The sequence below is a fragment of the Pristis pectinata genome, chromosome 1 (assembly GCF_009764475.1).
Source record: "Pristis pectinata isolate sPriPec2 chromosome 1, sPriPec2.1.pri, whole genome shotgun sequence".
Classification (NCBI taxonomy): domain Eukaryota; kingdom Metazoa; phylum Chordata; class Chondrichthyes; order Rhinopristiformes; family Pristidae; genus Pristis; species Pristis pectinata.
The window spans coordinates 66,270,298-66,414,476 of record NC_067405.1 but is presented as its reverse complement, the minus strand read 5'-3'; the positions used below and the strand labels follow the sequence as shown (position 1 = coordinate 66,414,476).

At 42.7% G+C, this 144,179-nt stretch overlaps 2 long non-coding RNA genes across 2 annotated transcripts; one reads left to right on the top strand and one right to left on the bottom strand.

The window, feature by feature from the left end:
- Positions 1–50,064: 50,064 nt before the first annotated feature.
- Positions 50,065–56,039, bottom strand: LOC127576136 (uncharacterized). The gene is made up of 3 exons (XR_007957174.1): positions 55,940–56,039; positions 52,107–52,157; positions 50,065–51,408 (listed from the first exon to the last, which is right to left on the bottom strand). It is a non-coding gene; the product is annotated as an uncharacterized LOC127576136 (long non-coding RNA).
- A 4,204-nt stretch (positions 56,040–60,243) lies between these two features.
- On the top strand, positions 60,244–94,674 carry LOC127576142 (uncharacterized). Its single transcript, XR_007957175.1, has 3 exons — positions 60,244–60,367; positions 61,563–61,790; positions 94,611–94,674. It is a non-coding gene; the product is annotated as an uncharacterized LOC127576142 (long non-coding RNA).
- The last annotated feature ends 49,505 nt before the right edge of the window (positions 94,675–144,179 follow it).

Sequence of the window (144,179 nt, the reverse complement as noted above, 5' to 3'; positions counted from 1 at the left end):
TTAAGACTGCTTTTGGTTCAATTATAGTTCAAGTTCCCACTAAAATACTTCTGCATAATTACAAATGTAATATTTTCCACAGACCAGCTGTTTTTATTATTGTCCTTTGGAAATAGTTATTGGTGCATGAGAGTGATAACCTTATGTATTTTATTAATACAGCTGTAAATATGTTTATCATCAAAGGTTAGTCCTACATCTGTGATTAACTTGGTTTTATTTCATTGAAAACAAATGAAGAGACCATACTGACCCATTAACTGATTTCATTAATATACATTAGTCAGTTTATTTTTAATATGTAAAACTTGTAAAATATGATTACTGGTGTCTGTATGCCAAAGAAAACGAACGTAATGAAAGAACCTCCATAAATAACTGCAACTAGCCATAATTGTGGAAACCTGCTGTGCTCATCATTTCAGTCTGGGTCTATGGATAGTTTTGGTAACAGGACCAGGTACTGGTTCATTGATTTTATTTCAAGGCAATATTAAAGATCACAGCAACTTGATTTATGCTCAGCCTAATTTACACTGGAGTTCCAATGTCTGTTACACTTGTGAATTCCACTGAAGTTGGATGTAACAGAAACTCTTAAGCCCATTGTTCAAAATCTTCAACCCAGTGGGCAGACACATACTTACATCTGGATCCCCTGTTGATCATTGTCTCCAAGCAACATGGGCAATATGTAGAGTGAAAATATTTAGCTTAAACTGTTTTCTCCCACTTCAGTTAATGGTCTTTTTGTAACGAATTAGCTCTCTCAAGCCAGGTTAGGAAAAGTCTAAAAGATTGGATGAAAGTTTCCAGATATAAGTTTTATGGAATGTGATAGGTTCAATAAGTGGTCATTCAGTGTTATAATAAATGAGTCTAAATGGTATAATGGACCATTTTAATAGGAAAGCGAAAATGCCCTGAGTTCTTTGTTTCAGAGCAAGGAGGTATCAGAGGACCAACAGTTTAATTTTTTGAAGAGGTAATAGGAAGGATCAATTAGGAGAGACTGAATTGAGGTGCATAATATTGAGAAGGGCCTAGATTGAGTAAATAGAAAGAACCGAATTCCCTTTGCAGTGAGACTAAAGCAGAGATTAAAGCAGAGATTTTTTTACCCAGGGGCTTTTTGAGGGCCTGGAACTCATTGCATCAAAAGATGGTAGAAAAAGAAACACTCATTTAAAAAGTACTTGGATATGTACTCAAACAGCTGTGGAGCTAATGCTTGAAGGTTAGAAATAGGCTGGGTTCCTCTTTTCTCAACTCATGCAGACATGATGGACCAAATGGCCTTTCTTTATTGTAAATTTTCTTTAATTCTATGATTCTATGACCTCTACTTTCTTTGCATCTTAGCTCTTATTTGTCTTTCTTTCCTATCCTTCCTTGTTTTATCCATATATTCCTCTTTTATTTAAATATTTTTATTCCTCTTGCTTTCATTTTAGTCCATTTGTTCCATATTTATGCAGGGCCATGATGAATCCAGCTGTATTTTCAGAATATATTGTTAGAAAAAAATGCTGCTGAATATTTCTTAGGGTTAGATTATACTATTTTACATGGATTATTAAAACATCCTATTTTATAGTAAATTTTGAAAATTGTGAAGGTGTATGCAGAGAGTTAAAGTGCAATACTTGAGCACTGATTTGAGTCCAAGTGTCAAGTACTCAAGAGATGGAGATCAGTGCAGTGTGATTTGAGTTACAGCCCACTATATGGGAAATAATTCAAATCATTTTCCGTTAACTTCTTCAAAATAGAAACAGAATGTACTGACCTCAAAAACAATTTAACAAGTGTTAGAAGGCGTCTTAATACATAATCCTGTGTACTGTCCATTACACTTAGAGCGAAAGCCATTACTCTAAAATGACATTTTGTCTTTTCCTCCTCATTCTTTTGTTGACTCTTGTCTTTTGTATATCACTCACATGGCTTGTATTACCCAAGTGAGAGGCTAGCTGGGTAGCATTGAGCTCTCAAGCCACTCACAGTGCCCCATCTAAATCAAGGCATATAAGGCTACCTTTCAATTGTGTTTTCTCTTAGATTTTCTTGGTTGAGATTGAGAAATTTAAAAAGAACTTGCATTTGGATTATGCCTACCCGGTTTTCAGGTGTCTCGATGCACTTCAAAGTCTGGTCTACAGTGCAGGCATGAGATAGAAACAGACAAATGCCAGCTTATGTAGTGCCTATTTCTACAACAGAAAATGATTTGTTAACTTTATTTGTCAGTGCTGCTTAAGGGATGAAAGGCATGTGAAAATGACAGCTAGGAAAATGATATCTCATACATTAAGCCTGTGCCACTCTGTATGGTGGAACTTATGCTTCATGCGACCTCTGTTTTAACCTGGAAGTAGATGGGTACATGTTGAAGGGGAGTTACAAGGGTGAAGAATGAGCTTGTGTGCTGATTCCCAAAGAGGTTTCAGCTCCATGGTCTTGTGTACATCCACCAGATTGGACTACCATCCAGATCTGGCAGAATCAGAATCAATTATTATCACTGACATATGACATGAAATTTATTGTTTTGCAGCAGCAGTACAGTGCAAAGACATGAAAATCTATAAATTACAAGAATAAATAAATAGTGCAAGAAGAAAGGAATAATGAGGTAGTGTTCATGGATGTGAAGCTTGTGTTAATGGGTTCATGGATAATTCAGAAATCTGATGGTTGAGGGGAAGAAGCTGTTCCTGAATTGTTAAGTTTGGGTCTTCAGGCTCCTGGACCTCCTTGCTGATGGTAGTAATGAGAAGAGGGCATGTCCTAGATGGCGAGGATCCTTAATGATGGATGCCACCTTCTTGAGACACTGCCTCTTGAAGATGTCCTCGATGGTTGGGAAGGTTGTACCCGTGATGGAGGTAGCTGAGCTTACAAGCCTCTACAGCCTTTTGCAGTCCTGTGCATTGGAGCCTCCATATCAGGCTGCAATGCAACCAGTCAGAATGACCTCCACTGTACATCTATAGAAGTTTGTAAGAGTCGTTGGTGACATACCAAATTTCCTCAAACTCTTAATGAAGTAGAGCTGTTGGCGTACTTTCTTTGTGATTGCATCAGTGTGTTGGGTCCAGGATAGGTCCTCTGAGATGTTGATGCCCAGGAACTCTAAGCTGCGCACCCTTTCCGCCACTGAGCCTTCAATGAGGACTGGTGTGTGTCTTCCTGACTTCCCCTTCCTGAAGTCCACAATCATTCCCTTGGTCTTGATGTTGAGTGTGAGGTTGTTGTGACATCACTCATCCAGATGGTCTATCTCACTCCTGTAAGCCTCCTCATCACCATCTGAGATTCTACCAACAACTGGGGTCATCAGCAAATTTATAGATGGTGTTTGTGTTGTGCTTAGCCACACAGTCATGAGTGTAGAGAGAGTAGAGTAGTGGGCTAAGCACACATCCTTGAGGTGTGCCTGCATTGATAGTCAGTGAGGAGGAGATGTTATTACAATCTGCACTGACTGTGGTCTCCTAATAAGGAAGTTGAGGATCCAGTTGCAGCGGGAGGTACAGAGGTCCAAGTTTTGAAGCCTGATTATTAGTACTGAGGGGATGATGGTGTTGAATGCTGAGCTGTAATCGATAAACAGCAGCCTGACATTTGTCTTGCGGTTATCTAGGTGCTCCAAAGCAGAGCAGAGAGCCAATGAGATTGTGTCTGCTGTAGACCTGTTGTGGCAGTAGGCGAATTGCAGCAGGTCCAGGTCCTCTCTCAGGCAAGAGTTAATTCTAGCCATAACCATCCTCTCTAAGCACTTCATTATGGTAGAAGTAAGTGTTACCAGGCGATGGTTGTTGAGGCAGCTCACTCTGCTCTCTTGGGCACCAGAATGATTGCTGCCCTTTTGAAGCAGGTGGGAACCTCAGACTGCAGCAGTGAGGTCAAGATGTCCTTGAATACACCAGCCAGTTGGTCGGCTATCTGGGCACAAGAGGAAAGTTGAGTGTCAGGACAAATGCAAGTCATTGAGAAGTCTCAGAGAGAACAATCCCTTCAGGAGGGTGGGGGCATATAGTGTGAGTATGCCCAGAGTTTTCTTGTGAGAATACCTGTCAACAAAGAAATGCATTTTCTTTAAAGGGATTTACCTCACTGGGTATGTTTTGACCCTGGCTGCTGTTCTTGGCAAGTTGACACTATTAGCTTGCAGAACAAGGTGTTTCACAAGTTGACAGCTCTGTTTGCCTCTGGATTGGCACCTTAACTCTTGAGCATTAACTGTTCAGCTCATTGAGGCTTAGGGCTGTGATCAATGTGCCAGATCCTGGTCTCAGTGGCATCTAGAGGCGGGCCTTAAAGCACATGTCCCAGCCACCTACAATTTGCCAAATTGGAGTGGAAGAACTCTGCTGCTTCATTTTAGCCAACACCTTCTCCTACAAAACCACCAACAGCTCCACCCTGGTCTATTCTATGTTAGGCAGGAAGGTTAATGTCAAGGCTCCATGGCTCCCGCTCACACCCCAGCCCACCTTTGATCAACCTGGCAGTCTCCTGGGAGAAAGGAAGTTGAAACAGAAAAAAAAATATCCTTGGTCACTGAAAGTGATCAGCCAAGTTCCAGTAAAAGATAAGGTGGGAGGTACCATCTCCAGTTTCCCAGCTACCCCATCTATGATGTCTGTCATAGTCAGGATCTCATTCAGTTTACTTCTTTACAAATCTGTATACATTTCTCAAACCTATAACTTGTTCTACAGGTCAGTCACTCAAACATCAACCCTTTGAGCCTATTTTGCTAACTGGTTAATGCTTCTTCTATCAACTTTTGTCAGCCATTAAATCACCCACTATGTGAGGTATCAAATTTGCATGATTTTGATACCTCACATAGTGGGTGAGTCAGCTGAGTCCTGACCAAGCTCAGTGATAGAATATAAACAGTACAGCACAGGAACACGCCCTTCGGCCCATATTGTCTGTGGCGACTATGATGCTAATTTAAGCTGCACAGTTACCTGCACGTCTGTATCCCTTCATTCCCTGCCTGTTCATGTGCCTGTCTGAATGCCTCTTAAATGTTGCTGTCGTATCTACTTCCACCACTTCCTCTGGCAGAGTGTTCCAGGCACCTAGCACTCTGTGTAAAAAAAAACTTGCCGCATAAATCTCCTTTAAACTTTCCCCCCTCTCACCTTAACCCTATATCCTCTAGCGTTTGACGTTTCCACCCTGGAAAAAAGACTACCCTATCCATACCTTTCATAATTTTATAAACATCTACCAGGACATCACTCCAGAGAAAACAATGCAAGTTTGTCCGACCCCTCCTTATAGCTAGTAATCTCTAATCCAGGCGACATCCAACAGGCAACATGATATGGTTATGGTTGATCATCCTGACAATATATCTAGCAGATATATTTGTTTTGGCTATTGCATTTTGGCCCTGTTTGTGAAACATTTGGCTATTCATACACAATAATAGCTAGGACTTTATTCCACTCAACAGTCTTGTCTATAACTATATGGATCTGATATTGTTAAAGGCTAGAAGTTCAGTGCTTCTGCTCTCTTGATAAGAGATATAGGAGTGGCACTGAAGGAAAAGGAAAACGTACGATAATCAAAATCTTCTTTCCATTCTCTGGATTTTAATGCTACACATACAAATTAAAAATTTGTGGTTGTAGTTGGCTGAAGTGTAGCAATCAAGGCACTATAATTATTCATCATATTGATTGTGTGGCAAAATATGAATTGTTGCTTTTTTAAAGCATCTTCTTTCATCTTTTCATCTAGCTTGATCTATCCTCAATAATAACTAAACAACTAATTGTTCTAGATGGCTCAACAGATGAATGTGTCCAATTTGACTTTCCCTCCACCAGGGCCTCCCTCCCACTAACCTTTTCCCAACCCCAAATAAATCATGCTGATACTCTAATTTTGTGTGACAAAGACAAATTTAAAGTACAGAAAGGTCCTACTTCACAAAGCCTGACTGGAGCTTTACAATGGAGAGGCACTGAAGATTCAGGTTGTGATATCTGACATAGAAAGCAAACCACCTAACAAATCTTAGAAGTAGTAACAAGAAGGAACCCAAGTTTAAATGCAAGAATTTGCATCAGTTATAATTGATACGAGTTCTGAACCATTTTAATCACATTAAGAGCAAATAGACAGAAAAGGAAACCACACCTAACCACCTGCACACAGAGGCACTTAGGTTCCAAAACCAGGGTCCAGAGGAGAATTAGGCAGGAGACAAGAAATTCTGCAGATGCTGGAATCTGGAGCAGTACACAAAAAGTGCTGGAGGGACTCAGCAGGTCAGGCAGCATCCATGGGGGGGAAATAAACTGTTGACGTTTCGGGCCGAGACCCTTCATCAGGACTGGAAAGGAAGAGGGCAGAAGCCAGAATAAGAAGGTGGGGGAGGGGGAGGAGCACACGCAGGCAGGGGATAGGTGAGTTCAGGTGATAGGTGAGTCCAGGTGAGAGGGGGAAGGTAGGTGGGTGAGAGAGGGGGAAGAAGATGTAATAAGATGAGAGGTGATAGGTAAAAGAGGCAAAGGGCTGGAGGAGGAGGAATCCAGTAGGAGAGGGCAGTGGACCATGGAATAAAGGATGGGGGAGGGGAGGAGAGGAGATGGGCAGGTCATCAAGGCAGGAGAAGGGAGCCACAGGAATAAGGGAAGACAAAGGATTTGGGGGGGGGGAGGGGGGAAGAAAAAGAAGTGGTGGGGTTACCGGAACTTAGAGAAATTGATGTTGAGGGCATCAGGTTGGAGACTCCCAAGACAGAATGAGGTGTTGTTCCTCCAACCTGCATCTGACCTCAACATGGCAGTTGACTGTTTGTATTGAAGAAAATGCCATGATTCAGTGTAAGTGGCCTTAAGTTATGTTATAGCTTTTCCACAGATTAATTTCATCCTATTTTTCCATGCAAATATTACAAGCGTCCTTACACTTTTTAATGGCCTTTAGAAGACTTGATTTAGTAGACAAGAATATAGAAATGCTGCATGGGTACAGTGATATTTTGTTTTTGTAGGATTCCTTTCCTCTTCAAAGAGATGATTCAAGACTGTGTGATATGCAAATAATGGTTTCAGCTTTTCCAATGGAGGGGAATCAACTGGGCTGACACCAGCAGCAGCACTACAAACACATCCAAGAGTTCAGGTGGCTGCCCACAGTGGCCAGAGTAGGTCAAGAAGTTAAGTGTCCAGGAAAATACAGATCAAGAACCAATCATTTGGGAAGACCATCAGCTGATTAGGGTCATGCAAACTGTTCGTAATAGCTGTTAGTGAGGAAGTATGTTTGAATTCTCCAGAACATGGAGAATGCAGACACAAACAAACTGCCGTGGATGCTGGAAATCAGAACTGCAAATAGAGAATGCTGGAAACACTCAGCAGGTCAGGCAGCATCTGTGAAGAGAGAAAGAGGTAACATTTCAGGCCAATAACCCTTCATCAGAATTAAAGAAGGTGAAGTGGTCTCTGCGCAGCATACCTCAGTGGCTTTTATTATGCAGACAATATATTGCCTATGTCTTCAGGAATAACCTTTAAAAATCTAGCCACATAAAGGTTTGCCTTGGCAGCTGTGGGTAATACGGTCTTTGCCCAACTCTGCTTGTTGGATTTGCAGCTGCAAGAGTTGGCAGATTTCACACAGGGCCTCTTTAGTGAAAAACAGATGTCGCAAGCATTGATTGCTGCAGAAGTTCAGCAAGGAGAATTAGCTGGGTAAATGTGGCATACTTCCGAAAGCCCTTCCCCTCTACCTCTTCCATCTTGCATTCGCTTATCATGGTCTACTTCATTTTGCCAGCCATGCTCAGTTGCAGAGGAAAGTTTACCAGGTCTGCAAGCAACTGGTAAAGCCTTTAAATCACTGAAGGATGTTTGGTCTCTTGAAGCGTGGAAAGAGAGGAGGTAAAAGTTCAATTGCAGCAATTCCTGCGTTTGCATGGGGAATTGCAATTGAAAGATTCTGACAAAGGATTGAAGAGTGCAGCAGGGTTTCACAAAGGACATGACCTTCTTGAAATGCCCAAAGAGACATGGAAAATTTTATTGGGTGGTTGTAGTGAGAAAGCACATGGCTATTACATGACAGTAACAACACTGACCACCGCTGGTCAGAGGACAGCATTGCTCCTCAGATCGGAAGTGATACCACTGTCAATCAAGGTGCAGCTCCACCCACCCCTCAGGTGTGAGAGTACCTTTTGTCTCTGAACTTGCCTGACCACTTGCCTGACCATTGGCTGTGGCAGGCACCTTTGTCCTTGACCCCCAAACCATTGGCTCATTTAAATCACTCAGTGAGGCTCCACCCAGCATCCTACCACCATAAAAAGGGTTGAAATCCCCTAGCTCTCTCTCTTTGATGACCCCAGGAGTAGTGAGACAACGCTGCAGAGATCACTGGTAAGAGTGCATCACCACGTGGTTTGGGAGCGTTTCACTCAGACTCAGGGAACGTTAAGGGCCAATGCTGGTGTAGGTCAAGCATTGAAGTATTATATCCTGAAGTTGTACATTGTTATTGTGTGCGTGTGTGTGTGTGTGTGTGTGTGTATCTTATCCTAGTTGCGATTTCCCCCTCATGTTCGTGGTCTCCTGCATGTGTGTGAGTGTGTATCTGTTCCCATCCATTCTGTCCCCGCGTTTGCCTTTGTGATTAAACTAGTTTTGATATACAAAGCTCGTGTCAAGAGTCCTTCATCCTTAAGGCTGAAAAGAACCATTTCACACAACAGTGGTGAGATCATGCAGGAGGTCCTGGAAGTGGAGGAGGATAATCTATTGAATGTGGAGACTGATGGGTTGGAAAGCAAGGATAAAGAACCCTCACTTTTGTCTCTGAGACAGATGGGATGGAGTAACTGTAGAAGTGTGAAAAATGGAACAGTGACTCCAGATGTGGCTACACAGATAACCAACTTTATCTCCTGGCATTTCCAATGCTTTTATCTTTGTGAAGATAGTTATGCTGGAAATTCAGACCAAATCAGGATTGCAAGGTATTTTGGTAAAGGTCTTTGGAGGCCTTGAGTCATCATATCTTTACAGTTTCATCTATTCTTGTCTCATCAAGATGTATAGCAGAATGGCGGTTATTCAACTAACAGAACATGAGGGTTTTGTCAGCTTAGGCGTAGTCAGAAGTCAGTATTTTAACAGAGTTGCTGTCAGTGCAATATGGTTCTTCTTTGGAACTAAGAAAGCAATGTAGCCTCCTCCGAGAATATTAGAAACAGAATTTACTGAAGTGCAAGATATCAGTCATCTGTTTCATGAAGCCTATCCGTCTTCACTGGGGGAGTGCCCCCAGGTTAATCATTTCTAAGAGACGATGGACAAAATTACAAGGAACTATGGAGAAGGATATATAATGTAGGCTAAAAACAGAACACGTAGAAAAATTAATTGCATTAACAAGTGCAGTATTAGCTCTAGGCAGGATCTCTTGTGTGCACACAGAGTGAGAAGAATACAGAGAATCAGATTAGTGGCCAGGTCATGGTCAGTGCACAGGGTAAACAGATATACCCAAGCATGAGGGACTGAAAGGATGAATGAAACTGATCTTTGCCAACAAAAGATTCTGGATGAAATTACCTAATTTAATTGAACAGCAATGTTATTAGACAGATTCCAATGACAGGATGCAGGTTGGTTCCATTTCCTGCTTCCAAATGCCTGAACAAAGTTGAATCAATCAGTTTGTGAAGCGTTTGCCTGCAGTGACACCTGAGGAGGTTAAAGGACATTACCAGTTGCATGTATAGTCCACAAGAGACTTACAGCTGTTTTCAGCTCCAAAACTCATTGTGGACTTACTCAGGGTTTGGCTGTTAAATAATTCACTGAAATAAATCTTGCAGCAAACCCTCAAAGACATTATTTCTTTAGCAAGAACTTTAATTACTTTCCTCCAGGTTGTTCCTGGACCATTGTGCTGCACAATTGTGAATTGGAATTGATTTTAGATTGAAGGAGATTAATTTAAAATAAGTTTTGTTTTAAAGGCAGTATTGCTAAAAGTGGGACAACACGAAGAAACCCATATAAATACCACAAGGCTAGATCACATTCCTGAAATATCTAGGACAAAAAATGTTTTTAGATTTTGACTATAATCCAGCACAGCTGCAGAAGAATATACCCTAGTGGTATTAGAAATAAACGGAGGTTCAGCATGGACTTAAAGTTCAAGAGCTGCAAGGAGGCTCTTTGCTGTCCATTGATGTTTATTGTCCATTTCTGCTTCTCAATAAAATTAAAGTATAAATGATGACATCATATTTTGAACAGGGATAATTTTACGCAACTCCTATGGCCAATGTGGATTGTCAGTAAAAATTCATCATGGAATCTGGCCTCTGGATTCATGATTTTTGACCAGCCTTGTGCTTTTATGTGAGTACTTGTGATTAAAATCTTGAATCAGTACAGCTTTGAATTATTGCATTAATTTAAAGCATATTGTATGAGTTTTCCTGGTATTTAATCATTTGCTAAGTTCGTACAAAACAACAAGAATGTATTTAGCTGATAGTCTTGCTTTTAATTCCAGGATGTTGTAATTCATTTATTTTCACATGTTATTCCCCAGTTCCTGCCCTAAACCACTTGAAGATCCCTGTTCTTAGATAAATGGTGGATGGAATGCATTTTAGACAGGACATTGATATTTTTTTCCACAGGAAGTTGGAAACCAAACTGATTTCCTTGTAACTTCTGGTTCATATACTTGTTGTTAGTTGAAACTATTAAAGACACAAAACTCTTTTACAAAACATCCACAATGCTCCAAAAGCATCCATCTTATTAAGATGACTTTATATGAATTCAGTGTTAGGGTAAGAAAGGAGGAGGAGAGGCAGTTACACCAGTTACAGTATTTCTGGCAAGGAGACTGGGAGGGAACAGAGCAGTGTTCTTTGAACTGAAAACAAAGGACAGCAGATGGTGGAAATCTGAAATAAAAACGAAAAATGCTGGAAGTAGACAGCAGTGTGGAAAGAGATACAGAATTAACATTTCAGGTCAAAGATTTAGTACATAGGTCCTGATGGAAGGTTAGCGACCTGAAATGTCAACTCTTTTTGTCCCTCCACAGATGCCTTCTGACTTGCTGAGTATTTCCAGCATTTTCTGTTTTTATTTTGGGCAATGATTTCTGGGAAATCTGGAATTTCGAACAACATAGTTGTCTCACCAAATTAATGACTTTAGATTTTATTTTAGTCCACTTACTGCCCAGGAGCCAGCTGGATGGAAAAGTTGTGGTTCAGAAGAGCAGGTGACAATACTTTCCAGCAACTGAGAACACCCAGGGCCAGCAAGAGCCAGGTGTGGACAGTAGGGATACTGGGGGAGATGCTCAGAGGAGTGAGTAATCATGGGAAGTGGTTGCTAGGGAAGGGATTGCAGGGAGAAATTGTTGGGAAAGTGATTTGGGGATAGTGTGTGGGGGCGGTGGGAATATCAAGGAAGCATCAGTGTTTAGATTGCTGGAAGAGATTGTGGAGCCAAGACTATAGGGTCAAGAGATTAGGGGGAGAGGTAACAGGGAAGGGAGGTAATGTGGGAAGAGAATGTGCAGCAAAATGAGCTTGTGGGGAGAGACTGCAAAGAGAGGTTGCAGAGAAGGGGCCACCTGGGAAAAGATTGCAATGATTAGAGGGTGGAGATGGAGAAAGATCACGGGTGGTGTGGGGATATAGCAGGAGTAAGCTATTCAGATGGAATGAAGAGAGCATAATTGGAGGTTAGCTAGAGGGTGTGCACTCCTGTTCCTAAACCCATAAGCTGGACTGAAAAAAGTCATTAGCTACCAGCCTTCTCTGGTCCCTGAGAAGCCCTGCCTATGCTGTGGCTGTTAAAATCAAATTTATAACAACATTTGGAGATCGGCAATTTAGTTGTGATATTATAATTTCTAACTCAGCTTTCCAGAGTGGGCTGGGTGGCTTCCTCCTAATCCTGTCACAAACTCTGTCCCTGGCTTCCAACATGTGTCCTTTCCCTGGCACCTATCAAAGACAAAACCTCATTGTTTGCAATGCTGGTATCCTATTTGATATTGAGCTGAACTTTCAACCATATTTTCTGGGTTACCAGGACTGCCTCTCCCAAATTAATAACATCTCTAGTCTCTGTTCCTGCCTCAGCTCATCTACAGCTGAGACCCTCAATCATGCCTGTGTTACCTTTCGACCCGATTGGACCAATGTGTTTCCGGTTGGTCAGGCTACAGTTTCCAGTTTACACCATTTTCGTGGTTTGGCCCCTGATATCCGATAATTGTGAGGTCATCATGCGGGATTAGCAGCTAAATAACACGAAAGAATTCTCATACGTGTCACATCCTGTAGCAAAAAGCACAATATCTAATTAGTGTTATAAATATAATGCAGCGTGCTCAATATAGGTCAGAACATTTGAGTGATGAAAATAGGGCATAGATTATCATTAATTAATATTTTTAAAATGTAAAATCTGTTATCTTTAAATATTCATGTGAGAGAATTACAATGTGCATGCATAAACTTAACTTATTCAGAGATATAGCTTGCCATGTTGATTTTCAGTATATTTTATATTGAGGCTGGTTTGTGCTCTAACCTATAAGTCTTGAAGCTGCAGTATGCAATTAACAGTTGCTTTTGTGTATGCTCAGAGGCCAAGCTCCAAGCTCTAAGCCTTTGTCAATGTTTTCACAGAGGATGGACCTTACACTCAATACCTGTAAGACAAAGATTCTCTGCCAACCCATCCCTGTTTAATCACACTGCCTTCTGATGATAAACATTCAAGGCTAGAGACTGAAAAATGTGAACCACTTCCCACTTCTCTGGAGCCACCCCTCACTAAAGGTAGACATTGATGATAAAATTCACCTTCAATGCATCAGCACAGCCATTAGTTAATTGAAGAAAAGAGCATTTGTAGATTAAAAACTCAGATGTGGCACAAGACTGGTCTACTTGGCACCATTGATCCCTGCTGCCTTATATGCTTCTGAAACCTGGACTACCTGCAGATATCTCAAGGCACAAACAATACCACAATGCTGTCTCTAAAATCCTCCAAATTCACTGAAAAGATAAGTGAATTAATGCCAGTGCCTTCTGCTTGGCCACATCCCCACTACTGAGGCTCTATTTACACTCACTCAGCAACATTGGGCAGGCTACATTGTTCATAGCCTGACACCATACTCTCAAAACAAGACACTCTGTCATGGAAGGAGATTACCAAGTAGGCAAAGGAAAAGATTCAAGGATGTTCTCAAAGCCTCCTTAATGAAATTCAACATCCCCAATATTCCTGGGAATCTTTCACCCATGATCACTCAAAGTGGAGAAGGGCATTTAGGATGGTATCGTGTCAGGAGCACACAGAAGCCCTGTCCAACTGGTGCAAATACTGAACCACCTCATGAGCTACCAACCTGACCACCCCAAAGGCCACTACCCTGCCCCATCTGTGGAAGAGTTGGCAGCTCCCACATTGGCCTCCTCAGCTACTTCAGAACTAACAAAACCAGAATGGAAGTCATCCTTGATCCCAAGGGATCGCCTAAGAAGTCTGTCAACACCTTAAATCAAATGATTTTCCTTGGCTGAAATGGAAGGAACATGGCCTGAAGAGGAGTGCTGGATCACAGTCAGTGACTTGGAATCTCCACATTAAACTTCACCTGCATGAAAGCCCCAAAGTTACTGATAGTGCTATTTCCATTACTCCACGAAAATATCATTAATACCGGAAAACCTGGGCCAGGAGATTCTGAAAGGCTTGATAGGCAGTCTCTGGGAACCTGTCTCCTGTTGCTCGAGAGTGTAGAATTAGGTGCGGGGTCAGGGAATGGGGTGGGGCATCCATTTAGGAATTAAGGACTATGATGCGGAGAAATTTCTTCACTTATAGGTTTCTCAACTCCAGAGGGTTGTTATTGAAGATATTTAAGTTTAATTTTGATCCCTAAGCAAGTCAAGGGATATGGGAAGGGAAGTAGAGCTGAGGTTGCATATATTGAATAGCCAAGCAGATGAGAGGAGCTGTGTGGATTTTACCTGCTCCTATTTCAGATGACACTGTTTTCCATGTTCTTCTCATGTTGAAATGGCAGAAGGGGTGAAATGTTGGTGACTTAGTGCAGCTTTTAATTTGGAATTGACCACCTGTCTAACATCCTGAAGGAAAAGTTGCTGAAACACCATAGACACTTGCATAATAGATACATGTTAGACAGTGGATGCTATCACATTACAGTGAAATTCATCTTACATGTTTGAAAAATTCTAAGCAAATGACTTTCCTTCACTAAGACAGTGAGGTTGATCATTGCAACTCGAATTCTAGCACAGAATAACTCATCCAGGTCAAAATTTGGAGTAATGCAGAACCTGTTGTACTTATGTCCTGTTCGTTACTTGGAATATAAAACTGCAGATGCCAGAAATCTGAAACAAAAACAAATTTCTGTAAGGTCAGGCAGCAACTGTGGGGAGAGAAATGGAGTCAATGTTTCAGGTCAATGACTCTTCATCAGAATTGGAAAAGTGAGAAAGCAAATGTGTTTTAAGTTCCAGAGGAGGAGGAAGGGGGCATGGGGATGTGGAGAGAACAGCAGAAATGTTTGTGATATGGAGCAGGCCAACGTCATGGAGGTAATCTGTTAAGAACCAGCAGCTAGAGACAGAAGAGGAAGAAACAATACAAATTGAAACTGAAAGGTACAGCCATATCTGTGAAAAGAAAAATGGGTGGTTACCTGAAATAGTTAAATTCACTATTAAGCCCCAAGGGCTGCAAAGTGCCCGGATGGAAGATGAAGTACTGTGCCTTCAGCTTACATTGGGCTTTATTGGAACAGTAAGGGGTCAAGGTTAAAAAAGTCAGAGTGGAAGTGGGACAGAATGAAAGTAACAGCAGAGTGGAAGCTCTTGCAGACTGAACACAGATGTTCTGCAAAGCAGTTACTCAGTGTTCATTTGTTCCACTGTAGAGGATGCCATATCACGAGCTCTGAATGTGATACACTAAACTGGATTACTGCTGTCCTCATTGTTCAAAAGAATATATTGAAAAGATATTAATTATATTGATAAATCCAACAAATGCATATCTCTTGGCATCATATGCTATGAAATGGAGGAGAATATAATGCAGAGTCAATCACATCTCATGTATTAATTGATTGGTAAGTGAATGTTCTAAATCATTTGCTAAGTCTAGTCCTGTATTGTCATAAATGTTTAAAAAAAACATCAGTAGATGTAGAAGAGCGTATTGCTCAATATGTATAAACCCAGTCAGGACAGAATATACACATATCCAATTGATAGTTCATTTTTAAATTAATTATGATGAAACCTGAAATCAATTATCAATTAAAGGAGCAGAAAGCTTACCTTAAAACCATAGAAAGAAACTCAAGCTACATTATGTGTAATCAAATATTCATAGCGCTTTAATTTATTTCAGTGAAACTTTTTCTAAAATCTAATCCCATTTTCAAGACTATGTTCAAATCTGTTAACCCCTCATTTGCCAGTGGCGTAACTAAAAAAACGTCAATCAAGAAATCTCTCTAAAAGTACCAACTGGTAGCATCTTTGAATTGTTAGTAGACGATGTGAGTCCCCTCTTTTTGTTTTCTTTTGCCACTTTTTAAAATGATCATAATATTATCCTTGCAGAGATTTCTGATAAGGCACAACCAAAGAATTATCTACTCTAGTATCTCTGGTAACATCCACATTGCTGTATTGAAACATACTTAATGGTCCTTAGTAAAAGTTTCACTTGTCTCATATTTTCAGAGCTTGTATGGCTTGATATAATGTGTATGGTTGGTAGTACAGAATGCATGTTACTCTCAGGGTGACTGTTAGAGCTCTGTGTGGCTTGTATGCTGTTTGGTGGGGTTTAACCAGACTAATTTTTTTGCTTCAGAATACAATGCTGTATGCAATGCACTTCCTTTTTTCGGTACTGCCTTTGAGCTTGAGAAAGCCCCTTTGTGCAATTGTCTAGTATGTTGCTGTTTTTAATCAAAAAACATAACCAGTGTTAATTATCTGACTCATATGGGCAAAGTTCAATGAAGGACAGCAAATGATAAGGCTTCCAATAATACAAAAAAAAAGAATCAGAAGCCCAAGGATCATAAGGACTTTAGAAATTGGTAATGGATAACCAATAAATTAATAACAAAGGGGCAAAATGGAATATGAAAGTAAACTGGCAAAAAAATGACCAAAAATTGTAAAAACTCCAAGTATACAAGGTTATTGATTAAACAAAAGAAAATTGTGCCCCTTGGAAGCTGAGAGAGTGGACATTATAATAGGGAATAGGTCACCTCCATCCCAGAAGAGATCTCAATAGTAAAACAAAATCTGAATCCCAGCCCCCTACACCAATTTTTCAGCCACACCTTTATTTGCCATATCCTCCTATTCTTACCCTTACTAGTATGTGGCACTGGAAGTAATCCAGAGATGACTACCCTCAAAGTCCTGCTTTTAATTTCTTTCCTAGCTCCCTATATTTACTCCACAGGACTTCATCCCTTTCTCTACCTATGTCATTTGGGCCAATATGCACAACACATTCTGGCTGCTCCCCTTCCCCTTGAGAAGGCTGTGACATCCTTGACCCTGGCACCAGGGAGGCAACACACCATACTGGAGTCCCTCTTGCAGCCACAGAATCTCCTGTCTGTCCCCCCCCCCCCCCCAACTGTCAGTTCCTCATCACTGCCTTCTCCACTGAGCCTTAGAGCCAGTCCTGGTGCCAGAGCTGGCTACTGCTGCCTTTTCCTGAACAGTCATTCCCCACCCCCAAATGGTATACTTGTTTTTGAGGGGAATGGCCACAGGGGAATCCTGCAGAATCTGTCTACTCCCTTTTCCTTTCCTGGTGGTCACCCAACTACATTCTGCCTTACCTTAGGTGTGACCACCTCACTAAAACTCATGTCTATGATACCCTCAGCATCTCAGATGATCATAAGTACATCCAGCTCCAACTCCTTCATGTGATCAGTCAGGAGCTGCAACTGGACATACTTCCTACAGGCATAGTCCTCAGAGACACTGGAAGTCTCCCTGATTTCCCACATCCTGCAAGAGGAGTACGCCACTGCCCTAACTGCCATCTGAATGATCTAAAGCTAAAAAGGAAATTCAAGGAACATTACCTACACCTCTGCTTGCTGAAGCCTCACAAGCCAAAGCCTCTTTACTTACCGTTTAAGCAATAGCCAACTCTCATCATAGCTGCTCTGCTAGAGCCTGCATTCCTTTTATTGGCTGATAATCTCACAATTATCCAATAAAAAATTACTTTCAATAAAGCTCAATTAGCCAATCAGAAAGGCTCTTTTTTAAGCTTTCCACTGCTGCTCTGACTCCTGCCTTTCAGGCCCTCAAATTCAGCACAGTAATAGCTCCTCTTTAAGCTTCATGCTACTGCTCTGCCTCCTGCCTATCTAATATTTCTGCCATTTCTTTATTCCCTATTATAATGTCCACTGTCTCAGCCTCCAAGTGACACAATTTTCTTTTGTTTTTCAATAACCTTACATTCTTGGAGGAGCTTTTACATTTTTTCGTTATTTTTTGATTTACTAGTGCTACTAGGGTGGGCTTAAACTATATTGGCAGGGGAGTGGGATCCCAGGCATCAGCGAGGCAAATGAGAGGCTGGAAAGTGATGCAGAAGTCAGTGACAGCAAGTTGAATAGGCACGACAGGCAGGGGAGTGAGGAAAGCCTATTGGATTAAATTGCATTTATTTCAATGCAAGAGGTTTGACAGGTAAAGTGGATGAACTTAAGGCTTGGATTACAATGTGGGACTGGGATATTATAGTCATTACAGAAATGTGGCTAAGGGAGGGACAGGACTGGCAGCTTAATGTTCCAGGGTTCAGGTGCTTTAGGCAGGATAGAAGTGGAGGAAAGAGGAGAAGGAGTTCTATTTTTGATTAAGGGGAATGTCACAGCAGTGGTCAGAGGTGAAGTTATTGAAGGATCATCCAGTGAGGCTTTATGGGTGGAGATGAGAAATAGGAAGGAGATAATTATGTTGTTGGGATTGTAGTCAACGGCAATTAGAAGAACCCATGTGCAGGAGATTGGACAGAGTTGTAAGAATAATAAGGTTGTTATAGTCGGGGATTTTAACTTTCCTAACGTAGACTGGAACTGCTATACCGTTAAGAGCTTAGATGGGGTGGAACTTGTTAAGTGCGCTCAGGAGACTTCCCTTGGGCAATATATGGAAGGCCCTACTCAGGAGAGGGCAAAGCCTGACCTACTCTTGGGTAATAGGATGGGGCAGGTGACTGAGGTAACAGTGGGGGAGCACTTTGGGACCAGTGACCATAGTTCTATTAGTTTTTAAATATTCATGGAAAAGGACAGAACTGGTCCACAGGTTCAAGTTCTAAATTGGGGCAAGATGAATTTTGACAGTATGAGACAGGAGCTTGCAAAGTTTGATTGGAGTAGGTTGTTTGTGGGCAAAGTGATCACAGGCAAGTGGGAGGCTTTTAAAGGTGAAATAGTGAGAGCTCAAGGTCTGCATATTCCCGTTAGAGTGAAGGGCAAGTCTGGTAGGAGTAGGGAACCCGGGATCACAAGGGATTTTGAGGCCCTGGTCAGGAAAAAGAAGGAGGCATGAGTCAGGTACAGACAGCTGGGATCAAGCAAATCTCTGGAGGGATGCAGAAGTGTACTCAAGAAGAAAATCAGGAGGGCAAAAAGGAGGCATGAGATAACTTTGGCAGAGAAGATTAAAGAAAATCCAAAGAGATTTTATAAGTACATTAAGGGAGAGAATAGGGCCCCTTAAAGACCAAAGGGGACACATTTGTTGCACCTCTGTTTTTACTGTGGGGAAATACACAAAGACTTTGGTACTAGGAAGAGTAAATGGGGAGCTCTTGGGGATAGTCTGCATTAGAGTAGAGGAGATGCTGGATATCTTAAAAGGTATGAAGGTAGACAAATCTCCAGGACCTGACCAGGTTAATTAAAGAACATTGTGGGAGGCTAGAGAAGAAATTGCAGGAACCCAGGCTGAGATATTTGCATCATCATTAGCCACAGGTGAGGTGCCAGTAGACTGGAGGGTACCAAATGTTGTACCTTTATTTAAGAAGGGCAGCAAAGAAAAACCAGCAAACTATAGGCCAGTAAGTCTAACATCTGTTACTGGAGAGGATTCTGAGGGATAAGATATATGTACATCTGGAAAGACAGGGTTTGATTAGGGGTAGTCAGCATGACTTTGTGAGTGGGAGATCATGTCTGATGAATTTAACTGAGTTTTTCGATGTGGTGACTAAGAAAGTTGATGACAGTAGGGTGGTAGACATGTTTATATGGACTTCAGTTAGGCCTTCGATAAAGTTTCACATGGTAGGATGTTCTGGAAGGTTAGAACACTTGGGATCCAGGGAGAGCTGTTTAATTGGATACACAATTGGCTTCATGGTAGAAAGCAGAGGGTGATAGTGGAAGGTTGTTTCTCGGACTGGAGGCCTGTGACTAGTGGTGTGCCTCAGGGATTGGTGCTGGGCCCATTGTTGTTTGTCATCTATTTCAATGATTTGGATAAGAATGTATAAAGCATGTTAGTAAGTTTGCAGATAACACTAAAATAGGTGGTATAGTGGACAATGAAGAAAGTTATCAAAAATTACAGGGGGACCTTGATCAGCTGTGTATGGCATATGGAATTTAATTTGGATAAGTGTGAGGTGTTACATTTTGCAAAGTCAAATCCAGGTCGGACTTTCACAGTGAATAGCAGGACCCTGGGGAGTGTTGTAGAACAGAGGAACCTTGGAGTACAAGTACATGGTTCACTGAAAGTGGAGTCACAGGTAGACAGGGTGGTGAAGAAAGCTTTTGGCACGCTGGCTTTCATAAGTCAGGGCACTGAGTATAAAAGTTGGGAGGTCATGGTGCGGTTGTACAGAACGCTGGTGTGGCTGCACTTGGAGCATTGCATTCAGTTTTGGTTGCCATACTATAGGAAAGATGTTATTAAACTGGAAAGAGTGCAGAAAAGATTTACAAAGATGCTAGCAGGACTTGAGGGACTGACTTATAGGGAGAGGTTGGACAGGCTAGGACTTTATTCCTTGGAGCGTAGGAGACTGAGAAGTGATCTTATAGAGGTGCATAAAATCATGAGGGGCATAGATAGGGTGAATGCACTCAGTCTTTTTCCCAAAGTTGGGGAATCAAGAACTAGGGGGTATAGGTTTAAGGTGAGAAGGGAAAGATTTAAGAGGAACTTGAGGGGCAACTTCTTTACACAAAGGGTGGCACACATGTGGAATGAGCTGCCAAAGGAAGTGGTTGAGACAGGTATAATAACAACTTTTAAAAGACAGTTAGACAGGTACATGGATTGGAAAGGTTCAGAAGGTTATGGGCCAAATGCTGGCAAATGGGACGAGCTTGGATGGGGCAGCTTGGTTAGCATGGATCAGTGAAGCCAAAGGGCCTTTTTCCATGCTCTATGACTCTATAAGTCTTTTATATCTATCCACATCATGTTCTAGCATCCTAAATGTAGAGATTATTCTCCCTTTCCTATCATGTATCTGCTCTGAAACCCCCTCTCCTCACCCCAATTTTAGTTGTAAAGTTATCTTTCTTACTTCATCTTGTCCACTGGGTTTAACTAATTCTGGTAACTATATGTATCAACTGTACTGCTCCTTGTCCAGCACTTATAAATCAAAGGGATTCAGCATAACTGAGGCCATTGTGGATCCTGCAATTAATGTCATGACACACAGTATCTAATCACTCACTACTCCTTGCACTGCAAATCTAAACTGGAGTGGGGAACATCAGCCAGAAACTTACTCCTTCCTCACCATAGCAGACCGATTTATCTATCTATCTATTTATTTATTCGTTTTTCAGTATCTGGTCTCACTGGCAGAGCCAGCACTTATTGCCCATCTCTAATTACCCTTGAGAAGGTGATGGTCAGCCACAGTTTCTCTGCAGCTGTAATGGTACAATGTGTTAGGCCATTTCAGAGTCAACCACACCGGTGGGCCTGGAGATACATGTAAGCAAGACCAGGTAAGAATGGCCAATTTCCTTTCCCTGAAGGATATTAGTGAACTGGGTTTTTTAGGGCAATTCAGTTGTTTGGCTATCATCATTACTATAGCTAATTGTTCCAAGTTATTAACTGAACTTAAATTCCACAGTTACTGTGATGGCACTTGAACCAGAGTCTTTGGATTGTTAGTCCAGGTCTCAGGACTTCTATTCAGGAATTTAACTACTGTGTCACCACCATAGCACACCATTTCATATTATTAACAATGCATAAGAGTTCACACACTGCTTTTTTGTTCAGAAACTTCCAGGCCAGTATCTTTTGTATCTTTGAAGGAATGGTGCCATTAGAAGTTAACTATGGGCTTAATAAAGCCAGTTTCTCAGCAACACTTGTTTTCTGTAAAGAGAACATGAAGGAAGTTGGAATAGTATGATGGGCTTGGTTGAATATTAGATATCCTCTGGACATTATTGTTCAAGATAATATATTATTAATAAGTCTGCAATGTACTAGGATTACTGAAGCTGAAATACTTGTAAAATACACTACAACAGGCAGTAAAAGTTGTACTATGGATGAAGAGTTGGAATTATAGGCACCATGAGTACAACCAGTACAACCTTGAGCTATGTACACTAAGCCCTTCTCGATCTTGCTTTAGCTTTAATGCCTTCCTTTTCACCATATCCAAAGGGAACCATGAAGTTCCTGAAGTACCAGCTTGTATAAATTGTCATGCCAATTCAACTGATACTAACCTGATCAGGTGCACAGTCCTGCCTAGTGAAGGACTTTCCCTCTTGTATGTGAGTGGGAGAGATGCTGCTGCTTGTTCTTCTCCGTCACAGCTCTATTATTTCATACTCATTGAGTTCCTGCACATTCTGATCAATTGACCTGAGGTTTGCCACCAGGTCAGGATGCAGCTCTAAATATGAGCTAAGCAACTCTTGGCTGTCAGGCAATTAGTGCACATCTCTCTCACTTGGAACATTTTGTTGAGGTTTAGCCACTTGTACAAATGCTGACAGCCATTCATTATGAATGAAATTATTCAGTGAACAGTGTCTAATTTTGGAGACAGACTCTTCCCCCAACATAGCCACATTTACTTCACATATCTTTAAAGGTATCTATTCTGGAGTCATCAAGTTTTAATTCAACCCATAAGCCTTTATGAATGAGGCATTATACATCACAGTATCAGCAGTAGCTCAATGACACAATTCTAGCCTCTGAGTCTAGAGTTCAAGTACTATTTGAGGGTGTAGGGTTCAAGTACTATTTCAGAATCCTAGCACCTAAAATCTAAGCTGTCAATCTAGTGCAGTACTAAAGCAGCGCTGCACTGTCAGAACTGCCATCCTTTTAATGCTTTAAACTGATTGGGCATAAAAGGATCCCATGGCACAATTTTGAGAAAGAGAACCAAAATTAGCTCTAGTATCCGAGCTAAATTTATCTTTCAGGCAACAAACTGAGATTATATGTTCATGATCACATTACCGCTTGTGGGAAGTTGCAAATTGGCTGCTTCATTACCTACATTACAATCATGCCAACACTTCAGAAGTATTACATTGGCTGTAAAGTGCTTTGAATATTCTGAGACTGAGACTGTACAAAGTGCTGTATAAATGCTATTTTGGAACATGGTATCATGTAATTTACTCTTCTGTACTATTCAATATTCTGTACTATTCTCTATTCATAGGCCAGTTCATTCTGGAAACCTTTTTCTCCTAAGCTTGCTGGCTATTATCATGTGTACAAATAGTTAAATAATATCATGATGAAAAATACAATGATGCTGGAGGAACTCAACAGGCCAGGCAGCATCTGTGGAGAAAAGCAGGCAGTCAACGTTTCGGGTCAGGACCCTTCTTCAGGACTGAAGATAGGAAAAGGGGGAAGCCCAATATAAAGGAGGGAAAAGCAGAGCAGTGATAGGTGGACAAAAGAGGGGAGGCGGGGTGGTCACAAGGTGGTGATAGGTAGATGCAGGTAAGAGATAGTGGTGGGCAGGTGTGGGGGAGGAGGGGAGAGCAGATCTGCTGGGGGATGGGTCAAAGGTATGGAGAGAAAGGGAAAAAAAGGTAGAAAAAGACATAGGCTAGGAAAGGGAAGAAGAGGAGAAGCATGGTGGGGTGGGAGGTTGTGGGGAAGGGGGGGATTACTTAAAGTAGGAGAATTCAATGTTCATGCCATTAGGCTGCAATGTTCCAAGATGGAAAATGAGGTGCTGTTCCTCCAGTTTGTGCTTGGAATTCTCCTGACGGTGGAGGAGGCCGAGGACGGGCATATCAGTGATAATGTGGGAGGGGGAGATGAAATGACTGACAATGGGGAGATTGCAGCCTTCTTCCCTTTCCTAGCCTATCTCTTTTTTTCTACCTTTTTTCTACCACTGGCTCTGTTACTGGGACAGCAGGTTCAACGTGAACCAGGGTGCTAGTGTAAGGGGTAAGGAAATGGCAATGGTTTTAAACTCATAAGATAATGGAAAGGATCTACAGTAATGAGCTTTAATGTGGATAAAGTAGATAAGTAGATCATAGGGCCAAACTAAGAAAAGAATTAAATGGTCAGGAAAGTAAGAGTGACAGAAAGATGATTAATAATAAAGTGAAACGACAAGCCATTGAAAATGAGACAAACTGTCAGTACAGTGATGCAAACGGCATTCATAAGAAAACAAGGAACTGGGTTGTAATAGATTCTGAGGAAACAGTTGTAATCAGGATTACTGAGACAGGACTACAGAAAAACCAGGACAAGGATCTTTCAGGGTACAATATGTGTATTTATAAAAGAAAGAAAAGGAAAAGGAAAAGGAAAGTGAGGTGAAGTGGAGGGATGTGGTGTCGCTGACAGGGTTGACATTTTCAAACGGCCATCCCCAGTTGTCCTAGAGATGATGGTGGCAGGCCTTCCTGTTGAATTGTTGCAGTTATGTGATGAAAGTATTCCCACAGTGCTGTTGGGTAAGGAGCTCCAGGTTTTTCAACCAGCGATAATAAAGTGAAGCCAATTTGGTAACTTGGAGTGGAACTTGAAGGATTAGTGATTCCAAATCCTTGTATGTTTTAATGTAACAAGTATGCAAATGCAGAAAATGTTTCTAATTTCATAAATCACAGAGCACTGGTCAAATGACCTTTTGCAGCAAAGTTATCTGATCTCTCAAGAACCTCTGGCACTAAAGCTGCTGACACTTAAATTAAGTCTGTTCCAGACAACAGAGAAACAAAGTGAAATTATCTATTACAAACACACTAGCAAGTCTGAGAACAGGACATTCCACATGTATTTACTAAACTTTGCAATATATCAGTAAGAAACTATCAACAATCCTTAACATTTTTCTTATGAGCCAATTTCACAATACATTTTACACTACATGTTCGTATTCAGCCCACTGCATCTGTGCATTGGAAAACACTTAAGTCTGCTTGGTCCCACATCTACATATCTACTCAATGCTTCTTGAATTTTCTTTTCAAATATCTACTCTCTTTGCTAAAAGCTGATTTGTGGAGTTTTATTCCACCACTGTATCTGGTATGGCGTTTCAAAATCTTATTGATTATCTGTGAGAAAAATCTCCTCTTTGTTCTCCACTCACAACCTTAAGATTTGCTCAAGATGAAAACCCTCCACAATTTTTGATCCACCAGTTGCAAACAGAGCTCCCAGGAAGAATTGGCTCCATGGTCCAGAAGATTTAAAAAACAGTAGCTATCGATTTCCTGAGTCAACTGATCATGCCATTGTGCACTGTAGCGATGTCTTCTGGAAAGCATTATTTTATCATATTCTGCTTTTGGATTCATCAGTGATCCATTTTTCAAATTTTTATCCCTTTGGAAACTTGGTTTGCTTTACTGCCAATTAAAGTCTACTGCTTCAGGTGTCTGTGGTTGTAGGTATTAATCTTTGTGCTAAGCAAGGGATATTTACTTGATGTTTTGATTCATTCTGTGTTCTTTGAGGTGACCAATGTTAGTAATAGAAGTTGAAACGCTTTCCCTTTTTTGGCCACCTGTGCCAGTAATTTCCTTTTAATTCACCAATTGTTTACATCCAGTTGCATGGTTTCTACCGAATATGCTATGGGGTGTCAGGAAGCCTGCATAGAAACGCCATACTGATGTGTTATGGCTTCAGGCATTCCATAGTTACATATGAAATTCCTAAGCTCTAGAGTGAATCATACGCTTCTCTGTGGCTGGAGATTTGGACAATCTCAAAAGACCACATCCCCAAGGTGCATAAAGCCGATATTGTCCATTTCTGACATGAGTCAGTCTGTGACCTTTGGTGCCTTATAAAGGATAATTTTGTATGTGAATAGTTATGATCTGAGTATAAAGCAAACACATACACACTTCATTTACAACGTCAACTAAAAACAAGTAGTCAACACCTTTATTCCATAGCCTACTTTCATTTAGAATGTTCAAGGTCAACCTTTTGGTTTTATGTTCAGACTTTTCTCTCACCAGCATCATATGTTTGTCAGGTAGACTGGCTGGCCCTATTACAGGGACTCTTATTAGAATAGTAAGTTTGAATCCCCTTTTCGGGATCTGGGCATTTGTCCCTTGCCCAACAAGTCTAACTCACATTGGAAACTCTTTCTATCCTCCTCACAACTCACATTCCCACCCTGCCCCTCCCAAACTTTGTGTCGTCTGCAAACGTGGAGATACTACATTTAGTTTCTCATTCAAATCATTGATTATATATTGTGAATAGCTAGGATTCAAGTCACTCCCTGCCACATGGAAAACTACCCATTTATTCCTCTCCTCTGTTGCCTGTCTGTCAACTAAATCCTCAATCCATGCCTGCATAATGCTTCCAATCCCATATGTTTTAATTTCAGGACAGTACAATGGAACTAAACTGGTAGAGTGCTGCCTCACTGCTCCAGCAAACTGAGTTCAATCCTAACCTCCAGTGCTGTCTGTGTGGAGTTTGCATGTCCCCCCTGTCAATGCATGGACTTCCTCTGGGTACTCTGGTTTCCTCCCACAAAGGGAGATATTAGAGCAGATGTTCAATATTTGGGTCAAAGAATTTAAGAAGTACCTTAAAGAAGGAAAGTCAGGTACAGAAGGAAAGATGTTCTGAAAAGTAAGTCCAGAGCTTAGGGCCTTGAAAACTGAAAGTACGAGCTATGATGCTGTGAGCTAATGGTGGCAATATGCAATATTAGGGCTGGGATCAGATTAACTTACCTAGGATGTACCCTCTGTATATTAATTCTGTGTGTTTAGTCTCATTAGGGTATTTATGAGAACAACACCCACTCTTCAAACTAACTTTATCATCAGTGGACAGTAACTGGCTGCTCTTTATTTGATGCAATGCACTTGTTTTTAGTGTTACTCAGAAGGGCTCCCTTCTGTGAATGCAGCATATGTTAAATAGCCCCAGTCAGGTACTCGAGAGACATGGACTGAATTCACCCATCACTGCTAACAAAGAAAATCTGTGTCTCCTTGACAAGGGAATAGATGAGAAATCTTTAACTATTGAATAAAGAGAAGAGCTAACAATTATCACGGTACCATAGAAAGAAAACACCATAAATTATAAATAACCAATCAAAAATAAATCAAACAGAGGGAAGGGTTTTAAAATGATCAAGTTTCGGTAAAAATAGATTTTTCAAGGTCCTTACCTGTGAGGTTTGCTTTTGATAAAAGAATCCAATGCTTTTACGATAATTAATTGTCATAAGTTATTGCTGCCGTTCACTCAAAGACCCAGAATAATCCATACAATGTGCAGAAAAATGATATTTTATTTGGAAGTTCTAACACAGGGGACTAGGCAGTGCATTGAGTTAGAACACACTTGTTTTGCCTCCAGAATATGGCTTCACATTCTGCCCAGAGTGATGAGGTGGTTATCTCCTCTCCATGTTGCGCAACAAGTTCAAAGTGAAGAGAATTTGGACCAGTTTGAGAACAGTTCCCACAGGCACCTTTCCCTAGTGACCATGTTGGTCCCATAATCTATCTCGAGTTCCCTAAATTAGCATTCTTGATTGGGGAGGTCATTGGAGACCCAAGAGACTGCAGATGCTGGAATCTGGAGCAACAAACAATCTGCTGAAGGAACTCAGCAGGTCAAGCATGCATGCTTGACCTGCTGAGTTCCTTCAGCAGATTGTTTGTTGCTTGTTGAAGTCAGGCAAACTACTTACAGGCAGTGGCCGGAATTGAACCCAGGTCACTGGCGCTGTAATAGTGTTACGCTGACCGCCACACTACCATGAAAAGATTAATTGTGCCAATAAGGGTTATCTACAGTGGAAGACCAATGTAGGAAGTAGTATGCTGACAACTTAGAGAAATGGGTAAAAGGCAGAATAATAAAGATTCAAGAGTATAGAAATTTCAGCTAAGCCTCTGGACATGATTTACCCTACTGTCAGATGTTTCCTTCATACTGTGGATGGAGCTAGTTTTGACTGCCTCTGATGAAACTCCCTTGTCTACACGAGAGAAGGCCATGCAAAGCCTCATGGCAGAAGTATATTCTCTAAACCCACGCTGGAGGATCACTGTATGTAAACATGCTGGTGGATCACTCCTGCAGCAAAACAGAATCATTATGGCACTGAAAAGAGTCCATGCCAACTTCCTTTGGAGAAATTAAGTTCTATTCCCCTGCTGTATCTCCACAGCCCTGCAAGTTAGTTTCCCTCAAAGGTCTGTCCAATTTCTTTTTAAAATCATAATCGTTGATCATCTCCAGGTCATTACCATCGGCTGCATGGAAAAGATCTTCCTCAGATCCTCTCTGTATCCCTTGCCCAAAACCTTAGAACTGGTTCAATAAGCTTTAAGCTAGTAATTCGGAAGGATATAAGTAAGTTGAAGACCGTGGTAATACATTGAAGATGGTCTGGGTTTGGGGCACTGAGCTTGAATAAATAAGATAAGCAAAAGTATTAATAAAGGATAATGTGGAACAACAATGGGAAGCATTTAAAATATTCATTATAGTTCTGGAAAAAAATTCCTGTAAAAAAAAAATAGTCCACACCAATGAAGTGTAAATGTCATGGATGAATAAGGAAATAAAAGAAAATTGAGGTGTCAGCCCATAGCCTCTGCAAAAACACCAGCAATTCCACGTGGAGCTGCTATTGCTTATCTTTCAGAAATACTGAAGTCCTGAACATCATCACAGCTGACATCCAGGGAATTCCTGCTTGTCCTCTGACGTTGGTGTCTGGGGTGGAATCTGAACTTATGCCACATTCCAGCACCTATGCTGAGAAATCTGTCCAGTGTTTCTGTGGCATGTTACATGGTGCAGGAAAAGCAAACCCATTCATTTAAATGGAGAAGAATGACTCTTGGGAGGGAAAGGCTTAAGTGGAAGGTAAGTTGAATTTTCAATTTAAATATATTTAATTTATTTAAATGTTATCTAGCATTTAAGTATATTAATTCTTTTACATTTTAAATGAGAAATATTTTATTTTTAACAGATAATGAATGTTTTTGAATGGTTGTGAATATTTGAAATATTAACAAACATTTCAGATGTCTGAAACTTTGTCAGCTAGTTTAGCCATGGGTGTGCCTTAACTGGTTCTGAAAGCATTTCATGGGGACTTACAACTGGAAGAGTCTTCACTGTGCATGTCCTCACTAATTAGGTGGGAGGAGTGGGGAGGGTGGCTTCCTGGAGGAGGCTCAAGGTCACACTTCTCAGGCAGGCAGTCTCCAAGCTCGAGTGCTGAGTTGCTCAGTGGAAGATTTGGGCTATCCATGAAATACATGCAAAACAGGAGAGAGTATGACAGGGAGCATATTAAGAGATTAGGAGAGCAGTCCAAAAAAATTGGGAAATTGAAGAAAAGCAATGAAATCAAATTCTCAAGGAGGATAAAACAAAATAATAATATATTTTACAGGCACATAAATGAAAAAAAAATGGAGTTGAGATGGGAAAAGGGCCAAAAGGGATGGACAGGATAAAATCACAGGCAGCAAAAGCAAAATGCCAGTACTCTTAAGTAATTATTTTGCTTCAGGATTTACCAGTGTGATAGATCAGGCAGGATGACATCAGAATATAACATTAGAAGTGATATAACAAAACTTAATATAAAACAAGGAGAAACAATAAATTATTTTTTTCTTGTTTATACACATTACAAGTTTGCTTTCTTAAAGAATCCAGAGAATCCATTTTCTGGAAAATGGGAAGATATTGAACCATACTTATGCATAAGAAAAGTGGAATGTGTCTAAGATGCAATATACCAGCCACTTAACACTGATTATAGGAATGACAAAAGAACTCCTACAAGTGAAAATCATACAGAAACTCAGAAGTTAAAAGATGAATAGTCAGCTTAACTTATTTGCCTTGAAGAGGTGCCAGAGAGATTAGAGTGTGTAATACACACATATAAATTTCAGTTTGGGTATTTAAAGTTTTCTGATTGATGGACTCTGGAGTTGCCTGAACTGCAGACTAGAGGAAAACATTTTGCTGGATTCCCCACTGAATAGATGTTGGCATACACGGTGATGGGTGGGAGTAATCTGCAGCTGACTCACACTAAAATTGTTTGTTGCCACTTCCTGTTTTGTGGCATTCATGCTTTTTGATTAATAAGTGGCATTTGTGCGGAATGAAATCAGGGATTGGCTGCATGAAAGACCAAGGCATGTATTAATGATTCTAGGAGTGCCTTCCCTTGGTGGAAGGGGGTAAAGTTCTCCATGATAGATGCCATGCTTCCAGATGCAAACAGCTGCTGTTGTAGTGAACCACATAGCTATCAATGGATCCTGGGCATCCCCCACAAGAATGTGTGCTGCTCTTCTAATACTGATTTTGCATCTACAGCACCACAAACTGATAGTACAAAAGTAGTAAAAAGAACCTGTTAATGAATTCATTTTCAATAAAAGATATAACATTCAGACAGTTTTGCCATTTTGGGGTATATTTTCAGGTCAGACCCTTTGTCACACCAACAGGGAATGTGAGAATAGAGGCTGAGAAACCAGGTGTGAGTTCTATCTTGTTACAGCATTCCTACCTGATCAGCAACAACATACAATATTAGGGCCAGCATTTTAAGCATGGCCAACTTTTTGTTGCACTCAATACATGAGAGTTTTATTTAATTATTTAGATCACTGAATCATAGTTAAATTGACCAACACCAGTAGCACAAAACAAGGTCACATCGAATCGGTGCCAAGTTTTATGCCACACCCAGTTCCATGTCAGACCGTTACACTGCTTGAGTGCATCGACTCCAAGTGCCTTTAAGTTACTTATAACGAGTAATGTAACCAACATGGACACCCTCATTAGGACTGGATCGTAAAGTTTAGTTAAATCCTTCACTCGTTATTCTTTACTTAACAGTCTTAATAATAGAAGTTCTGCACCATACGTTTTTAATAATGGGGAGGAAGCCGCAATACAAAGAGTAAATTGATCTTTTAATCCTGCAGATATATGTGTGTGATGTGGCTTCCTTGCAGGGCTGGATTTTATTAGAACAGACTGGGCAGATGGCCATTTCAGCCTATAATATGGATACAATTTAATCTTTGTCATACTGGTAACAGCGTGCAAGCTAACAAAGGGGAAAGGAAAGAGTCTGAGTCTGTGTAAAATATATTTTTTAGCAGGAAGTGCTGCCCTTCTCATGAGGAAATGTTATCTTCATCTGTTCTGCATTTGCCACAAAACCCATGCATCCTCAAGTTCTTTCGTCATTTCTCAGCTGACACCACTGCCACTTGTGTCATTTAGGTTCTTCACCCTGTCACAGACCTTCCCTTTTATTCTTGCTACTCCACCACCCCTTTCCTCTGCAACTTAAACCTCATTTAACTTCATACATTTCCCAGTTCTGATGTAAGATCATGACCCTGAAATGTTAAATACATTTTCCTCTCTAGATGCTTACTGACATGCTGAGTGTTTCCAGGATTTTCCATTTTTACTTCAAATTTCCAGCATCTGCATTACTTTACTCTTGGTATCCTCAAATTATATTCTCCAGGTGGGTATGGGAGGGGCAGGGATGAGGGGAGATGAGGTATAATCCTCTGCATTTCCCTACTTTGTCATTAACACTGTAATTTCGATAGACTCTCCAGCCACTTGCTTTAACTGATGTACTTTTCCAGCATCATATCATACCTTCTACTTTTAAAATCCCAAGATGCCCAAATGCACTTTTCATCACTCAAGGCAAACCTGGTGCTTCCAGTTTAAGTAGGACTGGTGCCAAGAAGGATACAAAGAACTTCTGCCAGAAGGAACATGCAGTTCAAGTGTGTGAACAGTAGTTTCTGAAGTACATTGTGAGGTGTCTTTGTAATATGTCACCAATCCTGATCCAATCTGGAATTGGATGACTTTCAGCGAGAAGCATAGGTCATGGAAACAGTTGATTACCATTATGAACAACTAAATATTACATGGTGTTAACACTGAAGTAAACACTGCAGTCAGGCTCCATCTTCAGATTTAACTACATCTATTCTCTTTGAAAAATACAATAGGGCACACATTGGTACCATCTTCATAGCATTCTAACAACGGCCAAGTCTCTTTATGGTTGGAATTCCATTCATTATCTGCCAAGACTTATTCATTCTGAACATTTTTCCTTGGATCACAATAAAGCGAGCATGCCATCAGTAGTGTAATATTATCAACAATTCCAGATTCAATCGAAATATAACAAGGTATCTCATGCCATCACAATCCCAGTTAAAAAGCAGCAGAGAAATCACTGGCAGCTGGGAATCTGTCTCAATTTCAAAAGCAATGAGAAATAAATGTTCTGCTTGTATGTATAGTAATGAAAGTGAGTTAAATCTGACTGGATGGATAAAACATAGATATGATTTTACCTTGGGTTTATAGATCTTCTTAGTGTTCAGTATGAGAACAACAATAGAAATTCCCTTGTGTATTTTGATGGTGTTGATGGATATTTCAGGTGGATATTAAAAGCACAATAAATTCAGCAGTACTCGGGTTATTCTGTGATTTGCAACTTTTCTAATGGGCTTGGTAGAGATTTTTATGATTAAACAGAAAGGGATCAGACATTTTGTACATTTTGAAACAGAGGGGTTAATTGATGAAGGGGGAAGAAGGGAAATGAAAGCATTTTCAAAAGGGCAGTTAACATTTTACACAAAGAAATAAAAGCCAACTTACTGTTTCAAAAGTGCCAGCTATTTCCTTGAACTCTACAGGAGAGCTCATTCTCTAGCCTGAAGCAATGCATTGCACGAAGGATTATTTGGACATGGATTCATATTTGTGATTCCCCAAAGGGCCAGTTCTCAATCTTGGTTGACCATCGGGGGGAAGAGGTCAAACAGAGGCTGCGCACTTCCTTAGTGGAAGGGGGAAAATAATCTGGAAATGAGACACTTCCTAATGACTAGTTGAATTACCAAGAGGGCTCAGGAACCAGTAGAGTCCCCTTCTCCTAGAAAAACTATTTTCTGCAAACCAGAGGGAAAATCAAGTTACACAGACAGTTTGATAAGAAAGGATATACACTCATTAGTAGATGGTTAAAGGAAAACAGATGTTTCATGGATAACGAGTGAATATACAGCTATAATCAGATTCACTCCATCCTATTTCAGACTATTAGAAAATAATAAGCAAGCTGAAAGTACCTACTTCAGTATGTCATTTAGTTTGATTTGTGTTGAGCAGTGCATGATAGGTATTCTCCCTCTTAGACTCGGGACTCATTGCAGATTAAAATCTGGGATTGGTTAAAACATGAAGGAATACTCAACACCAAAGTCAGGAATGGAAAGGACGTTATTGATTATTGACTAACGAATGAACTGTGATTAATAATGATTAAGAAAAAAGCTTTTCAAATACTGGAATAAACCTTGAAGACATTTGAGATAAGGTCAGATCTCTTCCAAAAAATACTGATGAATTAGAAAAGGTAGTAAGAAGGACAACAAAGATCTGTGCTATGAATAGAACCTAAAAAAAAGCTCAGCCATCATGATCCGGAGATTTCTGGTTATTTTTCTATGTAAAGGTTTGGGGGAAGAAAACAGTTGAAGTTCTTTACTTCAATTTTTCACCTCCTCAACTTACCTGCTGGTTAACCCTCATCCATGCCTTTGTCGCCTCTAGACTTGATCATTCTGCTGCACTATTAGCTAGTGTCCCTTATTCTACCCTCCATAAACTTGGAAGTTGTCTAAATCTGTGCTGCCCATACCTTAACTTGCACTAAGTCCTATTAATCCATTGCCCCTGTGCTTGCTGACCTACACTAGCTCCTTGTTAAGCAATATATTAACTTCAAAATTCTTATCCTTGGTTTCAAATCCTTCCTTGACCTCTTCTCTCCTTTTTTCTGTAACCCCCTCCAACCCTACATGCCTCTGAGGTATCTGTGTTCCTTTAACATTAGTCTTTTGTGCATCTTCAATTTTAATTGCTTCACCAATGGCTCCACCACTTGTAATTTTGTCACAGCAGCTAAAGCCCTAAACTCTGGAATTCCCTCCACAAACCTTGCTTCCTCTCTTATCTCATTGGGATGCAGCTTAATAGTTTTGGTTAATTATACTAGTAGGTAGAACAATTGTTGAGGGACTTGTTTCCATTAGTAAAAGCATTATAAGTGACAATGTACCAGAAGAAATATTCTCCTCACTTTGGATAACAGACCCATTATAAATAGGGGCTTGGATCTCTCTGGCTCAGTCACTGGACTCCAAATAGAGTCCTGTTGATTTCACTGAGGATTGTCAGGCTGTGGACATCAAGCAAAGAGTCGTAGAGAGATACAACATAGGAACAGGCCCCTCGGCACACTGAGTCTGCACCGATCATCAACCACCCACTTCACACTAATCCTACATTAATACCATTTTTTATTCTCCCTGCATTCTCCTCAACTCCCCCTAGATTCTATCACTCAACTACACACTAGTGGCAATTTAAGTGGGCAATTAACCCACCTCTTTGGGATGTGGCAGGAAACCAGAGCACCCGAAGGAAACCTACGCGATCACAGGGAGAACATGCAAACTCCACACAATCAGCAGTAAGTTCCTTGTTTACAAACTCTTTTAGTTTAGATTAAAGCTTTTGAATAATAATGAACACCTAATTTTAAAAATGTTTACATTATTTACTTAATCTTTAATTTCTCTGAATGTCAAATACATCTGAAAGCATTGATTCCTCTGTGTTTACCTCCTCTCAAAATTTTCAGTGGTGGTATGGTGGGGGGGTGGGGGGTGGTTCTCAGTGCACTGTTTGAAGCCCCGCCATGGCTCAGATCCCCACCGGAGTCTGGAACACTTTGGATCAGCAAGGTAACACCTTTGGAATTGGACCAGCTAAGGACAAGCATGAGGCAACTGTGTGTGACAGGTCTAGATGGCTGGCTTGGGTCAATATGATGTGGTCCAATGAATATGTCCAGAAAGTTTTGGGATATGAAGATATAGATTGAAGTCATCAAACATTTCATGGGACTGGATGACTGATGTATAGAGTGAGTGGATGTAAAGAGTGGTATCAGGAATGCATGAATCCTCCATTACATGTTCCTGTGGATTGAGATCAAGAATTGAAATACAAGTAATGTGGCCTCAGGAATCCCCTTGCCCTTTGGGGCAGAGAGAGGCACATGCTCTAATGAGACCCGGATGGTGTGGGAACATACTTCAAAGGAAATAAAACACATTTGAAATAAAAAAAGAATTTATAACATTCAACACAATTCGCACTTTGATTATGCACAGGAAACACAAAATTAAGTGTTTGTTACAACATTGTGATTATTATATAATTTAGTCATTTCAAATGAGTCAGTAATGAAATAATTCACACCTTGTAGATTGGTAGAAAGTGCTTGAAACACATACTCTGCATAAATTTTCATGAACAATTTCGTGTTCTCGAAATGCAAGGCTCGAGTAATATTGCTTTTTTGGTTGGAACATTTTGTTGATTTGGTCAGTAAGTACTTCAGGATCCAAGTGTAATTGCTTCTACATTAGCTAGCCCTTATTATCAGCTGCTTTGACAGTTCTTCTCATCAGCTACATGTTTCATTGACAGCCATTCATTACCTTTCAGAACCTTGCAATATGAAAGTAAAGAGTGATTATTATGTAGTTATGGTAAAAGGAATCATTATCCCACATGGCATGCTGTGACACTATTGCCAAGAACTCCTAATAAGATGTGCACTTGAAAATGAAACACCTTACTAAGCAACTGTGTTTTTTATAACTTCTGCATTGCCACTTAGAGCAAGCTGTGCAGTGGAAGGGCCCAAGGCTTTTCAGAAGAAGACCATGATTGTAAAATAAACATTTCCATTAGCAATCCCCACATCCAAAACAAAACAAAGGATAGAATAGAGCTAGGTCATTAGAATACTCAAGGGATCATGAGCCTTGGTTTGCTGATGGCATGTTGTCTCTAAAAACCCTGAATAGCTTAAACACACAGAAATTAATTTAAAAATCAGCTTGCGAAATGTGGTGACCTTTGTGCGATATTGGTGCTGAATTTAAGCCAAGATGGCACCTGATCCTCATGTACACATTTTTGGTACATGTCTTGCTAAATGCCATATTACTGAGGGAGCTAGCATGTGTGGGGCTATTGCCCGCCAAGGAGAAAGCAACTGTGGCCTCAATCAGCATCCATTGCTGAGCCAATTGTGCCATTTCACATCCATCCCTCAAACAAGTGCACTATCTTACCTTTGTACAGTTAACCTCCCATTCAGCAGTACAAATGACCACCCTACACCCCATCAAAACTTAACTAAAGAGAATATCCCACTGCTATCAGGTTAATAGTTGAGTGACTTTAACTAGCTGTTTGCTATAACGTGCCTGAGTTTGTTGCTTTTTGGAATCTTTAAAAGTTGCTGCATTTTACAGGCAATGGTGTGCCGGCCGCTGAAGGATTTTATGCTGATGTCAAGGCTTCTGCACTGTCCAGTTTTCCCCCACGCTTTATGTCCAGGAGAAGCAGCAGCGGGCAAGCAGATCAGAAGGAGCTGCTGAGAAAAGAGAAGAGAAGGGAGGGAGGGAATGATTGTCAGTAGGGGTCATTGTCCACCAGTATGTCCTCTCTGAATCTCATGGAACAGTGTGAGATGTTTGTGCATCAGAAAAAGCTTATTCACTGAAGTCTACCTCCCTACTGCAATTACAACTGCACCCTCAGAGCAGGGAGGGAATCGTATTGCCAGTGCCTGTCAAAATCAATGTGGCCAGTAACTTATACGAGTTGAAGTCCTTCTAGGGTGGGTCTGGAAAAATCTACAGTATCTGTTTGTTTATTGCATGAAGGAAAGGACTGACAGCCCCTCTTCAAAGGGAGCTGAATGCATTCTATTCTCCCTTGCCAGAACAGCAAATAAGAAAGCTTGAAGCTTTGTAAGGATTGCAGGCTCTCAGTGGTGTAAGGTGCCACTGACTTGAAACACACTGCTTTGCAGGCACCAAATATGAACTCTTAGATGTACTGCAACTGAAAGCATTATGCATCCCCACTGTCTGTGGCCAGTCAATGTTAAGGCTCAGTTTGATGCCAACAGTCAGGATGCCTTCACTCTGCAATGCCATCTGAACTTGAGTCACACTGGCAATACAAAGAATATCTTTTGGTGGACAGAGGCCAAATGTGGACAACATTGTTCATGGGTCCAAGGCAGAACCAATGCACGTGGGTAGCATGCACACAACAAGAGCCTTGCTGCCACATAATGTATGATTGATCAGACCAGTGGCACGTGGTTCCTCTGCCTAAACTGCTTTGGAAAACCCCTACAATAGTCAGCAGAGTTATAATTTGTGGATTGCCACACTTTGCATCACCACAGCACCATGAGGACCCAGCTCCTGTTTCCAGCTTTATGGGGAGCATGTGTTGAACTTGAGGAGGGAGAAAGAAGAGGAAAGGAGATCAGGTACAGTTGGAACCATTGAAGCCCACAAATACTATGAGTCATTCACACTAAAGCAGGCTAAGATAGAAAATTTAGCTCCAGCTCAGTACATTGAATAGGGTCAAAAATGACATGGAATCCATGTTCAGTAATGCTGTGTTGTACAGCTCCATTTAGTCATGGCTGAGAAAGTTGTATGATGATCGGTGTCCTGCTTGAATAAGTTCAACAGGATGAGCAGCAGCAAAGTTTTCAAAGTGAGAGTGTGCATCGTGTGAAGGAACTTTAAGCCTTGGTGCTTCAGCTCAGTTAACATTGAAATCTTTTTCTGAAACCTAATGAAAAATAAATATTAGGCCAGAAAGGAGAGGCACATGTTGTCAGCAGCACATCCCCAACACCGCCAATTCGAAAGTAAAGATAAAGATCTTCTAATTCTCAGGTGCAATTTTAAAAGAGTCATCTAGAAGGAGCAGACTTGGGGGTGGTTTACCTGCCCCCATTACCACCTGATCCTGAGGCAGCACATGGGATATTTCACCATTGATAAAAAGAAACCCACAGGAGCCATTTTCTGTGCATTTTGAGCAATAGGTATACAGAAGAGTTGTGGTGACCCTTTGACGTTGGTGAGTATTGCAAAGTTGCTCAGTAGCTTCTGTCATTATGACATACAAGCCAACCATTTCATCTGGGGCAATGCTAGTTCTGGGGAACTAAACCAGCCTAATTAACTCCCAATGTAATGGGAGGAAAATGTGCACATTTCCTTTGAGGAGTTTGCCCAGTGGCATATTGATACAGTAGCGGCAGGAATAAAGATTGGCAATAATTAAATTCTCAGAAAAATATATTGAAGTTAAGGTCCTGCACATTTGGCAGGAGCAGTTTCAACCTTTGATTTGGCCCAGAGGCTTGTTTTGCCACTTTGCCATCTAGCTGGCTCTGAGATCCTTCAGATGACAGGCTCCAGCTGCTACAACAATGACAACTTCCATTTATTAAGTGCCTCTGTTTTTCCCTCCTATATATTGGGCTTCCCCTTTTCCTATCTTCAGTCCTGAAGAAGAGTCCTGACCCGAAACGTTGACCGCCTGCTTTTCTCCATGGATGCTGCCTGGCCTACATCATTGTGTTTTTCATCTAGATTTCAGCATCTACAGTCCTTTGTTTCTCAAGTTCAGAGAGTACCCTGGTATGCCAGGAGGCTCAGATTTATGATATGTAATTTTACATTTGTTTCCATGTGGAATTTTTAATTTGGTCAGGCAAGTATTATCCAAGCTTTGGCCCTTCACTGGAATATTACTTCAGGATATGAGCATTGCTAAAATCCTCATCTCCCCTCTAATCCTCTCCCAGTTACCTTAAACCTATGTCCTCCAGTTTTTGACCTCTCCTTCCTTTCCATTTCTTATAGGCCTTTGACATACACCTCAAATAAATTTCTCCTCACTCCCTCTACTTATTCAAAAAAATAACCACAGCCTCGTCAATGTTTTCTCACATCTACAAGCTTCCAGCCCTGGCAACGTCCTCATAAACATCTGCATGCTGTCTAGTGTTATCACATCCTTCCTGTACTGGAATGACCAGAACTGTTCACTGTTCTCTGGCTGCACTTAACTAGCATTTTATATAATTTAATGAAAACCTCCTTTCTGTCATATTCTAAAGTAAAGGATCCTTTTTGTCATCTTACATATCCACTTTCCAATCCTGCTATCTTTATGGTTCTGCGTAAATGCACTCCAAGGAGCATCTATTCCTCTACATTATCCTATCATTTATCACACATTTCCTTTATCTTGCCTGCCTTCCTCAAGTGCATTGACTCACACTTAGGAAGTCTGCACAGTGGCACAGCAGTTAGTATAGCTGCTTCATGGCTCCAGTGACGTGGGGTTTGTTCCTGACCCTGGGTGCTGTCTGTGTAGAGTTTGCATTTTCTCTCAATGACCAGGTGGGTTTTCTTCAGGTGCTCTGGTTTCCCCCCCACATCCCAAAGACATGTTGGTGGTTTAATTGGCTAAAGTAAATTACCCGTTAGTGTAGATTAGTACCAAAAAATAATCAATGGGAAGTTGATGGGCCTGTGTTGGAGAGAATACATTGCAGGGCTACAGGGAAATAAAGAGAGGGGGAATGGAATTGACGGGATAACTGCCTTGGGAGCCAGCATAGATTCAGTGGGCTGAACAGCCTCCTTCTGTGTCATTATAACAATTCTAGTTGTCATTTTTCTGCAATCCAACCTCTACCCTGATATGCAATCTATAGGTTTCTTTCTAAATTTTGTATGAGCTGGAAACTTCTTAATCATGGCTGTGACAGTCAAATCTAAATCATTGACATGTATCACAAGAAGCAAGGGTCCTATCAGTTAGTCCTATGGTGCCTCATGACAGACAACCTCCCAGTTGTTGAATGAACCATGAACCATTGCCCTTTCCTTCCTGCCACTGAGTCAACTTTGGATCCAAATTCAAGACAGAGTTTTAAACACATGCTTTAAGTTATAGCCTCATATTTTTAATGGAAGTTGGATCCCATGGTCAAAGATCCTGGCAGGAAAAAATAGCCTAAAAATAAGAGGGCAGTATCCCTTTAAAATTAATCCAAATAGGCTGATATTGAAACAGCTTGCACCACTCTTATCAGAAATACTAATGATCAGATAGCCTAAAATTTGTGCAAAGTGGTAACCAGATGATTTGCATGCAGCTAGAATGAAAGGAACAGTTTTGAAAATTCTGGAGCCTTGAACTGAAGATCAATAGCGATATTGACAGGGTTATTCAAGCAGTATCTGATGATGGTCCAGATGTCAACTGCCTTCCCGATGGACCAATCCTCCTTCTGCCTCATGTTTAATACCCGTTTCTCAGATCTTAACCTTGAAGTCATTCAAAAAGAAAGACTTAGATTTTTATAACATCGTTCTCTATATGTACTGCAGCTGGGGAAAAGATTAATAGCTGTCTTTGAACTAATTGAATTTCCCAAACAGCATTCTCCTTAACCAATAAAATTTATCTGTTAATTATATTTTGCTCTACCTGAAATGATTTGATGTCTGTTTACATAAACAGATCACAAAGAGAACCATTTTAATATAGAGTTCAATTATGCAGCAGTCTGTAAATCCCATTGTTGCCATTGCAAGGCTGTTATTGAACAGTAAATATCATATTATGTTAATTGTGTTTAAAAGCAACTACCATCAGTTGCATTTGCTATATTTCAACCAGGGATTTTTCTATTCAGAGCAGTGAATGAAATACATTTCATGATTTTGGTCTCTGTCTTAATGTGGGAAGCACAGCAGCCAGTTTTGTGCACAGCAAACTTACACAAATGGGAGTGTGATACTGCCCAGATAGCTTGAATCTATGTTCAAGCTATCTGGGCTGATGTTAATTGCAGGGTCAATTTTGGCCCCAACAAGAGTAACTCCCTTGCTCTTCCTTGAAAATGGTCCAAAGGATCTTTCACATCCACCTGAATCAATTGATAAGGCCTCACTTCAAAGTCTCGTCTAAAAGATGGCCCCTCTGGTCATCCTGCACTCTCTAAAGAGTGGATGTCTGTGAACCATGAAGTGAGGTTTAAAATTCACAATCTCATGCTTTAGAGGTGAGGGTGTTACCCACTGAGCCACAGCTGACACTACTTAGAAGAAAAGTGCACGGACAAGCCAACAGTAAACTGTGCCAGGCATCTGGGTCAACAATACTCCACAGGGGATTGCAAGCCAATTTTCTAGCAGGAAACATCTGAAACTGAGCACAAGATTTTATTTACTGGATATGTGGAATGCTCTCAATACAATATTGCAAAAGATGCACTAAGTCTAAAGAAGCCTTGTGGTAATCTTTATTGGTCATGCAAGTGAAAGAATTTTTGTGTTTGGTGTTAATGTCATATGCAAACCCATCTATTCAGAGCAGCCGTTCAGAGCATGCTGTTTCCAGGAGCATGAAGTAAGTGGCCCCCAGTTGAGATTCTGGGGCACTGAACTGATTGCTGGTGATTCCCAAGTGCAATCCACCATCAAATTCCTCAGTGGAGACTTGCCTGCTGAATCTGCACTGGCTTAGATCTGCCCAGCAAACACATTCACTTAAGTGGGAAAGAAAGGCTTCAAGGGAGGATGGTAATTTAAATCTACATTTACAACTTTTCTTTATTTAATTATTTTTAAGGGCTTTCAAGTATTTTTAATTGTTTCATTTTTATGAAAATATAATACGTTAGGGTGTTTGATTTTTATCAGTTTAAATATTTATTACTTTGAACGTTTGCAAATGTCATAGCTCTGACGGCCAGGAAGCCAATGGAGGTGTGGTTCATTTGACTGCCAAGGCTTTGAGGCCTTCTGTTGGAGGGGTGTTTTTTGATTGGAAGTCTGTGACGAATGCTGTACCGTAGGGATAAGTGCTGAGAATGTTGTTGTTTGTGATATATACTAACCACTTGGATGTGATTGTAGGAGGTATGATTAGTAAGTTTGCAGATGACATGAAAATCGGTGTTTTCATGGAAAGCTAAGAAGATTGTCTAAAGCTGCAGCAGATGTATATTTGATAGAAAGTTGGGCAGAACATTGGCAGATAGAATTTAATCTCGACAAATAAGATGTGATGCATTTGGGGAAGTCAAATAAGGGTAGAACATAGATGAGAAATGATAGGGCCCAAAGAACTGTTAATGATCAGAGACCTTGGGGTATGTCCATAGTTCTTTGAAAATGACAACACAGGTAGATAGGGTGGTGAAGAAGACATATGGCATGCTTGCCTTTGAAGGTTGGGGCGTAGAATTTAAGAGTTGGGATGCTATGTTGCAACTGGTTAGGCTGCACTTGGAGTTTTGTGTGCAGTTCCATAGGTAGGATGTGATTGCATTGGAGGGAGTGCAGAGGAGATTCACCAGGATATTTCCTGGATTGGAGAGCCATTTCTGTGCTCTACAACTCTGTGACCCTCTATGACTCGCACGTCAGGCAACTGGTGAGCTTGGGTGGCTTGCCATTTAGTGGAAGATCCAGGCTTATTAGTTTGGGCACGGTGATGAATAGAAAGTTTAGAATGAGGGGAACAGAGTCTGAAGTTTAGAGCCAGGCCTTGTGAGGGATATTAGGAAACACTTCCACCTGGTAGCAGTTTGGATCAAGTTCCTGCAAAAGAGGTGGATGCTAGTTTGCCAGTGATAGGTTTTTGTTAATCTACATGATATGGGAAAATCATCACAAATTATCCATGACCTCAGTAAATGGCAAAACAGACTCAAGGGACTAAATGACCTACTCCTGTTGTTCTCATTGCTGGCAGTTGAATAACGGACACCAGTTAAGCCACAGTTGTAGCAGTGTGTACAGGTTTACAGGCTGTATTGCAGATAGGATATTGTGGCCACTTTAAAAGGTGAAAATTATCTTTACTGCAATGAAAGTTTACAGTTTGTGATGAAGGAAACAACCATTATGTTCTTGAAAGCAGAGGAGGTTAAAGGAAACCTAGTAAAAGCATTCAGAAGAATGTGGGGTTAAATAATGAGGGTTTGTTTCTCCTAGTTGGTGAACTGACAGCACATGAATATGCAGTTAAAATTAGTACCAAAATCCAGAAAGAGGGGGAAGTGCAACTTTTCAGTCAAAACGTTTTAAGCATTTGGATTGCATTACCATAAATGCCTATTGAAGCCAAATCAATTGTAAGAATGAATTGGATTAACATTGAAGGGAAAAATATTAAATGTACAAGAGTAGGCTGAGATTGGATCATGTCGTCCTGCCATCAGGTTTGATCAGTTGGCCAAGGCATCAGGAGCTGGCTGTTGCACATGGTTGTATGCTATAGGGATAGAGGTGACATCAGTGGGTTGGAGAGGAGGTGGGTGGGGAAGAGGAAACTGGAAAGAAGAATCATTCAGTGCCACTCATGTAATAAAAATAAACAAGCAGCGCAAAATGAAAGTACAGATACTGTGCAATAACAAGATAAATTTCTGTGAACGGCTGTATGTTCCTTGAATCAGGCCAACACTGGTATTGTTAACCATTGTAAGGGCAGTTATTGTAAAATTCCCATTCCTGTCCTGAAGCATGGTAAATAACAGGATCCAATTATATTTGTTCAGGGTTTGCACGCATCGTTTGTGTCACAATTGCTTATCCATCTGGTAATTCTCTGCCTAAATATCAAAATAAACATTTTCCACCTGTTGTTATCTGTGGAAACCAGGAGTAGGGGATTATTTAACTTATGTTGTGTCTCAGCCCATCAAGCACAGGCCAAGGTCAACACCATCGTTTCATGATCAAGAAGCCATCCAAAATTGTTCCAAAACTGATTCATTTCCCCAAGTATACATTTCTGGCCCTTGCTTCCTGAAGCACTTGCTTGACATTGTGCAGGAAGACTTTTAGAAGGTCTAATATAAAAGTTCATTTCATGAATTTAAATATGCCATATAAATAATGCATTCATTAGTCGCATCAGTGGATAAGTGGTCTGAAATTCTACAGCATTTTTCCCTCTCCTTCCCCATTTCACCCTGCCCTCCAACCCTATCTAATCTGCCACCAGTGTCTTCAAGAAATATCAGACTGCTGCAAGAGAGCATTTGAAACCACTTGATATTTTGCCATTTTGGCTTCTCATGCTTACCACGTTAGTGGGTGTTTGCGGGGAACTGGAATATTTACCCACCTAGAGCTGGGGTCAACAACACTAACTTGAGGAAGTGTGGTGTAGGTGCAAAATAAATCTCTTCAAGGCAGCAACTGGATTGTGGTGTAAATTATGCACTGGAACTGCAGTGGAAGACTTACCTGTGGTAGGTGGACCAGGTGCAGGTAACACACAAAATTTATGCTTTTGCTTCACAATTGTAGCATCTATTCAGCACCTGTTATGCTGCCTTCTGCATTAGTGCTTATAACCTGGTAAATTTCAAAACTCCCTGACACTAGGTGAAGCCAGCTGATGCTACCTGTAGCTGTGCTTGCACCTTCTGGGGGAGAAGTGCTTACTGTCTCCAGTTGCTGTTAGAAGCCATTCATAAAAATTAAGACATTGGGCCAGGTGTGGGCCATTCAGTCCCTCACACCTGTTCTCAAGACAGAAAGAGACTGCACATGCTAGAATCTGGAACTTTTCTCAACTCTCTTTTCCTGCCCAAATACCTTAGAATCCCCTTTAGTCCAGTGTTTCAGCATTGAGAACACAATGGCTCAGAGTCCACAGTTTTCCAAGGTAGAAAATTCCAAAGGTTCACAACCATCTGAGAAAAGAGATTCCTCCTCATCTCCCTCTGAAGTGGCTGACATCCTATCCTGAGATTAAGCCTCACCAACCTGGGGAAATGGCCCCTGCCAAGCCACTCAAGATCTTTCATGTTGCACTGAGGTTATCCCTTCACATCAAACCAACAAGCTGTTTGTGCGCTGACTGAAAATGTAGGTGGATAGGTTAGTAAGTTGGTGGAGTCGTGGATAGTGAAGAAGTTTATCAGAGGATATGGCAGAATATAGATCAGTTACAGATATGGGAGGAGAAATGGGAGATGGAGGTTAATCCGGGCAAGTGTGAGGTGTTGCACTTTGAGAGGTCAAATGTAAGGGAAAAGTATACAGTTAATGGCAGGACCTTTAACAGCATTGATGTACGGAGGGATCTTGGGGTCCAAGTCTGTAGCTCCCTGAAAGTGGCCATGCAAGTAGATGGGGTGGTAAAGAAGGCTTATGGCATGCTTGCCTTCAATGGTCAGGGCATGGAGTATAAGAGTTGGGAAGTCATGTTGCAATGATATAAAACTTTGGTTAGGCTGCGCTTGGAGTATTGTGTGCAATTTAGGAAGGATGTGGGTGCAGAAGAAGTCTTCTGAGATGCTGCCTGTATTAGAGAGTATGAGGAGGGTATAAGGCGAGGGTATAAGGAGAGGTTGGACAAACTTGAGTTGTTTTCTCTGGAGCGGTGGAAGTTGAGGGGATATCTGATGGAAATTTATACAATTATGAGAGGCATAGATAGGGTAGACAGTAAGAATCTTTTTCCCAGGGTACAAATGCCAAATACTAGAGGATATGCATTTAAGGTGAGAAGGGGAAAGTTTAAGAGAAATGTGTGGGACAATTTTTTTTACACAGAGAGTGGTAGGTGCCTAGAACTGGCTGCCAAGGGTAGTGGTGGAAGCAAATATGATAGTGGTGTTTAAGAAGCTTTTAGACAGACACATGGATATTCAGGGAATGGAGGGATATGGATCATGTGCAGGCAGAAGAGATATAGTTTATCTGGCATCGTGTTCAGTACAGACATTGTGGGCTGAAGGGCCTGTTACTGTGCTGTACTGTTCTATGTTGTGTGTAAGTTAGCTGTACCCTTGAGATGGATTCCTGGCTCATTGATTAGAAAACTTCCATCATGTTCTGTGATGCTTCACACAGTGCATTAGCCACATGGATGCAGCCTAGCTTGACTGTTTAAGAGCAATCAGCTTTGTACAGGGAGTGCCATCAGCAGCTGCCTACTCTGCAAACTCCCAGCATGCACAAAGTAGGCTACAACTTTGCCATTACAATTCACAATCAAAATTCTGATTAAATCATCACCTGTAGCCCTGAGTGAAGCAGTGCTGCATGTTTCAATTTCTAAGCCAATTTCTTTTCTGCAAGCTGATTACCATGATTTGAATTTGCCTGGAGATATAAACAGATGCTTGCAGATGTAGCACTGATTGCCAGAAATTTTCATGTGTGAGCTCCTTGTGCAGACACTGTGGAATGCCCTGACTGACACTAAGTATCACATTTACTGTTGGTCCAGGACCAGAACTATCTTCAAATGTGCTGGGCATGTCACTGCAACCCCTGGTGAAGGTGAAGCAGAGCAGGGAGGATATCCAGTAAATACAAGGATGAGTGTGTGTGTGTGTAGAAGTTCCAGTACACCTTCCCCGACCCCTGGCCTGCTCTCCTGAAGCTGGGGTGGCTGCTCATGTGGTCTCACATCTTCCTTCCATCTGTGATCTTGACCCAGGGCCATTCTAACAAGACACCTAAAACCACATAGTGTCCTTTTCATGGTGAATCCCATCTTGGATCATATGAGATGGAGTCAAGGCACTTAAAGTGGCAATCAGACAGTCTCTGAGCTGCTGTTCCAATCTCTGGCTTCAGTTCCTTTACCAAGATGGTGGCTTGAGCTCATGGCAGGCGAAAAGGAGTTTCAGTTTAGGAAGTTCTGACAAAGGCTCTTTGACCTGAAATATTGACTGCTTCTCTCCCCACAGATGCTGCCTCACCTGCTGAGTGTTTACAGCATTTTCTGGTTTTTATTTCAGATTTCTAGAACCTGTCATTTTTTGATTTTGAAAACTCAGCTTGTGGGTTAGGAAACAAAGAGCAAGGTAATTTTATGTATATTATTTTTCTTTTATTCAATGTTTTTAATAATTTCTTATAATTTTAATTTCTTCTAAAGAATTTAATTCTTTTATTTTGAAAGGTTGAAATTTGTAAACACTATTTACATGATTTTAGCATTTGGAGAATTAAGGTTGAAGCTTGCAGTTTTGATAGAAGCCAGTGATCCACTGTTAGCTTGTCCTCTGTCAAAGCCTCTTATGGGCATTCTAAGAGAGGGGCCTCTACTCTGTGCTGCCAGAGAGTTGCTCATCAGTTGACTTGAAGGTGAGGAAGACCAACTCTATCTCCAACCCTTCCCCCCCATGGCATCTGGACTATTGAGTCCAGGTGGGTGGAACAGTCTGTGTCCCAATATAGAAACAAAAGGTGAAATATGTATAAGTAATGAGTGAAATGAAGATATATTTAACTTTTGAAGCTAATTTGCAAAGCAAGAGGCTGAATGGGGCTTGGGTGAAAGAACAGTTATTGTTCTTGAAATTTGTATTGAGCTTTCTTAAACAATGTCTGAGTTCCCAGTGAGGAGTATAGAGAGCTCTTAAACAGAGTGCACTTAAATAAAAGGGGGAATTAAAGCCCATGCTGAGAGGAGCTTGGGTACCAGGCTTCCAAATATGAATGGATTGATATGCCTGCTCAGTATATATATTTCATTATTGAAAAAGGGTCCCCTTTTGTCCGTTCTTCTACTCTTTCCACAAAAGTTGGGTGACCTACTGCATTGTTCTTGCATTTTCTGCCTTTTTTTAAGAAAGGGAAAGACTTGCATTTATATCACATCTTTTGGATCCTCAGGAAGTCCCAAAGCACTTTTAAAGTGCAGTCGCTGTTACAAATGAGGAAACACTGCAGCCAGTTTACGCACAGCCAGCTCTCTAAAATACCAGGTTAATAATGTCTAATTTTAGTACTGGTAGTTGAGACAAACACTGGCTAGATTATGCTTTCACTCTTCTTCAGAATAGTGCCCTAGGACATTTTACATCCACCTGAGAATTTAACACTTGATCTCGGATTTAGAGTGCAGCCCCACCTCAGACTAGAACTTTGTTTGCAAGTCTCTGGATCATAGAATCATGAAGTCATACAGCACAGAAATGTGCCAACCCAAAATCACATGCAGATCAAAGCAAACTAGGCTGAATACAAACTGGGCTAGTAAAGCCACAAATTGGCCAGTTTTGGTTCGTGAAGCTTATTCCAAAATGGTTGTGGCTCTTTCAGTGGGTCAGGGAAGGGAAATAATGGCAAAGCAGCTGGTGTCCCAGCTCAATGCAGCCAGCTTAAATGCGACCCAAGATCAACAAAGTTAGCACATAATAAGTGACACATTTATTTTCACTTTGTTTCTACTGCCTGAAAATCTTCAGGGTTCCTTCAAAAATTGCAGCTGACCCCTACATGACAAATGCCATTGGTAGAGTTTGGGGAGTGGAGAAGGAGGCAGGAATGGGGCTCATTTATGTTGGGAGGTCCAGCTTCTTTGAACCACATTTTTTTCAATGTGTCTTGAAGGAGAATGACTTAAACCCAGAATATGCAATGGAGGTGAGGCTTTTCCTACATAATTTGTGGTAGTTAAAGATCTCCTTTAAATCCAACAGCAGAGTGGCACAGCAGGAGCGTGCTGGCCCATAACCCAGAGGTCGATGGATCGAAACCACCCTCTGCTTGTTTACCTTGTTAGATCGGCACAACATCGTGTGCTGTATGACCTGTCCAGTGCTGTACTATGTTAAAGGACAAACATGCAGACATCAGCAACCATTCCTGCACAGTGTCATCAAACTTTAGGTATATCCTCATCTTCAATCTGCCTTTAATTTCAAGTCATTTCTGTCACTCCTGTTTTATTGCATCTCCCCATTTGTTATGTTTCATTGGTTATTTACACATCTTCCAACCTTTCTTTCTTTAATGTTTTGGGAGCAGCGTTTGCAGAATACTTTGGCGATGGGGCAAAAGATGTCTTAAACTGAAATGTTGGTTTAGCTTAACGTGTTTGACACCAGCTGAACATCTCTTGCCTCAGATCTGCTCAATATTGACAGCTATGGCTTCTACACATGAAAGGTTAACTCTGAAAATGGAGATAAAATCCATCTTGGTTGTGTAGCGTAAGTTAAAATTAAACATAGTCAGTACAGAAACGACAGCTGTCTGCACACATGCAAATTCATTACATTGGAATTCCCTTCTGATTATGACAATGTTGTTGTACCTGGCCAAGGGGAGCTCTTCTTATTCAATGACTGAATTTAATTGATTGACTTGCAGCAATAAACCTTAAAGTTTCAGTTAGATACAGATATAGTTCTGCATGTAGAGTATGCAACTCAGTGATTTTAAAGGTCTTAGCTATCTGTCAGGCATGTGATTAAAAGCCCAGCAGTACAAAATGTGATGTTAGTGGTTACTTTAATAATGTTGCATGTTATTCAGGATACATATAAGCAAGTGCTAACGTTATTAATTGTAATGTTAATTCCCCTTTCCCAATGTAATTTTCTTGCTAGATACCTTCTTCATCTGGAGGTTTTGAACTAACAATACAAAAAGCTGGGTGATTTTCAAACTGTAAGGCACCCAAGCCACTTTAATCTACCCACTGAAAATGGAATGAGTTTAATTAGTGTAATGAAATGTTTGCATCACAGTCTGTCTTGCAGTCTTATTGACTTGATATATGAAATAGTATGGAGCTGAGCAGTAAGGCTTTATTACATAACAGGCTATTACAACAATGTACATTTGGGTAAGTACTCATCGTGGAATCTACTCATGGATTTCTGTGTATTCTGGGGAATTGGGTGCTCGGTTGCACATATCTGATTGGCAGCCACTATCACTTCTCTAGTGATTGCAAATGACATGTGTAGTTTTTTTTTTGATGAACATTCACAGATTCGGGGGCGGGGTCAGAGGGATAGGGTGGGATGGTGAGAGAGTGAGAGGTCTCAGTCGTATCGCCCTTTCATTAAGAAGGTGAGAAGGAAGAGGAATTTAGACGAAAAATTCACTGGTCTGCTTCTTGAGATTATCCAAGAGGAGAAATTGAGTAGATGAGACCTATTTACTAGAGTTCAGAAGAAACAGGTAGTTACTTCTTCGAAATGTATAAGATTCTGAGAGATCTTGACTGGGTGAACATTGAAGGATATTTTTCCTGGATGGAAGGTCAGGAACTTGGTGCCACAGCCTCAGAATGGGGTCAACCATTCAGGGACAAGGTGAGCTGAAATTTCCTAATGCAGAGAATTACAAATCTTTGGAATTCTCTATCTAAGTTAACAGTCAGTCATTATATAGAGTCAAGGTTGGTATGATAGAAATTTGGACTCAAAGGGAAATAGAGATAACTTGGGAAAGTGAAGTTGAGGTAAATGATTGACCATGATCTGAAGGCAGAGCAGGCTTGAAGGGCTGAATGCCCTGCTCTTGCCCTCAGTTAACTGCAGATTGTGCTGTCTAATAGTATAAAGAATTATATAATGGAGTAAATAATAAATAAAGAGGCATAATTACAAAACCACAGAATGGTGATAGCACAGAAAGAAGCAAAAACAATTGAGTTAGTCTCAATACACCCCTCCCCCATTCCATAGCCATGCAACTTTCTTTCCTCTTAGATACTTATACAGCTCTCCCTTGAATGCTGCAGTTGAATGCAGGTAAATTAGATTAGTATAGATAAGTACAATGGTCAAGATGGATATGGTGGGTCAAAGGGCCTATTTCTGTGCTGTATGACAGGCAGGCACAGTAGTGTAGTGGTTAGCGTAACGCTACTACAGTGCCAGCGATCCAGGTTCAATTCCGACCCCTGTCTGTAAGGATTACGTTCTCCCTGTGTCTGTGTGGGTTTCCTCCAGGTGCTCTGGTTTCCTCCCACATTCCAAAGACATACGGGTTAGGAAGTTGTGGGCATGCTATGTTGGCGCCGGAAGCATGGCGACACTTGTGGGCTGCCCCGAGAACATTCTACGCAAAAGATGCATTTCACTGTGTGTTTTGATGTACACATGACTAATAAAGAAATCTTATCTTACGACACTATTACTCTATGATCCTAATCTGCCTCGAGATTACTAACCCTAACATTTCACCTTTCTCAGCATTAAATTTCAAATACCACCTATCCACCCTTTCCCCCAGCCTGACTCTCTCACTCTCTCTCCTTGAAGTTCAACCAGTCTCCGGGTTTTGTGTTCTCTGCATTTTGTGACCTGCGCACCCAGTTCCAACTAAGTAGCAACACCAGGGGAATTCCACTGTTCACTTCCCTCTAATCCAAGAGACAATCTTTTACCACAACTTTAAATTTAGCCAATTGTCTATCCATAGTGTTGAGCCGCTCTTATTCCATGGCCTTCAGTCATGGTGACAAATCTATTATGTGGCACCTTATCAAATGTATTTCGGAAGCTCATCTGTATCGTATCAACCCTGTTATCCCCTTGACCCTCTCTGCTACCTCATCAAAAAAACTTTATAAAGTTAGCTGGACACGATTTGCTTTCAGAAAATCCATTGCTCGTTTGTCCTTATCAATCAACAATTGTGCAAAGTGACCACTAATTCTCCTCTGATTGTTGTTCCTGCAGCTTGCCCTACCATGAGGTTAAACCAACTGGTCTGTAAGTACTAGATATGTCCCAATGCCCCTTTTGTGAACAAGGGTGTAACATTTGAACATTTGCAGTGTTTCAGTCCTCAGGGACCACTCTGGAATCTATAGATGTTTGGAAGATTATGGCCAGGGTTTCTTCAATTTCCTCCCTGGCTTCCCTCAACAACGTCAGATGCATCCTATCTAAGCCAGATGATTTTCCACTTTAAGTGCAGCTGAAGTAGAAAAAGAAAATGCTGGGTCTGAAAGTGAAAGAAAACCTGTTAAATAAAAAGTGTATTAACAGTGGACAGAGACCAGACTTAATAATGAATTGTGTGGGGGATCTGGCCCCTGAAATTAGGAGTTGAGTCCATTCAGGACTCTGGTGAAGGTTTGCTGGAAAGATCCAATGTGGAATCAGTTGGAGCGGTTACAGCCTTGTTCCATTGTGAATAGTCAGCACAAAACTATTACCAATTGGCAGGAATTTGGAAATTCTGGACTCAGAGAGATCAGAAATAGTTTTTCCAATGGAAAGTATCTTCTAAATGCAACAGTGTTTTATTTTGTATGAGGGTGGAGGAAGGGGAAAATATTATCTTCATCAAGGTTAAGGATGCTATTATTTGGAATAACGTTCTATTTTTCCCATCTCTAGACAAAGATTACTGGTGAAAATGCAAGGTCATGTTTGCACGTCACCCTGAGATTAGATGGATAGCTTATCCACAGCTAGTGTGTGAGACTCGCTCTTTCAGAGCCAAGGTGTACAGACAGATAAAATGCTGCTCTCCAGTGACAGTTCTACCACACAATACAGCAAATAATTTCCTGTCATAACATGAGGGAATGTGCAACGAGAGCTGGGTATAGGGAGGAATATATTCCTCTGACTCATTGGGTTCAATGCACCACAATGTCTCTGGAAAACGAAGGGAAAAGAGAAATGGCTTCTCACCTGTAATTACTGAGGGTTGGAGATCTTCCCAGACACCATCTTATCAGAAAGCTAGAAACAAGGTAAAGAGGAACAAGAATACATCAAATTCTATCTGCAATCCACACAAAGGTTCTATGTATTAGTTTACTCATTTGAGGGGAAATCCTGCATAAAAACCTAATCTATCAAGTAGATTATCAAACTATTTCTATAGTTTTCATCGCACTTGCACCTTATTTGACTACCTGCACTGCACTTTCTCTGTACCTGTAACATTGTATTCTGCATGCTGTTAATGCTTTTTCCTTTCGTATTACCTCAATGTACTTATGTATGGAATGATCTGTCTGGATGGCATGCCAACAAAGCTTTTCACTGTATCTTGGTACATGTGGCAATAATAAGCCAATTACCAATTACCTAATTACATGTCCGCTTTTTAACTGTGACATTCTGCTCTCCAGGCATCTGTAACCTGTCCCAGAAACAAGACAATAAATGGGCACTGTAGCCACCGACTAATACACTTGATACCCAGCCCATGTTAATACAGGTAAGTAAACATTTCATTTTCCAGTCCATTTCACTGAAATTTTTTTCACATCCTGAAACCATTTCTATTAGGTTTGGATTTTTATATAACTTCAGGATGAATTGCAGTCCATTTTCTTAAAAAAAAACAGCATGGAAGATGGGTCGAATGCCTCTTGAGGTAACAGTGATTTGTTTTTACTGGGGACAGAATTATCACAGAAAATAATTAACGTTATTACCAGGCCATATGATGTCAGCTTCTATCTGTTTTAGATGAAAAAAGTCATAAATTAATGATATTTTGTGGACAAGATTTGTACGAATGTTACAATCATAGCCAGTTACAATCACAATGATGAAAGAAAGCTGTCAGTATAACTGTGTGAGTGATAATGAAACCATAAAGGTATCATTATTGCCATTGGTGGCCTTCAGGTAACTTTGAATACAATATATCAAATTAAAACAGTGCTGCTATCTTATTCATACCATCATTACTAAATGCTGTCTGACCTATCACACTTGAAAACTTTAAAAAAATATCCATTCAGCTACAGAACATTTCATGATTTGGATGGTAGGAGGTAGATTTAAGACTTGTTTTGTGGATCCTCTTTCCCTTAATTTAATTAATATATCTGCAGAACTGCTGTCGTTGGCAATAAATTCAAACCATTTTTGATCCATTTAAATTGGATTCATTTCGAGCTTGCAAGCCAAAAACCAGTGGGGCCTAAAACTCAAATAAAAACAGAAAATGCAAGAAAAATTCACCAGGTCAGGCAGCACCTGTGGAATTGATAATGTTTCAGGTCGGAGACCTTTCATTAGAACTGAGAAAGAGAGAAAGCAAGTTGGTCTACGTAGCAGAGAAGGTGGGGGCAGGGTGATGGGTGGAACAAAGGAAATGTCTGTAATAGGGTGATGTACCGTAGCCGTCAAGGGGCATTTAGTTCCTTTGTCTGAGTGATGTGTTGCTAATGTTGCCACTTGGAGTAAAAATGAAAGATTGTTGAAATTCACTCCCATTGCACTACATCTCCATGGTCTACGTAACCGAATTTTACCTGAAAACTGAGTGGAGGGGAACTCCCTGCAGTGTGGAAGTTCTGGCATGGTCATCTATGCACATAACAGGCTTAGTGTGGAGACTCCTGGGCGTGATACCATTTCAATCAAAGGCTTGAAATCTGCAACCAATGTCACGGTAGCAAAACCTCTAAATGAATACGTACTTTGTGATTGGTGGGAGCCTCAGCTGCAGAAGTGGTGAGGGTAAAGGGCCGTGCATATGTATTTGGTATTGGTTTACTATTGTCACTTGTACTGAGGTACAGTGAAAAGCTTGTCTTACAAACCGATCGTACAGGTCAATTCATTACACAGTGCAGTTACATTGAGTTAGTACAGAGTGCATTGAAGTAGTACAGGTAAAAACAATAACAGTACAGAGTAAAGTGTCACAGCCACAGAGAAAGTGCAGTGCAGTAAGGTGCAAGGTCACAGAAAGATAGATCGTGAGGTCATAAGGGAACCATTCAATAGTCTTATCACAGTGGGGTAAAAGCTGTCCTTAAGTCTGGTGGTACGTAAAATGCTTAACTCTAACTGGGCAGAAGTGTTGGCCTGACTCCTCTCAAATGGTCCAAAGTTGTGTGGCTGTCAGATAAGTTTTATTCTTTACTCTTAGTGGGTGGGAATCATTAGGAGCCCTGGCCTGGCTGCGCAACTCCAAAGGCAAGATGTCCCATTGGCTCTGGTCCCAATCCCTGTTGCCCGCCCACCACTTAAGATAAGGTAAGATATCTTTATTAGTCACGTGTACATCGAAACACACAGTGAAATGCATCTTTTTTTGCGTAGTGTGTTCTGGGGGCAGCCCGCAAGTGTTGCCACGCTTCCGGTGCCAACATAGCAAGCCCACAACTGTAAATCCTGGCCTTTCTCACACAAAACAACTCTCACCCTAAATCTGAGGCTATGCCGCCAGCAACTTCTCTCAGATATGTTCTTTGTATAAATATGTCGGCCCTTGATTCAGATCTCTGGTCCTGCTTTGATAGGCTGATAGGTGACGTCCTGTCCAATGGGGGTTGTCTGAAACAGTGCCCTGGGGCATGAATTCTATTGTTCTCTTTTTGTACCATGACACTTCTGACCATTGGCATCCCATCAATGACTGTGTGACTGTGCCAGAAGGGAGGCACAGCCTGGAGCTGGGCATACGCTGCTTATAGACACTGATAACCACCAGCATCTTCTGAAGACTGAGACACAGCAGCCGTCACCTTCTGTGTTCATTTTGCAGTGGGAACACCAAATGAAAGGCATGGTGTGGGCCCTGGACAACTGCAGGTAGACATCCAAATCAAGCCCTGGACAGAGTCTAGCTATCCAGCAACCCGAAAGGACTTTGAATCTGTCTATCTGGGCTGAAAGCATAAGACCATGTGTATTAACCCACTGAGCTGTTCTAATCCCTCTCGCCCATAGCTTGCGGGTAAGACACTGATAGAATTGATTGCTTCTGATTGGAGAGAGGGGGGATGAGACTTGATTCTGTAAGGACTTTCTGGTTTACACTTTCTTATTTAATCTAAACTTTAATTATGAAATTACAGAAATTGTGTGCACCATGTAATTCCAAATGCTTTTGTCTTGGAACACACTGATATGCTTTAAGAAATAACGCTCTATAAATCTCTGGTAGTGATAGTACTGAAGGAGATGAAGGTAAGTAGAGACTCAGATAACCAAATACTCTAAGGAATACCGAGCCATCTGTTTCTGAGGCCACATGAATATTGTGTGTTGAACGGTTGTAATTATGGTTGTACAATGTAGATTGTAATGTCAGATTGATGTGTGGGAGACTTTGCCTGATTGCTTTCAGTGTGCAAAGGTTGTGGGGCTTTATCTTCCTGGAAATTCTAATCTCCCTCTGGCGATTAAATGACCTGAGGACAGTTGTTGACAATGTCAATTATCCATAAATTAGATGAAAGAGAGGGCATAATGCTATTCTCTTGTTACATCAAGCCTAATGTTCTTAACTCAGCTGGGTGTGATTGGGCCCAAAGCAGGAAACGGCCCATAGACACTTTAACAAGTAATGGCCTAGTCACTGATCATTCAGTTCAGTTTTCAAAGGATAGTGTAACATTCCACATCCAGGCAAGGGCAAAGCTGGAAAGGATCAGAACCATAAAATAAGTGACTGGCTCACACCACAGTATATTCATTTCTCTCAGCTTGGCAAGCACACAAGGCATACTGTTACAATTTTTTACCAACTCAATCCCATTTAAAATGATTACCTGTTTTCCAAAGAACTAAATGGACTGTGACCATTGAATCCTTGATTGTCCCAGATAGCTAGAAATGGTCTAGCAGACTGTACTTGTCATTTCCCTCCTGTCAGTCCTAAGAGCAAATTGATACATTTAGCATAATGGCTTTTGTTCAGCTGCTTAGCATGAACCAAAAAATGCACCAATCCATAGGCTGTTAATGTGGTGGGTTGTGTGGGAGGTTCTGCATGTTCCAGTCAAAGGGAATCCTTGTGCTTGTCCTTTCTCAGGTGTTCCTCCTTCACTTAGAATGGCCAGATTGCTTTGAGCGCTCTCCACAGGTCTCAGTGTCTTCAAATCCTTTTCATCATGGAAAGTAATAACAATAACACCCTGGAACACTGATAGACCATGTACCTTAAAAGTGTCACTGTAGAATTGAATGCTTGACCAGAAGTTATCCGGTTAAGTGGCTTGAATCTAATTGTTTATTTCATATGCACATTTCACAGTGGCTTAACATCACAAGTATTTATAGCCACCTGATGACCCTATCTTTAGATGAGTATTTCCAAGTGGTAGTTTATGATATTCCCTCTCTTACAGGACCAGTAACCCAGTGGCCTGATGATCCAGACACACAAATTCAAATCCCACCACAGCTACAGTGGGCTTTAAATTGAATTAATTTGTTTACATTTCAAATAAAAACCTAGTAGAAGTAATGATGACTATGGATAATCATAAAAACATACTCAGTGCACTAATCTCCTTTGGGGAAGAAGGTCTACCTTGTGTGTCACTCAAACCCACAGCAGTGTGGTTGATATTTCGCTGTCTCATTGAGCAAAACCACTCAGTCGTATCAAAACTGCTACTCATGATGGGAGTATCTTCACCCATCTGGACTCCAGTGGCTGAAGGAGGCAGCTCACTGCCATCTTCTTTTGACTGTGGCACTGTGCTTAAATTACTGGAGTGGTATCATGAAGCCTGAATTATAGATCTAGAGATATGAGTTCAACTCCACCAAGGCAGCAAATGACTTTAAATTCAAGTAATTAAAGAAATCTGGAATTAAAAATGGTAATCATGAAATGACTGGATTGTTGCAAAAATCCATCTAGTTCAGTAATGTGCTTCAGGATGAGAAATCTGCTGTCTTTACCCAGTCTGTCCCACTTACGACTGCAGACCCACAGTAATGTGGTTGACTCTTACCTGCCCTCTGAAATGGCTCAGCAAGTTACTCCGTTTATTGGCAATGGAATTCTGGCCTTGCCAATGAAGCCTGCATTCCATTGAATAAAAATTAATTAACCCTGAATTGTCCGTGAATGATGTTGGAATGGTTTTCATTGCTTAACGTATGACATAAACGCACGTTGTTGCTGATTAATTAATAGAGTTCTGTTACTGATTTGTTATGCGCAATAACCCTATTTTATTAAAGCTATCAGAATTTTATATCCTATTAAAGCTTTCAAAAAATCAATGTAATGGTCAAGAAGGTCTCCCGGGGAGTGTTGGTGCAGGAAAGATTACCTCTGTGTAATATGAGGAATAAAACTCTCCATATCCGTAACACACAGGTAATCAGCTTGCATAGAAAGAATTCCTGATAATCGAGTGTATAATTTTCTAATGCCCAGCAACAAATCTTCCCTCTTCAGTTCAGGTCTGAAATCTTGTCTATTCCAAACTTTTCCTCATAAACTCAATGGATTTTAAACTCAGCTAGCTGATGACACAATGCAGGACAAGTCATTAGACTAAGCTCCTCATCTCATTCATAATTGAATCATGGCATACTGCATTGAGTCAGGGATAATTGACATCTCACCGCATTCTGGAGTATTGCTGATGTGACTTAAGAGTGCAAGTTTTAAGGAGAGCCATACATCATCCTTAGCATATTTGGACACCTGGGAGGAAGGATATATTAGATATAAATGTGTAGACATTTTTTTATGTCATGAGGTTTGCCTAGTAAGCTCATGGAGTATAATGGCCATTGCTGACACTGATGTTTTGTAGCCTTTTAGAGAGGTGCATGTCTAATCCAGGTCACTAATTGTTCAAACCATTGTTGTTTGGCAGCCAAAAAGCAGAGGCTCTTAACAGGAGAAGGTTACTTATCTGAATTGCCATGTACTTTTACCACAGAAAGCAGGCGGACTAAAACTGTTAGTAGATTCAGGGAAACTGATATCTCCTGGGCAACGTTTAAATTCTCATTCTTGTTTTTAGTCCTTCTCTGGCCTCACCCTTGCTTCCTCTGTAATCTTATCCAGCCCACAACCGTCCTTGGTATCTGTGTTCTTCCAGTTCACAGCATTGGGGATCCCCAACTTTAGTGTTTGGCACTCATGCCTTCTGCTGTCTCTCTACTTCTCTCTTCTCCTTTATGATGCTTCTTCTGCCCCATCTTCTCCTTATGTGGCTCCTTAGGCATCATTTTTTTTTTACGTAACAGTACTGTGCTGTGCCTTGGGACCTTTTGGTATGATAGAGGCACTATATAAATACAAGAGCCTAGGAATTCATTAGTGCTTGTTAGAGTTCAACAGAGTACATTGGGGATTTGGAACTACCGACTGAAGATGGATTTCTATGCAATAGGTTGATGTTGAGTTGTTTTATTGTTGATCAGAATTGTTTTCCTTTCTTCAAAGCGTTGTGCTGCTAAAAATAATGTTCAACAACACCAAGAATTTGGATTTGTTTGGCACCTTTAACATTATAAAATATCCCAAGATCTGCTACAGGAATACCATCAAGTGAAGAGTGTCACCAAACTACAGAGAGAAAGTTTTAATCAAGTGATAAGAAGCTTAGTCAAGAGATGTCCTAAAGGGTGTCTTTAAGGTGTGGAGGAACAGGGAGGGAATTCCAGACCTTCGGCAGTGCCAGCTGAAGGTACAGACTAGGTGCTGGAGCAAGAGGCTTGAATTTGAAGAGGGCAATGGACTTGGAGGATTTTGGGGATAGAAGGATTTACGAGAAAGAGAGGAATTAAGACATGAAGTGATTTGTGTACAATTACAGTCAAAATGTTACATGAGCATTGGGGAAAGGTTTACGATTTGAATTCTCATGGCCATTCATCCAGAGCAAACAGTAGCCCTGTGGAAGCTGAGGAAGGAGCAGACCACCTCACAAAAAACCCACTCACCCATCCCACCCCATCCCACCCCATCCCACCCCACCCCACCCCACCCCACCCCATCCCATCCCACCCCACCCCACCCCACCCCATCCCATCCCACCCCACCCCATCCCATCCCATCCCATCCCATCCCATCCCATCAACCACCATCAGCCCAATCTGTGGAAGAGTATACGGTTCCCAATTTGGCCTTATTACCCATGTCAGGAGTCATAAAACCAGAGTGGAAGTAAGTTATTCTCAATCCTGAGGGACTGCCAAAGAAGAAGAAGAAGCCAAAAGCACTTCACAGTTAACGATTTATATTATTAATTGATTTCTTTTATCAATTCATGACATCCAGTCATCATCGGCAGGGTTACCGGTCGTTGCCCGTCTTACCTGCATGTGAGAATGCGGTGGTGAACTAAGTGCCTGCTGCTCTCATCCTCCTTGAACCACTCAAGTCTTTCCAGTGAACGTGCTCTCACAAGACTGAGATGGAGACTTCCAGGATTTTGACCCAGCGATAATAAAGAAAAGGTGATTTATTTCCAAGTCAGGATGGTGAGTGTCTTGGAGGGGGACCTGCCTTTGACCTGCATTTGCCTTCTGTCCTTGTCCTTCTTGGTGGTAGACGTCACAGGTTTAGGAGGTGCTATGAAAGGATTCCTTTAAGAGTTTTATAGATGAATTTTGCAGTAAATGTGTACATAATGCAAGAATGGGAGAAAAGATACATAACCCAATAGTCTTGTGACATGTGTAAAAATAAAGCAAAGGACTGTAGATACTAAAAATGTCAGGTATTCTGCAGTCAGGCAGCACCTGTGAAAAGGGAAACAGAAGTAATAATTCAGGTTGATAAGCTTTCGTCAGTACTTGGAAAAGTTTGAAATAAAGAAGTTTTAAGTTGAGGAGAATGGGGGAAGGTGAAGAGAACAAAAAGAAAGGCTTGTGACAGGGTGGAGACAAGAAGAGATTGAAGCAAGTGGCGGTGGTTCTGACTGAAAGAGGGTGGTGAAAGTTGGAAAATAACAAAAGGTGTGTCTGAGAGAGGTGATGAAGGAAATCTGTAATTACCACCGGGGAACGGAGAGAAAGTAGACGCTGGAAATGTGAGAAACCAGACTTGAGTGAGCGATTTTATGAAATTGCTGAATTCAAAGTTTATTCCTGCAGGCCACAATGTGACCAGACGGAAGATGATGTGCTTCGCCTCAAGCAGTCACCAACTCTTCGACCTAGGGCTCAGCACCCCCCTCTGCAACTGGATCCATGACTTCCTGACCAGCAGATCACAATCGGTAAGGATAGGCAACAACGCTTCTGCCATGACTATCCTAACACTGGTGCCCCACAAGGCTATGTCCTCAGCCCCGTGCTATACTCCTTACACACTCACGACTGTGTGGTCAAATCCTGCACTAACTCCATCTAAAAGTCCGCAGATGACACCACCGTAATGGGCCGGATCTCAAACAATGGCAAGACAGAGTACAGGAAGGAGATAGCGAACCCAGTTACATGGTATCAAGACAACATCCTCTCCCTCGATGTCAGCAAGACAAAGGAGCTGGTCATTGACTTCAGGAAATGAGGTGGAGTACACGCCCCAGTCTGTTTAAATGGTGCTGAGGTAGAGATGGTTGAAAAAGGTTCCTTGGCATAAATATCACCAACAATTTGTCCTGGTCCAGCCACATGGATGCTATGGCCAAGAAATCACACAAATGCTTCTACTTCCTCAGAAGGCCAAGGAAATTCAGCATGTCCCTGATGGCTCTCACCAATTTTTACAGATGCACCACAGAAAGCATCCTATCCAGATGTATTGCAGCTTGGTATGGCAACTGCTCTGCCCAAGACCACAAGAAATTACAGAGGGTTGTGAACACAGCCTAGTCCATCACATAAAACAGCCTCCCCTCTATTAACTCCATCTATACTTTCTGCTGCCTCGGGAAAGCAGCCAGAATAATCAAGGACCCATCCTACCCTGGTCATTCTCTCTTCTCCCCTCTCCCATTGGGCAGAAGGTAGAAAAGCCTGAGAACACGCACCACCAGACTCAAGGACAGCTTCCATCCTGCTGTTACCAGACTCTTGAACAAACCTCTTATATGCTAAAAGGTGAACTCTTGATCTCCCAGTCTACCTCATCGTGGCTCTTGAACTTAATTTGTCCACCTGCACTGTACTTTCTCTGTAACTGCAACATTATATTCTGAATTCTGTTTTCCTCAGTGTACTTATGTGTGGAGTGATCTGTCTGGATGGCACGCAAACAAAAGCTTTGCACTGTATCTTGGTACCTATGACAATAATAAACCAATTCCAAGTTCCAATCTGCACTTGGTTTCCCAAAGTAGAGAAGACAACATTGTGAGCATTGAAGGGTATAATAAATTAGTATACTAAATTGGGAGTGCAAATAAATTGGTCTTTTACAAATTATTTTGTCCCTACTACACTTAATTTCTGACATTCTTCTTTCCACAGAGACAATAGATTGTTTCCTGCAGAAGACAATCTGGGTGACCCAGGAGAACACAGAGAATACTCCTCCCTTCAGTGACATTACTGCACAGTTCATCTACATGGATGAAAAATATCTCAACTACAACAACTACGTCCATAGCTGCTTGAATGTAACAAAGTCTCCAAAACCTTTGGCTGGAGCATTATCAAGAGAAAACATTGATGCTGAGCCCCATGTGGCTCCACCAGGTGAGCTTTAAGGAGGATTATAAACCATAGAACCATACAGCACAAAACAGGCCCTTTGGCCCACCATGTTGTGCCGTCCATCAAACCACCCTCACACTATCTAACCCTTTCCTCCTGCATATCCCTCTATCTCACATTCGTCCATATGCCTATCCAACAAACTCTTGAACCTGTCCAATGTATCTGCCTCCACCACCACCCCAGGCAGTGCATTACATGCACCAACCACTCTCTGGGTGAAAAACCTCCCCCTGACATCTCTCCTGAACCTCCCACCCATAACCTTAAAGCCATGACGTCTCGTCTTGAGCATTGGTGCCCTGGGAAGGAGGCACTGACTGTCTACTCTATCTATTCCTCTCAATATTTTATATACCTCTATCGTGTCTCCTCTCATCCTCCTCCTTTCCAGTGAATAAAGCCCTAGCACCTTAAGCCTCTCCTCATATTCCATACGCTCTAATCCAGGCAGCATCCTGGTAAATCTCCTCTGCAACCTCTCCAACGCCTCCACATCCTTCCTATAATGCAGCGACCAGAACTGAACACAGTACTCTAAGTGTGGTCTAACTAGAGTTTTGTAAAGCTGCATCATCACTTCGCGGCTCTTAAACTCAATCCCACGATTTACGAAAGCTAACATCCCATAGGCCTTCTTAATTGCTCTATCCACCTGTGAGGCAACTTTCAGTGAACTGTGAATATGAACCCCCAGATCCCTCTGCTCCTCTACACTGCCAAGTACCTTGCCATTTACCTTGTACTCTGCCCTGGAGTTTGTCCTTCCAAAGTGTACCACCTCACACTTCTCCGGACAGGGAGCAGAAGAAGGAGTGAGGTTTGTCATAAGGTCCTGGCTTATAATGGTGGAGCAATTAAATTAAAACATATGAATTTATGCTTTCTTATACTTCTGCAGTTCAAAATTTTTCTGGAAAGTGGAGTAAGAGTATATCCGTGCATAAAAGTTACTGTTTCACTTTGATTTGAGAAATAGACCATTGTTTCATTTGGAGAAGTTGACATGAATTCAGTGAGAATGCGCACTCACATGGTTACTGTGTTTAATCTGCTCATATATGTTTAAAAATCCAGTGGAGACACAAGAGACTGCAGATGCTGGAATCTGGAGCAGAAAACAATACGCTGGGAGAATTCAAAATTTTCCATTTTCACTTAATCCACTCCCTCTGGGTTCCTTTCCCACTCCCACCAGTTCACCCAGGTCTTCTCTCCTTTTGTTCACCTTTTCCATCACCTCCCTTTCCCTACCCAGCGCTATCTGCCCATCATTCCCTTCCTCATCTGGTTCCACCCATCCTCCTGTCCCAGCCCTCCCCTGCACTTCTAGATACTAGCCGTCTTTCCTCTTCCCTGAGACCCAGTGCAGGGTCTCGACCCGAAACGTCGACCATCCCTTTGGCTCCACAAATGCTGCTTGACCCGCTGAGTTCCTTCAACAGTTTACTTTTTGCATGCATAATCCAGTGTTGGATTTACTCCAACTGGTTTCCCATCACAGCTCACTGACATTATATGGGGCATACTTGAAGTTTCAGATTTAGCTCATGATATCCCATTCATTGAGTTCTGAGCCTCCTAACTTCACTCCTGCAATACCTACCCTATTCTTTTCACCAACACCTAACTATCATTTGATGATTTCCCCTGTGTGACTAACTCCCAGATTGGTCCTACTAAATATAAGTCTCCCAAATTTGTTTCCTGCACTGACCACACTCCCCCACCTTCCCCTCCCCCTCAACTGATCAATTTATCCCAGGAGTTCACTGGGTCAAAAGGTTCAGAAAATATCAGATATTTTTCAAACCCCTCCTACTCTGTGCAACTTTTTTTCTGATTAAATTGATCGCTGTGGTTGAAAATGAAATAAATAGTTTTGCCGCTGGTATCAACAGGCTTGTCAGATCTTGCAGGTTTAATTAAAATGAAATGAAGTTCCAGCTGCACAACAGAGCCATGAAAATAATTGACTTGAGCCTGATGGTCGAACTGAACTGCAGAAAATTAAATTAAAAAGTAAATGGTTCTTGTGGAGATATTGGTTCATCAGATGTTGCACATTTAATATGTGTGAAGGCTGCATGATATCCCTCACACTGAGTGGGAGAGGACAGAGAAATAAGTAATTCATTCTATGTGGCTGCTAGGCTCTTGGACAAGGTTGCTGTTGTGTGCTCTATTTTTATTTGTCAGCTCCTGTTTTACAAACGCTGGTTCTAAGGTTTAATTGCAACTCGACTAATATGATAACTGCACACTGAGAAACAAAAACAATTGGCTATTAGTAGCAATGAAAGCAGAAGATATAAACTAAAAAGAATTATTTTGTCCGACATATTCTCCCTCCCCATCCTCCAGGAGTCATACTCTGACAAAAAAAACATTAAAAGCTTCTGAAAGTGTATAAATAAATCCATGGATCTGCATTGAATTTATGTCAGAAGAGGTGACCATCTTGTTATGAGGCTGTGAGGCCTTATAAGGTGGTGGATGGGGCAGGTTGAGGGCTGGGTGGAGGTGGAGATGAGTGGTCGGCAGGCACTGCAGGGAGGCAGATAGAGAGTAGGTGCTGGGCACAGGAGCAGGATTAGGTTGTGGGTTGGATGAGGTGGGGGAGGCAGGGGTGGGTGGATGGGGGCATGATCAGAAGTCCGAATCTCCAGATACAACAGGGTGTGGTCAGCAAGCAGCATGACCACAAGGGCAAACAAATGTTTGATGTCCCACGGCCAATGTTGTGGCAGCACCCAGTTCTGCACAACTGGCCTCTCAATGATAACAAGACACTGTAGCCACATTACATAGTGGACCGCTGAGGCACCAGCACTTGGAGATGCTTCATCACAAAGTTGCAAATGGCCACTCAGCTGCTGGCCTCCGTCCATGGGCTCTTCGCCTGGGTGGGAAGGGAGTGCTGGGTTGAAGACCGGTTCTCTGGACAACCCCACCTATTCAACTGTTTGACTCCCAGCCAAAGTGACAATTTTCCGTACATTCTCAGTTCAAGCAGTTTTTACTTTTTACAACACCCAATATTCTTGCCTGTATGGAGTTAACCCTTCCGCTCAATGCACCCATTTCTAGCCTTTGCCTTTGGAAGCCATACATCGAACAAACATACCTACAAACAAATGGATTAGGAGCAGAAGGTGGCCATTTGGCCCCACAAGCCTGTGCCACCATTTAATGTTAGTAGCTGATCTCACTGTAACCACAACTCCTCATTCCCACCTACCCCTGGGAATGAGGAGTGGCAGTTACAATGAGATCACCCTCTTTCTATACATCAAGAATCAATCTACATCTGCCTTAAAAATGTTCAAGAACTCTGCTTTCTTGGCCCTTTGAGGAAGAGGGTTCCAAAGACTCACCACCTTCGAGTGAAAAAAAAATTCACCTCCACCTTTGTTCTAGATTCTCTCACAAGAGGAAATATCCTCTCTATATCCATGCTGTCAAAACTTTTCAGCATCTTTTGTTTCACTAAAATCCCCCTCACTCTTCTAACCTGGAAACAAGTCCAGCCTACCAACCTTTCCTCATAAGACAACTCATCCTTTCCTGGTCTCAGCCGAGTAAACCTTCTCTGAACTGCTTCCAATGCCCTAAGATCCTTCCTTAAATAAGGAGACCAATACTGTTCAAAGTGCTCCAGATGTGGTCTCACCAATGTCATATATAATTGAAGCATAACCTCCATACTATTGTATTCAATTCCCCTCTCAATAAGCAATGACATTCTGTTAGAGAAACAAAGGACTGCAGATGCTGGAATCTAGATGAAAAACAGGAAGATGCTGGAGGAACTCAGCAGGCCAGGCAGCATCCATGGAGAAAAGCAGGTGGTCAACGTTTTGGGTCAGGACCCTTCTTCAGAACAGTCCTGAAGAAGGGTCCTGATCCAAAATGTTGACCATCTGCTTTTCTTCACGGATGCTGCCTGGCCTGCTGAGTTCCTCCAGCATCATAGTGTTTTTCATGACATTCTGTTAACTTTCCTTTGGATGCTATTAAACTGGAGAGGGTGCAAAAAAGATTTACCACGATGTTACCGGGACTGGAGGGCTTGTGTTAAAGGGAGAGTCTGGATAGGCTGAGGCTTTTTTCCCTGGAGCGTAGGAGGCTGAGGGGTGACCTTATAGAGGTTTATAAAATCATGAGGGGCATAGATAAGATGAACAAAGTTTTTTTCCCCCAGGTAGGGGGGTCCAAAACTAGAGGGCATAGTTTTAAAATGAGGGGAAAGATTTAAAAGGGACCTGAGGAACAACTTTTTCCACACAGAAGGCAGTGAGAATATGGAACTGCCAGAGGAAGTGCTAGAGGCAGGTATGGCATCTAAAAAGGCATTTGGACAGTTACATGGATAGGAAAGATTTCGAGAGGAATGGGCCAACTGCAGGCAAAAGGGACCAGCTCAGTAAGGCAACTTGGTCAGCACAGATGAATTGGGCCAAAGGGCCTGTTTCTGTGCTGTACAGCTCTATGATTCTCTGCCTGTAATTTCTCACTGTACCTGCATACTAGCCTTCAAAGTTAAAGTCAAATTCAAGTTTATTGTCATATGCGCAAGTACATGTATGCACAGGTGCAATGAAAAACTTATTTGCACCAACATCACAGACACATACCATTATATAAGCAGCATTCACAAGAAAAATAGGAATTGAACATAAATTATACACTATTTTTACAAGAAGGAACACAATTAGAACAAAAAAAGACCAAGTCCATTTTAGTGCAAAGTGATCAACGTGGTCATGGTGTCGCTCAGCTGTAGTAGTTAGGATTGTGCCGGTACGTTCAAGAACTGAATGGTTGAAGGGAAGTAGCTGTTCTTGAACCTGGTGGTGTGGGACTTAACATAGAAAAAACTACAGCACAATTCAGGCCCTTCGGCCCACAAAGCTGTGCCGAACATGTCCCTACCCTAGAAATACTAGGCTTACCCATAGCCCTCTATTTTACTCAGCTCCATGTACCTATCTAACAGTCTCTTGAAAGACCCTATTGTATCCGCCTCCACCACCGTTTCTGGCAGCCCATTCCACGTACTCACCATTCTCTGAGTAAAAAACTTACCTCTGACATCTCCTCTATATCTACTCCCCAGCACCTTAAACCTATGTCCTCTTGTCACCATTTCAGCCCTGGGGAAAAGCCTCTGACTATCTACCTGATCAATACCTCTCATCATCTTATACACCTCCATCAGGTCCCCCCTCATCCTCTGTCTCTCCAGGGAGAAAAGGCCGAGTTCCCTCAGCCTGCTTTCATAAGGCACGCTCTGCATTCCAGGCAGCATCCTTGTAAATCTCCTCTGTACCCTCCTCTATGGCTTCCCACATCTTTCCTGTAGTGAGCTGACCAGAACTGAGCACAATACTCCAAGTCTGACCAGGGACCTATATAGCTGCAACAATACCTCTCGACTCCTAAATTCAATTCCCTGATTGATGAAGGACAATACACCATATGCCTTCTTAACCACAGAGTCAACCTGCGCAGCCGCTTTGAGCGTCCTATGGACTCGGACCCCATAAGACTCCCTACCTCCTGCCCGATGGTAACTGTGAGAAGATGGCATGGCCCGGATGGTGGGGATCTTTGATGATGGATGTTGCCTTCCTGAGGCAGCGCCTCATGTAGATACCACCAATGGTGGCATGCTGGGACATGCTGATCACTCTGCATCCCAGAGCTCTGCAAACTCTCATCAATTAGAAAGACCTCGGTCCTATTCCGTCACTCAGTCAGAGCACCAATGACCTGGACCACAACACCATTTCCCAGCCCTTGATCTCTATCCCCTGATGCCTTTATTTAGTAGATGCCTGCTGATTATGGTCTTGAACACTACAGTCACCCCAGCTTTCACAGCCTTTTGGAGAAGTACTTTCCAGCCTCCTGCATCCTGTGCTAGAGGCTGAGCTCCTAGGCATCATCTACTGGTTCACCGAAGTGTATGAGAAGATTTGCATTATACTCAACGTTCGCAAGACTAGGGGCCTCTACTAACCTGCCTGCCTTGCTCCACACTGCTAAGTGTTCACAATAAAATCATGGAAAGCATGGACCACTTCTTATATTTCAAGAGCCACTCTCAGCATGACGAAAACCACCACAACCTCCAGTGTGCCAACAAAGCTTTGAACGACGGAGGAGAAAGGTCTTTGAAGGTCAAAACCTCAAACCTGGCACAAAGCTCATGGTCTACTGGGTTCTTTGCCCTCCTCCATGCTTCTGAGACCCGGACTACCTACAGCAAGCATCTGAAGGCATTGGAGAGATACCACTAACGTCACCTTTGCAAAATCCTCCAAATTCACTGGGAGGATGAGCGAACCAATGTCAAAGTCCTCTCCCAGGCCAAGCCAAGCTCTGAGGCCCTAGCCACACTCAGTCAGCTGTGTTAGGCTGCCCATGTTGTTCACATATCCAGCGCCAGGCTCCTGAAACACACACTCATCTCTGAGCTCTATGATGGGAGATTACCAGGTGGTGAGAGGAAAAGATTCAAGGTTGTGCTTAAGGTTTCCTTGAAGAAGTGCACCATCTCCACTAACTCCTGTGAACCTCTGGCCCATGACCACTCAAAGTTGAGAAGAAGCATTAAGGATGGCTTTGGGAACCTCGAGTCCACACATCAGGAACACATAGAAGCCTCGTGTAAGGGGCGGGTGGACCGTACGGCCTCACAAGCTACCCAACCCATCAGCTAACCCCTGCCCTATCTGTGGAAGGGTCTGCGGTCCCTACATTAGCCACCTCTGAACTTATGAAGCTGTAGTGGGAGAAAATCATCCTCTGTCCTGAAGGATCTTGAAGTCTAAGAAGATTAGAGGGTAAGTGCTGCCTGATAAGACTGTTGATGACACCTGCCATCACTGTGCTGATGATTTAGAGTAGCTGGATTGAATTTATCCTACTTTTTGTGAACAGGACATAACTGGGCAAGTTTCCACACTGTCAGGCTGATGCCAGTGCTCTTCCCCCTTGTCTTATAGATGAATAAAGAATTTCATTTTCTATTTCTCTGCCCCACTTCTCAGTTTTTCTAGGTCCGTGTGACCGGTTGCTTACTGAAGTGATAAAATCTAAGCAGTGATATCACTTTCCCTGCTTCCAAATCCATGGATAGGCAACAGGGATGACATCAGTGCCAGTCCTAAACACTGGGGTGCCTCATGTGTCATTTCAGTTGCTTCATCTACTTAAAAACAAATGCCACTATTTCTGTGCTTCTTTATAAATCAACTTTTTATTTGCCACAGTGCTCACCTAAAGTGTTTCTGAAGTTAAGATAAGCAGTACCACCAGGCTCAAGGACAGCTTCTATCCCACTGTTGTAAGGCAATTGAATGGCCCCCTGGTATGATGAGATGGACTCTTAACCTCACAATCTACCTTGTTATGTCCTTGCACCTTAATGTCTACCTGCACTGCTCTGTCTCTGTATCTGTAACACTTTATTCTGCATTCTGTTATTGTTTTTCTTTGTACTACCTCAATGTACTGTTGTAATGAAATGATCTGCATGGACGGCATGCAAAACAAGTTTTTCCACTGTACCTTGATGCACGTGACAACAATAAACCAATTTACCAATTTATTCATGGGGCTTCCTCTATGCACTTCCTCAACCTCTCCTCTGTCCAATTATGACATTAGGTCGATTACTGACCAACTTTCAACTGTATAATATGTTCTTCAGGATAGTCTTGATAATTTCCCCATGGTAATTAGACTCATGAAGAGCAGGGTGGGTGTAAGTTAGGCCTTGCCTACAAAAGTGCTGTGACAAAAAACATAGCTAAGCATGCCCCTGCTTAAGCAGCTCTCAAAAGAGCCTTGAATGTTTCTGCCATTTGGAAACTTTCAAATGCATTCCAATACTATTAAAAATATTCTGATTATCAAAGAGATTTAAAATAAACATGTTTTAAGAAGTTAAAAACCAAAACACAAATATGTGTTAAAATACCTAAAACTCTTAAAAGCATTTAAAGTAAATTAAAATATTAATATAAATGTAAAATGACAAAAAAAACACCTTTCTCCCTGTAACCAATCCTCTCCATTAAGTTCAGAGATGTTTTTGTCATGGTCTATCTAGTTGCAGGTCTTTCAGGTGGATTCCCAAACACAGGTGCTGGGAAATTGTTGCAACTCCATACACTGTCACCAGAGCACGGATATTTGTTCCCTGAGAGACAGCTGGCAGGACATTTGGGACTTCTATGTGCACGCATGCACATGCAGGAATCCTGAATTTGCTGGCACTCTTGTGGGGAAGTGCCTATGGTTGAGTGTGGAAGTACCACCATTTCCCTAAATAATCCAGGGCACTTAGCTTCTCAAGTGTTAAGTAAGAATTCATTCTCCACATGTTCTTCATTTGCTTCAAAGTGGTCCTTGGGACCAATCCCTGGAGATAAACGTGATTTCAAAAATAACATTATTGTAATTGGATATAATCGCTTGATTGTTCCCTGATGAAGTCAAGCTACACTGAAAAAAAGAGAAATATTTGCATTTATATAATGTTTCTTCATAATTGAGGGATATATGTTGGTCAGGAAATGAGTGAGAACTCCTGCATCCTCCTGAGAGAGTAGGTAGAACCTTGGTTAATGCTGCACTCCCTTAGTCAGTCTCGATTTAAGAGCATATTTCGCTGTCCTATACCTTAACTGCACTTTTTGGATCATTTCCTAAAGACGACGTGAAGCAGAGGATTTTGTTAGAAAGTCAATAAAGTTACTTGCTGAGAAACCTGCTTAAAGACTGCCACTTAGACGTATTGAACATAACTGATTGATGATGATGGGTAGGATTGGATAGGGTCTCTCCATGGCCGAGATCATATTTCCAGAAAATCTTTCAACTACTTGGTTGTATGGCACATGAAAGTACCCAGTTCAGCCTAAATGCAGCAACTATGTGGATTTGTGTGAGCTCTCAGTTCTACACACATGAAGCAGGGAACCTATGTGAAAATTCCCTCGTCCCCACAACCCCTGGTGCTAACTATTTAACTGCTCAAATTGAGGAAAGGTGCCTTTGTGTTCACATGCACCATTAATAACCAGGCTTAACACTTGAGCTTTCACACATTAATAGACTCCAGGTGTAGGCAATTAAGAAAAAAAAATAGAAATAATTATTGTGCCCCAGTCTAACATTAACCATGACACACTTCCAGCCATGTAACTGCCTATCCAACTGTGTTACAAACCTTAAAGACGTGGCTGTTGGCCAGGGCATTGGTCGTCAGGCCAAACTCAATCAGCTATTGTTTTACAGAAAAGAAATGCTTAATTTACCAGTCTAAAGGACAAATATTCTATAGCCTTGGAAGTACACTGTGCGACAATTAGTGAATAAATGCTTAACATGCCTGTGAGCAATTCCTTTATCTTCTCTTGGCCTGCTTATTTTAAATGTTAATGCTTCCATTACAGGAGCAGGAAAATAGATTCTCAACAGGCACATTAACCATTTATTCACTAATTTTTGCACAGTGGGACTTCTGGTTTAACTTCACCCTAGATAGAGAGAAAGGTTTGTTTTTCATGGTATGCAGCAACCTTAAATGCAGAATGGTTGATAATGAGGAAGTTACCAATGGACTTAGACAGGCAGGAAAGCAGAAAATGAAGTTCAGTCAAGAGAAGTGTGAGAAGGGAATCCACAATAAATTGTAAGGCACTGCAGAGTGTTGGGGAACACAGGGACCTTTGGAGGATATGTCCTCTGATCCCTGAAGGTAGCAGGACAAGTTTATATTGATGGCTAAATTGGTTTATGGAATACAGAACGGTTACAATCTGTCTCGTTCTATTTCTCCCTATTTCCTTTCACATATGTACTCAGCTCCTTTTTGAACACTACAATTGGATCTTCCTCCACTATTTCCCTTGGGGGTGCATTCAGACCCCAACAAAACATTAGTTTATGTTGCATTTAGTTCTTTTGCTTATCACCTTCATTCCATGTCCCCTTGTTTTTAAGCCCTCCATTAAAGAGAACAGTTATCGACATCCTTCATTATTTTAAATCCCTCCATCAGATCTCCTTGCAACCTTATTCCAAGGAGAGCAGCCCCAGCTCCTCTTGTCTACCCATACATCTAAAGTTCCTCCTCCCGGGAATCATTTTGGTAAATCACTTCCCCAAAGCCTTCACAAGTTTCTGGAAGATGGGGTGGTCAGAGTTGACACAACACTCCGATTGTGGCTGAACCAGTACCTTATGAAGGTTCTCCATGACTTCCTTGCTCTTATACTCCATGCCTCTATTTATTATTCATAAAGTCCTGGATCCCATTTGCTTGGCACAGTAGTGTAGCGGTTAGTGTAACACTATTACAGCGCCAGCGACCTGAGTTCAATTCCTGCCGCTGTCTGTAAGGAGTTTGTACGTTCTCCCCGTGTCTGCATGGGTTTCCTCCAGGTGCTCCGGTTTCCTCTTGCGGGATGCCCCCAGAACACTCAACGCAAAAAAAAGATGTATTTCACTGTGTTTCGATATACATGTGACTGATAAAGATGTATTAAAAATCTTTTATCACCACTTTCTCCATCTGCCCTGCCAGTTTCAACAAACTATGCACATGGGTCTCCCTTTAGGATTGACCCTGTAGCTTATATCACCCCTTTTCATTCATCCTTCCAAAATGTAACAATTCCCATTTCTCATTTTCCTTTATTTCATCTGCTACCATCCGTCCATTCTCCTAGCCTTCCTTTATCTCCATAAAGTCTGTTACTATCGTCCTCCCAGTTCACAATGAGTCTTCAGTAAAATTGTGCCCTGTGCAAGTCATTTGAAACATAGGAAGGAAAACTGAGCTCTTGGCTACTGTTTCATTGCCACACTGCTCACTGGGAAGCAAGTTAGTGTTTGAAGGACTCTCCCCATGGCAGTCACAGTACACTGAAGGAAAAGGTGGCCATGGAGGTGAGAGAAAATAAAATGCGGCGGGGTCATGGAACCACGTCTTGGCACCCAATTGACGGCGAGATCCAGGCTACTTGGGTCAGGGCTCACAGCACGTAGTGGTCTGAACACACAAGTTACAATCAGTGATGGGAGCTTGACTGAATCATTTTCCATAGAGCTGAGGTTGGCCCACCATCTCCTGCAGTTAATAGAACAAAGCCATGGAGAGGCACCATTTAAAATATATTCGGACACCCACAGGCCTCTCCCTGTCATTGAGAAAGGAAGGGGACAAAGGGGAAGAACGTGGTGATAGTATTTTGCCAGTGCAGGGCCTGTGGCCAGACTCTGTACTCACTGGTATGGAAGCTATGCCAGTGGGGTGATAACCCACCCATTTGAGTTAGGGTCCAAGCCTCTGTTCTGCAAACCAGTAATTGTGTGCAGGCTGACGCGTATTGCCATCTCGACATCTGTGGATGTGTTCACAATATCAATACAATACAATGCAGGGATTTCATTTTACTCAACCCAGTTCACCCTTCAGGGCATTTGGAGTTCAGAAAACTCATTTGCAGCATGCTTCACTATTTGACATTTCCCAATGATTTTCTTAACAGCACACAATACTGAAAGAAGTGTTATATAACTCATACTCTCTTGCTTGAAGCAACCATTACACTGCGTGGGAGGATATTCTGGGCTTTGACTCCTGCTGAGGTGTATGGAATCATCATATGCTGCCTGAAATCTGCAGCTCCATCTGCACCAGAATCTGACCTAATTCAGACTCAGTGCTGGCACAGGAGGTGTTCAGAAACATAGCAGAGTAGCTTTGGTCTCCTGTGCAGCGCAATACTGGCTCCTTCACATGTGTGCTTCTGTACATTGCTAACTAACTGAAGCAATGTGACAGAATTCTAGGAAAATGTCTCTAGAATTAAGATGTCTGCGCGCTTATGTACGTGTGTGTGTGTGTGTGTGCATATGTTTGTACATGTGAATTTGTGCATGTATGTGTGTTTAGTGTGTGTATATGAATGTGTGTCGTGTATGTGGTAGTTTGCTATATGTGTATTTAAGTGGAGTCTGTGTGGTATGTGTGTGCTGTATGCATCTGGTGCACACAGCACACACGTACCATACAGACTCCACTTAAAAACACATAGGTTTTTGCATATTTGAGTGTTTATCTTGTGTGTGGTGTGTTTGTGTGTGTGTGTGCAAGTATGTGTGATATAGTGTATAATAGTGTTAGGATTGTGTGTCTGCTGAATTGACTATTCCTCATCTTCAGGATTTGAATGCGAGTCACACAGATGGATAAATTCATTCTCTAAGGGTGGTATACAAGATATAATGGCATTTGATGCTTTGAATTCTTGCTCAAGTGACCTGAAGCCTACAGCTTCAAAGTGTTTTACATGTAGCACAAATGAAGATCCCAATCAGATATTCTGTAAGGACACATGCTATAATGGAAAATTTGCTTTAGTGTCGCAGGGAGTTCTCCTCCAAAATTGGCATAAACACAGGTTATTGAACAAAGAAGAAATTAGCAGTTCTTTGCAGGTGATTGGACTTTCTCCAACCTGGAAGTGTTTGATGGAACAAGATACTGGTAACACAGTTGAGGGACTGCTCCAGATTGACCAGGTTTCTTGGTTCCCAAAGCAGCTGTACAGAGAAGAATGACCTTACCTGATCATGTCGGTAGCTTGGTGACCATCCCAGTGATGTGATGTGGGGCTTTAGGTATGGCAATATCAGCTGATGTTATCCAGTGTGAACCCAGGAAATATCAATTGGTGAAATACGGAAGAAGTTGTAACAGTATGAAGCTGCAGTAGGTGTGCTTCAGTTGTAGAACCACAGAGAGATATAGCACAGAAACAGGCCCTACGGCCCATTGAGCCTATGCCAACCATCGAGCCCCAATTTTTACATTAATGTTACCCTAACCCATTTTATTCTCCTCGTACTCCCATCAACTGCCCTCTGTTTCTACCACACACCTACATTTTAGGGCCAATGTACCTGCAAACCTGCACATCTTTGGGTTGTGGGAGGAAACCGGAGTACTCAGAGGTAGTCACAGGGAGAACATGTAAACTCCACACAGACAGTGTCAATGGTCATGATTGAACCCAGGTCGATGGAGCTCTGAGGCAGCAGCTTTTCTAGCTGTGTCACCCTGAACCACTCTGTTGGGTGCTGTACATGAGGACCAATCCGTTGGATAGCAGCTTCCTCAACCAGGAGGACACTTCAATTCTAATGTGCAAAGGGAGGCAGGTCCAGATAATTAGATAGAATACGTTAATTGGCATTATATCAAATTCTATAGATGTGGAAGCTGGTTAAAGATATGCTTGAGAGAAAGATGCTTGCACTGTGAATAAAGACAGGCTTTTATCACAGCAGGGGATGGGGGAGACTGTCTAAAAGGAATTTCAATTGCTAGTGCAGATAAAGAATATCTTGCTTTTGCAATAAAGATTGGAAGAGATAAGCCATCAGAGGCATACACAACAGGGGGTAACAGCTAATAAACTGAATAATAGCCTCTGTGTCAACAGGATACACACAGGGAGGTGGTAATGACTTAATGAAACCCTGATTCGTCCAACATCAAGAAACATGCAAAAACACAATATGTTCAGGCACAGGGAGTGGAGAAAGGGGAACTCTTTCTCGGTTTAACATGGACAATATCTTTTGATCTACATGCGGACAAGTGTGCATTTATACAATGCTATCAGGATGTCCTAAGCAGTATTCCCCTTACTTTTGATATGCAGTCACTATTTTAGTGTAAGTGACATGGCAGAATGTTATGCACAGAGTTCCCACAAATACCTGCATGATAATGACCAGATAAATGATATAAATTTAAATAAATTTTTTAAAAAATTTTATTTACAGTGTGGTAACAGGCCCTTCCAGCCCAAGGAGTCCGCGCCGCCCGTTTTAAACCCCAAATTAACCTACCCGTACGTCTTTGCAATGTGGGAGGAAACCGGAGCACCTGGAGGAAACCCACGCAGACACGGGAGAACGTACAAACTCCTTACAGACAGCGACGGGAATCGAACCCCGATCGCTGGCGCTGTAATAGCCTCGCGGGATGAGGATTGATCAAGACTCTTCACTCTTCAAAATGGTGCCATAAAGCTATCAGGAATGCCAAGAGACAATACTGGTTCAAAATAGAGTCCCAGACCAGCTGTCAGTTGTGGCAGGGCTTACATGCTATAATTGGCTACAAAATGAAGTCGGGCTGCATAGTCAACAACAGAGCATCCCTTCCTGATGAGTTTAACGCATTCCATACATGTTTTGGACACAAGGGAAGTGGATTGTCACCACTTACCCTGACAGCCTCCAATGCAACTGAACCCATGGTCACCGTCGAGGACGTAAGATCAGACTTCCGGAGAGTAAACCCGAGGAAAGCATTTGGCCTGGATGGTGTCCCTGACCGTGTGCTCGTATATTGTGCTGATCAGCTGGTGGGAGTATTTGCAGACATATTTAACCTCTCCCTGCTTCAATCTGAGTTTCCACCTGCTTTAAGAAGATCACTATCATCCTGGTACCTGAGAAAAACAAGGTAACCTGCCATAATGGCTACCGCCTGGTAGCTCTGACATCCACCATCATGAAGTGCTTCGAGAGGCTGGTCATGGCATGCATTAACTCCAGCATTCCAGAAAACCTCAACCCACTGCAATTCGCCTACCACCAAAACAAGTCTACAGTGGACACCATCTCCCTGGTCCTACACTCATCTCTGGAGCATCTGGACATCAAAGACACCTACATTAGACTATTGTTCATTGACTACAGCTCCACCTTCAATACTATAATTCCAAACAAACTCATCAGCAAACTCCGAGACCTGGGACTCAACACCTCCCTTTGTAACTGGATTCTTGACTTTCTGACCAACAGACCGCAATCAGTGAGGATAGGCAGCAACACCTCTGGCATGATTATTCTCAACACTGGTGCCCCCAAGGCTGCGTCTTCAGCCCTCTATTCTACTCCCTATATACTCATGACTGTGTGGCCAGATTCTGCTCTAACTCCATGCTACAAATTTGCAGATGATACCATCATCGTGAGCCGTATCTCAAATAACGATGAGTTGGAGTACAAGAAGGAGATAGAGAACTTAGTGCCATGGTGTCGTGACAACAACCTTTCCCTTACTGTCAGCAAAACAAAAGAGTTGGTCATTGACTTCAGGTTGAGAGCTTCAAATTCCTTGGAGTAAACATCAACAATAGCCTGTCCTGGTCCAACCACGTAGATGCCACAACCAAGAAAGCTCACCAGCATCTCTACTTCCTCAGGAGGCTGAAGAAATTTGGCATGTCCCCTTTGACACTCACCAACTTTTATCGATGCATCTTTACAAAACTCTAGTTAGACCACACTTAGAGTACTGTGTTCAGTTTTGGTCGCCGCATTATAGGAAGGATGTGGAGGCGTTGGAGAGGGTGCAGAGGAGATTTACCAGGATACTGCCTGGATTAGAGCGTATGGAATATGAGGAGAGGCTTAAGGTGCTAGGGCTTTATTCACTGGAAAGGAGGAGGATGAGGGGAGACATGATAGAGGTGTATAAAATATTGAGAGGAATAGATAGAGTAGACAGCCAGTGCCTCCTTCCCAGGGCGCCAATGCTCAAGACGAGAGGGCATGGCTTTAAGGTTATGGGTGGGAGGTTCAGGGGAGATGTCAGGGGGAGGTTTTTCACCCAGAGAGTGGTTGGTGCATGGAATGCACTGCCTGGGGTGGTGGTGGAGGCAGATACATTGGACAGGTTCAAGAGTTTGTTGGATAGGCACATGGAGGAATGTGAGATAGAGGGATATGCGGGAGGAAAGGTTTAGATAGTGTGAGGGTGGTTTGATGGACGGCACATGGTTGTGCTGTATGGTTCTATGGTTCTATGGATGCACCATAGAAAGCATCCTATCTGGATGCATCACGGCTTGGTATGGCAACTGCTCTGCCCAGGACCGCAAGAAACGGCAGAGAGTTGTGGACACAGCCCAGTGCATCACGGAAACCAGCGTCCCCTCCATGGATTCTGTTTATACCTCTCGCCGCCTTGGTGAAGCAGCCAGCCACCAAGACCCCACCCACCTGGGTCATTCTCTCTTCTCTCCTCTCCCATCAGGCACAAGAATAAGGAGCCTGAGGGCACATACCACCAGGGTCAAGGACAGCTTTTATCCCACTGTATAAGACTATTGAATGGTTCCCTTATATGATGAGATGGACTCTTGACCTCACAATCTACCTTGTTATGAACTTGCACCTTACTGTCTGCCTGCACTGCATCTCAGTAGCTGTGACACTTTACTCTGTATTCTGCTATTGTTTTTACCCTGTCCTACCTCAATGCACTGTGTAATGAATTGATCTGTACGAACAGTACGCAGGACATGTTTTTCACTGTACCTTGGTACAAGTGACCATAATAAACCAATACCAATACCAATGAGGTTTTGTATACCCACTTAAGAGAGCTGATGGGGTCCCATTTTAACATTTCATGGAGAAAAGACACATTTAGCAATACTGCATTTCCTCAGTACTGCAGTTGAATGGCCTATTGGTGGATGTTTCTCTGTGCGCATGGAGTTACATTCAACTATTTCACTGAGTTGATTTAATATGGTACAAAGACCAGTGAAGTGAGTTTTTTGAATACTTTTCTATATGTTTTCAAACTTGTCTCTGAGGTAAAGAAGGTACGGGAGCACCTTATAATACTTCTGCAAAAAGAATATAAGAACTCAGAACTGCATCCTACACAAGCCCAAAATAAAGGCTTTTAGAAGCTTTATCAATTTTTTTTATAATGTCCTGTGAAGTACCTTGGGAAGTTTTTGCTGCATTAAAGGCACCACCTAACAGAAGCTGTTGATTCCATTCCTTTAACCTGCACAGATACAACATTCCTCTCCCACCGGTTTAAAGCAACATCCTGGGTAATGATGGGAATATGGGGAGAATAAAATAGAATCAGTGTCAAAATGGTTGCTTTGGGGTCCGCTGGAACTTGGTGGGCCAAAGGGCCTGTTTCTGTGCTGTATCTCTCTGTGACCCTATGACTCTGACTTATTTTTGATCTTGACCCAGTTTTACATCCTTTGATTTGTCATCAGCTTTTTAATGAACTATAAATGGTAAACACTATCAAAGGCCTTTGTTGTAACTCACTGCTGATTATTTAAAGAAAACATTTCCTAGACCATAATAATGAAATAATTTGAACTTATATAGTATACGCCAATACTTCCTATAGTGCCCAATAGACAATGGAATACTTTTGAAGTCTAGTCACATTGTAATGAAGGAAAAGTAGAAACTAACTATGTTAAGTATTGTCCGTGACACCAGGGAGAACTCCCTTGCCTGCCCTCAGAAATTGCTATGTGATCATCAGCTCCAGCATCCCATCCGGAAGACCACGTCTTTAACACTGGGGGATCAGTCTAGATTCCTAAACTCAAGACTCAGATATGGGATTTGAACCCACAACCTTCTGATTCAGAGGTCAGAGTGTTACCAACTGAATCTTGGCAGATGTATTGACCACCACTGCAGTTTTGAGCCTGTCCAAGAGCAGGAAGAATTCTTGACTCCTTATTATCTTTAAGTCCTGACATCTCCAGCCTTACCACAAGCTTTTATTTTTGTTTACTTTGTCATATAAGTTATGTATAATTTATGTTAATTTAAATTTATGTAATTTAGAACATCAGGCAGTACAACACTGGACAGGCCATACAGCCCACAATGTTGTACCGATCTTGATGCCAACTTATACTAAATGTCCTCCTCCTGTGTATCATCCATATCCCTCCATTCCCTTCATATTCATGTGTCTATCTAAAAGCTTCTTAAACTCCACCGAACTGCCTGATTCCACTACTACCCCTGGTAACCCATTCCAGGCAACTACCACTCTCTACGTAAAAAACTTGCCCCTCACGTCGCCTTTAAACTGCCCCCCCTCCCCCCAATCTTAAAAGCATGTCCTCTGTTGTTTGACATTTCTACCCTGGGGAAAAGATTCTGACTGTCTACCCTATCTATGCCTCTTGTAATTTTAAAAATCTCCATCAGGTCTCCCCTCAGCCTCCAGCGCTCCAGGGAGAACAACCCAAGTTTGTTCAACCTGTCCTTAGAGCTCATACCCTTTAATCCAGGCAGCATCCTGGTAAACCTCCTGCACCCTTTCCATAGTTTCCACGCCCTTCCTATAATGGGGCGACCAGAACTGCACACAATACTCCAAGTCCTGTCTGACTAAAGTTTTCTATAGCTGCAGCATGACTTTCTTACTCTTATAGTCAACACCCCTACCAATGAAGGCAAGCATGCATACGCATTCTTTACCACCTTATCCACTTGCGTAGCCACTTTCAGTGCATTATGGACCTGGAGCCCAAAATCCTTCTGTGTCTCAATGCTATTAAGGGGCCTACTATTAACTGTACACTTTCTCCTTTCATTTGACCTCCCAAAGTGCAACACCTCACACTTGCCCGGATTAAACTCCATCTGCCACTTCTCTGCCCATATCTGTAACTGATCTACATCCCAGTGTACTCCTTGATGGTCCTTCACACTGCCCACAACTCCACCAATTTTGGTGTCATCCGCAATCTTGCTAATCCACCCATCTACATTTTCATCCAAATCATTGATATATATCACAGACAACAGAGGTGCCAGCATTGATCCTTGCAGAACATCACTCATCATGGACCTCCGGCCAGAATAACAGCCTTCCACCCCTTCTCTCTGTCCTCTATGGGCGAGCCAGTTCAGAACCTAAAGTTGCAATTTACTGTGGATCCCATGCATCTTTATCTTTTGAATCAACCTACCATGAGGGATCCTGTCAAGTGCCTTACTAAAGTCCATATAGATAACGTCCACTGCCTTACCCTCATCAAGCACCTTTGTCACCTTCTCAAAAAACTCAATCAAGTTTGTAAGATATGACCTGCCCTCCACAAAGCCATTCTGACTGTCCCTAAGCAGGCCATGTATTTCCAAATGCACATAAATTCTATGCCTCAGTATCCTCTCCAACAGCTTCACTACCACTGACGTGAGGCTTACTGGTCTATAATTACCTGGATTATCCCTATTCCCCTTCTTGAACAAAGGCACAACATTTGCTACTCTCCAGTCCTCCGGGCCCTTGCCTGTTGCTAGTGAGGACACATAGATCCTCGTCAAAGGCCTAGCGATCTCCCCACTTGCTTCTTTCAATATTCTAGGATGTATGTCATCAGGCCCTGGGGATGCGTCCACGTTAATGCTTTTCAGGAGACCCAGCACTACCTCCTCCTTAGTCTCAAAATTTCCTAGCACATTAGCATGCCCCACTCTGTTTTTACTATCCTCTAGTTCCTTCTCCTCAGTAAATACCAACACAAAGTACTCATTTAGTACCTCAGCCACTTGCTCTGACTCCAAGCACAAATTCCCTCCTTTATCCTTGAGAGGACCTACCCTCTCCTTAGTTATCCTCTTTTTCTTAATACAAGTATAACATTCCTTGGGATTCTCCTTGTTCCTGCTTGCCAAAGACATTCCATGGCCTCTTTTGGCCTTCCTAATCACCTGCTCGAGCACTTCCCTGCTACCTTTATATTCCACAAGGGCCCAGTCTGATCTTAGCTTCCTAAACCATATGTATGCTTCTTTTACCTTCCCAGTTAAATTTAGGACCTCTCAGGTCATCCAAAGTTCCCTTACCTTACCATCCTTGTCCTTACTCCTTACTGGAACATGCCGATCCTGAACTCTGATCAGCTGGTCTTTAAACAACTCCCACATGTCAGACGTGGACAGCAGCTGCTCCCAATCAATGCCCCTGAGCTCCTGTCTTATCCTGTTGTAATTTGCCCTCCCCCAATTTAGTACCTTCCCGCAAGATCCAATTTTATCCTTACTCATAACTATATTAAAACATAAAGAGTTGTGGTCACTATTTCCAAAATGTTGACCCACTATCAGGTCTGTCACCTGGCCTGGCTCATTTCCCAAAACCAGCTCCAGTATATTCTCTCCTCTGCTTGGACTCTCCACATACTGTTTCAAGAACCCCTCTTGGATGCACTGAAGAAATCCTGCCCCATCTAAGTCCCTTGTACTAAGGAAGTTCCAATCAATACTAGGGAAGTCTGTTCCTCCACCTGTGGCTATTGGGAGGGGTGGGTGGTGGCCTATAGTATAATCCCATCGGTGTAATTGCACCTTTCTTATTTTTGAGCTCCACCCAAATTGCCTCTGTGGATGAGCCTCCAATGTGTCCTCTCTGAGCACTGCTGTGACATTCTCCCTCATCAGTAGTGCAATCCCTCCACCTTTTACTCCCCTCTATCACCCCTAAAACAGCGAAACCCAGGAATGTTGAGTTAATTTATGTTGCCATGTTTGTAACGTACTGTGCTGCTGCTTTAAAAGCTCATTTTCATGGCACTTATACCCTGTGTATGTATGCTCTTTACAATAAACTTGAACTTCCTTCACATGTGGACTTGAAGCTGCGAATAAAGATGAGAAGGAACCAACCTCTGATTACGTTCAATCAGCACGTTATACCTCAGATAAGCTTTGCATTTACTACCAGCCATTGATAAACTGTGCCTATGCTAGAATAGCAGGGAGGTGGTCTCTCTGATTCATTTCTCATTCCTTGAAAGCTCAATCACACCTTGGTGTTTTTCTTGAAAATATTTTTGACTTTTATAAACTGTACAGTCTATTCCAGACTCTTCAATGACAAAGCGAGGCAGGGCACATGTTCAATACACTTCTTCTTTCTAGAGACACAGGAGTCTGCAGATGGTGGGATCTGAAGCAAAAAACAAACTACTGGAGGAACTCTGAGGGCTGGACAGCATCTGTGGAGGCTGAAGGACAGTCAACATTTGGGGTTGAGACCCTGTGAGAGGGCTAGAATTGAGTCCTGAAGCATGATCTTGATCCGAAACATTAACTATCCTTCGCCTCCACAGATGCTGCTCAACTGTTCCTCCAGCAGTTTACTTCTAATTCTCTTTGTGATGGGATCGGCCCATTTTGCTTGCCATCCCTTTTTACCTTTTTCTTTCATTTGTACCCTGCTAGCATGTCCCAGTAGACCAGACTACACAACATCCCCCAGACTTTACACACTAGCCACACATTGCACAGACAACGGTTGTGGCTTGCCCCAGTAGGCTACAGTCTGACAAAGGTTCTGCTGAAGAGACATCATTGCACTTCTGAGACGTGGTCACTGTTGCAAGGAAGGAAACATGGCTGTTAGCTTATGCACAGAAAGCTCCCACATATGGCAAAAGATAATCCACTTGACCAATATCAGTTGGGATAAGTAACAGCCAGAACAACTGCGAGACCACCACCACTCTTATTTGAAGTTTGTGATCTTTTGCACAGAGGGACGGTGAAAGCTTTGTTTAATGCCTCATCCTTAAGGCAGCGCCTGTCCTGTGCCATTCCCACCTCTGACAGTGCAGCACTCCCTCAGCAGGCTATGGCAATCTCCCTTTGAATCTTGTGATCAGCTCTCTAGAGAAAATACTGGGAATTAGTTTTAAGTTGCAGCGAAGGTGAGGGAGGGAGGGATAGAACAAAGGGAATATCTCTGATATAGTGCTGCGGGATAAACTGTAGATGGAGTCAACCAGATGATAGGTTAACCAGAGCAGATAGAGAGAGTGCATGAATTAAGGAACATAAAAGCTGTGAAATGCCCAGCAGGGCAGGCACTGCTAATGGAGAGAAAAGAAACTGAGGCAATACTACAAGTGGATGTCTTACAGCTGAACTGACCACCATCCTCCACACCATCGAAGACATCTTCAAGAGGCGGTGCCTCAAGAAGGCTGCCTTGATCATTTAGGGACTCTCACCACCCGGGACATGCCCTCTTCTTGTTACTACTATCGGGGAGGAGGTACAGGAGCCTGAAGACCCACACTCAACAATTTAGGAACAGCTTCTTCCCCTCCACCATCAGATTTCTGAATGATCCATGAACACTACCACGTTACTCTTTTTTTGCGCTAATTATTTATTTTTGTAATTTATAGATTTTTGTCTTTGCACTGTACTGCTGCCGCAAAACAACAAATTTCACATCATGTGTCAGTGACAATAAACCTGATTCTGATTCTGATCAGTTCTGATGCACACAGAGTTATGTGAAGTTGTAGAATTCAATACTGAGCCCAGAAGGCTGCAGTGCCCAGGTGGAAGATGACGTGCTTTTTCATCCAGCTTATGTGGAGCTTGTTAAAACAGGGCAGGGGAACACAGAGAGGTTGGATTGTGGGTATCGTGGAGAATTAAAGTGGCAGGCTCCAGGAAGCTCGGAGCTGTTCCTGCGGACTGAACGCAGATGCTCTGTAAAGTGGTCACCAAATCTGTGTTTGGTTTCTTCATTGTAGAGGAGACCACATTGTGAACACTGAATGCAGTGCACTGGAGTGGAAGAGTGCAAAGCACTGCTTCAAGTGTTCAAGTCCCTCATTGGCAGGAAGGGAAGAGATGAAAGGACAGGGGTTGTATCTGCTGTGGTTGCATGGGGAAGTGCCGTGGGAATGGAATGGTTCATGGAGATGGGAGAGCAGACCAGAGAGTACCAAAGTGAATGGTCAATTCAGAATGCTGAAAGGCTGGGGTTGGGCAGTTGGAGGCAGATGTGTATGGTGCTGGAATCGCACTGAAGGCGGTAGAATCTGTTGAATGTGGATGCTGGTGGGGTAGAAGGATAGGATAAGGAGAACTCTATCCTTAATCTTTCCAGGAGAAGAGGGGAAGTGGGAAATAGATGAAATGCAGTCAAGGGGTCTGTCAGCAAAGATAGAGAGGAAGCCACAGTTCAGGAAGAAGGAAGATACCTCAGAGGTGCCTGTTTGGAAAGGCCTGTTTTGGACCATATATGAGGCAGACAGGGGAACTGGGTAAATGAAATGGAGGCAGGTTGGTAGGAATAATATTCAGAATGGCTATGAGAGTCTGTGGGCTTGTCATGGGTGTTGGTTGCTAACATATCTTCTGAGATAGATGCAGTAAGGGAAGGGAAGAATCAGAGATAGACCATGAAAGATCATGAAATTTTGGAGGTGTGAGTGTGTTCTGATGTCTGCATGTTCTGATACAAACTGAGAAAGACAGAAGGTAATTCTACAACTTTAGGTAACTTGCTTTCTTTTCTCTCCATTGGCAGTGCCTGACCTACTGGGCATTTCCTGCAGCTCTGCATTTCATACCCTTTACATTCCTTTGTTTGTGTACTCCATAATTTCCCTCATTAACCTATGAACAGGATGTCTCCAACTACAACTTACCTCCTCAGCAATCCTTGCCTCACCCTATCAGGGATATTCCTTTTGTCCTACCCATTGCCCCTCACCCTCTCTGCAACTTAAAATTGACTTGTTTCCTCTCTTTCCCAGTTCTGACAAAGGGCCTTTGACCTGAACTGTTAACTCTGCTGCTCTCTCTCTGCAGATATTACCTGACCTGCAAAGTATGACCATTTTATGTCAGATCTTCAGCAGCTGCAGATTTTATTTCCATCTCTGGAGTCAGACATGTACTGACAACTTTCAGAACATTAACCACCAACAACTTGTTGCAACGCGTTGTGAGCTGTTGACTACTTTTGCTATGGTTTCCATGAGCCTTGCCTTTCCTGTTGGAGCATTCCCACCATGAATAAGTTTCCCAGAACCATTTTCATCACTTCTATGAAATATTTAAACACTCACATCTGTTTCCATTTCATCTGAAAATCCCTGCAATACATAATTATTCCCTTAAAGATCGCACAATTCCAAAACAAAAGTGCAAACCAACCAGAAAAAATTATTTTTACAATCACAGTGTTGACAACACCAAAAAATTTGTTGGGTGTTTGATTGAGTCAAGTTTTGAGTAAACGTCACACCCCACAGGAATCAAGCAGCCTACTCTAAACTTCCAAACTTGACGCAAATCCAGTGAACTCACTGTAGGTAAGAATTCTCCAGAACTTCATTGTACTTACAGCTCCGCACCCTCAGGCCTTTTTAATCTTGCCGGGTAGAGGTTTGTTTGATGAGGATCCAATTGCCTGTTTTACACTGGGCTGCTGTTACCCTGTCACAATAGCAACACCGCGCTTATACAGTGCATTTAACATAGAAAAGTCCCAAGGCACTTCAGAGGAGGATTTTAAAGCAAAATTTGATGGCAAGAAGGGATTACAGTTGATGGGCAAAAGCTTGATCGAAAAGGTGGTTTTAAAGAGCGTCTTAAGGGAGAGAGAGATGCAGAGTGATTTTGGGAGGAACTTCTAGAAATATGGCTTAGGAAGCTGAAGACACCACCATTAGTAATTGAATGATTAAATGCTCAGGGAGGCCACAGTTGAACAGTACAGGTATTAATGAGGGTCACAGAGATGGAGGGGATTATAGAGAAGTGAGGTGATGAAAGGGTTTAAAAACCAGAACAAGAATACTAAAATTTGTTAAATCAGTATAAGTCATCATGCACCGGGATGGTAGATGGAGAGGACCAGGTGTGAGTTAGGACATGGGCATTGAATGAAAAGGTAGTTCTTCCCATTTTCTTCTGTAGGGAATGTCTTCTTTAAAAGGGGAATCCTCCTGACATCGTTTTATCCCTCACTGAGATCACTTGGGTGTGTGGTGCAAGGGCTGAAGGTAAAGATCCCCCTGTTACTCAGGGTGACAGCAGCATTCCTGAATATTCCAACATAACTGTTTTATAATAAAGAATGAGCTCAGAGCTTTCCATGATCAATATGAACATTAAGTAAATAGAAGACTTCTGGGATGTATTACTGAAATTGCAACTGATAGCGAATGAGCATTTAACAAAAATGCTAAGCTGGAACGGGTGCATAACTGGTTATAAAAATAAAGCCATAAACTCTCTGCAACTGCTGGAAATGACCTGCAGCTGCTTTGGGGACTTTCCCAAAAGCTCTTTTCAGTCATTTAGAGTAGGTTAATGCTGCAATGTCTCAGAAATGACAGAATAAATGAATACAGATTTAGCTTGTTAAGTATGCACAAGGCTGTTTGATGCTGAGAAAGGTATGTGGCTACAGTGCCTGGTGATGATATGGACCTTATAACCACTGCTGACACGGCTGCCTTTTGGGAATAGCTTCTTTAAAAGAGGAATCTTGCTGCCAATATTTTACCCTGTATTTTAGAACAACATTTATTGATACAATGTTTGGTTTGGTACATTCCTCCCTCAGCCATGGACCAGAGGCAGAGCCAGCCTAACGTCAACATTCTACTTTTCCTTGTAAGTCAACAGGCTTAAAATCCATAGACTTGAAATAAAGGCTTCATGACTGCTAACCACATCCACACAGTCATTAACTGCCTTCACATTATTAGAATTCTAGCTAGTTTAGTTCATGAGCACTCCACTGATGCATGCTGCAGCTATTTTGCTAAATATTTCATTTAAAGTAACATGGACTTGGGATTTTAGCTGCAGAGCCTTATGATACACCCAGAGTGAACTAATAAATGTTTATTTTACAAAAAGTAAATACACAAGCCAGATTACTTTAAATAGCAATTTTTTTAGCCTAACAGTAGTAAAAGATTTCACTCATTTTCTGAAGTCTAATCTCGAACCAATGTTTATTTGCCATACCTTCAGACAAAGCAGGATCTAATTTGACAGGTTGAGACAGAACATTAAACCACTTTCTTTAATAGCTTTGAGTGCAAACATGCTGTTGGTGTAAGTATTCTGCCCAAGAACGATCACTTAGTCTTGTCAATCATAGAGAGCTGCAGCCTATCGGAGACCTGTTCCCATCTTTAAAAGTCTCAGACGTAGCTGTCAGTTAAAGTCACTAGAGTTGAATTGAGAGATTGATCCTTTGACATGAGATGACTGTCAAATGGACTGCTCCTTCCTCATTGGTGGAAACTGAACTAACTACTATCTGAAGCAATTAAGTATCATCTGGGACAATGCACCCATCTTGAGCAGCACCGTGAGATCTTTAGGATTGCAAGTCCTCTGGGACTGATTAATTATAATTTCACACCTGAAATAAACCTAGACTTTGAAAAAGTTCTTGTTGATAAACAAACCAGTTCAAGCTGAGAGCTTTCTGTTACAAGGAACACTCCATATGACCTTAGAAATTAACCCATCACAAGCTGATTCTACATTTCAAGTTTAAAAACTCAACACAGGCCAAGAATCCATTTAGCCACATTAGAATGTGGCATTGTGCCAGTGTAATGGCTAGATGAAGATATAACTATGTCTCTTGCACATCCGTAACTGAGGATGATCTCACGTGTTTCCTGTTCTTGTTCCACTGGGAATGTGTATTTGGCGCGTAGGGGGCTGATCCTGGATGTTACTTGTCACAATCCTTCCTCTGGGTTGTTACTGGTTCAGATACATACTTAATATTGAGAAGCAGGCTCCATTTCTCACAGAAGCTACACCAGTCATTGGAGAGTTTATTTTTTTGGGCAGAGAGAACCTGGTGACATGCTTTGCTCCATTTCCCACTGCTAATCTCCTTTCCTGAACCAGGACAGGGTTACCCTTGACTTCATCTTCCACTCCATCCATCTCCACCTTCAGTTTCTGACTCTTCTAATGTGAAGTCATTCTTTCCTCCCCTTCCAGCATTTCACTCTGGTTCACTCTTCAGCCACTCCCCATCCCACGCCATCTTGTGTGCAACTGCAGGAGACACAACTTCCTCCCATTCTACCACCCGCACCTCAAAATCATTTCTCAGTGAGGCAGCAGTTTACTTGAATTCCTCCCAGTTTTGTATACCATAATTGCTGCTCATAATGTTATTGACTGACTGCTCTGTAGAGCACCTCCTTTCATTTTGAGTTATCCTGTAACTTTAGCTCACTGCCCTGATTCCACTCCGACCTCTCTGTCCCTGCCCTCCTGCACTCATAAAGTTTTGCCGGTAATCTCAAGGAACAGCACATCATCTTCTGATTAAGAATATCACAGCCTTCTGGACTCAACATTAGGATCAACAATTTTAGATAATGAACAGTTCCAGAATCTGTGTTAATTTTAGATTTCCAACAGCCATATTATTTTCCTTTGTAATTTCAGACAATTATTTTGTTTCTCCCATTTATACCTCCGTCAAACTGAAATTCTGTTCCTTTATTTATCACATCACTAGCCTCCTTTGCTATCACTCATTTTGTCATTTAATATCTCTTACTCTTCTCCTTATCAGAGACTTTGCCTTTTGCTTCCTTCCCCTCTTCCCACTCTCTCTGCTCCATAAAGCCCGTTTACTTGTGACTTTTTTCGTTTTGATGAGACAACATCAACATGCTGAGACATTGACTCTGCTTCTCCCTCCAGAGGCTTTGCCTGATTTCCAAGAACTCCCAGCACTTTCTTTTGTTTATTTTCTAATGACTGTTTCTAGCCTTTCAACTTGTCAAAAATATTCTGAGGGGGAAGAAATTCCACAGGTAAGAAATCTGATGAGCAGACAACCTGCTGCCTAAGGCAAAGCATCATAAAACAAATGGGAAGAGCGATATTCCTTCTTTATGTCAGATGCAATAGAACATAGAACAATACAGCACAGTACGGGCCCTTTGGCCCATGATGTTGTGTTGACCTATGTAAACCTACTCCATGATCAATCTAACCCTTCCCTCCTACACAGCCCATAACCCTCCATTTTTCTTACATTCGTGTGCCTTTCTAAGAGTCTTTTAAATGTCCCTATTGTATCAGCCTCTACCTTTACCCCAGCAGTGCATTCCAGACACCCACCACTCGCTGTGTGGAAAACCTACCTCTGACATCTCCCCTAAACTTCCTCCTCTCACCCTAAGCTGATATCTTCTGGTATTGGCCATTGCCACCCTGGGGAAAAGGTGCTGGCTGTCCACTCTATCTATGCCCCTCATAATCTTATACATCTCTATCAAGTCGCCTCTCATCCGTCACTCCAAGGAGAAAAGCCCTAGCTCGCTCAACCTTTCCTCATAAGACATGTTCTCTAATTCACGCAGCATCCCGGTAAACCTCCTCTGCACCCTTTCTAAAGCTTCCACGTCCTTCCTATAATGAGGTGACCAGAACTGAACACAATACTCTAAGTGTGGTCTAACCAGAGTTTCATAGAGCTGCAACATTACCTCATGGCTCTTGAACTCAATCCCCTGATTTATGAAGGCCAACACACCATACACCTTCCTAACCACCCAATCAATTTGCGCGACAACTTTGAGGGATCTATGGACTTGGATCCCAAGATTCCACTGCTAAGAATCCTACCATTAACCTTGTACTCCACCTTCAAATTTGTTCTTCCAAAGTGAATCACTTCACATTTTTCCAGATTGAACTCCATCTGTCACTTCTCCGCCCAACTCTGCATCCTGTCTATATACCGTTGTAACTTATGACAACCTTCTACACTATCCACAACACCTCCAACCTTTGTGTCAGCTGCAGACTTACTAACCCATCCCTCCTCTTCCTCATCTAAGTCATTTATAAAAATCACCAAGAGCAGGGATCCCAGAATAGATCCCTGCGGAACACCACCAGTTACCAACTTCCAGGCAGAATACTCTCCATCTACTACTACCCTCTGCCTTCTGTAGGCAAGCCAATTCTGAATCCATGCAACCAAGTCTCCATGGATGTCATACTTCATGACTTTCTGGATGAGCCTACCATGGGGAACCTTGTCAGATGCCTTACTATAGTTCATATACACCACATCCACCGCTCTACCTTCATCAGTTCTTTTGTCACCTCCTTGAAAAACTCAATTAGGCTCGTGAGGCAGAGCCATGCTGACTATCCCTAATAAGACTATGCTTCTCCAAATGCTCGTAAATTATGTCCCTAAGAATCCTCTTCAATAGCTTGCCCACCACTGACAGAAGACTCACTGGTCTATAATTCCCAGGATTATTCCAATTACCTTTCTTGAACAACGGAACATTTGCCATCCTCTAATCCTCAGGTACAACTCTTATTGGCCAGTGAGGACATAAATATCATCGCCAATGCCCCAGCAATCTCCTTCCTCGCTTCCCGTAGTAACCTGGAGTATATCCCATCTGGCCCCAGGGATTATCTATCCTAATGTTTTTCAGAAGGTCCAACACTACCTCTTTCTTATCCTCAACATGCTCCAGCACATTAGCTTGTTCTACGCTGACCTCACATTTGTCAAAGTCCCTCTCCCTAGTGAACACTGAAGCAAAGTATTAATTACGGACCTCCCCTACCTCCTCCGCCTCCAGGCACATGTTTCCCCCTTTATCCCTGAGCGGTCCCATCCTTACTCTAGTCATCCTCCTGTTCTTCACGTACGTGTAGAACTCCTTAGGGTTTTCCTTAATCCTACTCGCCAAGGCCTTCTCATGTCCTCTTCTAGCTTTCCTAAATCCCTTCTTAAGCTCCTTCCTGGCTACCTTATAACTCTCAAGAGCCCTGCCTGTTTTTTGTTTCCTGAACCTTAAGTATGCTTCCTTCTTCCTCTTGACTAAATGTTTCACCTCTCTTGTCAACCATGGTTCCTTTACCTTACCATCTTTTCCCTGTCTCAGTGGGACAAACCTATCCAGAACCCCATGGAAGCTCTTGTTCGTGCTTGGTGGTAGATGGAGCTGGAGGAATCACAGAAGAGCAGTTACTGTTACTACTTAGGCATTTAAAAAGTTGGAACTGAAAATCTGACCTCATCAAAAACAAAAACTGTTTGCAAATGGCAAAAATCCCAGAGTGAGGAAAAATGGAGTACAAGGTGGAGTCTACTAATAAAGTGGTGATTTGTTTTGTATAGAGATAGTAGCTGCAGAGATAACATTGTTGTGCAAGAAATTCAGGCTGGAAGGAGCTCATCAGGCAGATCAACGCTTAGTCTACCTCCATAGAAGATGGCAGGATATTATAAGGGATTCCACAATTTCATAAAGGAAGGCTCATATTTACATAGAGCCTGGATGTCCCCAAGCCAATTGCATATTTTTGAAACATAGCCATTATTGTAAATTGGTATTGTAAATGCCTACTGAGTAATGGCGAAAAGTTCTTGCCATGGTGGGAAGAAAACCAATCAAAAAGTCAACAGGCTTTTGATACTTTTCCATTCCCTGAAATTTCTAATACATATTTTCTGCAGATGTTTAGCTCACAAAGCAAAGTCACCCCAGTTTCTACAATCTGCATTAAGACTATCATGATGGGCTATTGAGATTGGAAGTGACTGAAGAAGATCGATGGGACACTTTGGCACAGTCTGAGTTTGATTTTCAGAGATCGATGAGTTTTGGCTTTGAGGACGTAGGGAGGTCTGAACACAGAGAAGGACATGGATAGAGATTACTCGATCTACTTCTATCTCAGTGTTCATGGTCATTAGATCCACATCCAAAATATTGTGACCATGATGTACGTGATGGAGAAGAGACTAGGCATTTTGAAGATAAGCTTCAGTGACAAACAAATTAGAGATGATCTCAAATCTTTAATTGAAAACTTTTGTCACAGTTGTTTTAATCATTGCTGTATAGTAGTCCATGTACCATGACTGAGATAACTGTCCAATAAATATAAACAAAACATATTGGTCAGTAGGTCAAGCAGCATCGTAAGAAAGAGAAACAGAGTTAACATTTCAGGTGTGAGACCCTTACTGGAAATGGAAAAGGGAGATAAAGAAGGTAATTCTCAGGAAGGGATAGGAGAAAGGGTATATTTGTGTGAGACCAGCTCACGTAGGCTAATGAGGTTGTCTCTACTTGGCAGAGCTTGGGTGCTTGTTTGTGGAGTACCTGTATTCAGTCCACAGGGGCCACCCTGAGTTTCCTGTTCCTGCTACTTTGACTCTCCATCCCACTTTCAGACCTAATCTGTCTGTGGTCTCTTGACCCGAAACGTTGACCACCTGCTTCTCTTCACGGATGCTGCCTGGCCTGCTGAGTTCCTCCAGCATTATAGTGTTTTTCATCTGGTTTCCAGCATCTGCAGTCCTTTCTCTTCTGTGGCACTGATATGATGAGGCCCAATGCAAGCTTGAGGAACAACTCCTGCTTTCTTTGTATAAGAACTGGCCACTGCTGCTGTAATCCATGATATTGGTTCAGTTTTTTGTCTGGACAAGTCCCACAGCACTGCTATTAACAACACATAACACAGACAAAGAGGCATAATCACCTTTGATTGCCCCCATTAACCTATTGGACTGGCCTCACCTCTCAGAGGTGCTCCCTTTATTTTATCCATTCCCTCCTGCCACCTTGTTCCTCGTTCTAATGATGGATTTCCAACCTGAAACATTGACTCTGTTTTTCTTCCCCCAGATGCTACCTGACCTGCTCGGTGTTTCCAGCATTTTCTGTTTTTATTTCAGATTTCTAGCATCTGCAGTTTTGATTTTCATTTACTCTCGAAGAAAGCCTGCAGTTTGTTTGCTGTCTCTTGGAGAAATGACTGTTATCATGTCTAGATGTGCATTCAGTTCCACTGGAGCCTTGAGATATCTAAGATCAGTGGCCTTAGGAGGGGCAAAGCACTTTCTCCAGGCACAGAACACATTATCCGTGAGAACGTTACATGAGCCAATGATCTTGCATGATATTAAAACCAGGGACTTCCTTTTCTCCTTTCCTGAGATCTACTACACTTTACTACAGTTTACGGCTGCTGTTTGAATAGGAACCCAGAGTTGTCCCTACATCTGCATTCTGCTTTCAGCTTCACCATGTTAGAAGTAAAATTCACTGTGAATGGAGTGCCCCAAAACTGAGTGGGAATAATTGGAAGCAGTACAATTGATGTTGTTTTTATCCAGACTCTGCAGAAGTAAATAAAGTCAATCAGGGCAGAGTGTCCTTAAATCAGCGCCTGGTGTGAAAAAGTGCAGGTAGGTACACAATCAACTGCTGCCAACCCCTTCTTTATCAAACAGATAAATAGACAAAAGTGGCTCAATTTAAATGTTAATCTGCTTGCTGCACTGCCATACAACAGCTGTGTTTGTTTACTTCTGATATCAGATTTGACACTGAGCACAGACTGACGTACCATAAATTGGTGTAGATCAATGTTCCCATCTAATGGCAGATTTGGCATGTAAGATTGCGGATATTTACCTTAACTGAGATGATTTACAGAGAAAAGATGTTTGAATTACTTGCCTTTTTTTCTGTGTGGATACAGAGATTAAGCTATTTACAATAGATATTTCGGCAACTCAGAAAAGCAAACTAGAAAGGAAAAGCTTCACCAGAGACAAGCTGAGTACCGTGCGTCTACTCCCCACACTTTTCACATCAGTGCAGGACACATATTGTGACAAAAAGAACATGTCATCTGCTGTTGTAATTACAAACATGCAGTATGGAGAAGATAAAATAATACTATTTTTGTACTATTAAACCATTGTTTAAATCAATCTAAAGAAAGTAAACATTAAAACTGAAGGTGTAATGCATCACCATCATTATTGCCATATCATACATTATTTGGTATTTTTGTGGGGTTTGAATTCTTTACTAAAATGTGTTAATTACACATTTAGTTAAATTAGCAACGGATGTGATTCTTATTATAACTTTTTCTTCCAAATGCCATTCAATGTAATTGGATGTGGCCAGTAGTTATTTGCTTGAGAACTACAGGGATGTCAAGGTGGGAGCAGGGTGAGGAAGCAATAAGGTTTATTAATACTTATTTATTGTAACTGGATGATGTGGTCATTGCAATGCACTATTTTCATAGGTGAAGGAAGAGAAGCTATCTTCTTGAGTGACGTATGGCACCCTGGTTAGTGCTGCTGCATCACAGCTCCAGAGACCAAGGTTTGATCCTGACCTTGGATGTTGTCTGCGTGGAGTTTGCATGTTCTCTCTGTGACCACATGGATTTCCTCCGGATCCTCTGACTACCTCCCACATCTGAAAAATTTGATGGCTGGAAGGTTAAGTGGCCACTGTAAACTGCCCCTAGTGTAGGTGGGTGGCAGGAGAATCGCGGGGGGGAGGGTGGGAGGGAAGGAAAGGTGGGGCAATGTTGGAGTCGATGGGCATGTGAGAGAATGGGTTACTGGGATATAACTGGGGGAATGGGATTGATGAGATTACACTGAGGGTCACATACGCTTGATGGATTAAATGGCCTCCTATATCCCGAGAAATATGAAATAAACATAAAGAATGGGAAAGGTAAGGTGGAAGCAGAAGGAAAAGCATGAGTAGGATAAGGAAAAGTGGAAGGGGAGAAGAAGAGGAAGGAGAAAGGTTTTGCAAGCCATTTATCAGTTTTTCTATTGTTAAGTTGTGAATGCTGTATACAGAGGGGGTCTGATGCAATGAATTATTTCCTCAAGAACGCAATGGCAACCCTGATCTCTCTGGAGCACAGGAATATTGGAAGAAGGTTATAGCATTCATCTCCTTGAGGCTGATCCACCATTGGATGAACCATGACCTAACTCCATTTAGGCAGGCGTGGTAGTGTAACGCTATTACAGCGCCAGCAACCCGGGTTCAATTCCCGCCACTGTCTGTAAGGAGTTTGTACATTCTCCCTGTGACTGCGTGGGTTTCCTCCGGGTGCTCTGGTTTCCTCCCACATTCCAAAGATGTACAGGTTAGGAAGTCGTGGGCACGCTATGTTGGCGCCGGAAGCGTGACGACACTTGCGGGGCTGCCCCCAGAACACTCTACGCAAAAGGTGCATTTCACTGTGTGTTTCGATGTACATGTGACTAATAAAGATATATCGTATCATCATATTGGTCTCCGCAGAAGGCCAGCTCCAACAATTAGACTGTGTGTTCTAGCCAAACAGCAGAGATAGTTCCTCTCTTTCTACTCTATCAGCTCCCCTTAATATCATGAAAACTTTCATCAGATCACAGCATTACTGCACTCCTGGGAATAAATTCCTTTCGTGCATCCACTTTTCACAATTCGAGCCCTCGATGTCAGTGTCATTCCTTATGATTGTGTGCTGTGCCCAGGACAGGTCATTCAATATGTTAATGCTCAGGAATTTAAAGCTGCTGACCCTCTCCACTGCTGATCCCCCAATGTAGATTGGTGCATATTCACCGTCCTTCCCCTTCCTGAGGTCAACTATCAGCTCTTTAGTTTTGCCGACGTTGAGCGAGAGGTTGTTGTTGCGACACCGCTCAACCAGATGTCCTACCTCGCTCTGGTAAGCTGACTCATCCCCACTTGTGATTTGTCCAACAACAGTAGTGTCATTGGTGAATTTGAAGATGACATTGGAGTCAAAAATGATAGTCACTTTGATTATTTTCTGTATGTGTTCATGAGATTTTAATGATCTATGTACAAGGACCACCTTTGAATCCTCAGTAGATTTCCAACATTTACAATAAAATCTGTTCCATCCCTGTTCCAGCCTATCTATTAATATCTCTATAATTTATTTAGAAGATCCCCTCCTTACAGTACTGCCTCCCTTTGCTTGGATCTGTAGTTTTGTATTCAATCCTCTGAGTGGTTAATAGATATGGTGAATAGCTGTGGACACCACACAAATCCTTGTGGGACACTACTTTCTACATCCTGCCAAGTTGAGCACCTGCCGTTATCAGTCCTCACTGTTTCCTGACGCTAATCCAGTTCTCTAACTAGGTCAATAATTTACCATCAGTTCCACAAGCTTTGATGTTACCTAATGCAGGATTTATTCAGTCACTTCTACCGAGAATTCAGTTGGTTTTGTCAGGTATAAGGCCAACCTTTACACAGTAACATGAGATCAACTGATAACGTTCAGTGTTCTGTCACACCATCTTTAACTATAGACTCTAGTAAATCAAAGTCAAAGTCGAATTTATTGTCATATGCACAAGTATGATGCTGGACCAACCAGTCAATAATTACCTGGATTCCACTTCTTATTTTCTTTAAACAGTAGAGGAACATGTACAATTTTCCAATCTAAGGAACAAGTTCCAAAGCTGAGGGCAAATTGTAGGGTTAAAATTAAGTTTCCAGCAGGATGCCCTATCTTCAGATTCCCATCTGAAGTGATCTTGGTTAAAAATACTTAAGATATTTTTTTAAAAATCTCTATCATTAGAAGTGATTGGTTACACATGCAGGTTAAGAGACAATGATTAATATTAGGCATCCAGTTCTGAGCTTTTGCCTCCATTTCAAGAACTTCCTCTCTGTTCCAGATTGCTCATTCCCAGTCTTATGAGTCCTGCACTCCCATTTGGAGATTGCCTTTATTTATGTATTTGTTCACTGGGTGGCTTCCTTCCATGAGCTGAACGCTGTGCGAACTGGATTTTGACTGACCAGACTCATTTCACATAGCATGCTGAGAGGGAGGAGGTGCCCACGCAATAAAGCGAGGCAGGATTGCCACAGAAGTTTCAAAAGTGCAAATTCACTGCAGCAACAGCTGCCCTTCTGTTGCTTCAGGAACCTTTAACCAGTAGTTAGCAGTTGTCCAGTGTGCAGGTATAATACAATCAAGCTCCACTGGGTTATCCCCTACAAAGCCAGGAGACACTGGGCTAGATTTCGTACCCTTAACCATGCAGGTTCACAGGCGATCAAGGGCCACTGGAGGTCTGGAGGTAGCATGGGAATCTGGAGGTAGTCATCATCATTCAGGACAGGAGACTCAAGGCAAGAAATTCAAAGCTAACAAGGCTAGCCAAGGAGTATGCTTTTTGGTGCCTTATTGCCAATACACCAGACTGAAGTGATGCAACAGTGCAGCCCTACTGGAGAAATCGTCTGCAGTCACTAAATACAATGGGGATTTGCCATGGGATACAAAATTATGGAGAAGCATCTAACACAACTGTGAGAAGCTTAATCAACTATAGAAACTGAACTAACTGCAGGGTGGGAAGAACAGCTCCAGTCGTGTAAATTTTATATTAAAGGGATTTATTGCTGGAGCCTAGTAAGTTAAATCAGTGAGAACATGCATAATTTTTGCACTGTAAATAATTAATGGTAGTGCATACCTGATCCAACTAGGTTGAATAAGTCTGATGATGTGCACCCTTTGCATTAGTGCAATGCAATTTGAGTACTTGCCAAGTGTTACCCTCCGCTTACTGCAACCTTACAGGGTAAATGTTGGGGATTGCCTCAACCCTTTCACTCTCCCGCTGTAAGACACAAAGTTATTATTCCCCTCTGTTTAGTAAAATTTTATCTTTCAAGCATTGAAAAGAGCTGCCGGTGGTCTTTTTCAAAAATAATGTTCTTAGTTGTATTGTGCACGCATGAGATACATTTTGCCGCTGTATAAATTTGCCCCCATTATTAATGTTTTGTCATAAATGAAACATTTACAGTTCAGTCAGCTGCTACGAATGAATTAGAATCATTCACAATTAGCCTGAACTGCATACCTGTCACTGAAAAACCTCCATTTAGTTATGGATCAGACTTCTTAAATCTTTACTACACAGTGAAGATTTATAGAGTCATAGAGAGACACAACACAGAAACAGGCCCTTCAGCCCACCGAGTCCATGCCGACCATCACCCACCTGTTTACATTAATCCTACATTAATCCCCTTTTATTCTCCCCACATTCCCATCAACTCCTCCCAAGATTCTACCACTCACCTCCACACCAGCGGCAATTTACTGTGTGGCCAATTAACCTGCCAACCTGCATCTGTTTGGGATGCAGAAGGAAACCAGAACACTCAGTGAGAACGTGCAAACTCCATACAGATAGTGCCGGAGGTTAGGATTGAATTCAGGTTGCCGGAGTGTGAGGCAGCAGTTCTACTAGCTGTGCCACTTTTCATTCTCCCTCATAGCCCCACCACGCCCCGTACCACCAACCTCTCTCCCCACCCCACCCCCACCTAGCCCCCACCCCACACCCTGTACAATTGGCCCTGAACTGATCAGCTATCTCAAGAGAGTTGAATGGAACTTGTTCTGTCGTTAATGTGAGGCTAAGTTAAGGAAATGGAATAGACGTTCTGATCAGTCCCAATGCAACATTACAAAATAAATGATGCAACTGTTCCTGTTGTCTCACCCCAGAACAGCTAATCAGAGCCATTGACCATTCCTGTTGAAAGTTATAACCTGTCAAGTAAATAGGGCCACATCACTGACTGATTACACTGACAGGGGAGCCAAAAGGAGGTTAAGTACAGTGTAAGCACTAGTTTTGGACCAGATGGCTGACTGTCTTTGTTCTACGCTACAAGTTCAGCATGATTATCCAGGCCATAGCTGGGCTGAGAGACCAGGCATGCACTGTTTTCTGATTGCATGTACCTTAGGTAGCTAGGAGAGAAGATCTGGCTGCCCAAAAGGAAGCCGTGAATCATGGCTTTCAAGCATAGATGTGTATGAGCTTGTCTACTGTTTCACTGTTGTGAAATCCGACCTGTGACGCAAATGTGATGGATTAGGCTTCATTAGGACCTGAGGGTGTTCACAGAGAACCACAAAAAACGACAGAAGGCTTCATGCAAGAATAACCTGGTAATAGAATGGCAGCTTCTTCACATTTCAGCTCCACAACAGCATTACATATGCTCTAATCATTCCTGTGACTCAGACATCACACAAGGCACTTCAAAACAAAACACATATTTCAAGGAAAATTTTGTAACATACCTCATTGGACAATTACAGTGCTTTTATAAAATGATCTTGGAGTATGTTTGAGCTTTCATAATCACTAGCCACCCCAAAGCTGTTTATAGTCAATAAAGCATTTTTATAAGCGCAGTCACAGTTGTAATGCAGGATAAATCAAAGTAGAAAAATAGACATTCCCTATCTCTGTTGTGAGATAGATCAAGAATTCTTCTGGTTACTACATCTAGCAATAAGCGTATGTAAGTTTCCTCAATCTCCATCGAAGGAGAGCATGCAGGTAAACAGAGGAATGGAAATCTTTGACAATGTATCGACAATGTCGCCACAGCCCAGTGATCAGTGGCGCACCTTCCCTCCAGTGCATGTTTAAAGTGAACACTGTACAAAAGGCTTTCTTTCCTGATGGCTTCAGCCTGGGAACGAGACTGAGACTCTGCAGCTTGTGAGGAACCAGGCATAAGGGAAGAAAGGAGTCCCATGTGTTGAAAATCTCATTGGAAAGAACAGATGGGTTGGAGTGGGTTCCAAGCTGTAACACGATCTGTAGATGCTGAGCAGCACTTTAAGTGCTTGGTGTCACTCTTTTGATTTATGATAGCTTTAGAAACCCCTCCAATGTGTTATTTCCTTGCACCTTATTCCCATCTGCTTGCTTTTCAATGAATTTCTCTGATAAATTCTCCTTCCTCATAATGGTAAACCATACACAGTGGATTCCACTTCAGTGCCAATGATAGGTAGATGAAACATTTCTTGTTTACTCTGAGTAAAGATGTAAAGGTATAGCCCCAAGAGAACCTGTGACCCCTGTCCAAGCACTCTGAGAGGGCTTCGTACTTCTGCGTTTACCCAGCAGCCTGTAATGGATAAGAAATACCAGCAGGAAACCTGACTAACATTACTTCACCCTTTCTCTAGCCCAAGACACTGGTGCCTTCATCACTAGCCTGGTTAACACAGCCCAGGAACTGATTGGCACCTTTTAACTGTTTAACTCAGAAGAGCAGGTGGGCTTTACCTACTGTGCTGTGGGAAGAGAGCAACAAATCTCACCCTGATGTCTGGTGCACCGTTTATTTCCTAGAGGCCCCACTATAATCATTATTCACACAGACGTGTTAAGTGTTTGCTGTTGTTTCCATTAGATGTGAATATCAGGGTGTGTATATCCAATGCCACGTTTAGAGTAGAGCCTGGATGAATTGTGATTTAATCAATACAAAGTGTTTGTGACAGCTCAGAGCCACTTCTAGACGTTGTATGTGGCCTGTTTACAGATGTAAAAACTGGGTCAGGGCTAATGCAGTTCACGAGGCAGAGCAGAGTGCATGAGAGTAAGCCCATGGGAAGAGATGGAGCTGAGAGGAGATGAGATAGCTCATTGCACCTCAGATTACAAAGGTGCCCCTCAAATGCTGTCAGTGGTCCAAGCTGAGAAAAATGATATGATGCCGGCACTTGGATGTTCAATGGCTAGAACACCAAGGAGTCTAATTGTAGAACTGCAGTAATTCATGGCTTTAGCTCCTCAGAAATCGACACTCAGTTCCCGATCTTGCTCATTACCGCATTTCATATCTGGAAATGTCCCTGTTTAACCCTCCAACCCTTCATTTAGACCAAGCTGAATCAGCAGAAACAAAACCACAGGAAAATGTGAGAGAGGTTTGTAATATTCATTGAAATCAAAGCAAGACAGCGCTGCCTGGGAGATAAAGCTTCATGTGTCCCGAATGGCTGTTCCTGGGACTCTGCTGGATTTCTGGACTAGCGAACACGCGGGCAGGATCTCCTCCTCCTGACTCTTGATTGTAAAGATTCTTGCCTTCCAATAAAAACGAACAACATCACTAAATGGCAGTTACATTTAGCAGAATTGAGAAACAGGAATGGGAGTACAGCCCCCTGCAGTATGAGAAAGGAAGGTTCATTTATATAGCACCTCTCAAGACATTCTAAAGTTCTTTATAGCCAATTAATTACTTCTAAAAGGATGGTCATACCTAAAAGCACCACAGCCAAAATTTGCACACAGGAAGATCCCAGAAACAGCAATGAGATCATCTGTCCTGGCAATGTTGATTGAGGCATAATTATTAGCCAGAACAATAGGGATGATTCTTTTCTCCCCCCAAGATGATGCCATGGGAATCCTTTACATTTAACTGAATGATAACAGGGACAATTGCAGATAGGTCTGCTGGCTCGACTGAGAGTCCAAGCAGACTCAGCCATTTGCCTGGACACTCTAAGACTGGAAATGTTCTTGAGAATGAAAGATATCATCAAGAACTTGGGGAGGATGCGGAATAAGGAAGTAGAGCCAAGATGGAGAAGGGGAAAGAGATATTGCAGCTAGAGTCAGGGCTGGAGAAATAGGAGACTTTGGTGAGCCTGCAGGCGTCTATGAACACAGACACTTTAGAAAGACATAGTGGAAATGCTGAAGGCAAATTTTAACCCAGAGATTTAGAAATTTGGCCTGCAGCCAAACACCCCGGATAGCCAAGGGTTGTGCTGAGGTAGCAGGGCTTTGAATACGAATGCAAGATCTCCACAAGTGGTTTACAGGGAATTTGGATAATATCAACAAGGAATCAAAGACACAGAGAGATAACAGCAGAGTTTTAGGGCAGCAGCTTTACCAGAGTCTGTGGACAAGTTGAGTAGCAAAAAGGCTCAGCGTGAGCTGCTGCAGTGAGATGGTGTCAGTGAGTCTGGCACTGACAGTTCTGGTGCAGAAGATGAGACTGCACTAGTTCTGGGGATGAGCTCTGTGTTCACAGACACCTGCCGAATGCAGGGTTTCTGAATGGCCTGAATCAAGCCCCAGCTGAGTTAGATGCCTTAAGAGAGAACTGCATGGCAATTTGCAGGTGATTCAGAAGCAGGGGGTAGAGGGTGGTTGGGGGGAGCCGGAGTGGTGTGGCAGCCCAATACAGTGCAGCCAGCGTGTGGCAAGTGAGACTTGAAGTTGAAAGTCTTGGAGACAATCCAGAAAAGGAAGTCAGACGCGATGATTTTGTGACTTCAAAACGACAGCATTAAAGGTCACGTTTACAGAAAGAGAGTGGGAGTAAGATACTTGATAGTGTGAAAGTAGCGGCCATCAAAGAGGAGGAAAGAGAAGCAATTGAAGTAGAGATTGTTGTGATGCATCCAACAACATACCAGATACAATATATACTGTAATTGTATCTACTACCATGGAGTTGATTAGATTTATCAGTTCTGTTACGAGTCATAGAGTCACTTAGCACAGAAGCAGGCCCTTTGGCCCATCCTGTCCACCCGGTACCCACCTAAACTAATCCCATTTGCCAGCACTTGATCCATAGCCTTCTATGCCTCGGCATTTCAAGTGCTCATCCTGATAATTCTTAAATGCTGTGAAAGTCACTGCCTCCACCATATCTCCAGGCAATGCTTTCCAGGGTCCGAATCAGAATCAGGTTTATTATCACTGGCATATGTCGTGCAATTTATTGTTTTGCAGCAGCAGCACAGGGCAAGACATAAAAATTACTGTAAGCTACAAAAATAACTAAATAGTGCAAAAGAGGAATAATGAGGTGGTGTTCATGGGTTCATGGACAGTTTGGAAATCTGTTGGCGGAGAGGAAGAAACTGTTCCTAAAACTTTGAGTGTGGGTCTTCAGGCTCCTATACCTCCTCTCCGATGGTAGTAACATGAAGAGGGCATGTCCCAGGTGGTGAGGGTCCTTAATGATGGATGCTGCCTTCTTGAGGCACCGCCTCTTGAAGAAGTCCTCGATGGCAGGGAGGGTTGTGCCCATGATGGAACTGGCTGAGTCCACAACCCTCTACAGCCTCTTGTGATCCTGTGCATTGGAGCCTCCATACCAGGTGGTGATGCAACCAGTCAGAATGCTCTCCACCATACATCTATAGAAATTTGCAAGAGTCTTTGGTGATATACCAAATCTCCTCAAACTCCTAATGAAGTAGAGCCACTGGCATGCCTTCTTCATGATTGCATCAATGTATTGGGCCCAAGATAGATCCTCTGAGATGTTGACGCCCAGGAACTTGAAGCTGCTCACCCCTTCCACCGCTGACCCCTCAATGAGGACTGGTGTGGGTTCTCCCGACTTCCCCTTCCTGAAGTCCACAATCAATTCCTTGGCCTTGCTGACATTAAGTGCGAAGGTGGTTGTTGCGCCAGCACTTAACCAAGCCGATCTATCTCACTCCTGAATGCCTCCTCATCACCACCTGAGATTCTGCCAACAGCAGTGGTCCAACCACCAAATGCCTTCTGGGTGAAAATGTTCTTTCTCAGATTCCTTGTAAACCACTTACCCCTATCCTAAACCTAAATCCTCTAGACTTATTTACCTTTGCTTTGGGGAAAAGTTTCCTACTATTTACTCTATCTATGCCCCTTAAAATAGTGTACACCTCTATCAGGTCCCCCCTCAGCCTCTTCTGCTCCAAGGAAAACCAAATCCAGCCTTTCCAGTCTCTCCTCATACTGAACATTCCATCCTGGGTAACGTTCCGCTGAGTCTCCTCTACACCATCTCCAGTGCCATCACCTCATTTGTATAGGTGCGGTGACCGGAACTGCACGCAATACTCCAACTGTGGACTTAATCAACATTTTATAAAGATATACGATAACATTCCTGCTCTTAAATTCTATGCTCCAGCTAATGAATGCAAGTATCCCATAAGCCTTCTTCACCACCTTATGAACCTCTGCTGCTGCCTTCAGGATCTTTGGACTTGTACACAGAACTCCCTCTATTTTTCCGTGCTAGGGCCCCCATCGGTCATTGTGTATGTATTACCTTCATTAGTCCTCCGAAAGTGCATCACCTTGCACTCCTCAGGATTAGGTTCCCTTTGCATTGCTCTGATCATCTTAGCGACTGTTTGGTGCATGCAGTTGATTCCAGGAAGGCATTTTTAAGGACTCTATCATACAACATATTCAGAAGGCAGTCATGTTGAAGCAACAGCTGCAGAACAGAATGTGTGACCAGATGTTTATGAGATCTATCTAAGATGTTATAAGAAATGGTAAACTTCTTGATATTTGAGAAGTGAATCAAATAGAAACCCTTAATGTTGGCAGGAGGATTTGCTGAGCAGAGAGGTTCCAGCAGAGTGGAGAAAACAATTGTGTGTGTAAAGGGAAGGTGTCTGGTTCCAATTGGATAACCGGAGCGGGGCAAATAGTTTAAAGATGTTTGAATAAACAATGATGAATCATCCCAGGATCTAAACTGCAGTGGCTCCCTAGTTTCACTTTGTGAGTATGACAGCGAATGAACATCCCAATGAGACCTCTCTCGCTCTCTCTCGCTCTCTCTTGCTCTCTCGCTCTCTTTCACTCTCTCTCGCTGTCTCTTCACTCTCTTTCACTCTGACTGCACCCCCCCCCTCGCCCCCATGAAGATGTTGTCTCTTTCCACAGGCACTATGCGGTTCTCTATCTCAGCTGTTGCCCAACAACAAATATCAACAGGTCCTTGATCCATGTTACAGGTGGTGGGCTGAGGTGAGAGGGCTGGGGAGAATCGAGGATCACAGCTGATTTTGGTCTACCCAATGTCCAGATAAGCATGCACTTCAAGTTGCTGACTGTCCAGTGGTCAGGAATGGGACACCTGGCTGATATTTCCCTCCCCAACCCAAATCATTTCACCCAATCAAAATGGCCCTAATGGCAACTCATGCCACCCGGAATTTTCCATTCTCACCAACAACCATTCTATGTCTCTTTAAATAAGTATGCATTTTTTGTCACAACTTGTTCTAATTTGTGCTGTGGAACTTGAGGCACTCTGCACTCATTTAGTTCCACAGAACAGGCAGAAACATCCCTTCATTAGTCCCACTCTCTTTGGCAGGTTGTCCTCTCTGAGGGCAGAAACCTGCTGCTAAAGTGATCTTGAAGATCTGAGATTCTGCAGAAGAAGGAAAAGTCTATTGGCTGGAAAATCTAGGCAGCAAAATGTCAGCCTAAAAGTTCAGATTTAAGGCTGTGTCCTCAGCCTCTTATGTTACTCCCTGTACCAAATTCTGCTCTAACTCCATCTACAAGTTTGCAGAAGACACCACCATGGTGGGCTGGATCTCAAATAACGACGAAGCAGAGTACAGGAAGGAGATAGAGAGCCCAGTGACATGGTGAACAACCTCTCCCTCAATGTCGACAAAATGAAGAAGCTGCTCATTGATTTCAGGAGGCGAGGCGGAGTACATGCCCCTGTCTGTATCAATGGCAATGAGGTGGAGATGGTTGGGAGCTTCAAGTTCTTTGTATAAGTATTACCAACAAGTTGTCCTGGTCTAGCCACATTAATGCTATGGCCAATACACCAGCACCTCTACTTCCTCAGAAGGCTAAGGAAATTCGACATGTCCCCAATGACTCTAACCAATTTTTGTAGCTACACCATAGAAAGCATTCTATCCGGATTCATTACAGCTTGGTATGGCAACTGCTCTGCCCAAGGCCACAAGAAATTACAGAGAGTTCTGAACACAGCCTAGTCCATCATGAAAACTAGCCTCCTCTGCATTGACTCTGTCTGCTCTTCTCGCTGCCTTTGGTCAACAGCCAACATAATAAAGGACCCCTCCCACCCTGGTCATTCTCCCTTCTCCCCCTCCTGTTTGGCAGAAGATATAAAAGCTTAAAACACGAACCACCAGACTCAAGAACAGTTTCTATCCCACTGTTATCAGACTCCTGAATGGAGCTCTCATGCGCTAAAGATAACTCTTGATCTCCCTTGATCTACCTTTTCGTGGGCCTTGCATTTGTTTACCTGCACTGCACTTTCTCTGTAGCTGCAACACCATATTCTACATTCTGGTTTTCTTTTTACTACCTCGATGTACTTTATGTATGGCAAGATCTGCCTGAATGGAACGCAGACAAAAACTTTTCACTGTATCTCGGTACATGTGATAATAATAAACCAATACCAATACCAATACATACTATTGCAGAGCTTACAACATAGGAAAATAATTAAGACCAGTGAACTAGGGAGACTTGGGAAGCTCTCTAAATTCACTCATTCTGCATGTATATAAAGGATTTCCATGTGTGTATTTAAGTCAATCTAAAAAATTCTGCTGGATGCCTGGAGGTCTGATAAGTTTAGAAGTATGGCATCTGGACTAGAGACAACCTTACAGCACTTCACCACTAACCTGGTCTTGCTTTGAGTCTACCTGACTGATTATTTAAGTTTTCCCCTGCCTCTGACACCAACACCCAGTGTAGCCTACTGTGCTGAAAGGAACTGACTGGGGACATAATAGATCCTGGAGACATTCTGGTTGAATATGGACCAGCAACATTGGCCCAAGGAACTTACAAAGCAATACAAAAAATTTAAATGGACTGGAAATGAAGTGATCCAAAAATACATTGTATTTCGCCTGTACAACTCCAACTCAATGAAAAATCCACGGGTCCAGAATGTTTATAGAATGATAATATCAAGTTGCACTTGAATAATGCATTTTGATGTAAAACAAAGGTCCCAAGATACTTCTAGGAGTATAATCAAAATGTTCATGATGAGTTCAGAGATGGTAGGAAAGCTGACTGAAATCTTGCCAAATATGTGGACTGTTGGTAGGAGAGGGAGATGGGAGGGTTTAGGGGAAAGGAATCCAGGGTTGGACCTAATTGACTGAAGGACTTGCCTCCAGTGGTGGGGCAATAGGTTGCTAGGGAGGTGTGGAAGTTGTACAGGAAGCCAGCGGCAGTGAAGTGGTGGGACTCTGCAGAGCTGGGAAAGGTTTACAGAGATACAAAGATGAGCTCACGGAATGACTCAAACACAAAGATGATGCTCGTAAGTCTGAGGCATGGGGATCAGGAAGCAATAAAGGTCAAGACAGAACAGTGCAGCACAGAGAATAGAGATGTGCTGAACAACAGCGCACGATGCAAGAAACAAACATACACAGCAGAGGCAAGACATGAGACCCTGGCACACTTCGAACTCACTCCAAACTGAGCCTTTTCAATGCATCAGCTTCAGGTCTAAATTCCACCAACTCTTGCTAGTAATCTTAACATTCTGCTTTAAATTGTTCACCTGAACCAGCAGTGCCCAGAGCTGTAATTAACTGGAACCGTCAGTAACCAAAAATAAATCCCCAGATTTTATGAGAATGGTCAATAATATTCGTTTCCAAATGCAGTAACCAACACATTGTTATTCTCTTCTTTGCATGTACAATTCAGACCAATACTAAAGGACAACCTTCAATTCTCCACACACCATGAACTCCAATAATCATAATCATCTCCCGTAAACAACTTCCTTTTGCACTGATACTGGAGTTATAAATTTGCCCCAAATTATGACAGAATTATTCATGAATTATGATGCTGGGAAGATTGAGTTCCAATAAGCACTTATTTTTCAATGTCTACCAAATAACTGCAGCGACTATTATTAACTGAAATTGGCAAATATTATTTCCTCTAATACATAACTTGTTTTTCTGGATTCTTACCCAAATCAGTTCATAATTGATCTGTACCGTGTGTTTAAACCCAGTCTGGTCTGTTCTCTCCATGCTTTACCCCACTTATGTTGAATGTGTTCTTTGTGTTTTATGCCGTTTACATCGAGTCTGTTCTCTATGTTTTACCCCATTTATATTGAGACTTTTCTCTGTGTTTTACCTCAGTGATATTGAGACTGTTCTGTGTTCTATTCCACTGAAGCTGAGACTATTCTCTGTGTTTTACCCAGTGATGTTGAAAATATTGTGTTTTACCCCAGCAAAGTAAAGTCTATTCCTTATGTTTACCCCCTTTTTGTTCTATCTGATTTACCCCAGTTTTATAGACACTATTTTCTTTTTTTTCTCTGATGACTTTGAGACTATTCTATGTATTTTTCTCCAGAGATGTTGAGTCTATTCTCTATGGTTTATTCATTTATGTTGAGACTAATCTCTATGATTTACCCCTGCTATATTGGCACTATACTCTGTGATTTATGCAAGTGATATTGAGTGGGTTCTCTGTGTTTTAACCCATTCATGTTGAGTCTATTCTCTATACTTTACTCCAGTGATGTTGAGTCTGTTCTCTGAGTTTTACTACAATGATGTTGAGTCTTTTCTCGGTGTTTTACCCCAGTGATGTTGGGTTTGTTCTGTATGCTTTACCCCAGTGATATTGAGTCTGTTCTCTTTGTTTTCCCTATTTAGGTCAAGACCATTCTCTGTATTTTACCCCAGTAATGGTGAGGCTATTCTCCATGTTTTACCGCAGTTATATTGACACAATTCTCTGTGTTTTACTCTATTGATGTTGAGCCTTTTCTCTATGTTTAATCCCATTTATGTTGAAACAATTCTCTATGCTTTACCCTAGTTATATCAACATGATTCTCTGTGTTTTATTCCAGCGATGTTGAGACTTTTCTCTGTGTTTTACCCACTAATGTTGAGTATGCTCTCTGTGTTTTACCCCAGTTATATTGAAACTATTCTCTCCACCTTCCCATCAACTGCTGTTGGGCTTGCATGTCCTGGCATGGCTAATACAATACCTTGATCCATTAAAGATCACATTGGTCTTGTGGGAGTTTGCAGTGCAGACATTTCTGCCGTGTTTCCTTCATTACGACAGTGACCATTCCACAAAACTACTTCATTGTCCTCATGCCAATCACGGACAGAAATGTTTCCTCTTAAAAAAGACCAGGGAGGAATTAGTTTCTGATGGGTCTTTTTTGGAACAAAGAAATATTGGAAAAGGAAAATGCCATTCCGCCACTTGAGTCTGTCCAAGCTGAAAGTTGGCGAGGTGTGCATTCATTTAAATATTCAATCCTTCAACTGTTGAGATTACTGCCTCTGATATATTCAGGCAAATGAGTTCTTCCTTCCCTTTGACTGTTCCCAGATGGAATCTCTAACTTCCCCATTTCCCTGGTGGAACCAGACCACATCAATTCACTAACGGACCCAGCCAACTGACAACTATTTATCATAAAAATAGTCTTCCTCTGAGCCAGGGACATTGTGTTTAATCCATAAAACTTTACAGTGATATTTGTCTCCATTCCAACCCTGTGTTTCAGGGCTTGAAACTGGGACCCAGGGGTGTAACTAATAGATTTATGAGCAGATGTACAATCAGGTAGTTTTATCTGTCTGGTAACAATTATGCCTAGCAAGTAAAGCATGAAAGTTAGATTCCATCACAGTTAAGAGTCTGGAAGCATATACAAAGTGCAATATGGCATAAATGAACAAAAAAATTGCTAAGAACTACCATGCTCCATGCAAGCCATGAATTTTCAATTTCTTTTCTACTGGGACTTCCAGTCATTTTAGTTCTAATTTTGAGTATAAGACATTATGTTCCAATGAAACTCTCAGCAGTACTGAGCAGGAGGTCTTGGCCTGGAAATCTTTAAAAGAAGACCATAGGAACATAAGTGCACAGGAACCACTTAGGGAGAGAACAAGCTGCAGGCCACAAGGGGGAACAAGAAACCCTGTTACACCTCACACATGTGCCGCCTACAACGGTTTATGAATATAAGCCACAAGATGCCACAAACTGTCCCCCACCAGATTAATGAGGTGCTGCCCTAGAGAACAGTGGTGTGTCTGAGAACCACAAGTCTGTTGGGACGACAGCACTCTTGGTCCTGATTTCCACGCCGTGGTACTTAATGCTGCCTGTCGGCCCAATCGACAGCCGCATGTGCGGAGAAGCTGCGGTCCAGCAGCAGCCCTTCTGGGTTCAGAGCGTCTCCAGGTCACCCTCCAGGCGCATCTCCAGTGACAGTCAGCAGCCTCCACCAGCACTGACTAGCCACACTGGAAATGGTAAAACAACATGGAAGCAGGCACTAAGGGGATGAACAAGGGCGATCATTCGATATTACTTGGCGTGTTGGGAATTATAAATTTGGTTGGGAATGTCTATTTTGGTTTCAGAGTCAAGGAGAGACGTGGAGTGAGAAAAATACAGCAGGGAAACAGGCCCTTCAGTCCACTGAGTCCATGCTGACCATTACACTAATCCTACATTAATCCCATTTCTTCATTCTCCCCAACATTCCAATCAACTCCCCCCAGATTTGACCACTGACTGCACACCAGGGGCAATTTACAGCAGCCAATTAACCTACCAACCTGTCTTTGGAATGTGGGAGGAAACCGGAGCACCTGGAGGAAACCCAGGTGGTCACAGGGAGGACATGCAGACTCCACACAGTTAGTACCCCAGGTCAGGATTGAACCTGGGCCTCTGGAGCTGCGAGGCAGCCGTCCTACCACCTGTGCCAGTGACCCACCATTTTATTTTAGCATTGTGGGCTAACTGTCACTGTGGTGGGTACAGAGGGGAGGGCAGGTGTGGGATTATTGCTGAAGGAGCGATAGGGTTTCTGTTTATTGGCCGTGTAGTCGAATGAGCTGGTCGCAAGTAGCCCAGCTGGAAAGGGACTGTCTCAGCCGCATCCTCCGCCCCCTCCCTCTCCTCCTGCCCCCTCGTCCTGCCAGATCTGCTTGCCAAGGGAGCAAGGCCTGAATGACATTATCTGATGCTTTTCTTAATAAGATAAGATATCTTTATTAGTTACATGCACATCGAAACACACAGTGAAATACATCTTTTTGCATAGTGTTCTGGGGGCAGCCCGCAAGTGTCGCCACGCTTCTGGCACCAGCATAGCATACCCATAACTTCCTAACCCGTACGTCTTTGGAATGTGGGAGGAAACTGGAGCACCCGGGGGAAACTCATGCAGACACAGGGAGAACGTACAAACTCCTTACAGACAGCGGCTGGAATTGAACCCAGGTTGCTGACACTGTAAAGTGTTACGCTAACCACTACACTACCGTGCAATCTGCCACCTTCTAGCACCAGTTTACCTGCTATATCCCTTTGAGATTTCTTGTTGTCTATCTCTTTCCCCGGTTACGTTCTGACCCAGCTTTTTATTATTGGTGAAATTGGGTGTAAAGCACTCAGTCTCCTCAGTTAATTCATCGACGCAGACTGCAAATCGCCAGAACCTAAACATTGATCCTAGTTATCCCCTACTGTCCATAAAGAAGACATTTATTCCTACTCTCGGTTAACCAATTCACAATGTAAATTAACATATTCCCTTTGATCCCAAGAGCACTAATCTTATTGAACAACCTTTTGTATGAAAGATTGTCTTTTGAAAAGCAATAGACATTATACCCACCCTGCTAATTTCATCCTCACACTAGCCGGATAAACCTCATTTATCTCTAAAGCCATATTAACTCTGTTTAAACTGATTCTGTTTATAACATCCTCTGATGCTGAAGGTCAATTAATTATTTCAAAACTGACATGGTTTCTTAAGAGTCAAGTTACAGATCAGCTTAGATGGAGTAGGAATGAGTAATGAGTAGAGTATCAGGATAATTTAGTTGCAGATTATGAACAATTCTTAAAGGAAAGCAACATCTTTATGATAAACCACTTGGCATTTTATTTTTAGATGAGAGCTGTGAGAAGAAAGAGTGGTGCATTATTGTTGCCATGGTGATAGCACCTGAATCTGATGCTATCATGGATTCTGATGTGATTTATGTCAAACAATCAGTTGATTATATCAACTGAATGCTGTTTTCTGTTTTTCTGCAAAGTGTTTGCAAATGTTTGCACCAGGTGCAGGTGTTGGGAAGGGGGGTACCTTCCAATTTGTGACTGCCACACCTGGAATTTCCTTGGTGCCACTCTCAGTTGGTGAGAGACTTGCAGTCCGGTCCCAGACCTGCCCCAAATCCAGTCCCAGTCCTGGAGGTTTTCACCAGTGTTACAGTGCCAGTAAGGGAAGTGGTTCACAGTAGGTCACTCAACAACCCACAAAAGAAGTGGTGACATCAGAAAATCCTCCTAGCCCAAGGATTTGCAAATTCAGTCAGTTGTGTGGAAAAGATGGCCAGATTGGTAGAATTTATACAAGCTTTCTCCTGAGGCTGCCTCTTTGTCACTCTTTCTTTCTCTCTTTCTCTCTTTTCTTTCTCTTTGACTCTTTCTCTCTTTTTCTTTTCCCTTTCTCTCTCACACACACCCCTCTCTTTCTTTCTGCGTGCCCCTTTTTCTCTTTTCTTTGCCTCCCTCTGCTCCCCCCTTTCTCTCTCTGTCTCTCTCACACACACACACACACACACACACACACACCCACACACACACACACAAATGCATGCACGCAGACACACAGACACACACAAACAACAAATGCGTACATGTACACAGACACACAACAAATGCGTGCATGCACACACACACACAGACGTACACATCAAACGTGTGCACTTACACACATACACGCACATCAAATGCGTGCATGCGCGTGAGCATTCTCTCTCTCTCTCTCTCTCTCTCTCTCTCTCTCTTGCTCTCGTCCTGTACAGACATTACAAAGCATGAGAGAACATGATGAATTAAGATCTGTAATTTATTTTCGATCTGGCAGTGTGTGTACCATATTGCTACCAAGTCCAGCAATTGTTCTTCAGAGTAACGAAGCAACAGACAGTAATGGAGAATGGACTGTGTGTGAAGGAGCAGTGGCTACTTAATTCAGGTCATTTTGTTTCACTGTACACCGAGTGAAGCCACTGAAACAGCTTCAGTCAAGGATTTTGTCTTTCCCTGGATTGATTGATTTGTAGCTTGTTCCTTAGTAAATCTATTATCCAGCTGTGTGTTGTGCCCCATTTAAACCTGGCAACTTAGAGGAGTCAAAGTTTGCCTGTATTGAATACCTCCTGCATCCAAACCTCACACCCTCTGGCTAACCAGGACATGACAGACTCAGGCTCATGTAATGAGATGCCATCTGCGGCATTTACACCTGGTGTTCAGAGATTACTTACACTGGCTGAATAAATCTGATTTACCACCCTGATAATGACTCAGGAGCAGCAAGACAGAAAAGAAATGCTTTGGAGTTGGGAAAGAGGGAAGAGTTTCCCTCCAATTCTGTCAAATGTAGCTCTGCCACAGATTCTCATTGCCAAGATGCAGCCGAGCAGACTGAGGTGGGCAGACTGTTGGCTGGATAGGCATCTGCCATCAGACCATGGCTGGGGAAGGGAGCAGAGGGACAGGGCAAAAGACTGCTGGATCCAACAGTTCACCCCTCCCTTCAGCAGCTGAGTTAAACGTAAAGTGATGATTAAATCGGGGGTCATTGTCTTGAAATAATGCTCAAATCACCAAAACTCCCCTGAGAGTGGATAGGCAGTCAGACACTGCCCTCCCACCCCAGACACAGCCTCTGTTCAACCAGTTAGATGTGGTGGTAAGAAGATTTGACACATTTTTTCCATCCCAGCCCAACCAAATGCATTGATTTATTTAGGGTTAGAAACAGAAAATTGTGGGAATACTCTGCACAGATGCTGCCTGACTTGCTGAGTGTTTCTGGCATATTCTGTTTTATTCTCAGATCCTCAGCATCTACCGTTTTTTGGTTTTTTTTTTGATGGTTAATGTTCAGTTTGGAAACCTCAAAGTTCTGTGTGAAGTTAACAGACGCGCACACCACTGTGTGATGTGAGCTAAAGCACATGCATTGTGAATGAATATGTGGTGGAAAATATCTCATTATTTTTTTCAGCAGTCATCCTTTGTAAGGAATGCAAGATGTGTCAGTGAAGAGACAAGTCATCACAGCCTGTCCCTTTCAAACTGTGTTTCGTAGGCCGTAATGTAGGATGGTTGGAGTTAGACTCTGCTTCAGGACTTGTTACCTGCCTTAACACTTCCTGACATTCAATGACATTCCTATCACTGAATCCCCCACTATCAATATTCTGGGGGTTCCCATTGACCGGAAACTGAACTGGAGTAGCCATATACACAATGTGGCTACAAGAGCAGCTCAGAGGCTAGGAATCCTGCAGCAAGTAACTCACCTCCTAACTCCCTAGAGCCTGTCCATCATCTACCATGCTTAGGTCAGGAGTGTGATGGAATTCTCTCCACCTGCTTGGATGAGTGCAGCTTCAACAACACTCAAGAAGCTCAACACCATGCAGGTCGTAGCAGCCTGCTTGATGGGTACCCCATTCACAACCATTCACTCTCTCCCACCACCGATACACAGTAGCAGCGGTTTGTACCATCTACAGGATGCACTGCAGCAACTCACCAAGACTCCTTAGAGCACACCTTCAAAACCCATGAACTCTCCCAGTTAGAAGGACAAGGGCAGCATAAACATGGGAACACCATCACCTGGAAGTTGCCCTCCAAGCCACACACCATCCTGACTTGGAAATATATCGCCGTTTCTTCACTGTCGCTGGGTCAAAATCCTGGAACTCCCTCCCTAACAGCATTGTGGGTATCACGAAGGCAGCTCAAATCCACCTTCTCGGCATCTAGCGATGGGCAACTAAATGCTGGCTCAGCCTGTGAAGCCCACATCCCCTGAATGAATATTAAAAAAACAGCGGAGCGAGGTGAGGTGTTCCTACAACCAATGTTCACTGATGGAGTTAAACTGGTAAATTGGTTTATTATTGGCACAGTGAAAATGTTGGTTTTGCATGCTGTCCGTACAGATCATTTCATCACATCAGTACATAGTACATCCAGGTAGTACAAGTGAAAAGCAATAACAGAATGCAGAATATAGTGTTATAGTTACAGAGAAAATGCAGTGCATACAGACAATAATGTGCAAGACAGCTTGTGATTGTGAGGTCAAAAGTCCATCTTCTCGTTATAACTGAGGTGAACCATTGAGGTCTATCTACATTTGTCTGTGTTTTAGGGAGGACCTGATAGACTTACATAATATTATGAGAGGTATAGATAAGGTAAATACTCAGACACTTTATGCCATGGTGAGGTGTATCTAAGACCAGAAGCAATAAGTCTAAGTTGGGAGTAAGTGGTTTACAGAGAATCTGAGAAAAGATGTTTACACCCAGAGGGTGGCTGCAATCTGGAACGTGCTGCCTGAGGGAGTGGTGGAGACAGAGACTCTCACAACATATACATATCTGGACGAGCACTTGAACTACCAAGTGCTAGTAAGTGAGACTAGTATCAATGGGTACTTGGCATGGATGGTGTGGGCTGAATGGCCTGTTTCTGTGCCGTACACCTCTATACAATGGGGATTGAGTCCACGTGATCCATGACATAATTTTGCAGTTTGATAGCAGTAATGCTGAGTGGGATTCAACCATCACCCTGTACACGATGGAGAAATGGCAATGAAGATGTCACATGACGTAACAGCATCACATTGAAGAATCTTACATCCTTCACAACCTGGGGAGTTACATCTGGTGAAGTAAAACTATAGACATAGTTCTAAAGAAGGAAATGGTATAAGAAAAGTGTGACACAGCAAGGTTCCAGAAACAGCAAAGGGATAAATGAAGATCTGTTTTGGTTGTCCGTTGAAGGATTAGTCTTGGCCAAAGCTCTGGGATTGTCCCCTTTAGCTATTGGAGCTGATGAACAAGATTGATTTAGAAAAATTTGACTAGGGCAACAATGTTTCTTTAAATGTTCAATTACCAATTCGAAAAGGGCAATAATAGTAATTATTGCCAATCTGTTGCAGTCCTCCGCTGGTGGCAGCCCAGTCCTCCTACCCACAATGAGTGAGGCTTTTGTTAGTCAACTTGCTTGGAACCAGCCTGCTCTGAAAACCTTGGAGTCCTGTGTGCCACTGTATGGATCAGGCACTGCTATGTCAGTTCACAAGAACACAAGACAAAAGGAGCAGGAGTAGGTCACCCAGCCCCTCGAGCCTGCCCTGACATGCAATGTGATCATGGCTGATCTATGCTGGCCTCAACTCCTCTTCTGTGCCAGTTCCCCATTGCCCTCAACTCCTCGATCTTTCAAATATTTATCTACCTCCGCCTTAAATATATCTAACGATCTGGCTTCCACCACTCTGGGGTGGGGGTGGGGGGGAGAGAATTCCAGAGATTCTCTACCCTCTGAGAGAAGACATTTCTACGCACCTCAGTTGTAAATGACCACCCTTTAAATTGTAACTATGTTTCCCCTGATTGTGACTCTCCTACTCGTGAAAACATCACAAAATCTACCCTGTCAACCCCTCTTAGGATTTTATGTGTTTGAATAAATCACTCTCATTTTTTCAAGGAATACAGACCTAAACTGTTTAGCCTCTCTTGATGACAACTCAAGACACACCCAGTCCCAAGCCAGACCTCAGATTGCAGGCAATCAGTAGTGAGAGTTGCTGATACCTCCATCCCTTAGAAGGTGCTGGCACTGACAGCTGTGTGCAGTAACATGGTGATCCGCTGCTACCTTTTTGTTCAAGGTTGTTTGATGTTTGCCAAAACAGATTGAGGATTTAAGGTTTCTTTACTCTCCTTGGTTCAGCCAGTAAAAGATTAAGGTCCAAAAACTTGACTTAAAGACTGACTGAGTCCATTCACTCCCAAGTAAAAAGGATTCTTGCCTAGAAACTGGACTTCACCTTCTTTGGTGGTGCTTAACATGTGTAAGGCAGAAACACCTGATAGGATCCACCCTTCCAGATATTTGTGAATTCGTGTAAATATGTTACAAGCAGTGCCATTGCTAGCTTGCACACAGAACCATGGTCTGAAACAGGAGATGTGTGGTTCCCGGTGGGAGCTACATAAAGAACTCACACCTCCCACGGCATTTGTACACTGATTACTGGGAGGATAAAGAACTCTCCACAGGGCAGCTATTCCACAGTTGTGGGAAAGGCTGCCATGTTGGAGGGGGAGAGGGGATGCAAGCTCTCTTGTGTGTCTGGACACTCCCCGGGTGATGACCTGATCCCAATCAAGCCCCACGCTGTGAGTGGACCTGCAAGGTGCGAGCCGGTCACGGGGTCAGTGGTGACAGCACAGCTGGGATGTGATCCATATGGGAAGGGTGTGGACAGTGGATGGAGACAGCTGATGCAGTGCATTATCCTGACCAGTGAAAACAGAGGCCTAGTGACCTTGCAGTCCAGACCCTCCCTTCTGATCCCTGTGCAATGCAGACCTGGGATTCTTGTGAGTGATTGACCATGGTCATAGATCAAACCCAAAATCTCCAAATTCTGCTGGCAACAGAGGAAATGTGTGGTGCGTGACCAGTGATGTCACCAAGTGTGTGACGGACACCAGAAGAATCTGAGGTGGATCAGACACAGAAGGGCCTGGGGAAATTTCCCGATGGATGTGATTTCACCTTGAACTGATCGCCAGCACACTCGACACTAGATGAAATCATTTCAATGAGAAATGGCTGCAAATTGATCCAATACCTAGGCTTCAATTTCTTACATGCTTCTAATCTTTCTAACCTATAAATAAGCCATGAGCACATATTGTGACCATTTCCGATTTGATAAATTGGTTACGTACTTGAAGTTCAATTTGATTAAAATTTACCATGATAAGCATGATGACACTTGCACTCCTTTGGAGTAAAATGATTGTCAAGTATTTGCATCAGCAGTGGAGTGGCTCTGTGTGCAGTCTAGTTACCTAATAATTGATTGATGTTAGGGCTTCACTATTTCTACCAATGGCCTGGGTGTTAAGTGACCTGGTACTAAGTTACACCGGGACCACTCCGGAGTTAAGTAGGAGATTGCAGAATGGGTGACCATGTGAACTAGTGCACAGGGGAAAACAGGCTCACATCTGACGGAAAACATTTCTAATGAAGTCAACAGTAGTAAAGTGCGCAAGGCAAAAATTAGTCAGAACTACACTGGGCTCTGAACCACACTGTTGAGAGGGAAGGAGACTTGTGTGTGCGTAACTCACCGAAGGTCCATAAACAGTGCTGAGCAGCTTCACTGAAAGTAACCTGAGTTCTAGGAAGCTCTCCCAGAGCAACTCAACATCAAAAGGTCCCCCTCATTTGAGACTCTCCCACTATTGAAAACATCTCGACATCTACTCTGTTTCAATAAGGTCACTCCCCCCCCCCCCCCCCCCCCCCCCACCATTCTTCTAAACGCCATAGAATACAGACCCAACCTATTTAGCCTCTCTTGATAGGACAATCCTCTCATCCCAGGAATTAGCCTGGTGAATCTCTTTTGGCTGGGCTAAGATGCTATCATATCCCTTCCTAGATAAGGGAACCAAAATTGTGTGCAGTCCTCAACATGTGGCCTCATCCACACCCAGTACAGCTGTAACAAAACTTCCCTGTTTCAAAACTCCATTTGACCTGCTGTCCCTGCCTGCTAACTTTTTTGTGATTCATAGGTAGGAAGGGGCAAAGCCATGGAACAATGCGAGGAAAAGGTTAGGGGTTTTCAAATGGAGCCAATGCAGGAACAAGAGGGGAGCGGAGTGGCACAGAAGTTAGGATACAATAGGATTAAGTATACAGAAGGACAGAAGAGTTGCCAGAAGTACATGTTTGGAGATGGCAGCAGTAAGGACGAGAGCTTTGGAAGCTGGAGAGTTGAATCAGATAAAGCAGGAAGGGACAAGGCATCTCTCAGGCAGTCTGCCAGACCATCACCTGCTCCTCTACCTCGAAGGAGCTCTGTGGCAATGTCCCAGGTACCAGGAAGGGGCACTTACGACAAAGGAAATAGTAAGCCTGAGTGACAAAATTCTGTATATCAGGGAAATCTTTCAAAAGCTTTTTCATTTAACTTTTAACTTCTGCACATTTTGCATCATTCCCCTTGTCCTCACCTACCACCCCACAAGCCTTCACATCCAACATATCATTCTCCACAACTTCTGCCATCTCCAACAGGATCCAACCATCAGGCACCTCTTCCCCTCCCCTCCTCTCTCCACTTTCCTCAGGGATCGTGCTCTCTGTGACTCTCTTGTTCGCTCGTCCCTTCCCATCGATCCCCCTCCAGGCACTGATCCCCGCAACCGCGCTAAGTGCTACACCTGTCCCTACACCTCCCTCACCACCATTCAGGGCCCTAAACATTCTTTCCAGGTGAGGCGGTCCTTCACACATGAATCCATCAGTGTCATTTATTGCATCCGGTGCTCCTGGTGCGGCCTCCTCTACATAGGTGACACCTGATGCAGATTGGGGGATCACTTTGTTGAGCACCTTCGCTCCATCCGCCACAACAGCCAGGATCTCCTGGTGGCCTGCCATTTTAATTCCACTTCCCATTCCCACACCAACATTCTGTCCACTGCCTCCTCTACTGCCACATTGAGGCTAGACTTATACTCCACCTTGGTAGTCTCCAACTTGATGGCAGGAACATCGATTTCTCTAACTTCCGGTAACCATTGCCCTCTGTCCCCCTTTGTTTTCCTTTATCCCACTGGGTCCATCATCCTTTCTCTTTCCCCTCCCCGCCCTCTCGATCTGCCCTTCACCCACACACACTCCTCCCTCCGCTTCCCCTCCTCACCTCCTTTCCCTTCTTCCATGGTCCACTGTCCCCTCCTATCAGATTCCATCTTTGTCTCTCCCACCTATCACCTCCCAGCTTCTAATATCGTTCCCACTCTCCCCCTCCCCCACTTGCCCACCTTCCCCCCTCACCTGGACTCACCTGTCATCTGCCAGCTCATGCTCCTCCCCCTCCCCCCACCCTTTGATTCTGGCTTCTAGAGAAACTGGCTTCTCCCCTTTCCAGTCCTGATGAAGGGTCTCGACCTGAAACGTCGACTGTCCATTTCCCTCCATAGATGCTGCCTGACCCATTGAATTCCTCCAGCATTTTGTGTATTGCTAGAGATAATATGGCCCAGAACAGAGAAATTCAGGGAAAATTATTTCTGACAGGTTTGCACTGTATCTCCGAACAGTAAAACAATTAGATCTGCCTCAGTGTTTCTTTTCCAAATAACTCCTGCACCTGTAAAGCACCAAACTTTAATAAACTAAATTAAGTCTTGAAGGTCCAAACCAATTTCTGTCATTTTCAGGAGTACCTATCTCTTTGCAGTTCAAGGTCAAATTAATAAGAGGCCTCCTTTTCTTTATCATCGCCGCGAGGTGATGTTGCAGCTCTGTAGAACTCTGGTCAGACCACACTTGGAGAATGGTGTTCAGTTCTGGTCGCCTCATTATAGGAAGGATGTGGAAACTTTAGAGAGGGTGCAGAGGAGATTTACCAGGATGTTGCCTAGATTGGACAGCATGTCTTATGAGGATAGGTTGAGCGAGCTAGGGCTTTTCTCTTTGGACAGAAGGAGGATGAGAGGTGACTTGATAGAGGTGTACAAGATGATAAGAGGCATAGATCAAGTGGATAGACAGAGACCTTTTCCCAGGGCGACAATGGCTAACACAAGCGGACATAATTTTAAGGTGACTGGAGGATGGTGTAAGGGGGATGTCAGGGGTAAGTTTTTTACACAGAGAGTGGTGGGTTAGTGGAACGCACTGCCGGCAGAGGTTGTGAGGGCAGATACATTAGGAACATTTAAGAGACTCTTAGCTAGACACATGAATGATAGAAAAATAGGGGGCTATGTGGGAGGGAAGGGTTAGATACATTTTAGAGCAGGATAAGATGTCGGCACAACATTGTGGGCTGAAGGGCCTGTACTGTGCTGTAGTGTTCTATGTTCTATGTGTCCCAGTAGCGAGATGGTGCCATCCTAGAGTTTGAATACAAAAGCCATTCAGATGTGAAAAGGATCCAACAATTACATAGGAATTGAAACAAATCAGAGAGGCAAGTTTACAGCAGCAATATTTGTCTGCAAACAAAAAATGAGCTGCTGGAGGAACTCAGTGGGTCAGGCAGCATCTGTGAAAACAAAGGGATAGGCAACACCTTGGTCAAGACCCTGCATCAGGACTGAGAGTATAGAGGGGAGATAGCCAGTGTAAAGAGGTCAGGGGAAGGTGTGAGGCGGGAGCTGGCGAGCGATAGGTGGATCCAGGTGAGGAGGGAGTTGATGGGCAGATAGAGGCAGGAAGGGGGAGGGATGGGTGAAGGTAGAGACAGAGGCTGGGAGGTGATTGGTGGAGACAACAAAGGGCTGTAGATTATTTAATCTGGTCAGGAAGGAAGGTGATGAGTTGAACCAGATAAGGGCGGCTTGGTGGGCAGATGGGGGCAGTGGGGGGAGGGGAACTGCTCACAGCTCCAGAAACCTGGGTTCAATCCTGACCTCCGATGTTGTCCGTGTGCAGTTTTTCCACGTTCTCCCTGTGACCGCACGGGTTTTGGGTGATCTGGTTTCCTCCTACATCCAAAAGATGTGCAGGTTGGTTGGTTAATATTCCACTGTAAATTGTGTGTAGATGGGTGGTAGAATCTGGGGGCAGTTGATGGGAATGTGGGAGAAATAAAATGGGTTAAGGTAGGATTAGTGTGAATGGGTGGTTGATGGTGGTCACGGATTCAGTGGGCCAAATGGCCTGTTTCCATGCTGCATCTCTCTATGACTCGATAATTCTACCTGGTTGGCAGCTCTAACCGTGACCATGTATTAGATAAGATAAGATAAGATAAGATTTCTTTATGAGTCACATGTACATCGAAACACATAGTGAAATACACCTTTTGCGTAGAACGTTCTGGGGGCAGCCCGCAAGTGTCGCCATGCTTCCAGCGCCAACAAAGCATGCCCACAACTTCCCAACCCGGACATCTTTGGAGTGTGGGAGGAAACCGGAGCACCCGGAGGAAACCCACACAGACATCCAGGGAGAATGTACAAACTCCTTACAGACAGTGGCCGGAATTGAACCCGGGTTGTTGGCGCTGTAACAGTGTTACGCTAACTGCTACACTACCGTGCCTGCCAAAACCATGTAAAGAAACACATTGTGAGTTGGGTGACATTTTCTCTGGGTCTCTGCCTGCAGTGGCCTGATAAAGGAGAGTAGCCTGGAGATTCAGCAGCCTTCCTCCTTGGGTGTGGGGAGTGGACGCATCGGTGCTGACACTGGTGACCACAAGCAGCCCCGTGAATACTTCTTAATACTTGCTCCTGTGTTCATGCTTCACCTCAGAAGGAAGTGCACTGAGCAAGCAGCCAGAAAGTGCAGTTAGCACAGAATTAAGAGAAGCATCCACGCTGAATAAATACATTCAGGGAATGATTTGAATGAACCTGAAGCAAAAGGAAAACAAAAGCACTGACATGGAATTAAGCAATTTATCATCTTTGAGCTGAATACTTGCACAGAACTCATTAAACAGACTGATCATGACGAGGCTGACAATCTGAATCGCTTGAGGACACAATGGTATCATTTGTATTGCATCTGAAGATGGTGTTTCACAAACCCCTCCAGTTACATCCCAAAACATGAAATCTGGTATCAAAAAGCAGAATGTAATTACTAGCTGGAGGCAGTGGATGTTCCATTTAGGTTTAATTACAGTTATATTTGTTCAGTGCTGTCAGACCTGCCTTGCTGAGAACTGTAAAGAAATACCATGGAGATACCAGAGGCTGTGAGAGGGTTGAAATGCACTGTCACTGGGAGAGGAGTATTCTGTTCAATGCAAATTTGCATTTGGCTGACATAATTACAAAGTATTTGCTATGCGAAATGTTGCTTGCTATCAGACAACCTTTAAACCAGTTGAGACAATACTGAGACACAGTGGATGCTGAAATCTGAAGCCAAACGGTGAAGTGATAGAAATACTCAGCAGGTTGGACAGCATCTGTGGAGAGCGATGAATAGAGTGTATGTTTGAGACAAATGACCTTTCATTAGCACTGTTTGACCTGACATATTGAATCTCTTCCTCTGTTCATCCATGCTGAAATTTCCATGCAGTAATGTTTGTTTTTGTTTACTTGTCTTTCATGCCAGCTGAGAACTCAGAGAAGTGGAGAATGAGAGGTAGGAGCTCATTCTGGGATTAGTCCTGTGAGGAATGACAATCCTTCTGGCAGTTACCTTGACAACCTCAGTTATAAAATTACCGAGGTAAGGTTCGACTATTTTGAGGCAGTGTTCTGTGATAACGTCCAGGATCTGACAGGGTGATTCAGGCTCAGATTGTCCTGACCTTCTCTGGTCCTTATACTAATGGCCAATCTTGCTGCTCGAAGCTGACCTAGAACTGAATGATGAGTGTGGCCTTGTCATGAGAGCAGGTCAGAACAAACCTTGTCTATGAAGCACCCCCTAGATAGATTTGTCATTAAAAAAAACATAAATTGTTGGAAACACTCCGCAGGTCATGCAGCATCTGTGAAGGGAGAACCAGAATTAACATTTCAGGTTTGGTGAATGGTCTTTGAACTGAAACATTAACTGTTTCTCTTTCCACAAATGCGGCCTGACCTGCTGAGTGTTTCCAGCATTTTCTGCTTTTATTTTAGATTTGGTAAATTATAATAGATCTGGCAGAGAGCAGCTTGCAATGCGTCGCCACACTGCGGCACCATCTTGCATCATCTGTAGCATTTGCAGTTCTTTTGAGTTCCATGTGAAGGTTTATCATCTGTCAAAGCTGTCAAGGTTTTCTAATCTCTCTGAATGTCTTAACATGGAATGTAGAACAGTACAGCATAGGATCAGGCCCTTCAGCCCATTCTGTCTGAGCCAACCTTGATGCCAATATAAATTAATCCCATCTGTCTGCACATGGTCTATATCCCTCCATTCCCTGCCTGTTCATGTGTCTGTCTAAATTCCTCTTAAACATTGCTCTCGTACCACCTTCCCTGGCAGTGTGTTCCAGGCACCTACCACTCTCTGTAAAAAAACTCAACCCTTTAAACTTTCCCCCTCTTACCTTAAAGCTATGCCCTCTCGTATTTGACGTTTCTACCATGAGAAAAAGGCTCTGATTCTCTACCCTATCTATGTCTCTCGTAACATTTGAAAACTATTAAAACTGACACAAATAATTTAAACGTTGAAAATGAAAATTTAAAAAACCCACCTAGTATGCTTAAAAACACTGTTAAATAATTAAAACATCACTGCTAACTCAAATAATTAAAAATAACATAAATTAGCTTATTCTGACTTCCTGGCATCCGCACAATTGCTCTTCAGACCAGTGACCTCACAGATGCTGTGGTAGCTTTAATCTGCACGGAGTCCTGTGGCACAGCACAGCCAAGATTGGACCTTCCGACCTCGCACTAGAGTTGTATAAACCGGCTTTATCCAGCAGACAGGCTTGAACTATCATTAATTAACTATGTAGATTGGTTCCAAACATCACCAGGAGCCCATGTGCAATTTTAACCCAGAGTGAGTGCTGTGTATCGTCAGCTCTGGTCTGGCAGACCTGGACAGAACCAGATCCTGAGACAGATCTGTCCAAGGCCGAATCCAGGGCCAAATGCATCCAATAAAGGGTTCTCAGCCAGATTTGCCCAAAACTGGATCCTCAGCCAAACCTGTCCAAGGCTAGCTCCTGGGCCAATCCTATCTGGGACTGAATTCTGGGCCACTCCTACCCAAGACTGAATTCTGGGCCAAACCCATCCTAGGCTGATTCAGAACTAGTGTTAAATCCTGACTGTCCATATTGCATGCTGAGTTACACCTGTCCAAGTCTGTGCAGCGTGACAAACCCTCCAGAGGTGGATACCTGGCCAAAAAAAAACAGAAGGGAATTTATTTACATTGCAGCTTTCTTTGGAACTCATAAAGAGGTCCTGGACTTTCTTTGCATGAAGCTATATCCCATTCCCTGCCGGGCAAGGTTCTCGAGGACCCACAACCGTCTTCTCTGTCATGAGCACCTCCTGCCACCCACCAGCCTTGAACCTTCGGCTAGGCAGCTCTCAGGTTAGGGCCTACACCTCAGGCCATTCTCTGCACTCCCCCGCGTCCTTCCAGACACCCCATTAATATCACAATCTCTACCTCAGTCTGCATCTCCTATCTGTGCCTCTTAAACTCTTGTTGCCATGCTCTTAACAGATTTCCATAATAAATATTGATGTCCACAATCATAATGGAAGTGCTAATATAACTTCAGACTAATCTGGCCACTGAATCACCATGAGGGTCTCCAAAAACACTCGGAAATTTTGATCTCCCACTTTTGGTAACCAAAATATTTAACATCCAAATGAGATTTCAGTAAGAATTTGATAAATTTACGTCCTTCACAGCATGAAACTTGCATTTATCAGGTGAATTTTTCTGCACTTTACTATCTTCATTAAGGTTTTTACTTGAAGACCTCAACAGGTTTGAGTTAAAGGTTTTACCTAGAGCTGTTCCATTAAGCAACTGACCTATTTCCGAGGAGGCCCCTGTGTTTTCTTCTCAGCTTCACCGTAGGATTGCCATTATTTAGTATCTGGCTTTTATATTCAAAGGTTTTACAAAAATATTTGAAGAAAAGTAAGATGATTATTACCAAAATCTTCACTGCAGTAGTCAGGTATGTACCTTTGTTTCCCAAAAGGGAGGTTATCCAGGTCGTTGGGTCTGTGTGTGTGTGAGAGGGAGAGAGAAAGATTCAGAAAGAAAATCGCAGTAACCCAGAAACTGTCCTTCCATCAGCCCTGTTGGAACCTACGGGTCTCTCTGTTTTCATCTGCTTATGAGCACCATTACTTCACTTGCATGGTTTAAAGTTAGAAAAGGATCAATGGAAGAAAACAGGAGCAGGAGTAGGCCACTCAGCAGCTCAAGACTGCCCTGCCATTCAATATAATCAGGGCTGATCTGCCCCAGGTTCTAGACTCCCCGTCTATGAGAAACATCCTCCCACCATTCACCCCGTCAAGCTGTTTAACACATTATTTATGTTTTTATGAGCTCACCTCTCATTCTTCCAAACTATAGGGAATATTAGTCTAGCCTGCTTAATCTTCCTTCAGAGGATAATTCCCCATTCCAGGAGCAGGGATTAACGACATTTTGCTGCATTCTCTCTAAGGCAAGTTTATCCTTCGTGAGGGAAGGTGATACACACTACACCAGGAGAAATCTCTTCAAGATCTGATGTCAGTATACCTCTTAAACTACCCACCTGCCCACCCCATCAGGCACCTCCTGCCCCCCCTCCCACAGAGTCTGTGGATCCCACGTCTGCCACATCAGTCTCCTCAGAAGCCATGTAAGTGGAGTGGGAGGAAGTCATCCTCGATCCTGAGGTACTGTCTAAGAAGAAGAAGGTAAGTGGAGACACAAGAGAGTGCAGATGCTGTAATCTGGAGCAACACACACTGTCGGAGGAGCTCAGCAGGTCAGGCAGCAGGAGGTAGAGGGATGGTCGACCTTTCAGGTCAAGACACTGCAAAAATGGAGGAACAGGATCTTCTCTCTCTGCATGGAATGTCAAGCTCAGAATGTGCAGAGGTTGGCAGGACATCCATGATCTGACACTGACAATGATTGACGTGTCTGAGGAAGATATCAGTGCCACTGGGGCTCAACTCCAGCCTTGGTCCCCACTACTGGAAGGAGGAAGCTGAGGTGTGACCTCATGGAGGCCAACCAATATGAACATGGAACTAAATCTTCAAATAAAGAGCATGCTTTTAAATGTCTCATTTCACAACACAGAAGACAGGAACAAGAGTGGTCTATTTAACCCCTTGTGAACATGCCATCATTCAGTGGCTCATCTGTGACCTGGCTCCATATAATAATCTTCTCCCTACTTCTCCTAACAATAGCCCTTCTATCTCAGGTTAAAAATGAATGATTGATCTGTTTCTGGTTGGTCACTCAGGGTGGTCTGGTGAATGACTGACCTAGCACCAATTGCTATTTGTGGAAAAGTACCAAAGTTCTGTCTCCCTCTAACTCGTACATGTGTTTCCTGATTTCACTTCTAAGTTTTTAGATTATGCCCCCTGGTTCTTCAACTTCCATACCAACAATAACAGTTCCTTTCTCTCCACCTTTTCAATATTTATTAGTATCTTGGAAACTGCAATCAAATCATCACACAGTCATCGAAATTTCACAGAATGCCACCTCAGTTTCTTTAACATCTCCTTTCGCTTTACAGCTAAAACCTCACCGTGTGTCAAAGCAATTCACAGCTAAAGGAGTACTTCAGATGTGCGGCTACTGTCACAACGCCAGAAAATTGCACATAGCAAGGTGCCACAAACAGTACTGAGAAGACTGACCAGTTCATCTGTTTCGGGATCACTGGTTAAATCACCACGAAAAATTTCTTGATGCAGGATCTTGACCCAAACCGTCGGCAATTCCTATCTCCCCCACAGATGCTGCTCGACCCACTGAGTTCCTCCAGAAGTTTGTTTCTTGCTCCAGATTCCAGCGTCTGCAGTCTCTTGTGTCTCCACAAAAAATTTCTTATTTTCTTCAATAAGACAAAGGGAAGTGAGGGCTCACCCTCCAACCAGTCCCGGTGAGAGGGAGGCATTGCCTTTGTACTGTACTGAAGTGTCAGCTATATCATGAAGCCAAGTTATGAGCGTGGGGCTTGAACCCAAATCTTTGCAACTCCATGGACACTGAGGCAAACCGGACGCTGATGTAAGGTTTTCCACCTGCCATGCTAATTCTCTTTCCTCTCTCTTCAGATGCTGCCTGGCCTGTTTTTACTTCAGATTTCCATTTTTTTTGTTTGCTCTTTGACACTTAAGGGCAATGCACCGACAAATCTAATTAACAACAGAGGGACAAATATACCTTGGCTACTATTGGACATCTGCAGTTGCTGTGGAAGGATAGGTCAGGAGATGGGGCTGAGATCTGGAGGTAACAAGTTGTGACAAATTTGGTAACTCCCACCCAGTCTTCACCATCTGTGGATAGGGGTGAGCACTGAGCACCTTTGGTGCTTTGCTTCCCTGTGTCTGGGGAAACCCAGTAAGCTGAAGCACTCTTGTCTCCAGAAGGATGGAAACAGTGCCATTGTAATAGACTGCACCTTCGCTGATCTGTAAAATTCGGCGGGATCAATGTTGGAGGGAACTCTCCTTGTGTCCTGATGCAGGGTTTTGACTCGAAACATTGACATATCCTTTCCCCCCAACAGATGCTGCTCGATCCGCTGAGTTCCTCCAGCAGATTGTTTATTGCTCCAGATTCCAGCATCTGCAGTCTCTGTGTCTCCATGTGTAACTGCCTGCAACATGCCAAACACAAGTTTTAATTCCTAGATTCCTGTGAACTAGGTAATGTGTCCCTGATTTTGAGCTAGATGTTGAAATAAATCCTTTTAATTTATGTGGCCACCTATTTAATGTTAAATCAGAGATGGACAGACAACCTTTCAGAGGCTTTCAGATTAATTACCATAGCCAAGGCATACCTACTTTAAACACATGAACCTCATGAATCTGTTACTGTTCAACTTTTCCTTCTGATTTGCCTGACCCAACAGTTCACCTGACCTGTTAATGAACAGCAGTGTGGCAGGAAAAGCCACTGTCACACAGTTACAATGACCTGAGTTCAATACTGACCTCCGGCGCTCCAGCGCCTGTGGAGTTTGCATGTTCTCCTTGTGACCTCTGGGTTTCCTCTGGGTTCTCCGGTTTCCTCCCACACCCCAAAGACGTACTGGTTGGTAGGTTAACTGCTCACAGTGAATTGCCCCCAATATGTGTAGATGGGTGGCAGGAGAATCCACGTGGAATTGAAGGGGACGTGAGAGAGAATAAGTTACAGAGAAGTAATTGGAGGAAATGGGATTACCCTGGAAAACCAGCATAGACTGAATGAACCGAATAACCTCCTTCTATATCAGAAGGAAATCTGAAATCTTCAAATTGGTGGCTACGAGAAGCATCTCCAACACTGAGTATGTGGGAACCCTCTCATATATTACCATGTGGAGAGAGGTGCAATTTTCCCAATCTGGGAGGATTCTTTCCTTCCTTTCTGCAATTAAAAATATATTGTATTTTTGCACTCTGAACTTTGAACAGATTTTCTGCTGGGTTTACATGGAAGTCTGCAACTGGCAGTGTGTAATCATTGGTGGCTGTGCAAGATCAGTGCAATTTGTCATAGTTTCTGCACCTCTCTGTAGTGTAGTGGGAGAACGGAGAGGAGGCATGCTTGCTTCTCTGATTTTTTTGACATTCGAAGCTTTATTTCACGTCCAGCGCTAATTGAACCATCAAACTATATTCACATTTCCAATTATGCCTTGTATCAAGCAGCTGGTGGTTTATATGAAAAAACAGAACAATCAAAGGCAGTGCTGGAACTTGCCCCAGCTGAACTCGGCTGTAGGAGAAGGAATTCTGGTCCAAAAAACTTCCATTCATCCCAAAGGCAGTCCTAGTAAATGGCCAGCTGCAAGGATACCATTAACTAACAGTTCCTTCAACACTTGCCAGGGTGCATGGAGGATGTACAGGAGAGGTCAAAGGAACCAGAGTGATAGGTCAAAGGTTGGTTCATTTAGTGTACAAGTAGATGCAGAGTGTAGAAAGACTGTGAGGAAGGATAGGCAGTTGAAAGGGCAAAATTGCAGTCAGTTGGATGGGCTGAAGTTTGTCTACTTTAATGCGAGAAGTATCAGGAACAAGGGTGATGAACTTAGAGCATGGGTAAGTACATGGAACTATGATGTGGTGGCCCTCACAGAGACTTGGCTGTTGCAAGGGCAGGAATGGCTGCTGGATATTCCGGGGTTTAGATGTTTCAAAAGGGACAGGGACAGAGGTGGGGGAGTGGTTTTGCTGATCAGGGACAGTGTCACAGCTGTAGAAAGAGAGGATGTCCTGGCAGGATCGTCCACTGAGTCAGTGTGGGTGGAAGTCAGAAACAGGAAGGGAGTGATCACTCTTTGCAGCAGATAGCAGTAGAGACACTGAGGAGCAGGTCAGGAGGCAGATTTTGGAGAGGTGCAAAAATAACAGGGTTGTTGTTATGGGTGATTTCAACTTCCCTAATATTGATTGGCACCTCCTTAGTGTAAAGGGGATAGATGGGACAGAGTTTGTTAGGTGTGTCCAGGAAGGATTCCTGACAAAATACGTGGACAGGCCGACTAGAGGAGAAGCCGTACTGGACCTGGTACTAGGCGATGAGCCTGATCAGGTTTCAGATCTCTAGGTGGGAGAGCATTTTGGAGACAGTGACCATAACTCCTTGACCTTTACCATAGCCTTGGAGAGGGATAGGAGCAGACGATACCGGAAAGTATTTAACTGGGGGAGGGGGTATTATGATACTATTAGACAGGAACTTGGGAGTGTAAATTGGGAACAGATGTTCTTGGGGAAGTGCACAGCGGAAATGTGGAGGTTGTTTAAGGAATACTTGCATGGGTTTCTGGATAGGTTTGTTCCATTGAGGCAGGGTAAGGATGGTAGAGTGAAGGAACCGTGGTTGACGAGATGTAAAATATCTTGTCAAGAGGAAGAAAGAAGCTTACCTGAGGTTTAGAAAGCATGGATCAGACAGGGCTCTGGAGAGTTACAAGGTAGCCAGGAAGGAGCTTAAGAATGGACTTAGGAGAGCTAGATGGGGGCATGAGAAGTCCTTGGTGAGTAGGATCAAGGAAAACCACAAGGTGTTCTACATGTATGTGAAGAATAGGAGGATGGCTAGAGTGAGGGTGGGACCGACCAGGGATAAAAGAGGAAACATGTGCCTGGAGTCGGAAGAGGTAGGGGAGGTCCTTAATGAATACTTTGCTTTGGTATTCACCAGAGAGAGAGACCTTGACGTTTATGAGGATGGTGTATGACAGGTTGATATGCTAGGGCATGTCGACGTGAGGAAAGAGGATGTGCTGGAAATTTTGAAAAACATTGCGATAGATAAGTCACCGGACTGGATATATCCAAGGTTATTACGGGAAGTGACGGAAGAGATTGCTGCGCCTTTGGTGATGATCTTTGCATCCTCACTGGCCACAGGAGTAGTGCCAGATGAGTGGAGGGTGGCAAATGTTGTTCCTTTGTTTATAAAAAGGGAGTAGGGATAACCCTGGGAATTACAGACCAGTGAGTCTTACTTCAGTGGTGGGCAAATTACTGGAGAAGATTCTTAAAGACAGGATTTATGGGCATTTGGAGAATCATAGGCTGATTAGGGACAGTCAGCATGGCTTTGTGAGGGGCAGGTTGTACCTCACGAGCCTGATTGAATTCTTTGAGGATGTGACAAAGCACATTGATGAAGGTAGAGCAGTCGATATGGTGTACATGGATTTTAGTAAGGCGTTTGTTAAGTTTCCTCGTGGAAGGCTTATTCAGGAAGTCAGGAGGCATGGGATCCAGGGAAACTTGGCTGTGTGGATTCAGAATTGGATTGCCCATAGAAGACAGAGGGTGGTGGTAGATGGAACGTATTCGGTGACCAATGGTGTTCTGCAGGGATCTGTTCTGGGACCCCTGCTCTTTGTGATTTTTTATAAATGACTTCGATGAAAATGTGGAAGGGTGGGTTAGTAAGTTTGCTGATGATACAAAGGTTGGTGGTGTAGTGGATAGTATAGACGGTTGCTGTAGATTACAACAGGATATTGATAGAATGCAGACCTGGGCTGAGAAGTGGCAGATGGAGTTCAACCTGGATAAATGTGAAGCGATAGACTTCGGGAGAACAAATGTGAAGGCAGAATACAAGGTTAATGGCAGGACTCTTAGCGGTGTGGAGGAACAGAGGGATCTTGGGGTCCACATCCATAGATCCCTCAGTGTTGCTGTGCAGGTCGATAGTGTTATTAAGAAGACATATGATCTGTTGGCCTTCGTCAGTCGGGGTATTGAGTTCAAGAGCCACGGGGTGATGTTGCAACTCTATAGAACTCTGGTTAGACCACACTTGGAGTATTGTGTTCAGTTCTGGTCACCTCATTATAGGAAGGATGTGTAAGTTTTAGAGAGGGTGCAGAGGAGATTCACCAGGATGTTGCCTAGATTGGAGATCATGTCTTATGAGGATGGGTTGAGTGAGCTAGGGCTTTTCTCATTGGAGAGAAGGAGGATGAGAGGTAACTTGATAGAGGTGTACAAGATGATAAGAGGCATAGATCAAGTGGACAGTCAGAGACTTTTTCCCAGGGTGACAATGGCTAACATGAGGGGACATAATTTTAAGGTGATTGGAGGAAGGTATAAGGGGGATGTTAGGGGTAAGTTTCTTACACAGAGAGTGGTGGGTGCATGGAATGCACTGCCTGCAGAGGTTGTGGGGGCAGATACATTAGGGACATTTAAGAGACTCTTAGATTGACACATGAATGACAGAGAAATGGGAGGCTATGTGGGAGGGAAGGGTTAGATATATCTTAGAGCAGGATAAAATATCAGCACAGGGCCTGTACTGTGCTGTAATGTTCTATGTTCTATGTTCTATGACTGCAAAGTAACAGGAGTGAAAGGGCAATCTGTAACAACACTTTTAGGATATGGAAATAAGTTTTCCAAATTTACAGATTTCCATGGATGTTGGCATGAATTTTGCACCAGGTTTCATAATTGTTTATGTGTATCTAATAGACACCAGGGTAAGAGTGGAGCTTGCATCGTATGCTTGGCAGGAATCAGTTCTGAATGTGGATCTGGGTTGCCAACTAATCTGATTTGATCGAGCTGACCTGGGTTCAAATTTCTCTGCTCTTCTGCGATGGGATTTTCAGATGTTGCCAAGTGATTATAACTGTGATGTGGAGGATATTGATGCAGTTTAAGCATTGGCAATGGGCAAACAATAGAGGAAACTTTAGGGGCACCTAATACTAAAGAAAAGCTCTTAGGTCCAAGACTTGGCTCTGGTGGCTTGTTACCTCGATATTGCAGCTTTGCCTTTGATCTTCCTGGGTTAATCTCGAGTCCTGTTCACAAGCCCACACACAATGGGACATGGGGCCCCCAATTCTCTCTTTGCCCATGATCTCAAAAAATCTTAATGACACCAACAATGGGATCTTTTATGTTCAGTCCAGAGAGGAATCAGAGACCCAGTTTAACACCGATGGTGTGACACCCCTGCAAGTGCTGCATTGCAGTGCCAATCTAGGCTTCTGTCCACAACTCTCTTATGTGTGACTTAAACCCACAACCTTCTAACTCAGAGCTGATAGAGCTAACAACTGATTGGTGCTAGACAATGAGAACAAAGAGGATACAAGAGTCTGAAAGAAATATCTCCAAAAAGCAACTCAGGTGGCTCCTAGTATATATCCCCACAAAAATTATGGGGCTGGTATCAGCCTTAAAGAGCAACATTTTTAATGGAAGGCAGATGCTTATGGAAGGTTGGCCATTTAACAAATGTTCCGATGGTTTCCTGTGCAGGACTAAAAACAGGAGTTCTATCATTTTTTTTTACTCTTAGATCTTGACACAGATAAAAATGGGTTGCCACTGTCTTTTTCCCCAGGGTAGGGGAGTCTAAAACTGGAGGGCACAGGTTTAAGGTGAGAGTGTAGCGGTTAGCGTAATGCTATTACAGTGCCAGCGACCCAGGTTCAATTCCCTCCGCCGTCCGTAAGGAGTTTGTACGTTCTCCCTGTGTGTCTGCATGGGTTTTCTCCGGGTGCTCCGGTTTCCTCCCACATTCCAAAGACGTACGGGTTAGCAAGTTGTGGGCATGCTATGTTGGCGCCAGAAGCATGGCAACGCTTGCGGGCTGCCCCCAGAACACTCTAAGCAAAAGATGCTTTTCACTGTGTGTTTTGATGTACATATGATGTACATCTTAACTCAACGTAACTGCACTGTGTAATGAATTGATCTGTTTGAACGGTATGCAAGACAAGTTTTTCAGTGCACCTCGGTACAAGTGACAATAATAAACCAACTCCAATACCAACTCCAATACCAACTCCAACTCCAATTTAAAGGGGACCTGAGGGGCAGGTTTTCCACACAGTGGGTGGTGGGTATGTGGAACAATCTGCTGGAGGAAGTGGTCGAGGCAGGTACAATTGCAAGATTTAAAAGGTATTTGGACAGGCTCATGGATGGGAAAGGTTTAGAGGGATTCAGGCCAAATGCAGCCAAATTGGACTACCTCAGGAAGACACCATGGTCGGCACGGACAAGTTGGGGAGAAGGGACTATTTCCGTGCTGTATATCTCCGGGACTCTAGATCAACAATACCAGTGGTCAAATTAAAGCAGCTCCAGGTCCTGAACCAGAGTACAAGTAAACAAAACCCTTAACGTGGGAGCCAGTTTGACAAAGCAGCACTTAATGCAAGCTGGCAGCTGCCGAGTGTCAGGTATCCTCTCAGAGTATTTACAGCCTCGTGCACTCACAGAAAACATGGACCTAATGTGGCCAGATCATGTTCGCCAGATGAGGGCTTGATTCCTGCTTCAAATGCTTCCTTACATAACTCCCAAGAGCTCCTGCTTGGATTTGAAATGAGCTCCAAAGAGCAGAAAGTGTATTCAGAAGTTAGAGGTCATACCCTTGTCTCCTGCTTGAGGAGGTTGCAATAAACAGTCGGGCAACTGCAGCTGATGGCTTCTGACAGGAGAGCATGAAGAAATGGCAGATCAAGTCTGTTCTGCTACATGCAGTCGAATGTAAACATCCTCCCAGACTAAAAAGATTGTACACAGTTTTGTTTTTCTTGGTATATGTGTCCCTAGAAGGGGCCTGGCAATCTTGTTGCACTCCTTCTGTACTTTCTAGATATGGTAATACTTTGTTAATCTGGCACATTCAGAGCCTGGGTGCTCTGGACTGGCAGTTGTTCCAGACTATTGGATGTTATATCTATTCATATCACAGTACTCTTCTAATTTGCTCTTTTCAAGATGTTACACAGTATGATAAATTTTACAGCAAAACAGGGAAATTGAAAGGAAGCACAGGAACAGTGGTGTCTGGTGAGTGGGAGGGATTGTGGGGGACTGGTGACTGGGAGGGAGTGTGGGGTCCAGGGCCCCAGTGAGTGGGAGAGAATGCAGGAACTAGAGTCTCAGTGAGTGAATGGGAGCGTGGGAGCCAGATGCCAAACCACTGGGATTTTTGAATGTTCGGGCAGCAGATTATTGGAGTTTTACTGTAGACAGGAAACCCCATCCTTTATGGCAGATAAATCTGTTCCCAGATCAGTTCCAATGGTGTTAAGATTCTGCTGACATGATCCATGCTGAACAGCTGGAGAACTTCTGTCTGAGTTGAGGGAATGGGACTGATGGGATTGACTTTCACCAATGTCATGAGGAATATGTGGAATTATATAATATAAATACATCCAGCTAATGTATCTTATTCTTCCATGACACCACAGCAAAATAGCAACTCTGCCAGGATGCTGTGATTAGTTTAGTCACTGATAATTCCACTGTCAATAGGCAGCAGGATACATTATGACATTCATGCTCCTTTTTGGAAGTTCATTCTATAGGCTAGAATACTAAAAATAATTCTTTATCAGCATAATTCTTTCTTACCTCTAATTATCCATTAATGTGACCTGTAAATTGATAATCACCATAACTGAGTTCAATAGCAAGTCTAGGTGAGGGCTCATGTAAGATATGAATTCCCCTGCTTTGAATCTAAATTATCTAGTGTCTGGTTTCAACTGAAGAGATACAGGGAGATGCAAATATACTTCCCACTTGAAGATTCTCTTAGCTGTCTAGTTAATTGCTCCTTTATCATTTTACATGTTTTTTTATGTCTGTGCTATTTTAATCTGAATAAACATTAGCAGGGGAACCAGGTATTAGCTTTACAATTAATAGCAATACCAAACAGTAAAGCCAGTGGAGCTACAAGATGTATCTGCAGAGGAATGAACTATCATTAACTTGGTGAATGGTGCACTTTGCTCTAGCCAAAACTTATTGGTCTTCCAGTGTAAGGAGATGTCCGTAAGGGAATGCTGCCGCCTGGCACATTCCAGGGTGTGGGAGTACATGCTGAAGGACACACTGAAGCTTGGTGCAGCCAATGCAAAGGCCGTGTAGGGAAGGATTACAGTCTAGTGGGTCCTGTCAGTGGACACTTAGGGGCTGGGTCCTGAATAACAGCCTCTCAAACACTTCATGGGTGCTTTGTTTAAGGAGGAAACATGAGCGGGGTTGATGCATTGTCAGAGAATGTATTGAAATGATTGTACAATGAATGCAGAGAAAGACTTGTACCGTTGTAGTTACTGCAAATATTATGAATAAAGTATAATCTTGAAATAAAAAACATCCACTTTTTACAACATCCATCCTTATAGAGAAGGCTCACTATAAGAGAATACCCTATCTTACAATAACTCCCTTATAAAACTTACTGATACAGTGACTTCCAGTTATTTCACAGCTCTCTGGACCGGTCCACCAGGGCTCTGATTTTGCATGACCTGGTGAACTAGAATGGGCCAGAGTCCTTGCTGCATCTCTTTGTAACTATGGCCAGAACTGACTGGTGAGAATGGCGATGGTTCCCTGCTGGGTAGCCCACTGCTGTCTGCAGCTGGGATTGAGCTTCCCTGTGCATTTTAGGTGTCACGACTTCCCACTTCCTCTCTTTTGCTGGTAACAGCCCTTGCATCTTATCAGGAGGCTTGCTACAGTTTTAGCGATCAGTACACATGGCAGAAACTCCACATAAATAGACCCTGTTTGCCGAATGAAGTAAGACTGCAAATTAGACTGTGTGCATAAAGTTCTGCCCCACCTTGATTTTATTGTTGGCATAGTGAAGGTAATAGACATCATGTGTCAGAAGTAGCGGGGAACCAGTTGTGCAGGAACTGGCTGGAATGCTGATCTCTGGAATGGAACTACTATATTTCCACAAATGAAAGTGAAATCAAACCCTTGTAATTAAGCAATAAGTGAATTAAAACCAACCACCTTTTAATTTCCTGGCTTCATCCCCATCTCCCCTTCAGGTTGGCACAGTGGTGGAGCAGGCAGAGCCCCCGCTTCATAGCTCCAGCAACCCGGGTTTGATCCTGGCCTCGGGCGCTGTCTGTGTGTGGAGTTTGCACGTTCTCCCTGTGACCGCGTGGGTTTCTACTGGGTGCTCCGGTTTCCTCCCACATCCCAAGGATGGGTCTAGGTTAATTACTTTAAATTACTCCCAGTGTGCATGTGAGTGGTAGGAGAATCAGGGTGAGGTTGATGGGAATGTGGGGAGAATAGGTTATAGGGAAATAACTGGAGGAATGGGATGGATGGGGTTGCTTGGGAGAGCTGGCATAAACTCGATAGGACAAATAGCCTTATGTTATGAGAAATATGAAAATATCTTTTTGCTATTTGAAGCATTGTTGCCCTCAAGGCTTCTGGCACATTGAATGAGGGGAAATTATATTACGCTCTTGCCTGTTCCCTTCTCAACCACCCTCGGATTCCTCAAGTATAAACCGCAAGTTCCCTTTGATAGGCCCATTTTAGGCACTGAGGGGTGTAGTGAGTTGCAACTAATCCAGTGAAGCCAGCCAGCACGTAGAATATCAGGGCCAAGGAACCACCAACAGAATGCCTATGGGTTTCCTGGTAAAAAATACCTACTGCAGGCGATAACACAGTGGCACACAATGATGCCTGAAATTGCCTGAGGTCGAGAGCAGATCTTCTTGTCACTGAAGCAAAAAAACCAAGATGAGATTTAATTGAAGCCTTTTACTTGCTACGAGCAGGTGGTGCACCATGGATTTTCCCCACAGCTCCATAAGGTCTTAATCAGGTGGAATATAATTTCAGACACAGTGGTTTATTCTCTCAACAATTTTTATTTTGTCAAAGGTGATGAATCACTGCCTCTCAAGAGCCAGAGTCTCACTGCCTACCTCAGCAAATGATGTTTATTCAAAACACACCTCAACAGCTAGGAAATTTAAACTCAGCTAATGAATTAATCTGGAGTTAAATATTCATAATGGTGACCTTAAAACTACTGGCTTGCTATATAAAAAACTCATCTGATATCCTTGAAAGAAGGAAAGCCACTAACATTATCTGCCCTAGCCTACACAGACCTTCAGAGTGACAGGCGTGCTGTTGAGTCCTTACTGCCCTCAACTCAACCAGCAAGACCATCAGTTCCAGGGCAGTAAATACCAGCCTTGCCAATGATGCCCACACCTCAAGAATAAATAAAAGAAAACTGAGCCTTGGCAATGGAGGCAGCCTATTCCCTCACATACAGGCAAATCAATTCCTGTCCTCGTTTGATGTCCATTCTCCATCAAGGTTCCACTGATGCTGAATATGTTGACTTGGTTTTTGTCAGCTTAAAGTACAAGCTTGAGAGGGACTGATTAAAAATGGGACTGAACTCAGTACAGATAGAATCAGCCAAAGTACAATGATTGCTGAGTTGCTGTGTGATGGGTAGACCATACACAATGTGAAGTTTAATGGGCGTTGCCTAATTTAACTGTGGAGTGAAATAAGTACTTTGCCTGTTTGCACTGCTTTTTATGACCTCAGGACGTGCTAAAGCAACTAATCAAGTATTTTCTGAATAATAGTCACTGTTTTATGTAGGAAGCGGGCAAGGCATATGTCCACAGACAAGAAAGTGAAGCTGACAAGACATGTTTTACCAATGTTGAATGAGGGATAAATGTCCATTTTACCTGTGTGCACTGACAAAGACACCAAGTCACTAAACATCAACAATTACTCATTCCATGTTATTTAAATACTTCTCTACTCTTGCAGTCCAAGTGGCAAACTTAGATTTCCCCTCATTATGCTTCATCTTCCAGTGTTTTGCCCTTTCACTTATCCTGTCTGTACCCCTTTGCTGACACTTTGCGATTCCCCACAACTTATGTTCACTCCCATGTTGTTTATTGCCAGTAAACATGGATACATCACAGTTTAATCCTTCAAGTTTAAGGAGAACAGAACAAAAAGGGTCTGTCCGATCAGGCTGGTGAAACAGGGTCAAACTATGCCTGGACAACTCTACTTTGTTTTGATGTGACAAAGTGGCCCCAACTAAAGGTTACAGGAACTATGCTATCATGCTTTAAAAGTATGCTAGGCTCGGTTGAAGGGAAGCACTTGTGGCCAACAGTAAGCCTTTCAAAATTGTTCAGATGTCAAGTTAGAAATAGCAATGTGCTTGCATGTCCTGGAGTGTTCTCACATTCTGAATTTCAAATGTAATGTATCTGTCAATGGATTTTGTCCTTCCGGAAAGTTGAACCTGCTGTTTTCAAATATTTGCTTTGTACTCTTGTGTAACCTTAACTTTAACTTGTTAGAAATCTGAGTTTACACATTCAATGTGTGCCGTGTCTGTTCAATCAAGTTCAAAACATCTTGTTTACGCTCCTGACTGGAAAACCTGTCACGTGTGACTTGGGTCCATTTTAAGAATTGAGTTTGTAAATTTTATTAGCAATTGGCTAAGAATGCAGTTCCCAAAGTTTAAAATGCATGTGTTTAAAACAGGCAATCACTTAATTGGTTGAAAACCCATCCCGTTATTGATGGGCACTAATGTCAATTCCAAATGTGCTGGTTCTGGCATCCTAAATGCTCCATTTATTTCAGGTAGAAATGACTGGGCTTATGTGCTAGTCCAATCAACCAGGCAAGAATCCTTGCCTAGACTGCCACAATTCACTGCTTCCTCATCACATCAAATAAAATAATTGGAGCTAAAAATCTGGATGTTAAGCACCTTTTCCTTCAGTGTTGTTTGTCTCAATGTTTCACGATTGTGGCCATTTCTGTAGAGAATTTTGTCGCAAATCACTCTTGTGTTTTGGGTCAGTTGTACATGGACTCAGTGACTTCCTGTGGTAGTGGCTTCCATATTCTCACCAACCTCTAGGTAAGGACATTCCTTCTCAATCCCTGTTTGACATCATTCCCTGAGCACTGTGCAAAATTAGGTCACGCTCCAAGGAACATTAATTGTTGGGCACTCCTGGAATGACCACTGATTGTTGGAAGTACAACAGCATTATTTAAAGAGGGTGTTCTCTGAAAGCTCTTAGGCCAGGATTAGGAACCCAACTCAGGTAGATCCTCTTTGAACTTACCTGCTAGTATCTAGTCAGGTTCTTGTCCCCCGGTTCAGTATGTGCTGACTTTATTCTTTACTTTATCATGTGGTGGCTTTTGAAAATCTAGGTATACTTTATCGACTATCCCACCCTCGTTTGCCTGTCTGTTAACTCTTTAGAGATTTCAGTAATGGTTAGTCAAATAAGCCTTTACCTCTTAAAATCCATTCATTATTACATATTTGTTTTTTGGATGTTTTAAACTCTCTTTTGGTAGAAGTTCCACCCTTCCTTTTCTCCCAGCTGTGGTTTCGACCCAAAACTCTGACAATTCCTTTCCCCACACAGATGCTGCTCAACCCGTTGAGATCCTCTAGTAGATTTTGTGTTATTCTGAATGGATGGTGTTCCTTGGACCTCCTGTAAGATACTTATATCTCTTCTTAAATGTAGGGATACTATAGTAATTTGACTATACATCTTCTTCTGATAAATTATTAAACATGTAACAGTACCTTTGATTGGATAATGTAGGGGTGGGCATCAGATTTGTGCAGAAAAGGTGTAATATCACCTAAAAAGTCTTTGAAAAAGGGACATGCACATTTGATACAAGTGTCAACAATATAATACATTCTGGGGCAGGAGGGGTCCTACTATAGAGAATTTTAGACAGCAAATTGTGAAATGCATAGAACACCTGAAGATCAAAAACAAACACAGATGCTGGAAAACTGAAATATAAACAGAAATACTGGAAACACTCAGCACGTCAGGCAGCAGCAAGAGAAACAGAGTTCATGGTTCAGATTAAAAAGTCAGCATCAGAAGCTTTATGTGTGGAACACCTCACCACCGTAAACATGGCCTAACTATCGTGCTTCCATATCAAAGTTTCTCAAGTGTTTTTGAGGTCATCAAATTGACCTGTGGTAAGAGGTGGAGGCTGTCTTAATATCCTGCCTTAAGATACTTAAGCATTGGGAATGTGAGCAGAATAATAAAAAATGGGATTAGTGTAAATGGAGGCTTAATGGTCAGTCTGAACGTGGTCTGCGCTGTATGACTCCACTTTAAATTAGCAGAATGCTTTTGATAACAAAAAAACAAAAATTAACAAAAAGAAATTACGGAACATTTCTTCACTGTGCGTCCACTACTAACAGATAGGCAGCCAGCTTCCTTTCAGAGAGACAAACTTCCCGAATCATTTTTACAATTTATATGTGGAAAGCTCTTACTAACATGCTGCAGTTCTTTAAGTGGTACATGTCCAAAATTACATGCTAAATATAGCTACAGGAGCATTGCTTTTCTTTGAGAGGGAAAGAATCAGTCATTAGCCTAGCAGACATTATTCCCGTCTCATATCCACTAATCCCATTTTATTCTCCCCACATGTTAGATGTTTGCTGTTCACAAGACACTTTCGTGATACTTCTCTGCCACCATTGTGGAGGGCCAGTAAGCCACTTCAAGTAAGTGGGTTCATGGTTTTGTTAAATAAGCAGTCAGAGGAATGTTGCATTAAGCTTGTGCCTAGCGATATTGTCCTCATTTGTTTGTCGTTAAAATGACTTCCTTCCAGCACTGCACAAGACACTTAGCCATTGTTCCTTCATTTCCTCATAAATTCAATAAATTTGTCTGGCTTTTAATGGGAAATGTTTGGAGAAAATTTGTTCACTTGATTCCAAGAAACATGTATTGGTGTTGAAAACTATCCTGAGCAAAAGCGAAACAGTTGTGAACATGTGTCTGGGTGCCTTAGCATCTGTCAGGAAATTTGCCTTAGTTTGATTGTCATACAGTCATCTAGCACGGAATCAAGGCCATAGGACCACAAGATACAAGAACAGAATTAAGCCATTCTGCCCATCGAGTCTTCTCCACTATTCAATCATGGCTGATTTTTTTCTTTACTCAACCCCGTTCTCTGGCCTTCTCCCTGTAACCCTTAACCCCCTTACCAATCAAGAACCTATCAATCTCTGCCTTAAATATGCTTAACAATGACTTGGCCTCCACAGCCATCTGTGGCAATGAGTTCCACTGATTCACCACCCTCTGGCTGAAGAAATTCCTCCTTATCTCAGTTCTATAGGAATGTCCTTTTATTCCGAGGCTGTGCCCTGCAATCCTGGACTCTCTTACTAATGGAAATATCCTCTCCAAGTCCACTCTGTCCAGGCCTTTCAATATTCAGTAGGTTTCAATGAGATCCCCCTCATCCTTCTGAACTTGATGACGAGTACAGGCCCAAAGGCATCAAATGCTCCTCATATGTTAACCCTTTCATTCCCGGGACCATTCTTGTGAACCTCCTCTGAAGCCTCTCCAGGGTCAGCATATCTTTTCTTAGATATAGGGCCCATTAATTGCTCAAAATATTCCTAATGCAGTGTGATCAATGCCTTATAAAGCCACAGCAGTACATCCTTGCTTTTATATTCTAGTCCTCTCAAAATGAATGCTAACGTTGTGTTTGCCTTCCTTCTACTAACTCAACCTGCAAATTAACCTTAAGGGAATTCTGAACTAGGACTCCCAGGTCCCTTTACACCTCCGATTTCTGAATTCTTCTCCCATTTAGAAAATCATCTGGTCCAGGGGATTTATCCACCTTCAGGCCTTTCAGTTCCCCAGCACCTTCTCCTTAATAATGGCCACTACATTCACCTCTGCCCCCTGACTCTCTTGAATTTCTGGCATGTTACTGATGCCTTCCACTTTGAAGACTGATGCAAAATACTTACTTAGCTCCTCCGTCATTTCTTTGTTCCCCATTACTACCTCTCCAGCGTCATTTTCCAGTGGTCCAATGTCCAGTCTTGCCTCTCTCTTACCCTTTATGTATCTTAAAAAACTTTTGTAATCGTCCTTTCTATTATTGGCTAGTTTACCCTTGTATTTCATCTTCTCCCCCTTCAGCAATGTACAATGGCCAATTAACCCGCTGACCTGCACGCCTTTGGGATGCGGGAGGAAACCAGAGCACCTGGGGGAAACCCATGCAGTCACAAGGAGAACGTGCAAACTCCACACAGACAGCACCTGAGGTCAGGATCGAACCTGGGTTGCTGGAGCAGCGAGGCAGCAGCTCAACACGCTGCACCACTGCACTGCACAGTGCGGTGTTTGCCTGCCCGAGCATAAGGCTCAATGACATGAGAGACAAGATACTGGATCATGTAACACCTGTTTTTAGGGCTCCATTTCAACCTTACCCACTATACTTGGCACTTGAGTTCACATCTGGGTGAAATCGTGCCAAATGCATACTGCCACATTCTTTTCCTCACACCAAATGATGTCGTTATTTGCATAACACCGATTTCTGCCCATACGTTGGAACAGAAAATTCCCACACTTCAATTGTCTAGGAAGAGTCTCAGTAAAACCTGGAGAACATCTTACTGGGTTTGTAGCTTCTTTTGCCATTTAATGGGACACCCCACTTGTATGGGGAGACCAGAAGGAGGACCTTCAGAAACAACTGCCTGCTGTCCAGACCCTTTTGCAAATCCAGAGATTGCGCCTCACAAACAGTTCATACATTTACCAACATTTGGTCACTGAAATAATCAATGGTTGCCTTGGTGGCGATATAGCAATCGTTGGTCACTCAGGGTGGTCTGTGTCCTTGGGGCAGGTGGCAAAGACATGGGCCTACATACCCCCCCCCCCCCAGGGTCATCAGAGACAGCACATCCTACTCAGCTTCTCTCATGAGCAACATATTCCGAGGCTCAGGTTTTCCAAGGCAGCCGTCCCTGAATTATAGAACAACATAGAACACTATAGCACAGGAACAGGGTCTGCAGCCCAACATATCTGTGCTGACCGTGATACCAATTTAAATTAATCCTATCTGCCTGCACGAAGTCTATATATATATATATATATGAATTCCTTGTCTCTTCAT